This window comes from Protopterus annectens, chromosome 8.part0, assembly GCF_019279795.1.
Source record: "Protopterus annectens isolate FY-2018-M chromosome 8.part0, PAN1.0, whole genome shotgun sequence".
NCBI lineage: Eukaryota > Metazoa > Chordata > Ceratodontiformes > Protopteridae > Protopterus > Protopterus annectens.
In genome coordinates, this window is record NC_056741.1 from 1,608,824,515 (window position 1) to 1,608,968,693 (window position 144,179).

The following is a 144,179-nucleotide window of genomic DNA, read 5'->3' on the forward strand; positions in this document are numbered from 1 at the left end:
TAGGAACAACAAATAAATAAATGTTCACACCCTGGCATAACAAACAGACCAAAAATACGATTGAGGTGGTGTTTGGGAGTGGCTGCTGCAGCAATGATTATTTGAGCATGTACTGTTATGGTAAATTCAACTTACACAACTGCACAGTGTTCTTCATATTGATCACTTCTTCAGTATCCTTAGCTATATGGGTAGATTACCACAGCTAACTATATTTGAAAGGTGGAAGAAGGGTCCAGGAACCCCTGCAGAATAGTACTAGAAAAACTTGATCTAGACTTAGAGAATGAATCAAGCTAATGGTGCTTTATAAAAGTATGTACAGAGGACCAAGTAGCAGCTTCGAGAATATTTCTAGAATCCAACCCTTTCCAAAAAGCCATATATGAAGCCAAAGACCTGCTAGAGTGGGTCTTGACCCTACCTGGAATAGATTTTTCATGGTGAGTATAACAAAAGGTAACAGCCTTAGGCAACCATTTGGAAGTAGTCTTCTATTTTTGACACAGGTTCTCCATTTTTCTTACCTTCACAAGAAATGAACAAAATTGATTTGCAAGTTATTTAAAGATAGTACTGGAGTTGTCTCTGGACATCTAGAGTATAGAGTATCCTTTATCCCTCATTTTTAGGTTCAGGAAAGAAAACAGCAAGATGGATGCTTTGGCTTAAAGCAAGTTCAGATACCACCTTAGGCACAAACAAAGGATTAGTTCTCAAAGAAACCCTGAACCTATCAAAAATGAGTTAGGGTTGGCTCACCATAAGAGCTTGCAACTCAGATACCCTTTTTGCAGAGGTCAGAGCAATCATTAAAACTGGTTTCTAGGTTAAGCATTTCAAGTCAGCCAGTTTAGCAATTTCAAATGGAGCAAGTGTTAGATCCTTTAACACAAAACTAAAACCCCAAAGATGTGCCATTGATTTACTTAGAGGCTTCTTATGCAAAACCCCTTTCGAGAAAAATTTGACATGAAACTGCCTTGAAATAAACTGTTACGGTAAGTTCAGCTTACACAACTGCACCTTCCTCATCATTAGAATGTTACTCGTGCTAGAGAGTCTTCACCAGCTGCAGGTAAAATCTCATAATGAAGTCAATGTTCTGGTGTTGACATTAACAGCCCCATGCAACTTGGGCATTCTTGTATGAATGAACTGCTGGTGTCATACAGGCCAATGTAGGCTCTTCAACCTGCTGCTCATGGACTTCCAGTAGTACTAAGGGCATAGCCTTTGACTTGTAGCAACCAGCATTATTTATATGAAGTGCCATGCCCTTGTGTCCTTCTTTCCTCATCAGCTTTGAGACTGCTCCATATTGGGTGCCTTCAAGGGTGCCCTGGAGACCTTTCTTCCAAATGGGATACCTAACTAGAAGAACTCTGATTTGTCTATATTCTTTAAGTTAAGACTTAAAGTTTTATTTATTTAATTTGTTGTTGTTTATATGTTTATTCAGGGTATCATCTTGCAAGGCTGGCTAGTTAGTAATCTATATCTACCTATCTGTCTATCTATCTATCTATCTATCTATCTATCTATCTATCTATCTATCTATCTATCGATCTATCTATATTACTATGCTGAGCCTAGACTCTGACAAGGTAATACAAATAATATGATTTTTATTTGATACATGTCAACTGCAAAAATGACAATAGGTATGAGCAAGAACACAACATTCCATTCATTAAACACTGCAAAACACAGCATGAATACCCACAACAGAAGGTGACATTAGAACCTTGCAACCAAAATTAATTGGGCTGATGGAACATTCCTAGCCTCTCTTCCATACCTTAATCCTGAGACATATTACATGCATCTAAAGTTCTTTCTGAAACTGAAGTATTTATTTTTTACCATCAAGCCATTGCTACTTAAATGAAGCTGTGAAAAAAAAACATTTTTACTGGCTATAGTAATTATGAATCCCACAGTGTAAAGTCAAGACCGTGACTTGCAAAATTTAGTAAGTACAGCAGTTATTTTCTTTCTTTAAATTAAATGCTTCCTTTTTCAAACCAGCAATCATTTCAACTTTCTAATAACCTTTCCCATGCTGACAGAATCAAGCCTCTTTTAAACATCACTGAATGAGTTTAATTATCTGATCTCTCATTTAATTAATACTCTACCAGCTTCATAGTAATGGGCTGTAGTTCATTCTTATTGCAAAATGCACAGTTTAAGCAGGCTGAAGACAGACATTACTTATAGGGAATAGAGTGCAGAGTTACTACTTTTCTGAGAAGAAATCCAAATTAATAATATAATACAGATAATATTATTTTTTACTGAGCCGACAATCGATTTATCCATCTGCATCTCCTTTCCCCCCATTTTTGCACATGGAGATAGGGTGTCATTTCAACAATGACAATCATCTTGAGTCAATGTTTGTTTGCCAGGTGGCTAGCCCTGCTGTATTTTTTCTTCCACACTGCACATACATATGCCAATTCAGATTGTCCATTTTGCATACTGAATGTCTTTAAAATGTATGAGGAAACAGGAACACTTGATGAATGCCCACATGAACATATGGAGGGCATGCAGACTCACAAATTAAAACAATACTGTATAATTCTAGTAACATATGAAAGAACAATGTCAGTAGTACACCAGGCATCACAATAGTCTTTGGTGCTAGAAGGCTGTGGGTTTTATTCCCATTTTAGGTGATTTCATTACAGACACCGCATCTCCCTGGGGGTGTATGCCCTTTGCATGAGATGTTAAACCAAGATCCCATCTTCTTGAGATGGTGATAGCTCAGGTGGCTCTTTTAAAACATTTTTATACTGTAAATGTTTAGAATTAAAAAAAATAATAATAATACAAAAGATTAACCAGAGCAAGACAACTGAAACAGGAGAGCATCTTACACTTACTTGTTTATTCTTCTGAGTCTGAGAATCAGAAAGCTGGAGGGCTTCCCAAGGATAGTGACAATGAATGGATGATGGGTAACCAACATCCTACTGGAGTAGCAGGGACATGTTGCAATGCTTCTGTCTAGTGATGGTTGGTAAAAGTGACACTGACAGGCCTATGGTACACTACTTGGACTATCATGACTGAAGCTCTGGAATGCAAAAGTAGGATCCACAAATCTGCAAGCCATTCATCTTGTCTGTGGCAGATACCGATGCTAAGATCACAGGGACCTTAAAATAGTAAAATTAGGAACACAACATCAGCAGCATGTAAGCAAGTTCAAGAAACTGCTGCCTCTTGTCTTACAAAATCATTTCAGTTAATTTAAGAGTAATAAAGAGTAATAAATCTACCATATAAAGTGTTGTGAAAATTCCACAAACAAACGTACGTTACAGTCATTTTTAATGATGACATAGCTGCTTTCATGCTAATACATTGTGCTGCAAAGCTTTTATAAAGCAATTAAAAATATATATGTATAAAGAAATGCCACACTCTTGTTAATAGTTAAGAAAAAGAGATGCAAACTGTAGTCTTTCTGATCTAATGCATGACAAAACATCTCTGAAATGCACATGCTCAGGGCACACAAACAAAGAAAAAGCGGGAAGTACCAAACAATTATTTGATTAAAATATATATTTCTAATACTTTTAAACAATTTGCTCAAATTCTGTGTATTCCACTCTACTGTCTGAAGTTGATTACCACTTTAACTTTCCCTTTGAGGGCAATCTATATCACCATTTGAGGGCAATATACTCATTAAATATTCATAAGTCTTCACTGAATAATATATGATACTTCCCATGAATCTTAACCATAACCATAACATTGGGGGCATGCTTCATGTAAGATAAGTAGCAAAAATGGCAGTGAGGTGAAAAGCCAAATGGTGAAGCTGGATAACATGGCTTGGGGACTGGGGCATTGCAAAGAAGCAACAAAAAAGTAATAAAAAAACATAATAATATTGTATTCCTATGGGATATGTTTATATTACAATATATGTATGTATCTGCTTACCTTTCTACATGTTCTCTTCTGGCATAGATCCACACTGGATAACATTATGCAGTAAAAAAATGTATTTGGATGAACGGCATCACCAGCAAATCAGGATACAAGAGGTATGTTATGAGCAGACAGATCTGCTGATGTTACAGTGACCCTAAGTTGTTGTAAGCTATTTTAAATGGGTGCATTCTGTTTCAGTGAGACCCAGTTCATTGAAAGGGCTGGTACTGCTCCCAATTTAAAGAGGACTGAAAACCTGGAGTTGGTATATTTAAGTATAGGGAGTGTGGGGAACAGCTTCCTCAAAAAAAATCTCCAGGTAATATGCCACTTTTGAAGGGGTCAGTTTTGATGAGTTGCCCTATGATTTAGCTTTTGAAATATTTGCCAATATCCACCTTAAATGCTTCTAATGGACAGATTTCAACTGTAGGTAAGATTTACGCAACTTATGTCACATACACTGACAACTGAAGTTTTTTAAAATGAAAATTCTGAATACATACTAAAACAATTTCCTTTAAAACATCACATTAATTCAAATCTACCAATGAAAGAACGCCATCAATTGTGTATTCAAAGTGGAAACTCTTAAAAATTAATTAACCTACTTACATTAGTTTACATATATTAATTTGAAAGGGGGAAATGCATATTCATAATAAATATTTCATAAGGAATTCATTATTCAAGCCATTAGGCTGAAGCATATAATAAGAAAAAAAATAAACCATGCCTCTTTTCTCAAAAGAACTTCAGACACATTAAGAAGCAACTCAGAGGAACCACAGACATACATAATAAAAAAAACTTTAACAATTAAAAGTCTTTATTGTGTCATTCGAAAATGGGCTTGTAGAAGATACATTTTATGGCCTTAATATGCTCCTGTTCCCGTTTCCTAACAGGTCTGGCAGTCTGCCCTATATAATACTTATTGCAAAGGCATTTCCGACCATTTAAATAATTGTACAGCAGAGGAAATTAAGTCTTATTGGTAGAATGCCCTTTTATAATATCTGCAAAAATTCTTCCTAGTTGTAATGTTTTGAAATTCACTATATTCCAAAGCATGTGCATTGTATTACCAAGCATCTTATTACAGCAGGAGAACTACAGACATTGGGGACTTTAACAGTTTACCAGATTATCTTAGTTTTTGACAAGCAGGTCTGCATATTTCAGTAAGAGCTACTAGGTGCCTATATGAATTGCTGTGCAGCAACATATGAATACAGCTTAGTCAACAAAAATGTAATCTATTCCTGGGAATCAAAAAGGACTAGCACAGACACTCTTTGATTCAGAGATGGGTCCACTTTCTCAATGTAGGCTGAAACATAACAATGGGCCATCTCCATGGTCCATGCTAAATTTCATAGTCATGGCTAATGTCAATTAGCCATGTGGTCTCCCCAGAAATGCATATGGGGAGTGAATTATGCAGCCAAGTGATTCAGGGAACTGCCTGGCTGTGTAAATCAGTCAATTAACACAGCCAAAATGCTGAATCCCGCCATTATAGTCAATGGGGAGAGACCACTTTGCAGGTAAGGTCAGGAAAGTTGAAGATGAGATGTAATGATGGAGGATTTATGGGTGTGTGTATATGTGTGGCAGTTTGGGTGTGTGTATGTAGTAGTATGAGTAGTCTCAGATTACTCTGGTGTGCGCGTGTGTTTGTTTTTATGTGGTATGTGTGTGTGTGTGTGTGTGTGTGTGTGTGTGTGTGTGTGTGTGTGTGTGTGTGTGTGTGTGTGTGTGGTGAAAGCATATGTATAGATAGTATGTCCATGAGTACAATTGAGTGTGTGTGTGTGTGTGTGTGTGTGTGTGTGTGTGTGTGTGTGTGTGTGTGTGTGTGTGTGTGTGTGTTGGGGGGGGGGCTGTTGACTGCAAGTCTTTATGTATAGGGGGATGCCTGTAAGTGTATCAGTGTAGGAATGTCTGTATATGAGTGGAGCAGTGAATGCAGTGGGGGTGCCTGTACCAATGCAATGATAGGCTGTCAGTGATAATTATTGCAAAGAAATACAGTTTAGCACTGGTGTAATTACACCCCATTTAAAGGTATGCAGATTAGACAATAATCAGATCTTTCTCATTGTGACAAAACTTGATTCAGAGTCACATTTTATGCAGTCATGCAAATTGCAACTTTTGAATATTGCAATTTAGCCCATGAATCCCAGGGTATGAATAAGTCTTGATGATTTTACTTAACAAAATAGTGAGAAGTACATACTAGGGTGAGAGATGCATATGGCTATTCTGTGAAAAATGCATACAGGTAATCAAGTTAATACTGTGTACCCATATTGTGTTTAAGGGTAAAGATCTGCCCTAGTCGAATACTGCCTTTTTTAAAGGAGAGACAGCATTCTGTGTGGTAGAGAAGGCCAAGTCTTCTGTGTGTGTTTATAACTGTATACATTATGTGATGAAGAACATTTTTTGATGTAAATAGAAGCCAAAATAGCTAAAGGTAGGACAAACCTGAATGGCTGTAGATCCTAAGTTCATGAGCTACACCCCCAGAGAATTCCAAAACAGAATATTATAAAATAAACCTGGCATTATTCATATTTATGTTTAGATATCAATTAATTTCTTATTTGTATATTCAGCCTAATGTGCTAACATAATAGTTAATACATATCATCTTGAAATTATGTAGCTCTATAAAACAGATGCAACAGAGTTATCCTTTTTTCATACTGTTTTTTCTTTTTTTCTTGGGTTGTATCTGAAAACAGTTCAGAACATTAGGATAGTTCTGTACCGCAGCGTTCTATCCCAGTTAATAAATGAAAACATAAAATAAAATATGCATTCCTCACACACACACACACACACACACACACACACACACACACACACACACACACACACACACACACACACACACACACACACACACACACACACACACACACACACACACACACACACACACACACACACACACACACACACACGTGCACATTGGTTGTTCTTGGATGACATTGTGATGCAGCAGTTAGCACTGTTGCCTCACTGCAAGAGGTTCTCTGGTTTGATTCTGGGCTGGGGTGCCTTCTGTGCAGAGACTGCATATCCTCCTTGTATTCACTTGAAATCCCCCCAGGTACTCTGATTTCCTCCCACATTCCAAAGACATGTATCTGGAGCTTTTCTCCTTGGGCCTCCGGTGAAAATGGGCTCTGTTGGACTTTCCTGGTAAATAAGTATTTTATATATATATATATATATATATATATATAGAGAGAGAGAGAGAGAAAGCAATCAATTAACTAAATGAATGATGTTAGCTAAAAAATGTATCTGTCAAATATAGTAAAACCCTGCAATTCAATAAACTCTGTGCAAGATTAGTTGGGTTTGTGTCCATATAGCACAGCAGTGCACCTTGCATATTCATGAAAACGTGCTGATGTTCTATCTATATGGACATGAACCATGAACAAGTGCAGGGAGCATGTCCAAGTAGTGAACAGACACTGAACACGCCCCTTGCACTCAGAAAGTGCAGTACAGCACTTTCTAAAATTCATCTGGCATAATATTAGAGATTTACTTTAATATTATGCCAGTATTTCAGTGGACACTGAAATAAACATCGGCATCAAGAAAGCCTTTGAAAATGCCTTTTTTAGGCAAGGCTCAAAGGACAAACCCACCTCCATAGACAACCCAAGGATAAAAAAACTAAAGGTAATGCTACTCAATGCCAGAAGTCTAAACCTCAAGATGCATGCACTCGAGGCTCTCCTCAGTATGGAGAAAATCGATGTCTGTGCAGTAACAGAAACCTGGTTTAAGGCTCCTGAGAGCACCCCAGCACTACCAGGTTATAACTCATACCATGCGTTTCAGCCCCAAAACTCGGACCGAAGCACAAAATGAGGGGGAGTATCTATATTCATCAAAGATACCTACACCTCCAGGTTAGTGGCACTGCATGAAGCATCGGAAACCATCCGTGTGCAACTAACAGCGGGCAAAACTGCCTTTCAGTTTGTAGCCAGAACACCCTCCCTATTACAGGAACCCCACTTGGCATTCCTGAGAACACTGGAGAATATGAAGGTCTCTCCAAACACTATGTTATTGGGTGACTTCAACTACCCAAGCATTGACTGGGAAAACTACTCAAGCCCAAACACCCTCGCCCAACGGTTCCTTGAATTTATAAACTCTAACACAATGGAACAACTGGTCACCACTCCCACAAGAGGGAACAACATATTGGACCTGGTCATCACCAACATGGGGACTCTATGTTCCACACCAGAGGTAAACCCCTCATTGGTAAGATCAGACCATAAACAAATTTCCCTGGACATCCATATCCCGTCCCCACCCCAGCCAAGGAAATCACTGTAAAGAATTTCTCAAAAGCCAACTTTGCACTTCTCAAGACTGAGGTGGAATCCTTCAAAGCCCCTGGGCCAGAGGATAATACAGCCCAATCCACAGAATCCTTTACAAATGCATTCTATGAGCACCTGCAGGAATGCATGGATCGTGCTATCCCAAATAAAACCAAGACTCACTCCTCCAAAAACAGGAGACTGGTCTGGTGGACCCTGGCCATAAATAAGCTATACAACAGAAGGAGGAAGCTACTACATGACAGAGCAAAATCCCAAAAAGGGAAGGCATCTCTGATCAGTATTAGCAGGAAACTTTGATCCCTCATAAAATCATCAAAGGCCAGCTTCGAAAGAAAAAGTGCCCTAGACACTAAAGATAATCACAAGGCCTTCTTTAGTTATGTCAGGAACATGGGCGGAAACCCCCAGATATGCTCTGAATTGTTGCATAATGGTACAAAATATACCGAACCTACAGATATAGCCAGCATCCTGGCAGACAGATTCAGCGCAAAATTCTCCCCCCCTTCCCCCCCAAAGGAGCAAATGCCTATCCCAACTGAATGTAACCTCCCTGACATCACAGATGCACAGGTGAAAGCTGCCCTCTCCAAAGCAAAAAACACAGTATCTATGGGACCGGACGGTGTCCCAGGCTGTGTCTTACACTAGCGCCAAGAAGAACTGAACCCTCACATTAAGTGACTGTTCAAACTTAGCCTTACTACAGGATATGTATCCAAAGAATGGCGTACAGCTACAGTGGTCCCACTCCACAAAGGTGGTGCCACAACGGACCCCGAAACTATCGCCCATAAGCCTGACTAGTCTGGTCTGTAAAGCTATGGAGCATATTATCATGGAACTCATAAACAAAGACATTGGGAGCCTCCAGACACTGGACCCTACCCAATTCAGCTTTGTTAAGGGCAGATCTTGCCTCTTAAACCTAGTTGATTTCTTTGAAACAGTTACCAAAGCCATAGATGAGGGTAAGGTAGTCCTCACAGCCTACCTGGACCTCACAAAAGCCTTCGACACAATACCCCACTCGGGCATCATAAATAAGCTTACCAGCTTAAATATCGACCCCTATATCACAAGATGGGTTGCAAACTGGCTCAGAGATAGAACCCACATGGTCAGAATCGCAGGTGCCATGTCCGAATCCAAACCAGTTACAAGTGGCATCCCACAGGGCTCAGTTCTGGGACCTCTCTTTTTCGGTATATACTTCTCTGAGGTTCAGGCTAACACGGGGGGATTATGGCTGACAACGTTTGCAGATGACTGCAAACTGGGGGCCATAATCGAATCTCCAGCTGACACAACCATCCTCCAAAAAGGTCTCACAGAGACGGATACTTGGTGCCAGAGCCACGGCCTCAAGCTAAATGCTAAAAAGTACATAGTCATTCCCTTTAGGAAAAACAAGTTGCCCACAAATTACCACATAGGTGGTAATCCATTAAGTATGGAAGAAGTAATTAGAGATTTGGGGACCAACATAGATAGTAATCTCTCCTTTGATAATCACGTTGCCAAAGTGGTTAGAAAGACCTTCTGTATAGCCCACCTTATCATGAAAGGGTTCGCATCTAGATCAAGAGAGGTCATTGTGCCCCTCTACTCGTCACTCATCAGGTCCATAATTGAATACAATGCCCCTTTTGGGATGTACCTTACCCGACACCTGCAGCAACTGGAGAGACCCCAAAAGTACCTCACCAAGAGGATCATGGGCTACAAACAGATGTCCTATGCAGCTCGACTAAAGAAACTCCATCTCTACTCAGTTGCTTACCACCTACTCAGAGGCGATCTATGCCTGACGTACAAAGCCATGTCAAACCCAGAATTAATGGACATGCTCCACCTCAAAAAATCCAAGTCCCTTAGAGTTACATGCTCCAGGGACCTAAACCTCAGCACAAAAATAAATAGGACATGCTGGAGGGACAGATTCATTTCCCAGAGGCTCCCCTCACTCTGGAATTGAATCCCAATTCATGTTAGACATAGCCCCTCGCTGACCCTCTTCAAGCGAAATCTGGACGCGTGGATGGGAAATCGCAAATTCACCCCTGGGATCTCTTCTACTTTACAGAGGCACAGTAGGCTAATCTAATAGGGAGGCGGAAGCCAAATACACTCTGGCTAGGCTTATAAATGCCCTAGTGCAGATAGCCTAGTATGTACCTAAGAACCTATGAACCTATGAGCAATGCTGGGGGTGTGTGACAGGTTCTGTGACACACCACCTGCATTGCCTAAGTGCCGTATGACACCTCCGCAACCTGCTAATGCAGGAAATGTGTGCAAATGCACAAATAATGGGGGATCAATCCCACAAAAGGGACAAAACACACATATTGCCCACTAAACCTAGAAAGTTGATAGAAAACAGGTCATGCATTTGCATGAATTACCAAAGGGCAGAAGTCTGAAAGCAAATGTATGCCAATATTCCCCGACAGCAGTACATATGGCCAAAGGCACAAATAATAGGGAGGAAAAAGCCATAAAATAGGGACACGTCTGAAAAGTTGCACTCACACACTTAGAAAGTTGATAGAATACAGGATATGTATTAGCAGGAGTCCCGGAAGGATAGAAGCCTGAAAGCCAAATGAATGCCATTATTTCACAATTGCAGTCCTCAATGAGTTGTCAGAACACTACAAGATTCACTTATATAACAGAATAATAATGTAATAATAATATATACTTTTTTTCTAGGCTAAGAATGTTTAAGCATAGCTAAGTGGGTGTGCGTGTTATGGCCCACCAGTTACCATAGCTTAAACATCCCATAGGAGATAAATGCAATTATACAGATGAAATTTCCAAGCTGAAATAGTGTAGTGGTTAAAGCACTGGCTTTATAGGCAGGTATTTACGGTTTGAGTACCAAGGGTGGCAGCTTATTTTTCTATGGGAAAGTAGTGTTAAAATTATTTTTGTAAACTTAAATTATGTAGCAACTCTTTTTTGTCAACCAGGATAGTGTAGCAGGTCCAAAAGTGAGGTGTCAGTTTAGAAACAGTCAGGTAGTATTAACAGAAATTTCCTCCACAGGTCTGCCAGGTAAGAAAATGCTTCTATTAGCTGTAAGAAGTCTGTACTAATACATTGTGTACAACACTTCCACTGTCCAACCCCAAGGCTGCAAATGACAGCAAGATAAGTACATAAACCAAATGGTTTCTTCTGATAAATGTCCCTCAAGTGTCACGCTATCATGGCTAGTGGTCACCACTGCCAATACTGAGGGTGACAGATAGAAATCCAGGCGGAGTATGGGTGTAGCACACACACACAGCATGAGTGCAGGGCACCCCTGTCAGTGTCACATATGTAACATTGAATATGCAAATATGTGTAGAAACAGTCGAGTAGTGTTAACAGAAATTTCCTCCACAGGTCTTCCAGGTAAGGAAATGTTTCTATTAGCTATAAGAAGGCTGTACTAATACACTGTGTACACAACACTTCCACTGTCCACCACCAAGGCGGCAAATGACAGCAAGGTAAGTACATACACCAATAGGTTTCTTCTGGTAAATGTCCTTTAAGTGTCACTCTGTCATGGCTAGTGGTTGCCGCTGCCAATACCCAGGGTGACAGATAGAAATTCAGGCAGAGTATGGCAGTAGCACACACACACGCAGCATGAGTGCAGGGCACCCCTGTCAATGTCACATAAGCAACCTTGAATATGTGTAGTGTTAACAGATATTTCCACTACAGGTCTGCCAGGTAAGGAAATGTATGTATTAGCTTTAAGAAAGCTTTAGTAATACACTGTGTACAAACATTTCACTGCCCAACCCCAGGCCATATGTAGATGTAAAGTGAGGTCACACCTGGAGAGTAATGAGTAGAGTAATGGTCAGTACTGTTGTGAACAATCAAACCTATACAGTTGTTAATTGACATCTCTCTCTCTCCCCCACCCTATCTGCACCAATAATTCAAACACATAATCAACGGGTATGTTTTTCTCCAAAACTACTGTTGGGATATGTGTCCTATTGTTCTAAAAATATTGAATTGTTTGATTATTAATGTTCCCTGTTCAGATACTATTATTGGTGGCCTGTTGCTATCACTGTAACTTGCATGCCATTATGATGCCTACTGTGGTTCCATATATGTATGTGTTCTGTTTGCTATGCAACTGTTTCAAATCTGTTTTATAGGGTCAATTGGAATTCCCATGCATGCTGTTATAACTAATCTTGAAATGTGTTGTTCATGACTAACCAACATATTTTGTAAAACCTCAACACCATAGCACATCTGGGAAGGCAGATCCCAGCAGATCCTCCTGTCCTGTCTCATCTGTCCATGGCACCGGGCCCCAGCATGTCTGGGACCCAACCCAGGACCTGCTCATCCACTGGTCCTGCACCACCTTTGGGTGGAACTGCCTCAGGGGACAGGGCCCATTCCCCCTCATGAGCTGGTGTGGACAGGAAACTGTCACCAGTAGCCACGTCTGGGGTTTGGTGCATAGCGCCATCCAAAAGGAGTTTGGTGGACAGCTGTACCAGACTGAGGTCTGTCTGGTGCATCTTGAGGGTCAGCCAGCCCCTCCTGTCCAGCTCCCAGCACAGCCAACTTTGGGGCCATGAAGGTGCAGTGGTGACTGCCCATGGGTGGGGATCTCAGTCCCACTGTGTCCATTTGGGGGCTCACGGGCATCTGAATCCCAACCACCCTCCCTGTACAAGGTGTTTACCTCATGTGTCATACGCCATCCCTGTCTGCTGTTTTGTCTGTCTTGTCTGTCTTCCTACCCAACTTACCTCCCCAAATATACCTACTATCCTTCCCCAACATTCCTCTCTCACCTTAAAAAAAAGAAAGGGCATCTGTTCCCAAACGAAAAATAATGCCCCATACATAGCTGTCCATTTCACATGTGTCCACTGGGTACATGTAATCTGGTCCAATTGGCTTGACAACACATTACTGTTGTCCTCACCCTTCTCTCAGGGGTTTGAGTGTCCAAATTCACCTCCAAATTCTGTAAAAATTCACAGCTGTTGCTGTAGAAGAACTAGACAGTTATGGACATTTCCTTCACCTGTCCTGCACATCCCTAGCTACCTTTCATACTGTACTTCCCTCTGTGTGCCCCTTTTTTTACCACTTTCCTATCACCCCCCCTTTTCTTTTAAAGAAATTAGTGCGGGGGTAAGCGGGAATAAATGGCGCTAAATTAAGCTAAAATGGATTAACTGTAGCTTGGCATCACTTAGCATTGCAGAAACCTGCACAAACCCACCTATGACTGCTTAAAAGTGCCTTAATCACTCAGTATCCATCACACCTTGTTCTGCCGAGAAACAAAATAATCAGCCCTGCCAAGTCTCAAACCCAAGATGTGCTTTTCAATCACAGCAACAGACCACTACACCATCAAAACTGTGAGAATTTACAATGCTTTGACAAACATATCATGCATTCTGGTCATTTAACATTAATGAAAAAAAATCAGTTCTAAGTCTTGAACCCACTACCCTGCACACTATAGTCAGAGAATTGTACAACTACACCATCTAAGCTACAGGAATTAATGTTGCTTTTTCAAACATATCATGCAATAGAGGCTTACAACACTAGGGAGAAAGCTCTGTGGAATCATTCATGTGTTGTATATAGACACACACACACACACACACACACACACACACACACACACACACACACACACACACACACACACACACACGTGTGTCTGTTGAAACATATATATTAAAATGTTGATACATAATATAGATATACATATATAAATATATAAAGGAAGTGCAGTCATACCTCAGAACCATCCCTCACAATCTCTTAATGCAAGAAACCTGTACAAAGGCTGTAAAACAGGGGGGGTGCACATATAGGGACATATTTCAAATATTGCTGCTAGAAACTAAGACATTTGCTACAGCAACAGGGTGCATTTCAGCAGACAATTACTGAAGGATATGAGGATGGAAACTGAAATGTTATGCCATTATTTACTGACATAAATCCTTGGATCATCACAGTGATTTACCAGACAAATACAAATAAATTGTGGAACAGAATAAAAGTATGGGCCAAACATCTGGATATTGTATGAAAATCCTGGCAGTTGAGAGGTATGCTCAGAACCCCTTAATGCAATGAATCTGGACCAAGCCTGACAAAGTGGAGAGACAAAGGTATGAAAATAGGGCATATCCAAAATATGTGAGTAGATAAGCTGAGAAAGTTGACTTAGTAGCACTGTATGTCCTAATATATATTAACTGAAATATCATAAGTCTGGGACTCAATTGCTTCTCATTAGTTAGTGACCTCAATCCCGACATTATCCCACTGATGTGTCAGGAATACACAACAGTTATGGGGACCAGATTAAAGATATCGGCCAGACAACTGGACATCCTATGAATGTGTGGACATAACACAACATTGAGGAAACTACACTCAACTACCTAATAATGTCCAAACTACAATCAGACTGACATAACACTACCCAAATCCAGCTCTGGGGCTGTACACATGCATTTGCAAATATAACAGGCACTACAGGGATGTAACACTAGTGGAAAACAGACACTGGTGTGAAAGTGCATACCCACCACCAATTGCACCACAGTCACAGCGACATACCAGTAAGCAAACTGAACACTACAGTATAATGACTGTGTGAGCAACAATATCCCGTTTGCCACTCACACATTACCCCTAGATATACTGCCCCATCACAGTGTAGTGTAAATCTTGAGGTGTTACGGGACATGTCACAATCTGCTTGTACAAACATATACAGGCAATAGGGAACCAGAAACCAGAGCAGCATGCACAGTCAGATAGAAAGGGTCCATGACGCTCACATGTACCCTCCTCCTTACACAGCCCAAATAACATGTACACACAACAATGCTACACAATCCTGACAGTCTGTTAACAATGGCCAGACATACACAGACTTCTCAAATATACAGTTTCCCACAGAATGTATAGGCACAGGACTCATATCTATGGCCGCTTCCTTGTTACATGTCTGGGGGTTTATGATATCACTGGGATGGTAGCAGGAATGAAGGCAATAAATAATGATACTACATACCTCTGAACCTCTTAGTGCATGACATCTGGACAAAGCCTGACATAACTGGGGGACAGAGGCCCAAACACAGGGGTATATTGGACATACTGATGTTATAAATTTAGACAGTTGCAGGTGTTACTGGGTTTGTTGTCACATATCTTTTCTGAGGGATATGAAGTCAGTAACACAATGGATGTTAGCATTTACTGACTGCATTCCCCAGAGTATCCTACTGATTAGCCAAAGACAACAACTGTCTGGGGAACAGACCAAACATATGAGACATGCATCTGGACAGTGTCTAGGCCTCTGGACAGCACAGAGGTATGACCACAGTCCTGTAACAGAATGGAAATCCCCTGACAGCTGCCAAACATGTCACCTGACAACTTATGAAGCACAGTAAGACCAACATGACACTCCCTCACATCAGCTCTGGGCAATTATCCATGCATATTCAAATATAGCATGCACTACAAGGATGCAACTGCCGTGAAAAGCAGATAGTGGTGCAAAAATGTCCACCCAAAAACATTTGCACCACAGTCACAGCAACATACCAGTACCCAAAATGAACTCTAGAGTACAACAACTGTCTGAACAAACATATCCTGATTGCCAGTCACACACTACACCAACATATACTGGCCAAAATCACTGTGTAGTGTAAATCTTGAGGTGTTACGGGACATGTCACAATCTGCTTGTACAAACATATACAGGCAATAGGGAACCAGAAACCAGAGCAGCATGCACAGTCAGATAGAAAGGGTCCATGACGCTCACATGTACCCTCCTCCTCCCCCCACCAAATAACATGTACACACAACAATGCAAATATACAGTTTGGTAGCAGAATGAAGGCCAGTATTACAGGACATTTTACAGTCTGCACCTACAAGCATACAGATTTGACAGACTGCTAGCAGCTGTGGCAGCATGCACAGTCAGATAGGTAAAGGATGTATGGCACTCACATCCACAACACACACAACATCACAACACAGCTACACAGACTTGGCAGTCACAATGGCCAGTCATACATAACTGTCATATGTACAGATTTCTAAAGAATTTCCAGGGTGTGGAGCAATAATCCTGGCCACTGCTGCATACCACAGCCAGGAATCTGCTAGGTCACTGGGATGATAACTGGAGTGCAGTCTGTATTTAATGATATACCATACCTCTGTACCTCATAGTGCAGGACATCTGGACAATGCATGACACACTTGTGGGCCAGGGGGCCAGAAAGAGGGACATATCATACATAATAGTGTTACAAACTGAAACAGTAGCTGGTGTTACATGTGTTGTAACATAACATCCCTGAAGGATATGATGTCTGGAACATCAATGGATGTCAACAGTTAGTGCCTGTAATCCTCACATTATCCTACCGACCCCACAAAAACAGACATTGTTCGAGGAACTGACCAAACATAACAGGCAAACCTCTGGCCACTCTGTGGACAACATGCCAGTTGAGAGGTATGTCAGAGGCATATCACTGTCAGATGTCAAGTCACTTAGTAAATGCATGTCCAGATGAACCCTGTCAATCTAGCAACCTTCTATGTGTATAACAGCACTAAGGACATACAGTCTGTAACCAATTCTGGAGCTTTGTCCCCATGTTGTTGGGCTGTCTCTACATGTCCTGTGAGGTATTCCCACCTACTGTCTGTAAAGCTGTAGCCCCCACACCTCCGTAATGTCCCCTGCACATGCAAGAAAAAGGGGCAAGGCCCACATGAAGGACATCCCATATGTTGGAGCTAGCAGCAGTGTCCAGGCCCACACCACAATACTATGTGGGCACCTACATAGGTGTATGGCCTCAGCAATACCTGACAGGACAATAAAACCCCCCTCAAGGTAGGCTGAACACCTGTGGTGGACAACAGCAATACACAACTACCTCCATATGTGGAAATAATCATAGGGCAGGCCAAGAAGGAGCAGGTGCCTCACTGGCAGCCAAGTCACCTTGTTCTGCACAAGCAAATAAGATCACAAGTGAAGCACCCTAAGGCTGTCTTTGAGTACAACAAACTGGATACATCCACCAAGGCCAATCACTAGGCCTTCCAGACATGTGTCTGCAATTCCAGAGGCAACACACATATCTGCTCTGTAGTGGTGGTCAATACCACCACATGCACATATGCCATAGATATAGGCAACCAGATGCAGACAGGTGAAGTGTAAACTTCACCCCCCGTCCCCCCATAGGTACACATGCACATGTACAACACCTGCCCCCCTCCCCTCATGATCAGAAAGCAGGTCTGTAATGCCCTCTCAAAGGCAACACATAGAGGTCTCCATAGGCCTGATACCATTCCTGGCTGCATCCTTGATGAACACAGGCATGAGCTTTCAGATCCATTCTGCAGTGTAGTCAACCACAGCCTGAGCACCAGTGTCATCCCATGTGCACAGAGGAGAGACAGAAAGTTGATAGAAAACAGGTTATGCATTAGGATGAATGTTCTGAAGGATACAAGTTTGAAACTGAAATGTATGCCTCTATGGCATGACAGCAGTCCTCAATGACATGGCCGAAAACCTCATTACTCTCCATTTAATATAATAATATAATATTAATATGCAATAGCAGATAAATAAAAATATATAGCTCAAATCACCAAGCCAAGATAGTGCAGTGGTCAGAGTCCCAGCTTTGTATGCAGGCATACACAGTTCGAGTACTACAACAGGCAATCCAATTTTACATAGGAAAGCAGTGTTAAAAGTATTATTTTCATATTAAAATATATGGTAAGTTATTTTTATCACCCAGTGTAGTGGAGCTGGTGTAAAATGGAAGTGTGAGTGCATATAACATGTGAAACCACCCATGTACTGTATAACCGTGTCCCATACAGTATATTTACACCCCTTGCTACTGTAATGAAAGCACATAGAGCCATGTCATATATAATGAAAATCATATACACTTACTAAATTAAACCATTAGTATATTTTATAAGAATGAACTCTGAGCATTGTTCAAATGTGATTGCTAAGCAGCAGGTAGCTCAGCTAAGCAGATTTGCGCACTGGTAAACGTTGCTAAGTGAAGCCAATACAGATTAAGCATCTGTACATTTAACCGTGTATTGGCATCACTTAGCATTGTGCAAACCTGCTTACAACTCTGTCAAACTGCTTAAATCACTCTGTTCCCATCAGCTACTGTTCTACCTAGCAACAAAATAATCACCCCTGATAAGTCTCAAACCCAGGGACCTGTACACCATATTCAGAGCTTACATGGGGTTGATTATTCATTGTGCGCTTTTTTAAGCTTTTGATGATATAATATGGACCCTATATATATATATATATATATATATATATATATATATATATATATATATATGGGTCTACTTCATAGGATCAACAGACCATATGATTGACATTCATTTGGTCGACAACCAGTATTCAAGGCAATTAACAGGGATTTGCTCCCTCCCCAATGTTGTGTGACCCTGGAGTTGATATATATATATATATATATATATATATATATATATAGTTGGGGGTGTGGGGGGCACAGCCCCCCACACCTATTTTCATTTAAAACATGGAAATACAACAAAAACTACACATTTTAAACGAAAATAGGTGGGAGGCTTTGCCCCACCACACCCCAAAATGTGGGGGGCTGTGCCCTTCATATCTCCCTAACTATATATATCAACTCCAGGGTCGCACAACATTGGGGAGGGGGGCAAATCCCAGGTTTTTGCCTAGAATACTGGTTGTCGACCAAAGGAATGTCGATCAAATGGTCTGTCGATCTTATGAAGTAGACACACACACACACATATATATATATATATATATATATATATATATATATATCTATATATATATATATATATATATATATATATATATATATATATATATGGGTCTACTTCTGATTGTCAAACACTCACTTTCTCGACAACCAGAAGATCGAACCCATTTAAGCGAAAGTGCACTAAATCGAAAGACCCATATATATTATTTTTATTTATTAAAGAATGACATTACAACATCTCCTTCTCTTTCTTTTGGCTGTTCCCATTAGGGGTTGCCACAGTGGATCATCTGTCTCCATTTCTTCCTGTTCTCTGCATCTTGTTCTGTCATACCAACCACCTGCATGTCCTCTATCATCACATCCATACACCTTATCTTAGGCCTTCTTCTTTTCCTCTTACCTGGCAGCTTCATCCTTACCATCCTTTTCCCAATATACTCATCATCTCTTCTCAGCACATGTCCAAACCAACATAATCCCGCTACTCTCTGGTTTGGTCTCCAAACCATCCAACATGGGCAGGCCCTCTAACATACATATCCCTAATCATGTCCACCCTCATCACACCAAGTGCAACTCTTAACATCTTTAACTCTGCCACGGCCAGCTCTTACTCCTGCCTTTTTGTTAATGCCACTGTCACCAACCCATAAAACATAGCAGGTCTCGCTACTGTCTTGTAGACCTTCCCCTCTCAGTCTTAATGGTACTCGTCTATCACAAATCACTCCTGACAGTCTTCTCCACCCTCTCCATCCTGCCTGTACTCTCTTCTTCACTTCTCCCAAACACGCATCATTACTCTGAACTGTTGATCCCAAGTATTTAAACTCACCCACCTTTGCAAACTCTACTCCCTACATCCTCACCATTCCTCTATCCTCTCTCCCATTCACACACATATATTCTGTCTTAGTACTGCTGACCATCATTCCTTCCCTCTCTAGAGCATATCTCCACCTCTCCAGGGTCTCCTCAACCTGTTTCCTACTCTCACTACAGATCACAATGTCATCTGCAAACATCACAGTCAACGGCGACTCCTGTCTGGTCTTGTCTGTCAAACTGTCCATCACCACTGCAAATAAGAATGGGCTCAGAGCTGAACCCTGATGTAATCCCACCTCCACTGTAAATGCATCTGTTACTCTCACCACAGAAATCACTGCTGTTACACTACCCTTGTACATATCCTGTAGAACTCTTATAGATTCCTCTGTCACTCCTGACTTCCTCATACAATACTACAACTTCTCTCTAGGCACCCTGCCATATGCTTTCACTAAGTCCACAAAGACACAACGCAGCTCCTTCTGACCTTCTACATACTTTTCTGTCAACACTCTCAGAGCAAACATTGCATCTGTACTGCTATTTCCTGGCATGAAACCATACTGCTAATCATGAATCCTCACCTCCCTTCTTAACCTAGCTTCCACTACTCTTTCCCATAACTTCATGCTGTGACTGATCAATGTTATCCCTCTGTAGTTACTCCAGCTCCGCACATCACACTTAGTCTTATAATTGATAATCAAACACTATTTCTTCACCCCTCATGCATTCTCTCACTTTCCAAGATTTCTCCACCCCTCATGCATTCTCTCACTTTCCGAGATTATATTAAACAATCTGGTTAAAAAGACCACTGCCATTTCTCCTAAACACCTCCATGCTTCCACAGGTATGTCATCTGGACCAACAGCCTTTCCATTCTTAATCTTCTTCATAGCTGTCCTTACGTCCTCCTTGCTAATCTGTTGCACTTCCTGATTCACCATACCCACATCATCCAACCTAGTCTCTCTCCCATTATCTTCGCTCAACAGCCCCTCAAAGTAGTCTTTCCATCTGCTCAACACACTCTCCTCTCTTGTGAGTACATTTCCCTCATTATCCTTATCTGCTGCACAGCCTTCCTAGCTCAGTCCCTCTGTCTAGCCAATTGGTACAAGATCTATTCTCCATCCTTAGTATCCAGCCTTTCATACAACCCTTCATACGACTCATCCTTAGCCTTTGCCACCTCTGTCCTTGCCATGCACCCCATTTCCTTATACTCCTGTTTACTTTCTTCATCTCTCTGACAATCCCACTTCTTCTTCACCAACCTCTTTCTCTGTTTACTCCCCTGTACTTCCTCATTCGAACACCTGGTCCACTTGTCCTCCTTCCTCTGTCCAGATGTCACACCAAGCACATTTCTAGTCATCTCCCTTACTAGCTGTGCTGTAGTTACCCAGATAATCAGTAACTCTTCACTGCCACTCACTGCCTGTCTTAACTCTTCCCTGAACTCAACCTTGCAATCACCCTTTTTCAGTTTCCACCATTTGATGCTGGGTGCTGCCGTCACACTCCTCCTCCTCCTCTTGATCAACAACGTCATCCCACAGACCAACATTCCATGTTGCCTAACTACACTTCCCCTGTCACCAATTTACAGTCTCCAATTTCCTTCAAAAAGCCCCTCCTGCATAGAAGATAATCCACCTGTGTGCATCTCCCTAAACTCTTGTATGTCACCCTATGCTTCTCTGTCTTGCTAAAATATGTATTCACCACAGCCATATCTATCCTTTTTGCAAACTCCACCACCATCTCACCTTCTGCATTCCTTTGCTTAATACCATACCTACCTATCACTTCCGCATCCCCTCTGTTCCCTTCACCAACATGCCCATTGAATGCTGCTCCATTCATCACTCTCTCATCCTTGGGTGCAGTCATCACCACTTCATTCAACTCAATCAAAGATTTTTCTGTCTCATCCATTGCACATGCAACTAGCAGAGGATATGCACTAACAACAGTCATCATTACACCATCAATGTTCAGCTTCATTAACATCACTCTATCCAACACTCTTTTCACCTCCAAAAACACCCTTGCCATACTGCTCCTTCAGGATAACTCCTACACCATTGCTCCGCCCATCCATACCATAATAGAACTATTTGGACCTGACTCTGATACACCTACCTTTACACCCCTTCCATCTGGTCTCTTGCACACACACTATATCAGCATTCCTTCTGTCCATCATATCAGCTAGCTCTGTCCCCATACCAGTCATACTGTCAACATTAAAAGTTCCTACCCTCACTGACACACTCCTAGCCTTTCTCCTCTCTTCTTGCCATATGAGCATCAGACATCCTCCAGGGTATGTCTGTGAATGCAAAGGCTACTGTGCTATCAAATGACTTAAGTGTTTTACAGCAATATTAAAAAGTGTCACTAATTTTGGCCCATCTCCCCCATGTATGTGTGACGTCCTTCAGATGTCATGCTCTAACAGGTTGACAGGAATGACTGAGCAGCAAGACTATAAATACAGTGTGCCATACTGACATAGAACAGAAATGTATATTAGGTATTACCTGTGCACATCTATGTATGAGTAGGTGTACCTGGCTGCCTCTTAACAACAGACATGGGATGCAAAATGTCAGGTAAATAAGCTGTACTTGTTGTACAGGTGTGTAATCTCAGTTTCTGTGCATCCAGCATAGTTAGATTTCTACAGCTACTGGTTGTTGCACTGCCCTGACACAGAAATGGGTACTAGAATAAGCATGATTATCAGGTTAAACTTTCAGAGGTGTCCAACTGTGTTATGACCTTGTGTCCATGCCTACTACAAACAGCTATGTGACCACTGACATAGCTGTATGGACTCAGCTATACCTTACCTGTAAAACCTGTCTCCACCAAAGTAGTGTAATCCCCTTTGCTGGACAGCAGCAAGACACAAACCACATAATTGGTCACTATGTCAGCTATACAGGTCAGAGAAGGAGCATGCACCAACTTGGCAGTGACTCAACCCTTGTCTGAACGAGCATATAAGGTCCCACATGGATTACTGTAAGGCTAACTATGAGTGCAAATTGGACATATCCACCAAGGGCAATCACAAAGCTGTCTTCACATATGTCTGTAATCTCAGAGGTGCAACACAACCCACCCTGTAATGGTGGTCAGTCGCACCACATACACACACAGCATAGCTATAGGCAACCTGTTGCTGACAGGTTTAGGGCAAACATCACTCCCCCGGCTCACCATCAGTGAAGGTGGATATGCACAGCACCTGCACCCCTCCCCTCATCATCAGGGAGCAGGTGCATACTGCCTAATCAAAGTCAACAAAAGCAAGTCTCCATGGGACCTGAGAACATTCCTGTATGCATCCTACATGAACTCAGGCATATGCTTTCAGCTCCATTACACATTGTATGCAAGCAAAGCCTGAGCACCACTGACATCCCATCTGCAAGAAAGATGGCCACTGTCATCCCTCTACACAAACGTGAATGATGAATGGTGGTTTATGCAATGTACTGGCCCTCATTGGGGGAACATGACATATCAGGTACAGGAGTACAATGCAGGTTCATACTGTGCTGATAGAAGATAGGGGTATGATGTGGTTGTAAGTGGTGGCTACTGATAGGCAATATTGATGTATTGGATCTGTAAATAACTCTGGGCAATGTCTGAGGTCCTGTAATCTGTTTTCTTGTTTATGTCTTCCAGGTGCCATGTAGCATCAACTGGTGTACACTGCTTAAGAAAATGCAGCCATTACAGAGGCAATACTACACCACCATGCAGTGATGTTTGTCTGGGGCCGACAAAATCTGTGGGAATGGACTGCCCTGTGGGATGACCTTCTCCACAGAGTGACACCTTGGGCCACCATGGCCGCACATACAATGAGGTCAAGCATCAGGCAACTGACCTGAAACGTTGTGTCCGGCAAAGGGCTGCTGCTGTGGTAAGGGACCATTCTACCACAGGTGGAAGCACTGTTACGCAGGCCCCACTTACACCAATGGAGGAGCTCCTTGCCAACCTTGGGATAGCCCCCACACAACAACCAACACATGAAACACCAGTCATGGTGGTGGGAGTCACCCAAGCAACAGGCGAGGAGTGTCCAGGTAAGGCCACAGTGCACATCAATTTAAGCATGTAGCAGTCATACTGTCTTCAAGAGAGCATCTAGATGCATATATCAGTTCAAACTGCATTTGTGGGTGGGGTTTAGTAATGCACAAGTGCACATCTATGGCAAGGAACTGCAAATTGTGTACTCTCATAGCTTGTACTGTACCTGTGCAGACACATAGCATTCATCTTGTACCAATGCCAAATGTGAGTCTGCTGACAATACCTCTCCCTCACAACTACATAGGTCCCTCTGGTCTGCATGTGGGACAGCAGGCTGAAGTCAGTGACTATGGGATTTTCTTTTTGTGGCTCACCAGTACCCCAGGAATTTTAAGGCCATGCATGTGACCATGCACACAACTGTTACTCTCAGCTATTTTGCAGTATCTGCATGTTCACTTGTGGTAGGGTTAACTGCATTGCATCACAGTGGTCATCACAGAGGCCTATTTGCCAATATGTCACATATCTGTAGTATACCTCACAACCTGTCATTGCAGGAAATCTGGACAAAGACTGACAAAATGGGGGGATGAAGTCCCAAAACTAGGGACATATTTTATAAATTAGAGTTATACAGTGCATATAAATGGTGTACACACACCTGTTAGCATGCCAGGTATTTGTGAAATACAAAAATGAGAGCACAATAGCACATTTCTAAGCCCTTCCAACCTTTCATGTGACATATAACCTGTTAGATCCAATTGTAAAACAAACACATCTGGTAGGGGAACAATTATGACACATACAAAATTTACAAGAAGCTAGATGCATGCGTGTGCACAGGCTGAAGCTAATACAGCGCTAAAGCAGCTTTTGATATTGTTACAGCATTACATCTTCTCAGGTACACACCTGACAATAATTACAGAGACTCTTTGATTAACAACAAATAACGGTCAGCTGTCCTAACAGGATCATCCTAACTTTACTCAGTTGTCTGCTACAGCAACAACCATAGTTCTCATACAGCTTACAAAGTAGCAAAGGGATCTCATTTGTGAAAGGTATCAGCCCAGAGAAGGGTACACACACATTTTGACAGCATTGCATATAACATGGAACACAGTGAAGACAGTCATCACATGGTGGTGGTAATATGGGGCAACAGTGCCATTGCAAAGAACTGGACATCCCTCCAAAAGTGTGGAAAGGACAAGACCAAAACTGGTCAGGGAGGCTACCAGGAGGCCTACAGCAACACTAACGGTGTTGCAGGAATCACTGGCAAGTATCAGCTGTGTACTACATGTTCATAGCTTCATAGGTAGGTACTAGGCTATTAGCCCTAGGGCCTATATAAGCCCAGCCAAAAAGGTACCCTGGCTTTCGCCACCCAATAAAATTATTTTCCTGTGCCCCTATCAAGCAGAACCACAGAAGTGATCCCTGTGGTGAATTTTCTATTTTCCATCCAATCATCAAGATTTTTCTTGAAGAGTGCTAATGAGGAGCTCTGTTTGACATAAGTAGTCTGTTCCAGAGTATGCAAAGTCTCTGGGACAGGAATCTATCCCTCCAGCATGTTCTGTTTATTGTGGTGACAAGGTTTAGGTCCCAAGAGCGTGTAGCTCGGAGGGATTGGGATTTCTTTAAGTGGAGCATGTCCAATAGCTCTGGGTTTGACATAGCTTTGTATGTTAGGCAGAGATCGCCTCTGAGTAGCCGATATGTGACAGAGTAAAGCTGGAGTTTTTTGAGACAGTCTACATAGGGCATCTGTTTGAGGCCAATAATCCTCTTTGTGAGGTATTTCTGTGGTCTTTCCAGTTGTTGTAGATGTCTTGTGAGGTACATACCAAAAGGGAGTGATGAGTATAGGGGAACAATTACCTCTTTTTCTCTGGATGAGAAACCTTTTGTGATGAGGTGAGCCACGTAGAAGGATTTCCTGATGGCTACTGTCCACCTGTGTCCCAAGGTCTCTTATCACACTTTTGGCATTAAGTAGACTACCACTTATGTGGTAGTTCATGGGTATAGAGTTTTTACCAAAGGGGATGACAATACACTTTTTGGTATTGAGCTTCAGGCCATGGCTTTGACACCAGACATCTGTCTCAGTGAGGCCCTTTTGTAGTATGTCCACATCGTTAGGAGTTTCGATTATGGCTCCTAGTTTGCAGTCATCTGCAAACTTTGTTAGCCAAAGACCTTCTGTGTTAGCCTGTACTTCATGTGACAACAATCTCCCATATTCTCCACGTCTGGTCTATGGAGTAGATTTGGAAATGGAAGCCTTCTCACACACAGAACAACATCCAGGTCTGGCAGATTTCTCAAGAAAAATACATCAGGTCCTCCAATAGCATGTGAGGAAATGTGTTATGGTGTAATGAGACCAAGATTGCACTTTTTGGCCACAATACTAAATTTTTTTTAGCACAAGAACAACACTGTGCATCACCAAAAGATCACCATCCCCATGGTGAAGCATGGTGATGGCAGTGTCCTGCTTTGGGGTTAATGTTCAGTAGCTGAAAGTGGGCCTGTAGTCAAGGTTGAGGGGATTAGGAAGAGTTCAAAATACCAGTCCCTTTTGGCCCCAAATCATCATTTGTCTGCTAGAAAGCTGTGGATCAAGATGACTTACAACTTTCTGCACAACACTGACCCATACCATACATCAAAATCCATAAAATAATGTCTTCACCAGAAGACAATCAACATTTTGGAAGGGCTCAGCCACAGTCCACACATACATCCAATAGAGAATCTGAGGGGTGCTCCAAAGAGGCCTGTGCAGAAGTGATGCCCTTGCAATCTGACAGAGTTGGAGGGCTTCTGCAAGGGAGAGTGTACAAATATTGCTAAGTCGACATAAGCCATTCTGATACACACCTTCCCAAGAGGACTGACTGCTCATATGAAATCAAAAGGTGCTTTAACAAAGCATTAGTTTAAGGGTGTGCACAGTCATGCAACCAGCCTATTGTATGTATTTCAACTTCCATGTTACCCCTAACCGATGTGTTTGTTTTTCAATTGGATAGGTCACATTAAAAAGTTAGGTAATGTTATCACATGACTTCTGTCGTCCCATGTTATGTATCAGACAAACCTGGCATGTTAACAGGGGTGTCTACACTTATAATGTCTACTGTAAGCTTAGAAGATTGTTAGTGTAACTGGTTCTGTTGTAACATACCTGTACTACAGGTTTTGAAGTGAGAGACTCAAAATATGTCATTAAATAGTGACACCAGTCCTCATATCATCCCGGTAATGTGTCAGACAAATACAGGATTTATGACAAACAGACCAGAAATATGAGCCACACATGTAGACATTCAGCGACACTCTGCACAGTTGAGAGGTGTGCTCTGTAGGAGTTGCCACTGTGCTATACAGGTGAACAGCAATTATGTGTACATGGGTGCAGTGTGTGCTACTTGAAGGCCCATCACCTACTAACACTACTCACATATCACAAAGGTGTATATAAGTTGTAACAGGAAGTGAAAAGGGTTGTATTGCATGATGTTCAGGGCCTGTCCAGGGTGTGTATGTAGTGGTCTGACTGTTTTGTGAGTTGGCTATTGTGAGGTCTGTGTAATGCCTGTCTGCCACCTCACCCTTATGTGTGTGCATGTGTGTGCATGCATGTGCATGCATGTACATGTGTGTGTGTCTGTGTGTGTGTGTGTGTGTGTGTGTGTGTGTGTGTGTGTGTGTGTGTGTGTGTGTGTGTGTGTAGCAGCAAATGGTTATAGTACAGGTATTAATTTACATATGTTGTCTTTCCCCCACAGGTGGTCATTGTGGTTGCAGTCCATCCCACTCAGTATCTGATGTCATTGTCTCTGCAGACTCTGGCAATGATGATGGTCATATTCAGGCACAGGTGGTGTTGTCAGGGGCTGAATATGTGCCATTGGTTGGAATTCCACACTCATCCACAATGTCCCGACACACAGTTACAATGCCCATACATGCCCCGTCCCCAGCAGCCACAGATGATGGAAAGTTGGCAGGTGGTGGCATGAAACAGGCTAATGTGGTGACTATGGCAGATGTGAGTGTAAACACTGTCCATAGCCAGAGGGCAGGTGAGGTCCCACACAGACAGATGGACAGGGGTGCTCACAGAAGAACTGCTGCTTGTCAAGCAGCTGTCGCAAGTGCCACAGCAGGTGTCACCAGACACATGTTTTGGGCTGTCATGGATGCACAAGCATGTAGTGAATGCAACACCAGACATATACTCAAGGTGGTGGATGCAACTCTTCCTGCTTTACGTGGTAACATACATGACCTTCTTGAGGCCACATGCTGAAATACTGAGGTCATGAATAGACGGTGGGGTGAGACCTTGGCAATCCCTGACCATGACATATCTGTGCTCGAGCATGTGGTGGGAGATGGGTGTTGGCCATGTGGATGTAGACCAGCACCAACATCAGCTGTGAATCTACGGGGCTGTGCACCTTCACACTCCCATAGTGGCAGTGATACCAGCACTACCATACCAAAGGGGGATTGCTGTCCACATCACAATGGAGCAGGCCATGGGCATGTGGTCCTGGCCGGTCCCATCAGAAACACAGATCCAGCAGACAGCAGTCACCATCAGGAAGCAGTACTGCATCTGGCCTTGGGCATGATGGTTCCAGTGAGACGCCTTGCAGGACCAGTTCACGTGTCTGTGGCTGGAGACGGTGAAGTGGACACCCTGCCTTGTATGGTCCACAGCTGTACAACATACCCCTGTTTAGGGCAGCCACATGGCATGACTGTATGCATACATGCACACACACATATGTATTACAGGCAAGTCACCTCCAGACACACACACAGCACCTCTGCACACCCATCTATAGGATACCCCTCCAAACACACACACACACACATGGATGTTGACCATATGGCCCAGCTTAGCTTAGGGGGATGATACCTGTGCCACATTCCTGTCATTCATACCATTGATGCAGGGACAGGCTAATATGGGTCTGATGCACAGGGCGAATATAGTACAGTGTAGTTATGTAATGCTGTTTAAGGTGCTGTCTGCTTGCATTTGTTATGGATACACATAAAGGTGTATGCCCCTTATTAGCCATGATGTGTTATTGCTGTTAGTACCACTGACTGAATGTAGTCTGACATGCTGTATTCTGTTTGTGTTCCAGGCTGTGGCCCTGCAGATATTACCAACATGGAGTATGGCAGAGTGGAAATACACCGGCCATTTCATAGCCAAGGTAGAGATTTACATGCACGTTTACCAGGTGTGTATGCATGCAACAGTGTGTGATGGACACTGTTGTCAGACAGTGTGACCTGGCATACATACCCCCTTGTCACAGACAAGTAGCCTTCAGACATGTCACCTCAATGTTATGTAGTACCACAGGCTCATACATAAGGAACAGGTTACTGGAGTACTGTCAATAGGTCCCTCATCAGCTTAGCCATTATATTGACTGCAACAGATTCACCTGTCAGCACCTGTTGCCTCTGCCATTTCTTTTCCATACACTCATCCCTGATGCAGTTGGTGAGGGCATGCATGGTACAGTGTATGACAGGTTTGTGGTATGTATTCCTAAGTTCACAGGGTGGAACAGGGAGACAAAATGGTATATCCTTTGCATACACACAGTAAAGACTGACACAGGGATGTGCATACAGTAACACAAACACAGTTTGCAATGGACAGATTCGTAAACCCACTTTAATGTACTATAGTGCTACATACACATGGCATGCCCCGCATAGATTATATGCATGGGACATAACCCACTACCTCTTACAACACATACTGATGTGAATGCCTTCATGGGTGGTGAGATAACCAGGAATAGCAACTGGAGTCATATATTGTTCCTACAAACCTGGACAAGTGATAGGGTAACAGACATTGTATCAGCATGATGTTTCAGTCTGGTATGATATCTGATGCTGGCATGTGTGTACACTAACTGACCTATTTGGCAACAATATCATATGCCTGGCCATTGTTAGGGGGCAGAGACCACATATGGGTTGCAAACATCCAAATACTCTGTAGACATCTGTACAGGTGACTGGAACGGCCTGTACAATGGTTTAACATGCTGCATGTGAGGTAGATGCCATTAACACACTATATAAAGTAATGCCATTAGGAGGTGGTAAACAGGCGTGGATGATACACACATCAAAATAATATAACACACAGAATATGATTCTCAACCCAAGCACACACACACACACACACACACACACACACACACACACACACACACACACACACACACACTTGCCAGTAGATTCTCAACCCAAGCACACACACACACACACACACACACACACACACACACACACACACACACACACACACACACACACACACACACACACACACACACTTGTCAGTAGTGAGATTAAAATCTCTACCTATCAAGTTATTTCCACTATAGTATTATGCAGTTTTCAGACATGCCATGGAGCTTATATGAATTCATCTTGTCCCAAGGTACTTCTAAGGTGAATGACATCATCAGGCCTTGTAAAGTAGGGTGATGGGAAGTGAACAGGGTGGTACACAACTAAAAATGGTATAACCCACACATGATATGATTCCCAACCCAAACACACACACATTTGCCAGTATTGACATTAGAACCCCTACCTATCTAGTTATTTCTCCTATAGTGTAACACAGTTATCAGATGTGTTACAGAACTTATATGAATTCACTTTGCCCCAAGGTACTTCTAAGGTGAATGACATCAGCAGGCCTTGTAAAGTAGGGTGATGGGAAGTGTACAGGGTGGTACACAACTCAGAATGTACAACCCACATAGGATATGATTCACACACACACACACACACACACACACACACACACACACACACACACACACACACACACACACACACACACACACACACACACCTACTTGTCAGTATTGAGATTAGATCCCCTGCCTATCTAGTGATTTATACTTTAGTGTTATACAGTTATCACATGCACCTACTTGTCAGTATTGAGATTAGAAGCCCTGTCTATTTAGTGATTTATACTATAGTGTTATGCATTTATTGCACATGCTACAGATCTTTCTGGGCTGTCAACTGACCAAAGGTGCTGAGAAGTGGAATGATATCAGCAGGACTGATAAAGTAGGGCACTGGGTGGGAAACCTATCAAAATACTTCTTATTATGAACATGTACACTTACACACCCACACACACATTTGCTGGATCTGAGATTAGAACTTCTGCCTATCTACAGATTTGTACTATAGTGTTATGCAATTATCACACACACTACAGAGCTTACTGAGCTGACAACTGGCCAAAGGTGCTAATAAGGGGAATTACATCAGCAGGACTGATAAAGTAGGAGACTGGGTGAGAATCTTATCAAAATACTTTTCTTACAAACATACACACACACTTATACTCTCACACACACATTTGCCAGATCTGAGATTAGAACCCCTGCCTAGCTAGTGATTTGTACTATAGTGTTATGCAGTTATCACATGTGCAAGAGAGCTTATAGGGGCGATCAGTGTCCAATGGTACTTCTAAAGTGAATGACAGCAGCAGATCTTGTGAAGTAGGGCAATGTGAAGTGTACTGAGTGGGAACAGTTTCCTAATACTTAGACCTATGGACACACGCACACACACACACACACACACACACACACACACACACACACACACACACACACACACACACGTGATGTGATATTATAAACCCATGTTTACAACTGGTATGCCACTGTCCACAGTAGAACATTACTATATGCCATTCAGGGTATCCATGTGTGTGACTCACTCTGTGTCCCCCTGTCTCTCTCTCTCTCTCTCTCTCTCTATCACTGTTTCTCACTATATGCTTGACATGTTGTTATCTGTTGCCCATATATACGTGTGTATCTCACTCAACAAATGCAAAATATCACATATGGGCCAGCTACAGCTAGCTGAGGGTACTCCTGTCTGATGTGTGTGTGTGGGGACAGTTGAGGTGTACATAGCTGCCTGTATGCACAGACATATGTACACAATACAGTCATATATTCCGATGTGGGTTCCAACATGTCCTGTGACTCTCTAAGTGTAGGAGCATGCCCAGTGTGATCTTCTATAGTTAGAGTGGGACTCCATTTCAGAGATAAGTGTACTCCAGTCCAGAGTTTTGTGTCCTACAGCCATACCTCTCAGGAGTACACAGGACTTTCCTCAGGGTACTGGGTTTGGTTAGCAGACATTTTCTAACATATCTGTAGTCTGACACTGCAATGTATTGTGTCATACCTAGTGCCAGACATCCTCAATCACCACAGTGCTTTCCCAGAGGAATACTAGTTGTATGATGTGTAGACCAATATTATGAGGAAAACTATGTACAGTCTTGCCCAACAAAGCCATTTGTGAGGTGTGGCTACAGCCAGTTTAGTAATGACTGGCTGTGTAAACAGTCTGGAAACCTGGAGATATACTGGCTGGGGATCTCTTGCTTGTGTGGTATCTTTCTACCTGACATGTCATATCCTTGTGTGGGCATACCTCTCACCGGTACATTTTCTGGCAGGTTGTCCAGGTGTTTGTCTAGAGGTTTCATCCTGTCTACATAAACTTGTGTTTTTATGGCAAGTTAGTTACATATAATTTAAGAGTGATGTTACAAAATGATGACAGACATTACTGCTTCAGACTACATAACTTTCAGACAATTCCTGCTACTGCAAACCCCTCACCCTACCAACTTTCTCAGTATGCAAGGGTGATATTTACAACACATGCCTATCATTGTGCCTTTGTTCCACTTTTATTTCTGGCCTTGTCCAGACATCTTGCTGTCAGAGGTTTTGGAGTTATGGGTGCGGGTACAGAGTGCATTCTACTGTGCAGGCATGTCCATTATATGTAAATGCAAACATTAGAAAAAAGGATTATTGAAAATAACCACTGGCAACAGTACCAAAAAAACACTTATATTCACAAAAGCCTTGACACCTCAGCTACACATCCTTCAAGATGTCACTTATATGTGTAAAATATTCCACATAGCACTGTGATTTCCAAGTATGTCAGTGGTAGAGCAGTGGGTGTCACTGACATGCATAACAGTTGGCACTGTAGTTATCTGCACATAGGTAGGTTCATAGGTAGGTACTAGGCTATCAGCCCTGGGGCCTATACAAGCCCAGTCAAAAAGGTACCTGGCTTTTGCCACCCAAGAAAATTATTTTCCTGTGCCACTGTCGAGAAGAGCCACAGAGGTGATCCCCGAGGTGAATTTCCTATTTCCCATCCAATCATCAAGATTTTTTTCTGCTAATGAGGAGCTTTGTTTGATATAGATAGGTAGTTTATTCCAGAGTATGGGAAGTCTCTGGGACAGGAATCTATCCCTTCGGCATGTTCTGTTTATTGTGGTGACAAGGTTTAGGTCCCTAGAGCATGTAGCTCGGAGGGATTGGGATTTCTTTAAGTGGAGCATGTCCAACAGCTCTGGGTTTGACATAGCTTTGTATGTTAGGCAGAGATCACCTCTGAGTAGGCGATATGCGACGGAGTAAAGCTGGAGATTTTTGAGATGGTCTGCGTAGGGCATCTGTTTGAGGCCAGTAATCCTCTTTGTGAGGTATTTCTGTGGCCTTTTCAGTTGCTGTAGATGTCTTGTGAGGTACATACCAAAAGGGGCGGTGTACTCTATAATGGGTCTAATGAGTGATGAGTAGAGGGGAACAATGACCTCTTTTTTTCTGGATGAGAAACCTTTTGTGATGAGGTGTGCCACATAGAAGGATTTCCTGACTACTGTGGCGATGTGATTATCAAAGGAGTGACTACTGTCCACCTGTGTTCCAAGGTCTCTTATCACATTTTCATTGTTAAGTATACTACTGCCTATGTTGTAGTTCATGGGTAAAGAGTTTTTACCAAAGGGGATGACAATGCACTTTTTTAGCATTGAGCTTGAGGCCATGGCTTTGACACCAGGCATCTGTCTCAGTGAGGCCCTTTTGTAGGATGTCCACATCGTTAGGAGTTTTGATTATGGCTCCTAGTTTGCAGTCATCTGCAAACTCCATTAGCCAAAGACCTTCTGTGTTAGCCTGTACTTCAGAGAAGTAGATACCAAACAGGAGAGGACCCAGGACTGAACCCTGTGGTCCTCCACTTGTCACTGGTCTGAAGTCGGATTTGAAGTCTGCTACTTTCACAGTGTGGGCTCTGTCAGTGAGCCAGTTGGCAACCCATCTTGTGACATAGGGATTTATACCTAGTTTAGTGAGTTTATCTATAATTCCAGAGTGGGGGATGGTGTTGAAAGCCTTGGCAAGATCTAGACAGGCTGTGTGAACCACCTTACCCTTGTCTATGGCTTTGGTGACTGCTTCAAAGAAGTCTATCAGGTTTAGAAGACATGATCTGCCTTTTACAAACCCAAACTGGGTGGGATCCACAGTTTGGAGATTACCAATGTCTTTGTTTATAAGTTCCATGATGATACGTTCCATGGCCTTGCAGACCTGGCTCATCAGGCTAATGGGGCAGTAGTTCCCAGGGTCCATGGTGGCTCCCCCCTTGTGGAGTGGGATAACCATTGCTGTGCGCCATTCAGCAGGCACAAAGCCTGAGGTGAGGCTATGATTGAGCATGGTACTTAGGTGGGGTGCCAGTTCATTCTGTAGTTCATGTAGAACGCAGCCTGGGATGTTGTCTGGTCCCATGGATGCTGTGTTCTTGGCTTTGGAGAGTGTGGTTTTTACCTGTGCAGCCGTGATTACAGGCCCTGTCAAAGACAGCACTGTACCTAGAGCACTATAAGATGACTGCCAGGAGGACGTGCTGGCCACATCTAGACAGTATTAACCAGACATACACATAACTCATTGACCCCTGTATATTGTGGACAGGTAACATGTTTTCATGTGTATTGGTACAGCCCTGTCAATGTGTGCTATGCTGCTATTTCCCTGCAAACATACATGTTACTGCATTTGTGTGGGTATATGGGGGGGGGGCGCACCTGTCAGCTTTACACATTTGTACAGATTGTGCTGATATTTGCTTTACATTTTGGTTCCATTTATCATACTATTGTGCCCTGTCTTGGGGACTAGAGGCATATCAGTAAAGAGCACAGGTCAGATTCTAATGACATACATTTGAGTTTCAGACTTCTTACCCTTCATAGCCTTACTGCCACTGCAGGTTCTGCTGTGCTATCACTGTGTGAGTCTGTAGGGGAGTTAATCCAACATTGCCACCATTTGTGTGCCTTTACCAAACATTTCTCTGTGGTTTTCTACAGCTGACTTGCTGTATAGGTGTGAGAGGTGGGTATGGGACCCCCGCACTGGCATCCATACCTGTGACCTATGACCTCCCCAGTTAGTTGTCCCCACACATATACTGCAGTGGGAGTTACCACCTTCGGTACTACTGCATAGTGTGTGGAGGCCAGTTTTTGGCAGACATTTCCTGGCATCCTACATAGCTGTCAGTTGTGTGCTGCTATCCCAGTAGGCCACCCCATTCCCTTGCATGCATCCAGCATTACCATAGATATGCTAGCAAAACATACTAATCCATTCATTTTCTGTTAAGAAGGCTGACTTACCTTGTGCTTGCAGCAGTTGTGAGGATGGTGCTTGAGGGCCGCCTATGTTGGATGTAAAAACCTCAGCTTTGGCCGGCTAAGAACTTGTTGTATTCAACTGGACTTATAAGAGAATTTAAGTACCTTTATCTGCACTTTTTTTTCCCAAAAAATACAGTATTTAAATTGATTTTAACTTTGTGGAAGGAATATTAACTGAACTGGAAGTTTTGACTCTGCTCTTCAGTTAGTGCTGCTTGAATTTTATTATTTGTTAGCAATTGCAGGTGTGGGGGTAGCCACATTCTTTGATTTCCTGTCCTTGCCTATTTAAGTGGTACAGTGTGAAATATTTTCTGCTTAAAAACCTCAGTTTGGCTGGCTAAGAACTTGTTATATTCAACTGGAAGTATAAGAGAATTTAAGTACCTTTATCTGCACTTTTTTTTTCCAAAAAATACAGTATTTAAATTGATTTTAACTGTGTGGAAGGAATATTAACTGAACTGGAAGTTTTGACTCTGCTCTTCAGTTAGTGCTGCTTGAATTTTATTATTTGTTAGTAATTGCAGGTGTGGGGGTAGCCACATTCTTTGATTTCCTGTCCTTGCCTATTTAAGTGGTACAGTGTGAAATATTTTCTGCTTAAAAACCTCAGCTTTGGCCGGCTAAGAACTTGTTGTATTCAACTGGACGTATAAGAGAATTTAAGTACCTTTATCTGCACTTTTTTTCAAAAAATACAGTATTAAAATTCATTTTAACTGTGTGGAAGGAATATTAACTGAACTGGAAGTTTTGACACTGCTCTTCAGTTAGTGCTGCTTGAATTTTATTATTTGTTAGTAATTGCAGGTGTGGGGTAGCCACATTCTTTGATTTCCTGTCCTTGCCTATTTAAGTGGTACAGTGTGAAATATTTTCTGCTTAAAAACCTCAGCTTTGGCCGGCTAAGAACTTGTTGTATTCAACTGGAAGTATAAGAGAATTTAAGTACCTTTATCTGCACTTTTTTTTTCAAAAAATACAGTATTTAAATTGATTTTAACTGTGTGGAAGGAATATTAACTGAACTGGAAGTTTTGACTCTGCTCTTCAGTTAGTGCTGCTTGAATTTTATTATTTGTTAGTAATTGCAGGTGTGGGGGTAGCCACATTCTTTGATTTCCTGTCCTTGCCTATTTAAGTGGTACAGTGTGAAATATTTTCTGCTTAAAAGCCTCAGCTTTGGCCTAAGAACTTGTTGTATTCAACTGGACGTATAAGAGAATTTAAGTACCTTTATCTGCACTTTTTTTTTCAAAAATACAGTATTTAAATTGATTTTAACTGTGTGGAAGGAATATTAACTGAACTGGAAGTTTTGACTCTGCTCTTCAGTTAGTGCTGCTTGAATTTTATTATTTGTTAGTAATTGCAGGTGTGGGGGTAGCCACATTCTTTGATTTCCTGTCCTTGCCTATTTAAGTGGTACAGTGTGAAATATTTTCTGCTAAAAACCTCAGCTTTGGCCGGCTAAGAACTTGTTGTATTCAACTGGACGTATAAGAGAATTTAAGTACCTTTATCTGCACTTTTTTTCAAAAACATACAGTATTTAAATTGATTTTAACTGTGTGGAAGGAATATTAACTGAACTGGAAGTTTTGACTCTGCTCTTCAGTTAGTGCTGCTTATTATAAATTAATTAAAACATGTTGCTGGATCTGAGATTAGAACTTCTGCCTATCTACAGATTTGTACTATAGTGTTATGCAATTATCACACACACTACAGAGCTTACTGAGCTGACAACTGGCCAAAGGTGCTAATAAGGGGAATTACATCAGCAGGACTGATAAAGTAGGAGACTGGGTGAGAATCTTATCAAAATACTTTTCTTACAAACATACACACACACTTATACTCTCACACACACATTTGCCAGATCTGAGATTAGAACCCCTGCCTAGCTAGTGATTTGTACTATAGTGTTATGCAGTTATCACATGTGCAAGAGAGCTTATAGGGGTGATCAGTGTCCAATGGTACTTCTAAAGTGAATGACAGCAGGAGATCTTGTGAAGTAGGGCAATGTGAAATGTACTGAGTGGGAACAGTTTCCTAATACTTAGACCTATGGACACACACACACACACACACACACACACACACACACACACACACACACACACACACACACACACACACACACACACACACACATCTACTTGTCAGTATTGAGATTAGATCCCCTGCCTATCTAGTGATTTATACTTTAGTGTTATACAGTTATCACATGCACCTACTTGTCAGTATTGAGATTAGAATCCCTGTCTATTTAGTGATTTATACTATAGTGTTATGCATTTATTGCACATACTACAGATCTTTCTGGGCTGTCAACTGACCAAAGGTGCTGAGAAGTGGAATAATATCAGCAGGACTGATAAAGTAGGGCACTGGGTGGGAAACCTATCAAAATACTTCTTATTACGAACATGTACACTTACACACCCACACACATATTTGCTGGATCTGAGATTAGAACTTCTGCCTATCTACAGATTTGTACTATAGTGTTATGCAATTATCACACACACTACAGAGCTTACTGAGCTGACAACTGGCCAAAGGTGCTAATAAGAATTACATCAGCAGGACTGATAAAGTAGGAGACTGGGTGAGAATCTTATCAAAATACTTTTCTTACAAACACACACACACACTTATACTCCCACACACACACATTTGTCAGATCAGAGATTAGAACCCCAGCCTAGCTAGGGATTTGTATTATAGTGTTAAGCAGTTATCACATGTGCAAGAGAGCTTATAGGGGTGATCAGTGTCCAATGGTACTTCTAAAGTGAATAACAGCAGGAGATCTTGTGAAGTAGGGCAATGTGAAATGTACTGAGTGGGAACAGTTTCCTAATACTTAGACCTATGGACACACACACACACACACACACACACACACACACACACACACACACACACACACACACACACACACACACACACACACACACGTGATGTGATATTATAAACCCATGTTTACAACTGGTATGCCACTGTCCACAGTAGAACATCACTATATGCCATTCAGGGTATCCATGTGTGTGACTCACTCTGTGTCCCCCTGTCTCTCTCTCTCTCTCTCTCTCTCTCTCTCTCTCTATCACTGTTTCTCACTATATGCTTGACATGTTGTTATCTGTTGCCCATATATATATGTGTATCTCACTCAACAAATGCAAAATATCACATATGGGCCAGCTACAGCTAGCTGAGGGTACTCCTATCTGATGTGTGTGTGTGGGGACAGTTGAGGTGTACATAGCTGCCTGTATGCACAGACATATGTACACAATACAGTCATATATTCCGATGTGGGTTCCAACATGTCCTGTGACTCTCTAAGTGTAGGCGCATGCCCAGTGTGATCTTCTATAGTTAGAGTGGGACTCCATTTCAGAGATAAGTGTACTCCAGTCCAGAGTTTTGTGTCCTACAGCCATACCTCTCAGGAGTACACAGGACTTTCCTCAGGGTACTGGGTTTGGTTAGCAGACATTTTCTAACATATCTGTAGTCTGACACTGCAATGTAATGTGTCATACCTAGTGCCAGACATCCTCAATCACCACAGTGCTTTCCCAGAGGAATACTAGTTGTATGATGTGTAGACCAATATTATGAGGAAAACTATGTACAGTCTTGCCCAACAAAGCCATTTGTGAGGTGTGGCTACAGCCAGTTTAGTAATGTCGGGCTGTGTAAACAGTCTTGGAAACCTGGAGATATACTGGCTGGAGATCTCTTGCTTGTGTGGTATCTTTCTAACCTGACATGTCATATCCTTGTGTGGGCATACCTCTCACCGGTACATTTTCTGGCAGGTTGTCCAGGTGTTTGTCTAGAGGTTTCATCCTGTCTACATAAACTTGTGTTTTTATGGCAAGTTAGTTACATATAATTTAAGAGTGATGTTACAAAATGATGACAGACATTACTGCTTCAGACTACATAACTTTCAGACAATTCCTGCTACTGCAAACCCCTCACCCTACCAACTTTCTCAGTATGCAAGGGTGATATTTACAACACATGCCTATCATTGTGCCTTTGTTCCACTTTTATTTCTGGCCTTGTCCAGACATCTTGCTGTCAGAGGTTGGGAGTTATGGGTGTGGGTACAGAGTGCATTCTACTGTGCAGGCATGTCCATTATATGTAAATGCAAACATTAGAAAAAAGGATTATTGAAAATAACCACTGGCAACAGTACCAAAAAAGCACTTATATTCACGAAAGCCTTGACACCTCATCTACACATCCTTCAAGATGTCACTTATATGTGTAAAATATTCCACATAGCACTGTGGTTTCCAAGTATGTCAGTGGTAGAGCAGTGGGTGTCACTGACATGCATAACAGTTGGCACTGTAGTTATCTGCACATAGGTAGGTTCATAGGTTCATAGGTAGGTACTAGGCTATCAGCCCTGGGGCCTATACAAGCCCAGTCAAAAAAGGTACCTGGCTTTTGCCACCCAAGAAAATTATTTTCCTGTGCCACTGTCGAGAAGAGCCACAGAGGTGATCCCCGAGGTGAATTTCCTATTTCCCATCCAATCATCAAGATTTTTTTATGCTAATAAGGAGCTTTGTTTGATATAGATAGGTAGTTTATTCCAGAGTATGGGAAGTCTCTGGGACAGGAATCTATCCCTTCGGCATGTTCTGTTTATTGTGGTGACAAGGTTTAGGTCCCTAGAGCATGTAGCTCGGAGGGATTGGGATTTCTTTAAGTGGAGCATGTCCAACAGCTCTGGGTTTGACATAGCTTTGTATGTTAGGCAGAGATCACCTCTGAGTAGGCGATATCTGACAGAGTAAAGCTGGAGTTTTTTGAGACGGTCTGCATAGGGCATCTGTTTGAGGCCAGTAATCCTGTTTGTGAGGTATTTCTGCGGCCTTTTCAGTTGCTGTAGATGTCTTGTGAGGTACATACCAAAAGGGGCATTGTACTCTACAATGGGTCTAATGAGTGATGAGTAGAGGGGAGCAATGACCTCTTTTTTTCTGGATGAGAAACCTTTTGTGATGAGGTGTGCCACATAGAAGGATTTCCTGACTGTGGTGATGTGATTATCAAAGGAGAGACTACTGTCCACCTGTGTTCCAAGGTCTCTTATCACATTTTCATTGTTAAGTATACTACTGCCTATGTTGTAGTTCATGGGTAAAGAGTTTTTACCAAAGGGGATGACAATGCACTTTTTAGCATTGATCTTGAGGCCATGGCTTTGACACCAGGCATCTGTCTCAGTGAGGCCCTTTTGTAGGATGTCCACATCATTAGGAGTTTTGATTATGGCTCCTAGTTTGCAGTCATCTGCAAACTCCATTAGCCAAAGACCTTCTGTGTTAGCCTGTACTTCAGAGAAGTAGATACCAAACAGGAGAGGACCCAGGACTGAACCCTGTGGTCCTCCACTTGTCACTGGTCTGAAGTCGGATTTGAAGTCTGCTACTTTCACAGTGTGGGCTCTGTCAGTGAGCCAGTTGGCAACTCATCTTGTGACATAGGGATTTATACCTAGTTTAGTGAGTTTATCTATAATTCCAGAGTGGGGGATGGTGTTGAAAGCCTTGGCAAGATCTAAACAGGCTGTGTGAACCACCTTACCCTTGTCTACGGCTTTGGTGACTGCTTCAAAGAAGTCTATCAGGTTTAGAAGACATGATCTGCCTTTTACAAACCCAAACCTGGTGGGATCCACAGTTTGGAGATTACCAATGTCTTTGTTTATAAGTTCCATGATGATACGTTCCATGGCCTTGCAGACCAGGCTCATCAGGCTAATGGGACAGTAGTTCCCAGGGTCCATGGTGGCTCCCCCCTTGTGGAGTGGGATAACCATTGCTGTGCGCCATTCAGCAGGCACAAAGCCTGAGGTGAGGCTATGATTGAGCATGGTACTTAGGTGGGGTGCCAGTTCATTCTGTAATTCATGTAGAACACAGCCTGGGATGTTGTCTGGTCCCATGGATGCTGTGTTCTTGGCTTTGGAGAGTGTGTTTTTTACCTGTGCAGCCGTGATTACAGGCCCTGTCAAAGACAGCACTGTACCTAGAGCACTATAAGATGACTGCCAGGAGGACGTGCTGGCCACATCTAGACAGTATTAACCAGACATACACATAACTCATTGACCCCTGTATATTGTGGACAGGTAACATGTTTTCATGTGTATTGGTACAGCCCTGTCAATGTGTGCTATGCTGCTATTTCCCTATAAACATACATGTTACTGTATTTGTTTGGGTATATGGGGGGGGGGGGGGCGCACCTGTCAGCTTTACACATTTGCACAGATTGTGCTGATATTTGCTTTACATTTTGGTTCCATTGATCATACTATTGTGCCCTGTCTTGGGGACTAGAGGCATATCAGTAAAGAGCACAGGTCAGATTCTAATGACATACATTTGAGTTTCAGACTTCTTACCCTTCATAGCCTTACTGCCACTGCAGGTCCTGTTGTGCTATCACTGTGTGAGTCTGTAGGGGAGTTAATCCAACATTGCCACTATTTGTGTGCCTTCACCAAACATTTCTCTGTGGTTTTCTACAGCTGACTTGCTGTGTGGGTGTGAGAGGTGGGTATGGGACCCCCGCACTGGCATCCATGCCTGTGACCTATGACCCCCCCAGTTAGCTGTCCCCACACATATACTGCAGTGGGAGTTACCACCTTCAGTACTACTGCATAGTGTGTGGAGGCCAGTTTTGGGCAGACATTTCCTGGCATCTTACATAGCTGTCAGTTGTGTGCTGCTATCCCAGTAGGCCACCCAATTCCCTTGCATGCATCCAGCATTACCTTAGATATGCTAGCAAAACATACTAATCCATTCATTTATTGTTAAGAAGGCTGACTTACCTTGTGCTTGCAGCAGTTGTGAGGATGGTGCTTGAGGGCCGCCTATGTTGGATGTAAAAACCTCAGCTTTGGCCGGCTAAGAACTTGTTGTATTCAACTGGACGTATAAGAGAATTTAAGTACCTTTATCTGCACTTTTTTTTTCCAAAAAATACAGTATTTAAATTGATTTTAACTGTGTGGAAGGAATATTAACTGAACTGGAAGTTTTGACTCTGCTCTTCAGTTAGTCCCACCCACTCTTCCTGTTTTTGTTTTGGTGTTAATCTTAGTGGCCTTGCAACTGCCCGCCGCTCTTGTAAATTTGTGTTTGGATACTCCTTCTGGGCCCATCTCATTTGCTCACTCAACTGAGTGCAGTGAGATCATATTCTGATTTCAGGCACTCCTACTGTGTACAAAGAGAGCATCTGGGAAACAGAAAAAAAAAATTAAGCTTGTTTCCTGCCTTTCCTGTTAAGTGGTATAGACTATTTGTAGGCTTCTGAGCCCCCAAGCCCTTCTGTGTTGGAGGGAAGCCTTCTAGCTTAGTTTTTTTTCTTATAACTAGCCAGTTTTCTAGTTTCAGCACTCAAATCTGTTTCTTTGATCTCAGCACTTGTTCAGAAAAAAAAAAAATTCATCTGCTTTTACTGTACTTGTGTTTCTACCTACTTTTTTACTTTTGCATCATCTTAAAAGTACTCAATTGTATTTATTACTGCTTGGTGTAACTCATTCTAAGCCTTTTGGTCTAAACACTTGGGCTTCGGACCAGTTGTTTTGCACTGAGAGGGTTTGTGGTCTGCACTGTAGTGGCAGAACAGGTAGCTTACATCCTTCTAGGTTGGGAACTGCTGATTGAGGGCTCAGTGTCTGTTATTCTAAAAGTGTATTAATTCTGGTTTAAGCACTTGGGCTTTCAGGCCAGTTATTTTACATTAAGAGGGTTCATGGTCTGCACTCTTGTGGGAGGAGAGGCTGGACTCTGCCCTTCTGAGCTGGGAATTTCTGGTTAAAGGCTTATAGTGCATGCATATCTGAACTGCTTCTTACTGAAGTTGGTGCGCCTTGTTTGCTGTGGCATAGACTGGATTCGGGCCTGCTGGATCTAGCTTTGTTTGTGTAACTTGAGCACTAATCCAGGCATTCTCTAAAGTATTCAATTGTATTTATTACTGCTTGGTAGTAACTTGATTAAAGTGTAGCTATCATTCTAAGTCTTTTGGATTAAGCACTTGGGCTTCAGACCAGTTGTTTTACATTAGGAGGGTTTGTGGCATGCACTGTGGTGGCAGGACAGGTAGCTTTCATCCTTCTAAGTTGGGAACTGCTGATTGAGAGCCCAGTGTCTGTTATTCTTAAAGTGTATTAGTTCTGGTTTAAGCACTTGGGCTTCAGGCCAGTTATTTTACATTAAGAAGGTTTGTGGTCTGCACTCTTGTGGGAGAAGAGGCTGGACTCTGCCCTTCTGAGCTGGGAATTTCTGGTTAAAGGTTTATAGTGCCTGAATATTTGAACTGTATCTTACTGAAATTGGTACACCTTGTTTGCTGTAGCATAGAGTAGATCCAGGCCTGCTGAATCTAGCTTTGTTTATATGCTTGTTGTTTGTTTGCTTGTTATTTCCTTGGAACGCTAATTCCACCTAATACGTGGCTTCTCAGTGCTTCTGTGGATCACTAGTGATATCTGCATTGCTTACTGTACTTATTTCCTTGTTTCACTTGAAATAAAGTTACTGTTTGTCATTTTGCATTTAAGTTACCTGTAACACATTGCACTTAAGTTACCTGGCACTTGCTCACTAAAGCAATTATATGTCAGCACTAAAAATTAAAAGCACTACACCCTCCCTCCCCACTGGCCCTTGTTTTCAATTATTAAGGAATTCCCAATATTATTCTAGCATGTCCAAAGGTCAGTTGTCAATCTCCTCTCCGGTCCAGCTGGTGAATCTGGGAATCTTGAGGCAATGTTACAACTGCCTCATGTACACAGACAACCCTCTCCTCCTCCCAACAAATTCCAACCCATGTAAGAGATGCAACCATATAGCCAAACTGGAGGCTAAGCTCTCTCAACTCAGTACTGGCATAACCAGTCAGGAGGAGAAGGAAACCACACTCACTACAATTCCAGTCTCACATAGACCTACCACGACAGCAAACCAAACACATAATCACACAAAAACATACTCAGAGGCTCTAAATAAAGATCTGCCTAAGCAGCAGAGACCTCCAAAGCAGACACCCAAGCAACCGCTACCCCAAAACAAAACACGTGCAACACATCTCTCGCAAAGCCAGTGTGCCGAACAGTCACAGCCCTTAAGACTAAACAACACACCTGATACACTTGTAATAGGTGACTCTATCGTCAGGCACACTGACGTCCCGCTCACCAGGCTGAACAAGGAGATGGTCATAGTGAGCAGCCTGTCGGTTGCTAGGATCCGCCACATAACACAAGCACTCAGGTCACTCCAAGGCAAGTACAAATATGACTCAGTCGTTGTCCATGCTGGTGTGAATGACCTGAGATGTACCTCCCTGGACTACATGAAAAGAGACATAAAGGAGCACTCTGAGCATGTAGCCCAGTCCGGTATGACCCTGACCTTGAGTAGCATCTTACCCTCACCAAGAATGATGCCACAATATGAAGACAAGATGATCAATTTCAACAATTGGCTTAAGTACTGGTGTCATTCAAAGGGGATCCAATGCCTGTCAGCTTGGGATGATATGCTCGACAAGCCACGATGCTTCGCTAGGGACGGCTTGCACCTGTCACCCCTGGGCTTTCAGATATTGGCAAAGGCTCTTGCTACCCCCATAGTGCCTTTTTTAGGCAAGGCTCAAAAGACAAACAAACCTCCATAGGTATCACAAGGGATAAGAAACTAAAAGTACTGCTACTCAATGCCAGAAGTCTAAACCTCAAGATGCACGCACTCGAAACTCTCCTTAGCATGGAGAACATCGATATCTGTGCAGTAACAGAAACCTGGTTCAGGGCTCCCGAGAGCACCCCAGCACTATCAGGTTATACCTCATACCATGCTTTTTGGCCCCAAAACTTGGATTGAACCACAAAAGGAGGGGGAGTATCGATATTCATCAAAGATACCCACACCTCCAGGTTGGTGGCAAAGCACGAAGCATCAGAGACTATCCATGTGCAACTAACAGTGGGTAAAACTGCCTTCCAGTTTATAGCCTGCTACAGACCACCCTCCCAAACCAAGGAGCCCCACTCAGCCTTCCTGAGAACACTGGAAAATATGAAGGTGTCTCCAAACACCATTATATTGGGCGACTTCAACTACCCAAACATAGACTGGGAGAATTACTCTAGCTCCAACACCCTAGCCCAAAGATTCCTAGAATTTATAAACTCAAATGCTATGGAACAACTTGTTACCACTCCCACAAGAGGGGAGAACATACTGGACCTGATCATCACCAACATGGGGACTCTATGCTCCAGACCAGAAGTGTATCCCTCACTGGTAAGATCAGACCATAAACTAATCTCACTGGATATTCACATCCTGACCCCACCCCCTGCCCAGAAAACCACAGTGAAAAACTTCTCTAAAGCAAATTTCACACTCCTCAAATCTGAGGTGGAATCCTTCAAAGGCCCGGGCCTGTAGAAAATATGGCCCAGACCACAGAATCCTTTATAGACACATTCTATGAAGACCTTCAGGAACGCATGGATCATCGATCCCAAATAAAACCAAGACCCAATCCTCCAAAGGCAGGCGTCCTGTCTGGTCGACCCCAGGCATAATCAAACTATTCAATAGAAGGAGGTACCTACTAAATGATACAGCAAAATCCCAAAAGGGAAGGCATCACTGATCAGTATTAGCAAAAACTACGGGCACTCATAAAATTGTCTGAGGCCAGCTTCGAGAGAAAAATTGCACAGGACACTAAGGATAATCACAAGGCTTTCTTTAGTTATGTTAGGAACCTGGGTGGTAATTCCCAGATATGCTCAGAATTAGTCCAAAATGACAAAAAATACACTGAACCCACAGAAATTGCCAACATCCTAACTGACAGGTTCAGCGCAAACTCCCCCACCAAAGGGCAAATATCTATCCCAGCAGAGTGCTGCCCCTGACATCTCAGATGCTCAGGTAAGAGCCGCCCTCTCCAAAGCAAAAACACAGCATCAATGGGACCAGACAGTGTCCCGGGCTGTGTCCTACATGAACTCCAAGAAGAGCTAAACCCAAACATAAAACTACTGTTCAATCTCAGCCTTACTACAGGATATGTGCCCAAAGACTGGCATACAGCAACAGTGGTCCCTCTCCATAAAGGTGGTGCCTCAACGGATCCTGGAAACTATCGCCCATAAGCCTGACTAGCTTGGTCTGCAAAGCTATGGAAAGGATCATCATGGACCTCATAAATAAAGATATTGGGGACCTACAGACACTGGATCCTACCCAGTTCGGCTTTGTTAAGGGCAGATCCTGCCTCTTAAACCTGGTTGATTTCTTTGAAACAGTCATCAAGGCCATTGACGAGGGAAGGTGGTCCACACAGCTACCTGGACCTCATAAAAGCCTTCGATACAATACCCCACTCGGGCATTATAGATAAGCTCACCAGCTTAAATATAAACCCCTATGTCACTAGATGGATTGCAAACTGGCTCAAGGACAGAACCCACATGGTTAGAATTGCTGGAGCCATGTCAGACTCCAAACCAGTTACAAGTGGTGTCCCACAAGGCTCAGTCCTGGGACCTCTCTTGTTCGGTATATATTTCTCAGAGGTACAGGCCAACACGGAAGGACTGTGGCTGACCAAGTTCACAGATGACTGCAAACTGGGTGCCATAATCGACTCTCCAGCCCACACAAGCATCCTCCAAAAGGGCCTCATCGAAACAGACAACTGGTGCCAGAGCCATGGCCTCAAGCTAAATGCCAAAAGTGTATAGTCATCCTCTTTGGCAAAAACAAAGTGCCCACAAATTACCACATAGGTGGTAATCCATTAAGTACAGAAGAAGTAATTAGGGACCTGGGGAACCAAGTTGATAGCAATCTCTCATTTGACAACCACGTGGCCAAAGTGGTTAGAAAAACATTTTATATAGCCCACCTAATCATGAAGGGATTCACATCTAGATCAGGGGAGGTCATCGTGCCTCTTTACTCATCCCTCATCAGGCCCATAATTGAGTACAATGCCCCTTTTGGGATGTACCTTACCAGACACCTGCAGCAACTGGAAAGACCCCAAAAGTACCTCACCAAGCGGATCAAAGGGCTCAAACAGATGCCATATGCTGCCCGGTTAAAGAAACTCCAGCTCTACTCAGTGGCATACCACCTGTTCAGAGGCGATCTGTGCCTGACGTATAAAGCCATGTCCAACCCGGAATTAATGGACATGCTGCACCTCAGAAAATCCAAATCCCATCGAGGTTAAGCAGACTCACTGACTCTATTCAAGAGGAATCTTGATGAGTGGATGGGAGATCGTAGGTTTACCCCGGGTATCACTTCTGTGTCACTGTTAGACAGAGGCACAGTATACTATCCTCAAAAAAGGGCATAGCAAAATAAATTTAAAATGGGTGGCGAAAGCCAAACACATTCTGGCTAGGCTTATAAATGCCCTAGGGCAGATAGCCTAGTATGAACCTATGAACCTATGAACCTATACATGGTAAGTTACAGGTAATGTGATGTGTGTGTCATCCATTTTACTGTGTGTGCAAGTCAGAGAGAGGTGTCAGTTCCTGGGGTCCCTACAGTGTCAGTGTGTGTGCTATGCATTGCCTCTTTGCCAAGGCCTGAGCATACTGGGCATGCCTCCATCTGCCTACAGGAGCAGGCACATGGATCTCCTCCTCTGAGTCCCTCTGTGCCTGTGGGGACCTTGGCAATTGTGGTGGGCTGCGTGGCCCTTCCTCATGCTGTTTCTGCTGCAGCTGTTTCCACAGGATCATATTGTGTAGCATGTCATATACAATGAACATGTGTGCACATGTGGCTGGAGAGTACTGCAAGACTCCACCAGATATGTCAAGGCAGCGGAACCGTGACTTGAGCATCCTAAACACACACTCTATAATGATCCTGGTTTGTGCGTGTGCCTCATTATGGCATTCTTGTGTGGGTGTGTGTGCATTTCTGATGGGTGTTATCATTCACAGCTTCAGTGCATAGCCAGCATCCCCACCAGATGGCCATATGGGATGCCCCCACTGGGAAATGCCTGGTAAAGCTGTGACGAATGCCAGAAGTGGGAGTCGTGATAACTTCCAGGGCTGCCAGCACACGCATTCATGATAATGCCCTGGGCATTGCACATGACCTGGCAGTTGATGGAGGGGGAATCTTATGGTTTATGTAGACCCCACCCTGTTCACTTGGTGGTGCTTTGATGTGGATGTGCCTTGAAGTCTATGGCACCCAGTACCTCCGGGTATTCTGCTACATGGTGGAAGAGACATGTATTGCTGGTCCTCTCCTCATGGGTGTTGGGGAAGTAAATGTGTTCACCAGCATGTGGTAGCATGGTATCCATGAACTGGTGGAGTACCCTGGCTGCAGATGCCTGTGAGACCCCCATGATGTCCCCAGTAGGTCTTTGGAAAGTAACTGTAGCTAGAATTCTTAAGACTACACATAACTTGGCATCCACTGGGATGGGTTCCCCTCTGTTAGCTCTAGGTCTGAGTTGAGGCCAGCACAGATGAAGTATGTCTCTGTCTACCCTGTAGCACTCTACTATCTCCAGATCATGTCGCCACTGGTAAGTTACCCTAGGTCTGAACACTCTTCTCCTCTTCTTCAGTCTGTGGGGGTTGTTAGCATTATCCTCCTCTCTGCCCTCAGTCTCTAACACATACTGATGGATCAAAGCAATGGCAGTCCATAACATTTTTCCAGGTAAAATTCCCCTGCATGTATACACCAATGGTGCAGAGTTTGTGGGAAAAACCAGACTGTAAGGAGTTTGCATAGTTTATATTGTGCTGTAGGTGCTGCCTGTATGATTGGCTGATTATGATACATTCAACCTGCTGGCTGTGTAATTTTTCTTGATTGCTTCCTTTTTTCCCTTCCCGTTTCCTCCCTTTTTAAGCCTCGAGGCGCGCCACACAAATCAGTGCCCAAATGTAAACAGTCTTGCTATTTCCGTTTTTTTTTTTGTTTGTTGTAGACTGGATGTGCACCATGCAAACCCATTTAGCTAATGTAAACACAAAGAAATGGGCCTCCCTGGATGCGAACACGCTCTTCATTTCATGGAATAAGTCAATACAGCCTCAGGCACACACCCTTGCTTAGCCGTGCTTAGCTAAGCTTATCTGTGTGCCATAGGGCTCCAGTGTGCTTACAACATGCCTGACACACCCCTTTTCATGTCAGTTGCTCCTCCTAGTTACATGATCATGCTATAGCACCTACATGGCTAGGTGCAGTTTGGCACTTAGAAGACTTTTGTGATTCAGTAAATTTCCCCTCATTTGCATACCCCATTGCCTCAATCCATAGTTACTCCACTAACACAGAGCCTTTCCCTTTGACAACCACTGTTCCCTGGTATTGTTTTGATTCTGCATGCCATAGACTATAATGGCAAAATGCAGATTTCCCTTAAAATTGATTTTTCACATTTTTTTAATTTTAGGCACGATCCCGTTTGCGTGTTGCTACCCTATGCTTTAACGTCCGAGATAGGCCCAAAAAAACTTTATTTTTTATAAAAATGAAGCACTTTTCCATGCCAATGGCCATATATTTGGCCATTGGCATGGACAAAGACTATAATACATGCTTTTTTTGGAGCTGTCATGTCTCTGTTTTGTTATTTGCAGAAATGTATTCGGTTAGTAACCGAATACATTTCTGCAACTAATACTGTTCTTGCACGGATACCTGCCTGCATGCTGAATCACTAATTCACCTCATTTGCATGGTTTTAATCAGCAAATGAGGTAATTAGCATTCTGCACTTGTTTCCGTGCAAGAACAGTGTATTCAGGCTCGTGCACATCAAAACACTACTTTACTGGATATATTTGGCCGTTGGCATGCCTAAAGACTATAATACATGCTTTTTTTAGAGCTGTCATGTCTCTGTTTTACTTACAGAAATGTATTCGGTTAGTAACCAAATACATTTCTGCAACTAACACTGTTCTTGCATGGATACCTGTCTGCTTGCTGAATCACTAATTCACCTCATTTGCATGTTTTTCACCAGCAAATTAGGTAATTAGCATTCTGCACTGGTTTCCATGCAAGAACAGGCTTGTGCACATCAAAACACTACTTTACTGGATTACTTGGTAGATATATTCCATGTAGGAGCGGCTACACTGTTCATGCACAGAAAAATAAGGTTATTGAATCCCAGGAAAACTATAAAGAACTGTGAAAATAATTATTCATCTTTTTTTTTTTTTCCAATCTGTGACACAAATAGCTTCTTGGAAAAGAAAATAAATTTCTACCATGTTGTTTATCCCACTGTAATCAAACACAAATGGTACAAAATAACATGGTTAAAAAAGAAAAAAATGGAAGCAACATAAACATTAGCGCTGATAAAACAAGGTACAATGATTTAACATGCATTGCTTTTCGTGGGGAAGAAATATACATGTTTTGCTGTTGATTTTAAAATGCTTTCTCAAGCACTGTTGATCATGGGAAAACAGCACACTCCATTTTGATGCTGATTAATAGAAGCCATACTACTTTCATGAGTACTAGTGAATACAGAGAAGAAACATAAAGAAGGTATACAGCTGGTAGAGGCCAATACATAAATGAGTAATATTATGCTTGTGGTTATTTATGACATACATCTCTGGCCTTTGATTGGTTGTATACAATCAGTTTTAAAGTATTTAGCAATGCTGGGGAGGTAATGCTGAGTCGATGAAGATAACAGTCAAAACAGCCATTTATATTGGCTTTTATTCCCACCTGGCCTCCTACATTGGCACTTCTCTTTCCATTTATTACAAATACAATGCCAAGGGCAGTTGTTGAGAACTTATAAAAAGAATTACAAGTCACAAGGCAGGGTACAGCAAGCTGTGTACCTCTAGTTTAAAATATTTAACAATGCTGGGGAGGTAATACTGAGTTTTGTAACAGAATAGCTAAAATGGTGACGTACTACTGATTTTTATTCACACATGAACTACACTGAAGTGCTTGTCCCCATTACAGAAACAAACCTTTTGGTGGATCCCCTCCATTAACAATTTCTGTAACAACAAGAAATAAAAATGCAAGCTGCTAACCTTAAGAAATAAACCCAAATTCCATTACTCTAAAAGTGACCTCTAAAGAGTAAAAAAAAATCAAAACCTTTAAAACTAAATATGAATTAAATATAGCCAGATATAAACTCAGGTCCTTCTTTAGTTATCTTGAGAGCCTCAGAAGCAATGCCCTGCACTACAGTCAGCTGATATCAAATGCGCCCATCGACTCTCACCCCAAGGACACTGTAAACATGTTAGTGGACACAATTAACTCAGACTTCAACTTCATTCCATCTGTCCTCACCATGTTTTTCCTCTCACAACATGAAGTCAACACCTTCCCTATGATTACTTCAGAGCAAGTAATATCCATGATCAAAAGCACTAAATCTATGAATATTTATTTAGTTTGTTTACTGGCATAGTACAGTGATCACAACAGACAATCTGCATTTGCCTGGGTGAAGAAATTGTCAGAATAATAAAACCGAATGTGGGGAAGAGGAGATTTGCTTTAGGTGATGGTGGAGGGATTGCAAGAGGCTGGTACAAGAATGGAGAGGGAATGGTCAGTACAGTGCAGTTTTCTTTGGTGTCTGGAGTGAGGGAGTTAATAGGGAGAGGTTGTGGAGGTTGTAGGAAGTGGTTGTCTTATGGAGTTTGGCTGCATGACATGAGAAGGCACCTGTTTGAAGTAGTTGGAAAAGCAAAGACCCTAAGAATAGCTCGACTCTGTGGGAGAATCATAGCCATCTAGCTTTGGAGAGAGTGGTGCAGTGGTGTTCCTGAAGGGAGCCATTGTAGATGAATCAGCAGATTTTTTTCAATGGACTATACAATGGATGAGTTTTTCTTATAGACTGTGGCTATGACTGGGATCACGTATTCAAGTTGGAGAGAAAAATATATTTTTCAGGACCAGAATAAAACAGAACTCATCTTTTTCCTGGCATTTTCAATGTCACTTTTTCAAGTTAATTGACTGGTCTAGCTATTAACTTAAGTTTTCTGTAACAACAGGATGTGGTTATTTCTATTGGAGAACCATTGAGATCTACAATGTTGAGATTTTTGAGAGTTTTTTCAGCTTTTGTGATGTTCCAAATATCAAACTTTTTGTTTTGTAGGAGTTCAGAGTAGCTTATGAATGGTCATTTAGCCAGGAATTAAGGGAGTAAAGTTCAGACTGAAGCTTGACTAACTAAATGTGAGGGACTGGATCAAAGAATAACCATGTTGTCTTCATAAAGAGTGATAGGAAGGTGAGGTAGATCCACAGGGCAGTTTGTTGATAAAGACTGAAAACAGAAGTGGGGTGAATATAGATCCTTGGGGCTCTCCTGTGATAAGGGGGGGTGCAGGAAGTGATAGGGATAAGTCTGTTTTGTCTCTGAATACATATTTTTTAAGAAATGTTGGAGCCAGCTGACAGTCTTGGGGCTAACTCTGATTTCTTGGAGAGAGTAAATGAGCAGGAAGTGGTCAATAAGATCAAAAGCTTTGATAAGGTCAAGGAAGCGAGTTCCAGACATTTTATTATGTTGAGAAGGATCTCATCTGTGAGTGCCTATTGTGTTGTCATTGTGCTTTGGCAGCCCAGAATCCATGCTGTTTAAGAGTAAGGAGGTGATACTGTCGGACGAAAGTGGACAATCGGTTGTAGATTATTTTTTCAGGTATTTTCTCAAGTGTCGGGAGGATGGAGATAGGGTGGAAGTAGGAGGCATTTTATAGGTAAGGCTGTTTGGGAAGGGGTTTAACAAGAGCAGTTTTCCATTTGTCTGGTACTGTATTTTGTGTTAATCAGAGTTTATAAATATATAGAAGAGGTGTGGTAAGGAAGTCTTAGCAGAGTAATACAAACCAATAATAGTTGGTTAAAGGTACAGACAATATTCCAGTCTGCTTCTTTGTTAGCGTGAAACACTACCTTAGAGACTTCATATTACACCTATTAATCTTCAACATCTCCACTGGTTATGTACCCAAAGCTTGAAGAACATCTGCTGTGGTCCCCCCTGACAAGGAAGGTCCAACCAGTGAATTTGGGATCAATAAATCAAATAGCCTTAGTAACGTCACTTGCAAATTAATGGAATGCATCACCATGGAATTCTTAAATAAAGATATTTTCAGCTTATAATTAATTCAATTCAAACTCATTTTGCTTTATGAAGGACAGAACCTGCCTTCTTAACCAAACTGACTATTTCAGAGGAGTCACAGAGGCATTGGATAAAGACATATCGATACAAGCTGATAACTTAGATCTAGCCAATGCTTTTAGTAGTATGCTATACTCTGGCATTAGTGATAAACTGACTCAGCTAAATATAAACCCTTATGTAACTTATTGGGTAACAAACTGGCAAAAGATAAAACTTATTCAATCATGAATGGCACACTTTCCTCAAAAAGTCTCATCATCAGTAGTATCCCTGGGGCACTGTTTTTGTATACTTCATTGAAGTCAAGGCTGAAAGCAAAGGTCTCTGGCTAACCAAGTCTGCTTATGACTGCAAACCTGGACCCATCACTAAAATTTCAGATTCAAAGAGGGTTTTACTTGTACAAATGCATAGTGTCAAAACCATGGATTAAAGCTTAATGCAAATATATATATATATATATATATATATATATATATATATATATATATATATTTGGCTTCTAATTTGACACATCAAGTCTTATGCCAACACACAAGTGACACACGGGAATAATATGCATAATTTCTTGAAATATATAAAGGTTGGCCATGGGTATAGTTGGAACTGTGAACATTTTAGCCATGGAAATGCTTTTACAATTAAGAATGATCTCAACAGTTGTTGCTAATTTTATTCTTTACAAATCTGGAAGTGATTTCTACATATTTTAAATAACATTTTATTTTATAGGTTTTCATTCTGGTAAAAATTACTGTACTGTTTTATTACTACACTTTTCCCCCTCTGTGCCTGTTGACTATCAGTCCTCTTGAGCAACCTAGTACAACACCAGCAGCTAGCTGGAAGATCTGTCACCTAGACAATCATGGAGGTGTTTAATGCCATTACTGTGATACAAGATGTCATTGTTTTGGGGCCCTACTTCGCCCCATGGCTGATTTCAGCACCTGCATCACTATGGCATTCTGTGCTCTCCCTTTGATAGTGTGCACTTCTGACCACAAGATATGAGGATTATCATCACCAGCTTATGATTGCCAAACCCATGCATCCAGCAATGGCCATTTCAGTATTATCTAATCTTTGTGTACAGCCTTGGCACAACTGAAAAAGGGTATATAGCTAATCACAGAATTGCCATTCAAAGAAGCCCATTCCAATTAACAATATAGGACATATCACACATTGACTATTGCAAAAAATGCAAAAACAATGTCTTTGCAGGGGATGGCACTGTACCTTCACCCCCAACCCCATACCTCTAAATATAATATCTCCTAGACTACACAGCCTTGGTAGTAAGGAGAAATTTCCTTATCCCTGCTGTTCCAGAATGTCACTCGTATAGCCCTTTTATGATGAAATATAGGAACTGTTAAAATTCATCCATTTGGTAACAACAGGGGCCAACAATCAGCAAGCAGCTTGAAAAATGCATACAGAGCTGAAACTGCACATAAATGGAATTAGCACCACCCTAATTAACCGATAAATTGGTTGAAATTAGTTTGTTAGCTTGTCTCAGTAAACTGTTTTTTTCTTCTATTTTCAAATAAACACACATTTTTGCAATTGAGGGAAATAACTAACGTCTGCATTTTTGTCATATATGCTTATTTTTGGGTCTATATTGCAAGCTCAAAAGTCCTAATAAGCGAATACAAAAACGCCGACACATATTCCGCGAACCGCGAATACACTGAATGCCCTAAACCATGAAATTCAAAAGCTCGGACCATCATACTTGCCCCATCCCACCGCCCGCTACATACTACCTACCCAAACAAACTAAACAAACACATACATACACCAACCAAAACCCTACTTCTAACCCTAAACTAAACCCTACTTCTAACCCTACACTACATCTTGCATATACCACCATCTATGCACTTACCTTAACCTGCACCCTAACCCTAAGGTCCTTAACTATCGCATATTTACCTTAACAAGCTATACCCAAACAAGATAAATAATCCACACACATACACGTAACAAAACCCTACATCTAACCCTACACTAAATCTCACATACATTACCATCTATGCACTTACCTTAACCCGCACCCTAACCCTAAGGTCCGTAACTATCGCACACTTACCTTACGGAGCTATACCATGGAAGGGCCAACCATGACGATTCGACATTTTGGATTTCGCACTTCAGGACGATCGCTGTTTACGTGGTTCGATGGAGACGTGTCGGCGTTTATGTATTCGGGTAAGTGCGTCTTCGAGCATGTAATAGGGAACCCTTATTTTTTTGTAACTAATATAATTTTTATCATTATTTGCACCTTCTTCATTTAAAAAAATATAAGGTGACAAATACTTCTTTTGTCTCCCAATTGTATGCTTTGAAAGTTAATGTAGGCACTAAAATCCTACTGGGGATTTGTGGAATTCCAGATGTGGGTGTTTCCCCTCCCAGTGTAAAAATGTTATGTACTCACCATAATACATCTGGGTTGTCCATTTTAATTTTTCCTCAACTGATGGGTCTCGGATCCACCTCTGAGATCCAACTCTCAAGCTCCTCCCTTTACCCATAATGCCTCCCTAACCCAACACAACTCAGAACAATGAACAATAATCTGTGGTAGATACTATAAGGAATTCAAAAGGCAGAGATGAAAGAGATAGAACTGGAGCTCAGGCAAGGAACATTAGTTCCCAATATCTTAGGTCTCTCCAGGAGTAAAGGGAAGGGTGTTAGGAGGCTGTGAAGTTGCAGAAAAATGAAAATTGACAACACCGATGTATTGTTATGGTGAGTACATCATTTTTTATCTGATATTGTAACTTTCGTTCATTCCTGAACTGATGGGACAGAGTCCCCAGCTAGATGAATCTTGAGTGGTCCTCATGGAAGGATATTTCTGAGTACTGCAGAGAAAAGGCAGCTCTGTTCCCAGAAAACAAATTCAGTTTGTAATGAGCAGTAAAGGTATGAGCACTGGACCAAGTGGCAGTGGCACAAATGTCATCTATAGATGTTCTTGACCAAAAGGCTGAAGAGACAGCCACAGACTTTGTGGAATGTGCTCAAGGAGGCTTAGGCAATGACGACCCTCTTTTAGTATAGACAAAGGATATGAAATCAGTTAACCATAACCCAGAAGAAGCTAAGGAAGAATTATTTTCACCAGAATGGATGTTGAAATGGTAACCAACTGCAACTTAGTAGAGAAACCGGACTCCTAATTGAAAATTTAAGCTAAAAATTCAAGTACAGCTGGTATAGGGGCAGGAAAAAGGGTCCAAATCTCTCTTAAGGACCCAGAATGAAAATATCTTCCATTTACTGCTATAAACTTTGCTAGTAGAACCCTATTGAGAGGACAATAAAATATGACAGACTGGGGAGGAAAGCATGAGCTGCCAAACCATCACTGGAACTGGAAAAACCAAGTGGTCAGCTTGTGGCCTGTTATATCTGGATTAATCATCCCTGTTGGATGAGACAGGAGGTTTGTACTGGGGTCCAGTATCCACGGCAGATATAGAAGTTGAGGCCACAGGAAAGGAAAACCAATTTTGCCAAAGCCAAAAGGTACAATGAGAATAACTGTTCTCTTTAATCAGTATGCTTTAGTCATGAATTTGGTGATTAGAGGCAAGGAGATAAGTATAAAGGAGACCAGTGGGCCATTAATGAACTAGATCATCTCACAGTGACTCCTCCAGAGGCAGAATCAGGGTGAAGAACCTGCTGCACTTGTTGCTGAGGAGAGAAGCAGAAAGGTTACAGCATGGCTGGCCCCATCGATGGAAACTTCTCTCCATCACGTTGACATTAAGAGACCACTTGTGAGGCATCAGAATGGACCTGCTTAGCTTGCCTGCACAAATATCAGCTTTCCCTGAAGGTGTGACTTGCTGTAGTTGATTGTGATGCCTAGATGAAGACATAATTGGAACAACTAGCCCCATGCTTGTAGGAGTAGATGCCTGGTTGGAGAAGTTAAGAGCCAGTCATCTAGGTATGGCGACACTATGAATCCAAACACTCTCAGGTGAGCTGTTAACCACAGTCATGCATCTGGTGAACACCCTATAGGTTGTGGTGAGGCCAAAGGGCAGTGTTCTGAACCAATAATGATTGGCTCCCAGCTAAATGTGCATATATCTTCTGGTGTGCTTGCTTGTTCATTTTGATGTGATAGTATGCATGTTGAAGATCTATCAAGCAAAGCCAATCATCCTTTCACAGCAGGGACAAAATGGACTAAACAGTGACCATCCAAAACCCTTTATATTTTGCATATTGGTTTAATTTGCCGAGATCCAGAATGGGTCTCAAATCCCCTGTTTTCTTTGGCAATAAAAAGAATCTTGAGTAGGCTCTGAATCCTGTCTGGTCTGGGGGGAACTGTCTGGATGACTATTTTTTCCTAGCAGATTTTCTAATTCCAAGGCTGCCACCTCCCTCTGATTGGGTGGAACATAATAGATTCTTTACATTTTTGAAGGGGGAATTTGGGAAAGTGGTATAAAATAACCTCTGTATATAATTCTCTGCACCCAGGAATCTTTTGTCATGGATACCCAGGTTTCAAGGTGCAGAGACAAGTGCCCCCCAATTGCCTCCAGAGAGCAGCAGCCAGTCAACCTTTCAGGAGTGCTGGTAGGATTTGTATGAGAAAGAATCCCAGAAAACCTGGTTCTGCAGGCCATCTCTGCCACGGGGATGGTGTCTTCCATTAGAATTCCATCCTTTGACTCTGGGAGAATCATTTTTCCATTAGTCTTGGAAAGGATCTTGGGACTTGTGGAACCACATTTTTCTGTCTCTTCATTGATTCCCGGTAAAAGGTCTCTGATGACTAGGAAAATGGATCCCAACAGCAGACAAGGTATCTTGCTCACTTCTGGAGAGCATTTCCTTCACCTTTGGGCCAAACAAGGAAGATCCATCAAAGGGAGCATTAATGAATGAAGAGTTGAAGGACACCGCAAAATCACATAGGTGCATCAAGGCATGCCTCCTGATGGCTATGCTCAAACCCGCCACCTGTGAGATACCCTCTGCAGTGGTAGGATATCAGCATCATGGATACTCTAGATATTGACTGAAGAGTGGTGTGGCCAGTTGTGAAGAGATGTTGTTCTGTTCCTCCACAAACATTGACCCAGAAAGTGATTTAGAGAGCTTTTTGGTCAAATTTCTTTGCAACCTTATGAAGTGTGTCAAATAATTAATTGACTGCAGGGCAAATGTTGCTGAAGCATAAACACACTTACCAAATCTCTCCAAGGCCCTAGACTCCCTGTTAGGGGAATGATCAGATAATCTTTGCTCTGCAAGCTCTTTCCTAGTGCCTGTTGCCACAATCATGGCATCTACTGGGACTACCTTCCTCCAGTGTGTCCTTTCCTTTGGGGGTGGGGCTAAAATTCTATCTGGTTAGTTGGGAAGAGGTTCCACAGTATCCAGCTCCTTCCATGCACAGTGAGAGACAAGGTCTATTAGCTCATCAGCCAGGTTTGTCACCCAAAATGTAGGTGGGCCAGACCCAAAAGCCACAAGAAACACTGATTCCTCTGGGGAAGGGCTGTTGGAAGACAACCACCTTTCTGTTTAAGATGTTCTAGCATTTCTCTAATGGAAACATCCTCATGTGGAGATCTGTGGGACCCTTCCCTTTCCTTGAAGTCAGTGTCCTCAGTGAGAAATTTGTGAAGGGAATCTAAATGTCTCTTTTTACATCCTTTCTTCTGAAGGACCTCATCAGTGGGATGGTGTAGTGAGGTATAGGAAGTGACATGGAAGTCCTGAGGGACTGACTGGAAACTTGAATGGGTTGGCGGTCCCAGTGGGATAGAAGTGAGAGGCTCAGAAGTAAGACCCAACAGTGGTGAAGAAATGGGATCGGGGGGGGATCAAGGATGTTCCCTATCTCTCTCTCTCTCTCTCTAGGCAAACAAAAGGGCCTCTCTGCTATCTCAAAGGCAGAAGGCCTAGGTGAGACAGAAGCCAGTAGTACCAGAGCTGAAGTCTCCTGTGCTAATGAACCCTGAATCCCACAAGGCTCCCTTCTCAAGGATGGGGGCCAGACCTAAGCTGTTCAGCAGTGAAGCACCAAGAGGCAAGGATAGCTTTGATAACTTCTGAGTTGATCCCAACCCCACAGATCTGGTGCAAATAAATTTGGTTCTGAGAGTCCTCCCACTCCAACGGTACCAGAGCCAGATGGCTCAGGGAAGTCATGAGAGTTGAAGATTGACCTGTCTTCAGATCTGATGAGGAATTCTCCAAGGATCTTGGATCTGAGGGCTCCAAAACCATGGAATGGATTGCAGAAGGAGATATTCAAAGTTGGTGGTGGGCAGGGTCATGGTTTCGATGGGAGTTGGAGCCAGAATTACCTCCGTCTGGATCTAAGCTCTGAGGAATTTCCTCATCATCCTATCCACATTAGCTTCAGACAAGTTCCTGGAGGACATAAGTGAAGAGCTAGTAGATGGTGGCCTGTAATACTTCCTTGGAGTCTCCAGGAGAAAGGGAGAAGGAAGTTGAATAGATATTAGCTCTGGTGAATATCAGGGCAACTGGATCTGAGGTGATCTTGCTTTCAAGGGTGTAGGATTTAAGGGAGCTTGATCCAACTTTTTTGAAGTTTTTAATAGTGGCTTGGTGGTTGGAGCTGAAATAGATGAGTGATCTGGAGGCTTTTTTCAGGTGTTCTTATCGTTAGGAGCCAATTTGGGCTTCTTTTTGTTAAACCTCTTGGAGAAGGTTTGAGTCCCAGTTGGAAGAGAAGATGAAGTAGAAGGGAGAAGGCCCTTCAAAACTAACTTATTTCTTCAATCACTAATAGCGCTGGTGTTAAAACTCGTACATATAGTGCAGTTGGTATCCAAGTGGGCACGTCAAGCAATAGACACATTCCCCACTGTCATCAGAGTTGGGAATCTTGTGTCCACAGAAAATGCATTTCTTCAACCCAGTTGGCTTGTCTGTCATTATGAAGACAAAAATACTACATCTGATCTTAAACAAAAGATCAAGAGTGAAAGTAAGACAGAAAGTGTATAAAAGTTTTTTTTTTGGCAGACAAAAAGGTACCAACAGTGATAGAAAGGAAAACTCTCTAACATGTAGAAAGCAGAGAAGAAAGAAAGGCAAAGGTACCAACAATGGCACTCATGGGAATACCTAGGGATTTGGTATGAAAAGAGGTAATGCCTGATGGATAGAAACCAACAAACTCTAATAGGTAAGGGAGGACAGGTGAGGAAATTCAGAAGATAATAGACATTGAAGAGTAATTTGAGGAAAAAAACTTACAATTTTCAGAAAAAAAACACCTGCTTGATGGACAGAGAGAGACAAGGATCTGCTTCTGAAGATATATGGCAGCAAATGAGATCCGAAGTATGTTGGGTTAGTGGGGCACTGTGGGTAGAGGGAGGAGCTCGAGAGTAGGATCTGAGAGTCTGGAAAAAGCAGCAGAGATGAAAGTTAGATCCGAGACCCATCAGTTGAGAAATGAATGAAAATGACAACATCAGGTCTGGAGTTAAAGACAGAACATCCATCATTCTGGAAACAATTTCAAAATGTATATATGGCATCATGAGTGCTTACAGGCTTTGACAACAGCATTGAATCAACCACTCTACTGCCATCTGTTATATCATTTTTATTGATAAGCTGGCAAATCTGTAATCCTGTTCAATTGCTGTATTATACATGTGTTGCTGTGGATAGAAGCACTAATTTAACCTTGTTGCAGTTTAATACCTTTATATGCAGATCCAATAAATGTTATTTCTGCCTTATGCTGACATTGTTGCATTATTCTGTCAGCCTTAGCCTTGAAATACAATTAGAATCATTGTAGTGTATTGGTATATACTCACACTATTTGTTTGCCTACATGATGGAAACACCACTGTTTTTGGGATTCATAAGCATAACAGGTTTTATTTATATTATCAGAAACTAGCAAGGACACTGCTTTTTTACCTTTTAATGGCTTGTCAACTGTTCCACATGAAGGAAGGCACTGTGTGTAGGACAGTTCTAAATAAGAGTAGTTAACAGATTAGTTAGCTTAGGACTTGCTACCACTGAAGGAAACCCATTTTGAAGTGAACCTTTGGCTGCAGCCTCCCCTCAACCATATAAACTATAGCATCCAACTATTCATAAATCCTTTTCCCATTTTTGTGCATGGGGTTAAGGTGTCACTTCAACAGTGACAATCATCTAGAGCCAAGGCTCATAACATCTGGTGGCTAGCTCTGAAAAGGCTGTTCTTCCATACCACACACTCGCACACAGACTTACACATACGGCCAATTTATTGTCCAATCCACCTACTGCATGCCTTTGGAATCTGGGAGGAAACCGCAGCATACACAGGAAATCTACATAAACACAGGTAGGACACTCAGACTCAACACAGAAGGCACCGCAGGAAGAATCGAACTGGAGAGCTTCTTGCTGTGAGGTGACAATGCTATCCACTGCACCACTGAGCTGAATGACAACCTTTCCAGAGAAGTAACCATCCAGATATGGGCTATGAATGTCTCCTCACATTACTTGACTACTTTTTGCCTTTTTCTGCAGTGTATTGCCTGATATCAACACTCCTTGAGCACTGTTTGCTGTAATAAACATAACACTGTTTCTTCTACCACAAAACATTTGCTTGCTTGCTTTCTTTTTTTTTAAGACAAGTTTTAGGCTCGTTTTTCCAATACTACATATTTGTTTTTGTATATCGTGACCAATGGAAGAACATCCGCTTCAAAATAGTCAGTTTTAAGTTTGCACTATTTTACATTTCTAGTAAGTCTGATTTTGTGGTCCAAAGGAAAGAACATTTTTTACTGCCTGTAGGCTGCTTACGTGTGTATTACTGAAGTGTATGATAGCACTGTTCTTCAGCCTTTCAACATGTAAGGAACCAACAATGAGAGTTTAATTAGCTTTAATTAGGCACTCTTGTATTCCAGGTTAGCTTATTTAGAATACTTTACCAGCTTTTGATGTCAGGATGTAATTGAGGAGTTAAAGAACACTGCAATTAGTGCAAAATGAATACTGTACATGTGGCTAGTTTATTTAATGTGGAATACATTGCAAATGTATTGGGAACCTGATCTTTGCATTTATGTGGAATATGCCAGATGAAGTGCAGACTGGTCAAACTCACTGTATGGAAAATGTGTGTGTGTGTGTGTGTGTGTGTGTATGTGTGTGTGTGTGTGTGTGTGTGTGTGTGTGTGTGTGTGTGTGTGTGTGTGTGTGTGTGCGCATGTGTATAAATTCATAAAATCACTAAATCAAGTGTGCAAAATCAGAGACCTTATATGAACATGACTGCCTTGATGTTATATTCAAACTAACAGTCATCCACCAATTTATTAACCCTGACTTTAAACTGCATGATATTTTCTGATATTGGGATACTTATGAAATGTCTTCCCCATACTTTATGGATTCCTGTTCTTTTTTACTGCTATCAGTTTTGAATATAGTCTTTAAATTGCATTTTAAAGCATTACAAGTAAGCATGTTTTTTTATCAAAAATTTGCAAATATTTTACAAGTAGGGTATGCTAGCTTTTAATGGTAGTCTTTTATCAAAGCATAAATATATTTGTTTGGTAATTCTTTTTACCATCTCATTTTGAATAACCTGTTAATGCACAATCATTCTGAGTAACCTGTTAATGCACAGTCGGAGAAAAAGGCATAATAATGTCTTAAACAAAGTACCAATCATACCTCTCATTTGTTCAGTTTTTCACAGAATGTTCAGTTTTTTGCCTCATATTTTTGGTCTGTCCAAAAAATTTGTGGTTTCTTGACACATCACTGAGGACCAAAGTCTCTAAATAATGACAGATATTGACATTTCAGACATTGTGTCTTCAGAAAGTGCATTCTAACACAAAACCTCTTATTCTAGCAACTTTCTAAGTTTATAAGAGCAAGTTATTTTTATTTATTTATTTATTTTACATTTGTTGAACAGGATAGTCCGACTGGATGCATGTCCATTTTCAGTGGAGGCCCGGGGAGAAAAGCTCCAAGGTAAACAGAAACATTAAAAACATGTTACAATTATAATTTTGACAAAGAGTACATAAGCAAACAATAATAAACATGTTCCACAGGTGAGAGTTAAACCCTGGTGAAAGCCAGGGGTAAATTAAACAGTAGGTGAATAATAGATTTTACACAATCTAGAAGAGAGTTAGCCAGGCTTGATACAATGACATAGCCAGTTTAGTGCCAGATGTTGTTTGAGTCTAGTCTTAAATTGACCTAGGGAGGAGAGTAAAGTAATGTCAACTGGAAGTGAGTTATAGGATCTGCAAAGAGAATCACCAGCTGCATCATTAATTTTGCTTGTCTGAATTAGTAGTCTGTTAGATGATCTAAGTAGTCACAGATTGTGATAGGGGGTGATAAGATTTTTAAGTGCAGGAGTATTATCCGGATTATAAAGGATTTTATAAGCTATGATCAGTTGGTTATACTGAATTAGACTGGGTAGTTCAAGCCACCCAAGCTGGTTAAGATTGATGATGCAATGATGTGTCTTAAAAGGCAGGCCAGTGGCAAACCTGGCAATGTGGTTATAGCAGGTTGAGAGTTTGTTAGGTACAGTCTTGTTTATATTAGAGAGTATAGGGGATGCGTACACAAGTGTTGAAAGAAGGTGAGAGCGAGCTATGGCAGTTTTAGCTGGAGGGGTTAGGACAGCTTCTATTCTGTAAAGTGACCCTATTTTATTATTGATGGTTTTGATTGACTGGTTTACCTGTAGGTCGAATTTTAGATTGTTATCTATAATGACACCTAATAGTTTTGTAGAGGGGTCAGGAAGATTAATGTGCCATCATTTGCATTTATGGTAAAGGTAAAAGCAGGAGACCTTTGTGTTGGTGAGAATAACAGCATTTTAGTTTTTGGGATTTAGTATCAAACAACGTTCAGAAAGCCAGTTGTCTATAGTGTTAAAGGTGGACTGGGCAGCAGACCATAAGTCTGTTGGAGATACGGCGGAGCACAACAGGGTGGAGTCATCAGCATATTGGATACAGCAGACTTTTGGGATGACAGTATACAGGTCATTAATGAAGACGGAAAACAGCAGGGGCCCTAGTATAGAGCCCTGTGGTACTCCAAGGGTGATGGGTAGTAGGTTAGATAGTTTGTTCTGCCAAAGAACAGCCTGCTGTCTACCATTCAGGTAGGATGTAAACCACTGAAAGGCCTTAGTATCTAGACAGAATGTTTGGAGGGTGTGTATTAGAAGTTGGTGGTCAACCATGTTGTATGGCTTGGAAAGATCCAAGAAGAGAGTGGAGGATATGTGATTGTTGTTGCGATTATGGTTTATGGTGTTGGTGAACGCTAGTAGGGCTGAAGTAGCGCTGTGGTGTGGATGGAAGATGTGCTGGGTATCTACCATGAGGTGATTCTGGATTAGGTGGTGCATGAGTTGTCTGTGAATACATTTTTCCATAATCTTTGCAAGTGGAGAGAATATGGCTATTGGTCTATAATTGGAGAATTCAGTAGAGCTGCCTCCTTTATGAAGTGGGATTACATAGGATATTTTCTAGCTGGTGGGAATTCTATCTTCTGTTATGGTTCGATTAATTAGTATTGATACTGGGTAGGCAATAACATCAGCTGATTTTTGAAGGTACTCTGCGGGGAGATGATCAGCAGAGAGTGTGGTGGGTTTTAATTCTTTGATCAAGGTATAGATAAGTGACGTGGCCACTGGTTGGAAGCTGAATGAGAGTAGGTTTCTAGGGGTGGTACTTTCAGGACCAGGGGAGCTAGGAGGTAGTTGGCTTGCTAGGGCTTGAATTGTCTCAGTAAAGAATCGGTTAAAACTATCTGAAACATCCTTGGGGGGGTTATCAATAGTAGCAGCTGGGATGGGGGTAGAAGTTTGTCCAGGATGAAGTAGATTATTCAATCCTGCCCAAAACTTCTGAGGGTTGTTTTGATTTACTGTCTGTAAGTTGCAGTAGTATTGATTTTTGTCTTGTAAAATGGACTTTTTGGTTTCATTCCTAGATTGCCTATATTTAAAATCAGTCCCTATTTGTGGGCCTTTGTACCCTATCATTTTAGGCTTTGTTCAGTTTTCTTGTGCTAAGAGATTGAGAGGTATGGTATCAATTATAATTCCACCTGTAGTGCATAAAACCAAATGTAGCGATTTAAGTTAAGTTTTGTTTGAATTACTAAACCTAAATATTTTGTGTTGATATACTTACAGATTCTGTTTATTTAAAAAATCTTGTATCTCTAATCTGAGGACTACCAAAGAACATAAAACTAAGACATTTGTTTGGATTTCTGTATCAATGAATAGTGTGTGTGTGTGTATGTGTGTGTGTGTGTGTGTGTGTGTGTGTGTGTGTGTGTGTGTATGTGTGTGTGTGTATGTGAGTGCATGTGTGTGTGTGTGTGTGTGTGTGTGTGTGTGTGTGTGTGTGTGTGTGTGTGTGTGTGTGTGTGTGTGTGTGTGCATGTGAGACAGAAAGAAAGTAAAATGCCAATAGAAAAAGTCATGATTTAGTAGACCTATATCTCCATGTTTCTGATGTTACAATTTTTAAAGCATTCTTCTTCAAATGATATCCCATCCCAATATTTCTTATTCATATCTTTCTCTTTCTCTTCCTTATTTCCAAACAATGAAGCATGTTGAATTGACATCCACTTTTTTTTCTCTTCTTTCTTTACGTGTATACAGGCCTACATTTTGTGTTTCGCTTTAACTCAGACATACACTCGTTTGATTTATCTATAAAGTTCAACAATTTAGTTACTCTGTGCTTTAAACTTTCTTTAGCAGTTGAAGTTGCCTTGTCTCTACAATATTCAGAACTGTTGGCAATATTTAGATGTAACCTTAATAGTACTCTGCATAGGATGCATGGGAGGGTAGCTGACCACAACATCTCTCTTATCCACTCCTTACTTTATGCACCCTAGAATATCAGTGACCTGTGCCATATTCTCTTCAACCGATTCATTGATGATTACAACCCCTAAAATCCTTATCCTCTGTTTTGCTTTTATCTGTCTATCTATCTATCAATCTATCTATCTATCTATCTATCTATCTATCTATCTATCTATCTATCTATCTATCTATTTGTCTATCCTGCTTAAAAAAAAAATTAATGTCACATTTTGTGACATTCCACCACACCTAGCTTTTTCAGATTATCTATGGAGAAAGGCAAAGCTTTTTAACACATTGCTCAGGCAGCAGGACTATTTGAAGAACTTTCATGGCATAACTATGTGGGAAGAATTGATAATATCTTTTCACATGCTTGGATATAATAAGATTCATTTTAGTATGCAATGACATGCATTTTTTGCAGATGTTATTAGAAAAACATTTGAAATGCACACTTTTTTAGAGGAAGGAGGGAAGGTAAGGGGGTAGGCTCTGATAATATAAATGTCTTCAATGCAATTGCTAGCAGTAACAAAAAGGATGATTAGGCTATATTAAAAATTATAAAACAGATAAAATTAATAGCTATTTCAGAAGCTTGGGATTGTAGTAAATTTAAATATACCTGACTATACAAAACAGGAAATAATAAGAAAGGATAGGAGGGGGTGGAAGAGTCTTACCCTGGGATTCATGAAGCTCGGTGCAAGGACGGTGTTAGCCTTGCGCCGAGTGTGCGGCGTAGATATGGCGCAGCAGCACCATATGCATATTAATGAAGGCATGCTGCCACACCGTCCACGTGCACAGGAAACATGTGTGAGTGCAGGGGGCGTGTTTAAGCGCTGCACGGAGGCGTGAACATGTCCGCTACAGTCACGCAACCTAAAATGCTGACTAGTACAGCCTGCCTCTAATAGTAATCAATCCTGTCAGTGTCCGTGGATACTGAAATGTATGCAAAGCATACAAGAGAGTTCCGTGAACACCAAAATAAAATCACAGGAGTAAACACACAAGCACATAGCTGAATGTTGAGCCCTCGTACCTAGAACTACTACATTTAAAACCCTGTGTCCGTATTTCATTGTCGTGTTGAGTTTTATACCAAGTGGAAGCGAAATGCAGCATGTTTGCATGCCGCTGCCCTTTGCTAAGCCTAGTACAATGGTTAGAGCATTCACTTAATATCTGCCCATTCACGGTCCGAGTCATCCTTGTCTGGACGAATGGGTCTAACCTGGGTCAACCTACCATGTCATGAAAGATAAGCATTTGCGTGTACCTATGTGCTTGAAGTACAGCATGTGGAAGACCAAATATGCTAGGGTTGGCCTCACAATCATAATGGTATCAGAAATATGTAGAGTAGGCAATGTGTACTGCTGTCTGTGGCCATGGGCTAACAAACAGAGAAGGGATGGATGGTGTGTATGTGGATTTTGGGGGGTGTGATGGGTAATGTAATAATCCACCAAGGGGAGACTGGGTCAGATGTACAATAGGTGAACTGGAGGTGTATGAGGGAGCTGTGAGAGAATCCAAAAGGAAACTAAAGAACATACATTCACATCCCCAATACACCCTGTCAGGTCATACTGCAGAACACAATCCCACAAACATATGAACATTAAAATGTATGATACACATGTACAGAAACAGTATCGTCTCACACCACATAATGTTTTGGCCTGAACTGAGCCATCCATCCCCTACACACCTGGATACATAATTAAATACCCATTGTCCCCTCCACAGCACACCACCCCCCCCTTGCTGAACGTCCACCAAAACCACCCATACTCGGGCTGCTAGCTTAGGCCAGCCATATCTGCACATAGTGCCCCCTACCCACATCTAGTAGACAGTCTCACCCTAAGCAGTCACAGGCCTGCAAACTAGATATCCCATGCACGTATAACCCTCCCTCATTTTCATATAACCAAAAGAATGGGGGTCATCGGCGACCACAATTTTTGGACATCCCTCATGGGATAAGTGTCTGTTCTCAAGCTTAGACTTGGTGGCACAACACGATTTCCACCCCCGTTGACATCCAGACACAAGTTGGATTAGCAGTACTTGTCCACAACTCTGCTCAGCCTCCACCCGGTCCTGCAGAACCTATGACCCAGGATTAAACACCTGACTGTGATGCACGTCTCTCCATGTGCATTATCAGGAATATATACCTTTCACATGTTCCGAAGAAGCTTCCCCATAGCCATCTTCCAAATAGTACACATCCACAAATTGTATACCCTGTCCAGGTTCCACATCGTAATGATGCACACAATCCCTGTATACAAACGGTACAGGACCCTTCCGGATGCGGGTGTTCATAAACATGGGCATGTATAACCCCAGATATGTAGACATAAATCTATAAATGTACATACTTATATTCACATAGCTACACATCACACATGCATGCATATAAGTAGTTGTCAAGTATGTGTCCTATTCATAAATATGTATACTTGCAAATGTATACATATGTCTTACAGAAACATATGAACATTAACATGTACTATTTTTTTTTTTTTTTTTTTAACATTTGTTGTTTGGAAAGTCCTCGACTAGGTTCCACAGATCCTGTTTCTTTCCGGCCGGAATGGAGAAATGCTCCAGACGTTGTCTTTAGATAGAGGGAGGAAACCGCCGGAGAGGACGGAGAAACCCGAACTGAACAACAGAAATCACCACACTCCACACAGAGGCACCCGGCCGAACCCAGAACCAGAAGAACCTCTTGCTGCCCGTGCAACGCTCTGCACCACACTACATATGTACACCAACCGAATGTCACATTTGTTGCCAGTAGTGTGGAATGCTCGTACTAAAGTCATATATCCTAACTACCATGCATGTAGAATGTATCACGGATGGCTTAGTAGTCAAACCAGTGACTATGGTGTTTCTGTTCGTGGGTCCAAGCCATGCAAGGGCTGCTAATTTTATATGATGCCCAGAATAATGGCTGTCGGATATAGGACGATTAAGGCACTTTCAAGCAGATGTAAGCGGGTATGCGCAGCGGTAAGTGGCGGTCATTCAACAGTATGGGAAATGTAAATAAGTATGTAGGTGTATATGCATGTGTATGTACAGACAGAGAGAGATATATATATATATATATCCATGAAGAATGAACATGGTCACGATAAAGCATTCATAACAAATGCGAAGGAAAACAGCAGCGGAACCCCCGTATTATTTAGTGCTGTCATATCAAGCTGGCCAGAAGTAGGATGCTAACAGTGGGATTATCTTTGTCCACATGCTACATCTGACTTTCAAACAGGTACAGGGCAGTCCCAGTCACCAGTCCAATGAGCCAAAAACCAGAAGACTATTTGAACACCTTGACCATTATACGAATGTATGTTCCAGGATTATAAGCTTGGGACGTCTGAATATACTTGGAGTGAGCCAACATACAGGACGTGTCTAGAGCAGTAGGGTGTGGCGCATGTGTAGTGGTGTGGTTATTTTTCATCTAGAGAATGAATGACTGCTGTGTTAGTGAAGTGTTGTGGCTTGTGTCCAGGTAACTATGAACCATGGGTATACATGCAAATGAAGCAGCACAACAATAATGTAGTGGTTAGAGCATCCGCCTAAAGATCAGGCATTCACGGTTCAAGTTCAACTATAGCACATATCATTTTCCATGTGGAATGAATTGTCATTTTGCTGTAAAACTGACATAATAACATGTAAAAGTGAACTTGAGTATCGCATGGGACTTTTAACCAAATCCATTCAATCAAAGAGGTACTGTCATAATTAATAAGGCACAAGTAAGCACAAATAAGCAGCAGTAAACATATATAACAAACAGTAAGCAAATCTGAGTGTGCTTGCATGGGTGTAAGCAGTGCCCAGCATAGGAAATGTATATAAGTATGTACAGATATAGTATATATATATATAATATATATATATATATATATATATATATATATATATATATATATATATATACACACACACACACACATATATACACACACACACACACACACACACACACACACACACACACACACACACACACACACACACACACACACACACACACACACACACATATATATATATATATATATATATATATATATATATATATATATATATATATATATGAAGAATGAACATCGTAACAATAAAGCATAGAATAGGAATGAGAAGGGAATCAACAGCAACTATAGTATTATATAGTGCTGTCAGCGTATGCCATATCAAGCTGGCCAGAAGTGAGCAAAGCACTGCTACTCACACCACAGGCAGGGTTTTACCAGTGGGAGTAACATTGTTGATCTGCTAAGTCTACTTTACAAACAATCAGAGGGTAATCCCCAGTGGGACTACCAAAAAATGACAGCATAATTGGATCTCAGTCCATTACACAAGCAAGGGCAGGTATGTTCAAGGACTAAATGATGGGAGAGCCTGAGAATACATGGGGTGGGACAACATATGTATAGGGCCCCTAACGCTGGGGGGAGGGAAATGTGTGGAGGTGTGTCATGGCCGTGAAAGCAACTGGATAATGGATGGATTGTGTATTTGTCGAACTCAGGTGGGGTCGAGTAACCATGGGCATGTGATTATGGATCCAGGCGTGTCATGGTTGGATGGCCTGGTTCTAATTGGACCGCCTCGTGGAGGCCAGCGAGTTAGTTATGAGTATGTATGCATACACACATGCATACATTTATATGTAGAAGTACATTCCCTGTAACATATCCATTCCATTTGCAGACATGAACACATGAATGTACCCTTACAAACCTCGACAGTAGTAGATAGAATAATAGGTAGTGCATAAGAGGGAAGGACGAAATTGCTAAAATGCAGAAGTGTGTACAATGTCCAAAGTCAGTGCTGGGCTGAATAAAGCAAATATGAGGACTGTCTCACACAGGGAATTATCCCTGTGATCTGCCTGCAATGGCAATGCCAAATACTAAACCGGTCTTTGTAAAAGCATCACGCCGAACACGTACATAACTAGTTCTCATGTGTAATGTGTACTTTACCATATAGTCAGACTAATAAATTCATTGTAGTGTCATGTTAACAGGAGTAAGTTTGTAAGGAAGTAAGAGTCTAATCTTGGCATAAAAACAAGTGTGCCCCATGTGGGATAAAGCAAAAATTGCGAATAGTGTCCTATTGGTCACTCATGTCACCAATGTTTGTGGACTAAACGTTAGGGATTCCTGAGGATACGTGTAGTGAGTCAACTGATGGGATGGGTCTACAGGGGTAAGGAGTAGCCAATGTGTACTGGTGTGGATACACCACAAATCCAAGTGGAGAATGGATGACTACAGTATTAGTGAAGTGTTAGGGTGGATGTTTGGGGAACTAGGAGACATGGGTATATGGGTATATATGCTGAAGCAGCACAGCAATAGTGTATTGGTCAGAGAATTTGCCTAATGAACAGGCATTTATGGTCCGAGTCCCACACTAGCACATATCATTTTCCATGTGGAATGTGTATATAAACATATTTATACATCATATTGCTGTACAGCCTACATAAGAAGATATACATGTGAACTGGAGTACTGCATGAAATGTTTAATTAATGTCATTCAATCTCAGTGTTAGCGACATAATGAAGAAGTTACTATTAAGCAAGTGTAAGCACAAATATGTAGTAGTAAACATATATAAGCACCAGTAAGCATGTTTAAGTGCATTTGCATGGGGGTACTTTTCCGTTAACGGGGCAACACTGTTAATGCGGTTGCTGACTTCTGAATCCAGTGTCAAACTATGTATTTGTATTAGTCTTACCGTGTGTGTAAAATGTAGAAGTTCAGTTGTTTTTATTTTGTTTTTACATTTTATCCATTTAACTGATTTACACACAACTGTTAACATTAACATCTGGAAAACATGGCTTGAGGTTGGAGTTGGAGCTTAGCACCCACATTGAAAGTGTTTGCCCGAAAGCAGAATAGTGCAAAAACAAAGACAAAGGCCTACTATTACAGCAGTCTATCCATTATAGGGAAAGCAGGCATTGTAGAAAACGCTTTCATTGGCAAATACCCATCCTCAACATCTCTAATTATACTTACTCAGCTTCTTTAAGCCGTTAGGATGTGATTACAATCAGTAAACAGTGATCGTTTGTTTTTTAAGAGTGTCAGGCATGGATTTAGGAAGGCATCGCTGAGCCCAGAAATAACTGTGTATACAATGTATACATCTGTTGCTATTGAACAAGGCTTTTACATAATGAATCCAAGTTGAAGCCTAATCTTGACAACTTGTGTCTTGTAAGCCCTTCACGGCAAACATATACATAGCAATTTCATTGTCTTTTAATCATCATTTCACAGGCCTCACAAAGGACTGAAAACTGTCTGATTACAAATGGCCAGCATGATTACATCTTTGTAAAATGCAAGCACAGGCAGTTACTTCATGTTAGGCATTTCATGCAGTGTACGTATCACCATGTCATGACTAATTAACAGTAGAAAGGAATGTCATGGTTTTTCCTTATTACTGATTTCCTGTCTGTGTGACTTACAGGGGCAACACTTTAAAGCGATTGCTCTGCTGTAATGCAGTACCTTAACACGTCTGTCAGGCAGACGTGAATAAAATTAGACTAGTTACTTGGTTAAACATTTAATTATCAACACAAGCATTTTATACTGACATGTGCTCAACAGGCATGATAATGAGCTGCATTACACCTGAATTATTGCATTAATAGTGTTGATCCAATAAAGGAAATGTACCCATTCAACAGTATAGGACGTGTATTCAATTACGTAGATGTATACATACATAGATATGAATTATATATCCCAAGAAAAAACCTCGTGACACCAAAGCATTAGGAAAGAATGAAAAAGAAAACACCTGCAACTCCCATATTATGTACTGGTGTTAATCCCAAGGCAAGTGCGTGTCTGTCAGACACATGGGTTCAGACTGTAGTCTGGGTAATAGTAGGGTTGCTAACGTTACTCACCAGGCCTATTGCCAAATGTATGGGTATGTCTCGCCAACCCAGTCACTCGGCTGATTGTGACATATATGGCCACTATATAGGGAAACTACAAAACACACTCCTCCACACATCCATTGGCTAGACACTCACAGCCACCAGCACATAGGATATGACTGACAAGCACACACCTGCTATGCCTTGGAATAGAGCACCTAACTGACTACTTTAACACACTACAGTATTATGCAGTTACAGAACATGCTACCGAGATTACTGGGTTACAGCAGTCCAAGAGGTGTATTTCTAGGTGGGTGACATCAGCAGTATTGCCATAGTTCAGTACAGGACTTGTACAGTGTCTGAGTACTCTAAAAAGCATTGTTTTTCTCCAGGCAGACAGACACACACACACACACACACACACACACTTGGCATGTCTGGGATTAGAACACAGACCTAACTACTTTATCACACTACAGCATTACACAGTTACAGCATGTGCTACCGAGATTACTGGGTCACAGCAATCCCAGAGGTGTATTCCTAGGTGGGTGACATCATCAGCCTTGCCAAAGTTGGGTATAGGAATTGTATGGAGTGTGAGTACTCTAAAACACATTGTTCTGTCCTCAGGTAGATGGACACACACACTTGACATGTGTGGGATTAGAACACCGACCTTATTACTTTATCACACTATGGCATTACGCAGTTATAGAATGCACTAGTGAGATTACTGGGTCATAGCAATCCCAGAGGTGTATTCCTACGTGGGGGACATCATCAGCCTTGCCAAAGTTGAGTATAGGAATTGTATGGAGTGTGAGTACTCTAAAAAGCATTGTTCTGTCCTCAGGCAGACAGACGCACACACACACACACACACACACACACACACACACACACACACACACACACACACACACACACACACACACACACACACACACACACACACACACACACACACACACACACTCGGTATGTCTGGGATTAGAACACCAACCTAATTACTTTATCACACTACAGCATTATGCAGTTACAGAATGCGCGACCAAGATTACTGGGTCACAGCAATCTCAGAGGTGTATTCTTAGGTGGGTGACATCATCAACCTTGCCAATGTTGAGTATAGGAATTGTACAGAGTGTGAGTACTCTAAAAAGCATTGTTCTATCCTCAGGCAGGTGGACAGACACACACACACACACACACACACACACACACACACACACACACACACACACACACACACACACACACACACACACACACACACACACACATGCATGCCAATGGTGGGATCAGAACACCTGCCTAGCTACAGATCACTATTACAGTACTACGCAGTTACGAGTCGCACCAAGGAGATTACACATTCCAAGGCAGTTGTCATGACCTTCTATGATTGCGGACATCAACAGGGATGCTGACAGTTAAGATGGACATGGCTGTTAACCTGTGTGTTTAAAGTAGGAGTCCATCCTGAACAGGAGTATGCCCATCTGTGGAATGGATGTCTACTATCACCATACAGGGTTACAATGGCCATGCTCATACACATAGAAGCACATAACTTACACAAGGTGTCAGTGGGCATGCTCACGCACTTAGTAGCACAGGGTTGTTTGGAATGCACTATGAGTCCAACTACACAAGGTTATACTGGGCATGCTCATACACTTAGTAGCACAGGGCTGTTTGGGATGCACTCTGATTCTAAACACGGAAGGCCACAGTGGCCATGCTCATACAGTTAGATGTACAGAATGTGTTGTAATGGACTCTGGTGTTAGTAGTTGTCGTTGTTAGCAGGAACTCTGCACTACATATATCTGACACTGGTCATCTACACAATGTCTGCTGCTGTCCATCACCTTAGATGTATCAGTCTATACAAAGCACAATACTGCCACTTGTAGTGATGTCATGCTAGGAATGGCAACTGCTTGACCAACATAATGAGCCAATGTCCTGCTGTAATTACGAGGTTGTCCAGTGTCTGTCATTCTGGGATGACATGACTGACAGAAGACAAGCCTTTGTCACAGATCACATGCATGCATGATTCAAGGGAGTGGTGATAATACCTAGGTCGCATTTGCCCATATAGTACCATTCCAAGGCAAATGTCCTAAACACAGAATAACACCCTGACACCTAGAAGACAATTGCATTGTATGCTTATGCTAACCAGTGCTAGATGTGTTGCTGTCGTAATCACAGCTGCTCACTGTAGAACCTACAATGGGGAATACTGACATCTGTCCAAGTATCCCTATAGTTATCACTTCATCCCAGTGGTATTTAGGGGTTGGCCCACAGTTCATGCAGTAGGACATGGTGGGCATGCTACTGGGATTTGTCGACATGGTCTTGCATTTGTGTTCTGTGGACTGTGTTATGTCGTTATTTGGGACTCCATGAGATGGCATACATTGGTAGTATGGATGAGACACATGCCTTTGACAGATGACTGTAGAGCATTTGGTAGTGATGCAGGCCATCTGTAGCAGGCCAGTGCATTCTGTTACTCCTACAGTCCCAAGCTCAAACCACTGGATTCCCCTGGGGTGACAGGGTAGGTGTGCAAGGTGTTAATGGCAATAGTTTCTGTCCTTATTAATCCATTGGTGTGGATGCTGGCAGGGTGCTGCTTACAGCTAGGGACACACCTACATGGGACACCTCTTCAGCATGCTGCATTCTGTGGGTATTCTCATACAGACGTGGTGGGTGATACTGTACTCATTCCCAACAGCAGGGATATGACCTGTTATGAACCTGAGGCTGATGGTGGGGTGAGCTGAGTGCATGTGTGCTATGGAAGCTTCTTGCAGCTGACTCGCAGATGTACGTGGGGCATTCCCCTTATACTGGCTTGTGTGGGGACATCAGCAGTTTCTCAATATTTCATAACTGTGCCTTTTGTGGCCTGCCAGTGTTTGGCCAGACTATATCAGTATTCCATACTAGACAGACAACTAATGTGCTGCTAACCTGTATGTACAATTCCAAAGGTATGTCCATTTGACAGTTACATTTTATATACTCTGTCTAGTGTGCATCCATTTGTATACTGTGTGTATGTCTGGGCCCACATTCATGCCATGTCCATCTTTCAGATGGTGGCAGATATTACATCTGAACAATTAGTTTGGATTACTACTGGATTGGGCCTTGCTGGGATGCATTGTGTTTGGCACTCCAGTTGTCAGAACTTGGTGCTCTCATCAACAGTACTGGCCATAGGCCACCAGGACACAACCCTCCATGCCTACATGTTGACCACTTCCACACAATATACAACACACAACAACCTAACACACAGAGCCCTGCATATTGTGCAAGTGCAACAATCTATCCTGCTAATTTGGCCAACTCAGGTAATCTGTGCTCCACTGTTATTATACCCACATGTACATGTTACTACATTTCTACGTAGGATTGTGGGGGGGGGGCACACCTGACAACTGTAAACATTTGTTATGACTGTACTGGTATTTCAGGTACTCAGTTGGCTTCCATTTCATTCTGTATTCTGACCTATCATGCAGACTAGATGCATATTAGTGGAGTACAAATCTTAGGTTTTATTGATCTACCTTTCAGTTTCAGACTTCTTACCCTTCAGAACTAAAATCCAACTGCCTGACCTGTTGTAGTATGTCTGTGTAGGTCTGGAGGGGGGCTGTTCTCCATTGCCATCAATTGGAGGCCTTAGCAAAGCCTTTCTTTGTGGTCATCTACACCTGTCCTGCTGGCTGAGACTGTTGTTGGGTATGTGTGCCTTACTGACATGCATGTGTGTGTCCTATGGACACACATTTGGCCCACCACATGTCCTGCAGTGGGATTTGTCACCTTGTTTAGTACTGCCTACTATTTTGACACCAGTATGTGTTATGGATTTCATGCTGTCCATATAGGTGTCTACTATCTGCTGCCATCCCATTCAGCCTCTTGATTCCCTTTCATGCTGACATCCATACCATAGATACAAGTAGCAGAACATACTACTCCATTCAGCAAGTGATAGGGAGAGTGACTTACCTTGTGGCTGTGCCAGTATTGAGGATGGTGCTGGAGGGCTGACTATGTCGGATGCACATAGTACACTCCCTATACATGGTTAAGCACAGGTAGTGTCATGTTTGGAATTCCTTTTACTGTATGTGTGAGTCATAGAGAGAGGTGTCATTCCCTGGTTTCCTACCATGTCAGTGTATGTGCTATGCGTTGCCTCTTTGCCAAAGCCTGGGCATACTGGGCATGCCTCCTTCTGCCTACAGGGGCAGGCTCAGGTTGTTCCTCCTCCGAGTCAGTCTGTGCCTCTACTGGCCTTGGCAGTGGTGGGGAGCTGTGTGGCCCTTCCCTGTGCTGTTCCTGCTGCAGCTGTTTCTGCAGTATCATATTGTGTAGCATGGCACAAACAATGAAAATTTGGGTACATGTAGCTGGAGAGTACTGCAAGGCTCCACCGGATATGTCCCAGGCACCAGAACTGTGACTTGAGCCTCCCAAACACATGCTCTGCTATGATTATGGTTTGTGTGTGTGCCTCATTATGCAGTTCTTGTTCAGGTGTGTGTGCATTTCTGATGGGTGTCATCAGCCACGGCTACAGTGCATAACTAGCATCCCCCAGTACATGGCCATATGAGATGTCCCCACTGGCAAATCTCTGGTACAGCTGCATCATATTCTAGATGTGGGAGTTGTGATAGCTTCCAGGGCTGCCAGCACACACATTCATTATAATGGCCTAGACATCGCACATGACCTGGCAGCTGATGGAGGGGAAGCCCTTGCGGTTTATGTAGACCCTACCCCGCTCACTGGGTGGTGCTTTGATGTGTATGTGCATGCAGTCTATAGCACCCACTACCTCAGGTTATTCTGCTATTTGGTGGAAGAGACGCATATTGCTGCTCAACGCCTCACAGGTGTTGTGGAAATATATGTGCTCACCGGCATTTGCTGACAAGGCATCCAGGAAATGGTGGAGTACCCTGGATGCTGATGCCTGTGAGATCCTCATGATATCCCCAATTGGCCTTTGGAAGGTACCTGTGGCTAGTATTCTTAAGCCTATGCATACCTTGGTATCCACTGGGATGGGTTCCCCACTGTTGGTTCTGTGTGTGAGGTGTGGCTGGCACAGCTCAACAATTTGCTGTAGGAGGTCCCTGTCCACCCAATAGTGCTCAACTATCTCCAGCTCATGTAGCCCCTGGTAGGTTACCCTGGGTCTGTACACTCTTCTCCTTCTCCTCACTGTGGGTTGGTCATCAGCATTCTTATCCTCACCACACTCAGCCTCTTCCACATATTGATTTATGAGAGCAACAGCAGCCCCTATCATTTTGTTGGTTTTGTTAGTTAAAAATTCCCCATTGTACACCAGTGGTGTAGAGTTTGTGGAAAAAAACAGAGTGAAAGGTGTTTGCATAGTTTATAGTAGTGTGCTGGGCTGGGCTGCTGCCTGTGTAATTGGCTGATTCTGATACATTTCACCTGCCAGCTATGCTACTTCTCCTTGATTACATTCCTACTGCTGTTTTTCCTTCCCATTGCCTTCCTGTTTAAGCCCCAAGGCACGTCGCGCATACCCAGTGCTCAAATGTGAACGGAGCTGCTATTTCCTTGTTTACTTTTTTTGTTTGTTTAGGCAATGTAAATACTGCTAGGCAGCTTCAGACACACCCCCTTCCTTAGCTGTGCTTAGCTAAGGGCAAACACGGGCCACTGTTCTCCAATAAGCTTATAGCAGTCATGACACCCCCCTCTTGAGGTCATCTATCTCTTAGGCTTAGGCCATGGTATTATTGCACCTACATGGTTGGGTGCAAGCTAGCACTGAGGGGAAATCTGTGATTCAGTATCATTCTCCTCATTTGCATAGAACTGACTACTAATTCATGGTTGCAAAGCCAACATTCAGCCTTCCCCCCTTAGCAAACACTATTCCATGGTCTTGTGTTATGCATACCATTGACTATTATGACAAAATGATGATTTTGGGTTAAAAGCTTATTTCCAGCTTTTTTCTTATTTTGGGCTGATCTCGCTTGCGCACCGCTGCCCTATATTTAAACGGCTGAAATTGGCCAAAAAAAAGTTATTTTTTATAATAATTTTGAAACTAGTTTTCATGCCTATGCACATATATTTGTCCATTGGCATGCCTAACCCTTATGATACATACTTTTTTATGAGCTGTCATGCTTCCATTTTGTAGTTTGCAGAACTGTATTCAGCTACTGGCTGAATACATTTCTGCAGTCTACACCATTCCTGCAAGCATGCCTGCCTGCTTCCTGGATCACTAATTCAACTCATTTGCATGGTTTTTACCAGCAAATGAGGTAATTAGCATACAGGGGCTGTGTCCTTGCAGAAATAGTGCAGGAGTGCTTGTGCATGTCCCAGGAGCTCATTCCTGGATCATACATTGGCCATATTGTCTGTAGCAGCTTTTGCACTATTTCTGCACACTATGCAGAGCTTGCTGAATCCTGGGGTCTCTCTATGCCCAGAAAGCCATTCACCAGTCATTTTGGAGGCTAGGCCACCAAATTTGATAACTACACATTTTTTTAATATCATCAGTATATAAACTGATATAGCTCTCCAAACTCAGTGTAGTTACTGACAGTTCTTGATTCTACCAAAAGCCACACAGTGTTACAAATGAAAATCAAATACCTCTTTGGTTTCTTGTAGCTATTGTGTCTGCCAGTTGACACATGGCCCACAAAATCAGTTTGTTAGGTAGTTCAGAGATCAGGTATGAACACATAATTTGCATCAGCTGAACAATAATAATCCTTTTATAAGGTAACATGAAAAATTGAGTGTGAGAATATGGACAAGTTTTGTTGGAGACACATTCCCAAAGATAGAATAAAATGGCAATTAAATGCCAAAACAGTGGTGTTGACACTCAGAAGACAACATTAATGCCAATCGTCTCTTGAAGTGGGGAAAGAAGTCACATAAATCAGTAACCAGTGATCTTGGATGTACATTGCTAACAGTGTACTACTAGGAGTACAATGTAGAGGCAAAGACAGAAGTAGTATATGTTATTTAAATAAAACACGGGAAAACAATGAAAAGGGAAATTTTATAACCATGGAAAATACCAGGTGATACAATTTCTAAAACAAGAAACGTAATATTTGTATACAGAAACCTCAGTTTGCTGAAAATTCTATATTACTTTTGCAGATAGATTTATCTCAGTAATATTGAAACAAGCTCCAATGTCTGAGGCATGCATTGATTAATTCTGTCACATGGGCTGTGCACTGAAAGTTGGCATTATGTGCATGGGTGAGGCTGGCAGAAAATATTTACAATGTTCGGCTTTTCAAGGGACAGTTTCACAAAAAAGTGGATGCCTTTTTAAAAGTAAAATAATAACGAACCATTTTAATTGGCTAAGCCTATATGTTTTTTTTTTTGTGGAGGCATTGTGCCATGATGCCTACATGGATACAAACATTTTTAGGTTCATAAGTTCATAGATTAGTACTAGGCTAACTGCCCTTCTGAGCCATTTTAAGCCTAGCCAATTATCCCCTGTGAGATTCAAACCCTGTACTTTGTGTTTGGAAGGCAAACACCTTAACCATTAGGCCATCGTCCCAACACAGTAAGCTCTGCTGAGCGGCACACATGCACGCACAAATAGGGAAAATTCTGTGGCATGCAAATCCCCTCATAAGCAGGTGAATCTCATGCAAATGAGGCAGGCTGAGCAATCCAACAAGCAGCAGAAAAGCTTCTGTTCAGACTGCATGTCAGTGTCTATAGTATGAGTGGAAAAATTCCATATGCAGGAGTCAAGACAGATAAAAGGGGATGTAAAACTGTGCAAATGTGGACATAAATCTCCTGAAAATGTTTCATTACATACCAATATGAGCAAAACTATTATTGTGGATATCAGAAAGAGGAAGGGAATAAGTTAAATTAAAAAAATATTTTTTTAATAATCTCGGCATGTTTGCTCTACGTGCTGCTGTGCGCAAACATGCTTAATAGAAAAAAAATAGAAAAAAAGATTTTTTAATATTTGACAGAAATCTATTCTAGTACTGAGTTGGGTGCATACAATGGTGCATTGCTACTGTTGCTAAGGTCATAGGGCTTTGAAGCATGTAGTTTCTAAGTTGTCAACATGGATATGTATGCAAATGAGGTGGATTTATTGAATAGCAAAAAAGAGTAATTGTGTCTGCATATCCCCTTCGTGTAGGCTTTTAGACCATGTTGATGTTTACACAGGATGTGGCTGACATCAGGGGTGTGCCTGTCAGTTCTATGCTCTTTTAAGCTCAGGTGCATGTGTTTGTGCTGCACGCTGCATCATTGAGTGTATTCACATGGAAAGACCAGCCAGGGGACAGTGATGATGTAGGCAGCAAGTCATTAAAACTGGATGTATTCAATTATTAATTTTGACTGTTATATAAGCTATAATGCATGGTGCGGCCCATAGCTTCACAGGTTCGCATGGGCATGGTACTCATGTGACAGTGATGATGGAGGCATTACTCATTGCAAAGCAGATATATTAAATGAATATTTATTATATTCTATAATCTATGCTGCACAATGAGGCACTGTGCGCTGTATAACACACTAAAATAGGGCCATTAAATGTTGTTAATTACATTGTAGGCAGGTGAAATGCATCATAGTTAGAAAATCACACATTCTGGACCAACAGCAGATCAGTATAAAGTATGCATACACCCTACATTCTGATTTGTCCCCCAATACTCTTGACCATTGGAGTACAGACTTTGGAATTTTAAATGAGATAATGCTAGGGGCTGTTGCAGGTCTGCTACATCTGTATGTGCTAGATGCTGAGGTCAGTGCTGCTGGTCCTGCTAACAATAGGCCTAGACAGGGAAGGAGAAGCCTGTTCAGGCCCAGTGTAACCTTCCAGGAGCTACATGAGCTGGAGATTGTAGAGCACTACAGGGTGGACAGGGACATACTACAAGAGCTCACTGAGCTCTGCCTCCCTCAACTCAGACCCAGAGCCAGCAGAGGGGAACCCATCCCAGTGGAAACAAAGGTATGTGTAGCCCTTAGGATACTAGCTACAGGTACTTACCAAAGACCAACTGGGGACATGATGGGGGTCTCACAGGATTCTGAATCCAGGATACTCCACCAGTTCCTGAATGCTATGCTACCACATGCCAGTGAGCAGAGATCTTTTCTCCTCTCTCCTGAGGTGAGGACCAGCAATATGTAACAGTTCCACCATGTAGCACACTACCCCAAAGTACTGGGTGCCATAGACTTCACTCATGTACACATCAAGGCACCACCTGGTGAGCAGCATAGAGTCTACGTTAACCGTAAGGGGTACCACTCCAGCAACTGCTAGGTCATGTGCAATGCCCAAGGGATTATCCTGAATGTGTGTGCTGGCAGCCCTGGCAGGTATCATGGCTCCCATATTTGGCACACATCAAAGCTGTACCAGATGTTTGCCAGGGGGGACATTCCACATGGTCATTTACTGGGGATGCTGGCTATGCCCTGGAACCATGGATGATGACACCCATCAGAAATGCACACACACCCATGGAAGAACACCATAATGAGGCACACACACAAACTAGGAACATCATAGAGCATGTGTTTGGGCTTCTGAAGTCACAGTTCCAGTACCTAGATATATCTGGTGAAGCCCCGCAGTACTATCCAACCACATGTGCACATATATTCACAGTATGTGGTATGCTACATAATCTGATCCTGCGGAAACAGCTGCAGCAGGATCAGCAAAGGAAAGGGATACACAGCCCCCCACCAGTGCCTAGGTCACCACAGTCACGGTCACAGGGGAACTCGGAGGAGGATTCCCCTGCTGATGTTCTGTAGGCAGATGTAGGCATGCTCAGTATGCCCTGGCTTTGGCTAAGAGACAACACATAGCACATTCACTGATAACCTGGAGACCTAGGGACTGACACCTTACTCCTACTCACATACATATATTAAAATTGATGCCAGGGCAACCCACACAACCTGTACCTATCCATGTATTGTCTGTGTACTACTTGAATCAGACAGAGCCAGCCCTGAACTACAGTATTGTGAACTGCTGCATTTGCAAGGTAAGTGTAATTCTCTAACCTACACAATACTTGTAAGGATTATTATGATATGGCATTGTATGTATGAATCTGCTACGTTTATGCAAGTAAATATAGTGGGATATTTGGACAGAAGTAACATCCACATGGGACTAGAGATACCCATTCCACTATCATGTGTCCTTTGATATTCACTAGGCCTCTTGCATGGAATATACAGTACATCACTCAAGGGAGATGTTAGACAGTGGTGTTCCCAAGGGGTAGGAAAGTGAATCAGGAGTGGTCAACTATGTTTAATCAAGTTGCATGGTGCACGTGACCTTTCAGCAAGCGACATACCGAGACTTCACTCTTCAGTGAGGAATAGGGAATTAGCCCAGGTCCTCACTTTAGTGCGATCTCGGAGTTGCTATATTTAATGTGCAGGGGGTGTTGGGGGCACAGCCCCCACATGGGGGGGGGGTGCAGGGGGGTGTAGCCCCCCCTTCAAAATAGTAGAATTAACGTACTGTTGAATGTAGAGTTCAACACTACGTTACTGTGCATAGCAGGAGGTGAGTGACGTCACCTACTGCTATGTCAAATACATCGAACCATGGAGTTCAATGTATTCAGTTTCATTGTGGGTTACAATTTGGAATATTGGGTTTAACATTTAAGGTTGAGGTTGCAAACGTTCGACCAATGTTGATCCAACATTCCCATGGTAGACATATATATATATATATATATATATATATATATATATATATATATATATATATATTAGTCACTCCCCATATATCTATATAACACACACACATATATACATATATATCATACACACACACACACACACACACACACACACACAAACACAGCTACATTTATATATACATCCCTGTTATATACATAAATATGTGTGTGGATGTCTATATTGTTCTACATACCCTAATAATGGTGAGTAAAGCTGCTCTATCATACATCTACAATGTTGCTCAAATGATCCAAAGTAAGGGCTCAACTGTACATAATGCACTTACCTACAGAATCCTCTGCCTGCTGGATGTCATCACATATACACCAGTAGGTGAACAGGTGTTGCACTGTATAATATTGTCTACGCATGCATTGACAGGGCACATTTGGGATTCAACAGTTAAGGTCGACATTGTAAATGTTCATCCGATGTTAATCCGACATTCTCATAGTACACCTATATATATATATATATATATATATATATATATATATATATACAGTGTGTGTGCGTGTATGTGTGTGTGTGTATATGTATATATATATATATATATATATATATATATATATACACACATACATCTCAGTCACTCCCCATATATCTGTATAACATATATATATATATATATATATATATATATATATATATATATATATATATATATATATATATATATATATATATATATATATATATATATATAATATTCATACACAGAGCTACATTTATATATACATCCCTTTTATATACATAAATATGTGTGTGGATATCTATACTGTCCTACATACCCTAATAATGGTGAATAAAGCTGCTCTATCACACATCTATAATGTTGCTCAAATGATCCAAAGTAAGGGCTCTACTGCACATAATGCACTTGCCTACAGACCTCTGTGGCTGCTGGATGTCACCACATATACACCAATAGGTGAACAGGTGGTATAATGTATAATTTTATCAATGCACACATTGACAGGACACATTGTTCCTGCCCACAGGTTTGCCCATCCAAATGCAAACAGCCACATATGGCCAAAATGGTAACTTTAATCAGATAGTTAGGATAAAGAACAGTTATCTGACTGCTAGGCTATTAGATGCAGATAACAGTAAGAAGCAATATCACTTTGCGGGCCACAGAAGCTGTTCAACACAAGCCTAGTTTATGTAATCCACAAATAGTTTGACTGAAGTCATGTATAAAACAGACATCAACTGTGGCATGTGCAATAAGTACTGTGATCTATAGTATATAAAACCAGATAAGTAGGAGTTCTAATCTCTCTCCAGGCCACTTTGTGTGTGCGGTTGTGCATGCATCTCTGTGCAAAACTACTGAGAGTCTCTCACTGATTATCAAACTGCAATAATTCTGCACTATTTGGCCCTGTAAGTTGATGCCAGCCACCAAACTGCCTTCTTCTACAAGGCCTGCTTATGTCATCTACTTTAAGACAACAGCTGCCATTATAATGTCAGAGGTAAGCCGTGGCATGTGCAAGTAGGGCTTCGAATCTCACTCAAAACCACTCTGTGTTTGTGTGTGTGTGTGTGTGTGTGTGTGTGTGTGTGTGTGTGTGTGTGTGTGTGTGTGTGTGTGTGTGTGTGTGTGTGTGTGCATCTCCATGCAAAACAAATGAGAATCTCCCATTGACTAACCAAACTGTAATGGTTCTGCACTTTTTGGCCCGGTAAGTTGATGCTGGCCTCCAAACTGCCCTCTTCTACAAAATCTGCTGATGTCATCTACCTTACTTACTTAGAAAAAGGTAGGGTTTTGCAGTATTTTGGTTGTAGCAGGTGATGTGGGCCTTCAAATGCCTGACCACAACAAGGCCTGTTGATGTTATCAAGTATAAGCTGCCCTAAAGAGAGAGTAATAGTAGACTTGAGGTGTGGTGCGTGCGTCATGTACTGTGAGGTGTAGTGTGTATGATTAGATACGTGCAGCCAATTTGGACTGTGTGTGCTGTGTAGTATCCTTCAAACATTAATAAGAAGTGGTGTTATCCTCCATATAGCCAGGTTTATGTGTGTGGCTGTCAGAGCATTTTACATCAGCTTATGGAATCATAGGATCTTTGAACTTTAGTAGCAACAAGGACCTAGAGCCCTTACAATCTTAGTCAAGTTTTTACCCTTATTTACACTATCAGCACATATTGCCCATGTTCACGAGAGACACAGGCAGAAGCCATATGGTGAAATGACATTCACCCAGCTAATCATACAGATGCCATGTGATGAGGCCCAATGAGGTGCTCTGTTTGCCATTAGGCAGGAGTCTGTTTCAAAAGTTTGTGGAAGTCTGCTAGACAGATCTCTCCCACCATCATGTATTACTAATGTCACATACCAGGTTAATGTCCTTACAGTGAGTAATCCGTGTACCATGTTACCTGCAGATATGCACTATTTCCAATCAAACAGGGTCACACATTACCATGTATACAAGGCAGAGATCACCTCTAAGTAGTCTATATGCCACAGGTTACAATGACAGTGATTTCAGATGATCCCTATTAGACAGATACTGAAGATGTGAAGTTCCCTTGTGAGGGACCATTGTGTTGTATGCAACTGTCAGCAGTGCTTGGAAAGGTACATTATAAAATGACCATTGCTCTCAAATATTGGCATGCTGAGGGAAGAGTACATGGAGGTTATAAGCACGTTAATTTTGAGTGACAGTGCCCTCTTTTATTACATATGATTTCTTCCTTACCACTGGGGAGACATGGTAATCTAAGGTACATTTGGTGTAAACCTGTGTGGCTAGGCCAGTGTTCCCAGGTCTATCACCCCTGAGTATGTACATCAAGAGTTGCTACTAATGTGCTACTTACCAGGAATATAGGTGTTACTGATGGAAATTATACTACATAGATATTTACATGGAGTATAAGGCCACTAGTATGTCAACAGGCATTTGTTCATCAATACCATCTTGTAGGATACTGACATAACTCATGGATTCTATGACCATTCACAGTTTGCAGGCATCAGCCAATGTTGTCAGCCACAGACATTCAGTTTTTCCTTGTACTGTCATTAAATGGATTCCAATCAGTACAGAACCCTGGACTGAGCCCTGTTGAACACTACTGGTTACAGATCAGCTATCAGAGGCAGATTCCCCTATTTTGAGTATGTGTTTCATCAGTGAGCCACTTAGTGACCCCTATAATGATATTACCGTTGATGCCTAACTGGGTGATTTTTATCAGTGATGCTTGGGTTGGGGATACAGTCACATGGCTTGGCTAAGTCCAGGGGGTTGTATGCCCTGATGTCCTCTCATCTAAGTCCTTGGTGACTGCCTCAGATATGTCTACCAAGTTTAACAACCATGATCTTCCTTTCAGAAATCCAAACTGTGTACCGTCAACTGTTTGTAGATTACATATATCTTTCTGATCAGCTCCATGATGATTTGTCTCATGGTCTTACAGATATGCCTACTCAAGAAAATAGGTCTATAGTTGCAGTGGTCCATAGTTGCGGTCCTCTGTGCAAGGAGATAACACTTGCCATTGTCCAATCAGCTGGGATGCAGCCAGTGGTTACAGTATGATTGCAAGGAGTTCCCAATGGTGTTAGTAATCCTTGTTGGATCCCATGTAGGACACAGCCTGGGATGTTAGCATATCCAATAGCTGCTGTGTATCCTTCATAGAGAGGTCAGTTATGACCTGCTCTGTAAATATAGAAGGTATGGACAAGTTGGTGGGATGTCATGTGGCAGATGTGATAGGGACAGGGGAGTGAAGTTGACTCAGAACCTCTGGGACAACAGGTTAGCTATGAATACAGACTTATTATATGTGGTATCATTAAGTACAAATTCACCAGCAATGTGGGCCTTTCCTCTGAAGTTACAAATGTAACTACACTGTGCATTGTCCTTTGTGGTGAAGGCTAATTTTTTCACATACTGTTTCTGCACAATGTCACATCAACACTATGTGCTTGTTTTAGCTGAGGAGGATGTGTCTTCATTTTAGGGGGGGCACCCTCACTCTATCTGTCCACCTCTTATTGTCCAGCCTGCTAATGACAGTTGCCCATCAAGTATATTTGCTTTGCATGAGGAGCTTGTTTTCTTCCTGTCGGGTACAGCTGAGTCTATGCAGTTGTACTGTTGCTTGCATAAAGCATTGGTGTACAGCTCTGCATACTTGCCTGTCCCATCTGAGGGGGGAGGAGCAGTCAAGCTATGCAAACCATCACATAGGAGGTAATAAAATGCTTTGTTGACATTTATTACTGTATTCTCTTCAGCGGGGGGGGGGGTGTAAGTTTTAATGAGACTGATCTGTGGTCAGATCTCACCAGGGAGGACCTCATAGTGGAGGCTTTGCAGTGGTCACCCATATTAGTAAACACCTGATGCACTACATTGGCTCCTCTTGTGGGGATGTCATGCCACTGGTTGAGGGTATTGTAGTTAAAGATGTAGAATAACCTTTTGGGCAAGTGAGCTTCAGCACGACTAACCAACACAGTTGGTGATTACTTAATGTCACCCCAAACCATGGTGTACTGATGTATCTTGATAGAGACAAGTACATTCAAATAGGCACAATGAGTACCTGGATTAATGGAGCTGATCCTGTAGCTGGCAATGGCTTGATTAAGTGCCCTTCCAGCTATGATTAGCACCTGCAGTGTCTCTGGGAAATCACACTGTTTCACCATTCTGAATGTGTATCTGTCCTTAATGAATATGTATACACCAACTGCATTACCTTGCACAGTGTCAGTTTGAGATCTGCACATGCGGAAGGATGTGTCATCTGGTATGACTGTGGTGCTGTCCACAGCCTTGACCCAGCTATCTGTGACTGCACAAATGTCTACATATTCCAAGTTGGGGACACCTTCCACAGAGTGGGGTTTAGTGTTGTCATTCCTAGTGTGTAGCAGTATAACCATGATGTTATATGGAGACATCATTCTCATTGCAAAGTTTTCCCTCCAGACAGTGCCTATAAGATGCACTGTAGGAGTGTCAACAGCCTTGGTCAGTACTCAACATCCCAGGGTTGACAGATGAAGACCATCTCTGGTAGAGCATTGAGGTGGGATGAGCAAGTCATCCAAGGTGGACATGTAGTGGATCCCCTTACAATGACACCACATGCTAAAGCAATTATTGATGCCCATCACTTTCTGTGTGTATTGAGCCATCATCCTAGTTGAGGGTCAAATGCAGCTGAAAGATATGGGCATACCCGTGAGGGACACAGAGTGTCTAAGTGAGTCATGTGTCTGCATACAGTCTGGTGAAGTATGTCCCAAGTTGTACACACCTGCAGGAACTATGATGTTATCATTATGTTACCTGATATTCATTGACTTGCATCAATGTGTGGTATGGAGTATTGTGTAAACCCACAGACAGCTAACTGTGACCTTTCCCATATGTAGCCTGGTGACAGAGACATCAAGGTGTCTCATGATGTAATCACCAATGAATAATAGGTTTGATTTTGTGGTTTGCCTCAGGTGTTTGACAGATAGGACAGTGGTGCATGAGCTATTGTGTGTACTGTGGTCTCCAGAGGTATGATTATGTGTAGTGTGCTTGCATATGATTTTCTTAGGTGTCTGTTCTTTGGGAATGTGTCTGGTAAGGAGCTCCATACATGCAGGTGTGTGTGCTGTGGGTGTGGATGGAGCAGGAGGCGAGCTGTGCATGTTGGCAAAATGCTCATTGCCATATGTACTGACTCCCATGTGAGACACCATGGAATCAAGGTTTGTAATACAGTCCCATCTCTCACACATTGTGTTTGTGTGGCATAGACGTAAAGGGGTGGGGTCACTCTCCACATCTCATTAGCAGTCATTGATAATGCCATTAGCAATATAGTCATGCTTGTGTGTATGTCACAGCAGGCCATCATTAGGCAGTGTCATGACAGATGGTGAAATGTAACATGTTGTCACCTTTATATAGGTCCCCTATGGTAACACAGTGCCAGACAGTGTGCCATAACATGGTTGTGTGAATACAATGCTTTACCAGGCATGTGGTCCTTGGATTAATTATACTCCTGTTATTAGGCTCGATCACAATACCATACCTACAAATGTGACAGTGTGCAAGTCTAGCAAAGTTAGGGTCATGCTGATACACCCTTGGGGGTTGACAGCCTGAAACATAGTGTTTGTACGCACTCCTTGCAGTGAAGATGTGGATGTCTGTGCATGCACAGAGGACTTGTTCAATGTTGCAGACATTTCTTTTCCCTTGCAAGTCTACAATGCCTGTCAAACAACTAGACAGGAAATGGATGTTGTGTGACATGATGTTGGAACACAGATGTGTTCCGGGTACATAACTGTAAGGAATGACATACCTAGGTCATATGGCAGGTGGACACATTTTGGCCTAAGGTGGCCACTCCTCTGCAGTAGGCCTCAGAGTCATGTCATTCAGATATCCACCATTAAGCTGCAGAAGGCCAGGATGCATGAATTGCAGTGACATTGTCACATAACATGGATCACTGCTGCTGTGGTTCTTGTTTGAGCAACCTTGGACATGTATGTCACCAGACATTGCACATTATATTGTGACACTGATGCTGTGCTCCTAGTCACCATATTGTTAGTATCTTAGTGAAATACCACCAACCCTGGAGCAGAAGGCATAATACATGCAAAAGCCAACTGATTGCTCAGGTAGCTAATCAAGGCATCTATCTGGAGAAGGGTATGTGAAGAATACAGAGCCTTTCATGATGTGGGACAACTATGTGGATGAACAAACAGGCTGCGTCCTCTTCTGATCATGAGCTTCATAGTAATGTTTTGTTTCTGCTGAGAGAAAAAGTATTGGAACATGGTATCCCAAGAGAGAGTGGTTGTGGTGAGAGCAGAATTAGTAGTACCCAGGCATAAGCAATTCAGGGGACTCCCATGCTTTCCACATTCTTAGCAAGGTAATTTTATCCTTTCAGTACACATTGCTTGAATAGTGTCCAGCTGCAGAATAACTGTGTAAAACCTCCCGCCTTACCTTCACAGGGTATAAGTATTACCTTTCCCTCCATTGTTTCTCTGTGCTCTGACAAGGCATTTGACAATATTAGCCAATCAGCATAGGTTATTTACAAAGTAGCATGTCAGCTGGTGGGTAGCCAAGTGTCTGATAGTCATTATCCAGGAAGATAGCATTGGGTAGTTCACTGCTACAATGAGGCCAATCACCAGTGGACTTCTCAAAGATATAATTTATGGAGTACCCCTTCTAGCCATTCCCTTCTCTGTTTTCACAGCCACTGTCAGTGACCTCTGACTGACTACATTTGCAGATGCTTGCAAATTAGGAGGTGACACTGAATCCCACACAGAACCAACAGTTATCCAGGATGGGCTGAGAAACACATTCAGTTGTTGTCACAGCCACTGACAAATAGTAAATGCCAAGGAATGCACAATACTATCCTTTAGGAAGTTATCCACCTCTGGAAAATATATTATTGTCCACACATCGCACAGAGTTGAGCCATTACTCAGGGACTTATGGACACAGAGAGTGATCTACACTTTGACTTTCACTGGTCGTTAAGATATGGGGATTCAGTCAGTTTTGTACAACTTGTAGAGAAATGAATGGCATGTAAATCCCAGAATGTCATTGTTATACTGTATTTGGCAATCATTACACCTATCACTGAGTGCAATGACACCTTTGCTATGTCACAACACAGGCATATCTCACATGCTTTGGAGGGGAGGTATATGGTTCCCATACAGGGAGGTGTGAGATCCCACTGTGTACCTCCTGCATATCCAAGACAAGACTAACACATGTATTACCTGTTCTACACACCTACACCTTCACTGTAGTATAAATAGCACATGCTGAAGATACAGGTATTTAACCCACACACTGCACCCTATATATAGCAGGCTCCCCATACATGTGAAGTACACTTCTGCTGGATTGCACATCATGTGCAAGTTACACAATGGGATGCGGAAAAAGACAATCATAACTGGTGTAGGACAAATGTCTGTAATGGACACAGGAAAACTGTAGATGGCTCATCTCCATTGCTACAGCTCGTAGATGTGTTAGCTCAAAAAAATGCTGATACTTATCAAGGGTATGAGACCTTTTCAGAGATTAGGGATGCATGAGTAGGGTGAGTTAATCCATTGCCCTTGTTAGCCTGTTATACACATATGAACCTATGGAGCCATGCACCTATAGTGCTGTACCTTTCTGAAAACATTTTTCTTCTCTGCTGACATTCCATCCTGTGCTGTGACGTTTATGTGTTTATTGTCACTGTGTATCCATAGGTGTCTCACACAGAATTCTGAAAATGAAACATAAACAGGTCCATGAGACACCTTTCATTGTGTTAGTATACAGCCATTATGACATCATACAATGTAAGGTACACAAAATGATGTGGTTTACTCATTACATGTGTCAGCATATAGTATCTGTCAGTGAGCAGTACAAGTGGCATGTCAAAGGCAACAATGGATTACACAAATAAATAGTAATTTATATAGTCACCCTGTGCATCAGACACATGGCTTCATTTCCCTGCATCGATGATGAGAATGACAGGGATGTGGCACAGGTATCATCACTTGCACAGGGTGTTGTGTGGGGTTGCAGGAGGCCTAGGTTGACCCAATATGTTGAAAGCATATGTGTGAATCAGGAAGGGAAGCAGGCAAGTTGGGACATGGAAATGTACTGTGTGTCTATAGTTGACCTGATTGCGAAAGTGGTGTGTAAGAGTGTGTGTGTGTGTGTGTGTGTGTGTGTGTGTGTGTGTGTGTGTGTGAACACAGTCAAGCACAGTGCTAGCCTTATGTGTATGTATGTTGGACAGCTTTGAACCATGCATGATAGAGATGACAGTTCACCATCACCATCCCCGAACACGGGAATTGTCTCTACCAGGAGTTGCACTGGCACCTCCATGCCCAAAGTCAGAAGCCATGCTAGTACCTGATGGTGACTGCTTTCTGCTGGGACCGTGTCCTCCACAGGAACTCCCAGGACCACTAGCCCATGTACTGCCACATCTTTGTGTGGCCAGCACACTCCCCTCTGGAGTGTTGGAAGCATTGCCATTATGGGACCGTGATTGTGCACAGCCACATGGACTCTCATCAGATGTAGTTGCTGACCCATGTCCATGAGTCTGGCGCTCAACTCCAACTAGATGCTTCATCATAGACAATGTGCATTCCAAGACAGACAGTCTGTGATCTATCTCAGACCGTCTTTCCACTGCATCAGTGAACTGATCCAGGTTATCAGCAATGCGGTGGAGGTAGTCACAGATGTCCAGACTGTGCTGCATCCATAACAGTGAGCTTTCGCTTGGAGTTCCTTTTGAAATGTGCCAGTGCCTCCATGATGGCCTGAAACATATGCCGAGTGACTCTTGATGAGTCACCTGCAACAGGTGGTGGAAGGACAGCAGGCCTCCTTTGAATGCCTGTGTGGAACCTTGTTAGGTCTTTGGCTATGGCCAGTATCGATATTCACTGCAGCCATAGTTGCTACACTTTCTTGTTCAATATCCCCACCCTCTGACTGTCCAATATCTGTGGCCTCTGGTGACTGGGTATGCGTAGGCATACTGACTGTGTATGGTGAAATTGAGGGCAGAAGAAGGATGTAAACCTCTGGGACAGATTCAGCCCCTGAAACCCCTATCTGTGTCTCACTTTGCCCACCATCATCATCAAAGTCTGAAAAGGCACTGATATCAGATTCTGAAGGGGAGAGAGACCAACTCCCCTGGTCATCTTTGATAAAAAAGGGAAAAACAGTACATTAATACCTGCACTATTATGCTCTGAAGTACTATGTTGCAATATATATTAAGCTGTATCAACTCTTGTCACTATTAAAGACCTGTTTAACCCCCAACCTCTATAGTAGGGCATGAGGACATTATTTTCCAACAAACGTCTGTAGTTACTTGTAAATAAAAGCTCTTTAAAGAACAATCTCATCAGCAACAATGAAGTACACTATTGACATTTGTCAAAACTCTGCACAGTTAACATATATGGCAATCTGTAATGTCCTGACAATACTGTCACATCTATCACTGTGGTCACACCTACAAGGCATAGGTATGATGCTAAAGGGTGTACAGTCAGAAAATATCTGTGCGGTTGGCAATCATGCAGACAGTACATCAATCCAGCCAGCAGGCCTGGGATGACACTTTAGGGAATACATTGCACTAAATCTACATCTGTAACAAAACAGTGTTGTACTTACCAGGAGCAGGACCGCTGCCTTGTCCGATTCCTGAGGGACCTGTGAAAAATTGAAGGAGAGGTAATGTAAACACCACTGCATGTTGCACTATAACAGGGTAATACATCCATATATCTCACATTTACAGTAGCTACTTTGTTAATTGTTATGTTGGTCAAAATCTGAGCATGAGATTCAAGCCATAGTTAAACTCCCCCCAAACAAACACCTGGCACCCATGTAAAACTATGCACACCCTGACACATTGAATGCTACAGTATTCCAATGCTGATCAAACTAAGCCTACCTGGACACTCCAAGCATCTGCAGTGACAAAACATACAATATATATCAATAATAAAATGAGTTATAGTACATTGTTTAAATTGTAAGTATGATAAACTTTTACAGAGTTCTTTAGTGTGTTTAAGCCAAGATCAAATATAGAGAAACAAACAAACAACATTTGAAAGCTAAAGAAAATATATGGAGATTCCAAAAAAAAATATGGTGTGATGGATGCCTGGGAGCTGTTGTGTGTTCCCAGGTTCACCAGGAATTCCTCAGTGGTTGAGAGTGGTTGTTCTGCTGCAGGCCCTCCACCAGTGACACCACAATCCCTGGCCACATCTGCTGCTCTTCAGTGTGCAGCATTTATCATGTCAGTTGCATGGTGTCGAACCTGCTCATATGTCCTGCTCTGGTGACCAATGAGATTAACATCACGGACCAGGTCAGCCCACAATGCCGCCTGCTGTTCCCTGTTTTGCCTCCATTTGAAAAGTATGAGTTCATGGTGTTGGAAGAGGCCTTCCAGGATTATATTATTTTCTGCATCCGTAAAAGGGCTCCGGCATCTTGCATACATTTTTCCTGAAAGACAACAAAATGGGAAACATGTCAGGATCACATACATGGGAGTACACTATGTAGAGATACAGCAAGAACAGAATGGATGGCAGTATCCACTCCTTGATCACACATCTCATATTCCACAGTGTGCAAACATATTAAGTGTGTGGATACAACTAAGATACTAGCAATAGTCAGCTATTCCTGTTTGTGCCATGACAGATACTGCTGTACGATCACACATCCAATACAGGAGTCCATTGTAGTGTGTCCCCAAGGAGTAACTCCCCTGATAATATGTCAAAACAACAGTGCCAAACAAATAGCAGTGTGCTATTACAACCACTATAAAGGGACATTCCCACGAGACCAGTGTGCTACATTGACAAAAACATTCCACCCTTAATGCACTGTATTTCCTCTATAGGTGTAACAAATCTGGAGATCAATGACATGTCATTATTACAGTTCTAAGAAAGGCTTAATGCTGGATTCTCCACTCCCCCTAAGTATATTCAGATTCACTTCATAATCTCGAAATACTGAAATCTCGAATTTCAGTATCTCGAGACCATGAAGCTGAAAATCCAAAAACCTGAAACCCCAGAGGCGCGAAATTTAAAATCGCGACTTCTACACTAAACATACCGCAGACACAAACACAAACATACACCTCCCTTTACATACACAAACTACCATGGCTGCTCCCCCCCACCCCCTACTTAAATATACTAACTCCGAGGTCGCACTACACAGTCATACACACAAAAGCACCACCACACAAGCTACATTACACTCGCACACACACATTACACTAGCAAAACACACAGACACACACTAAAGCCCCTACCCAAAACCCGTAAAACACAAACACTTACCTGCATCTCCAACCACACACACAAACTGCAACACCAGAACAGCTAATTCAAAATCTTCGAACTTTGGGATTTTTAATTTCTTGTTTCTGGGGTTTCAGAATTCTGTACTTTCGCCCTTCTGGTCCTGGGCTACTGAAATTCGGGATTTCAGTAGTTCGAGATTCTGAAGGGAACCCATATATTCATTCATATGCATCATGTTGTAAAAAAAAGTTACATACCCGATGGAGTACAAGACTCCTCTGTTGATATGTACAGATATATAAAGGTTGTGACAACTCGCTTACTCTGTGAAGAAACTCTCATACACAATGGCTCCCTAGCTAGCTCTTTGCTTTTTTAACATGGTTGTCATTACCAGGTGACTGGCTCTTAACCAGTCTGGGCTTCTGAAATACTAATTGCAGCCAACACAGCTGATTTGCAGTATAATCAGCCAATGACATGCAACCATTGAACAAGATATAAGGCCTTCATGTAGAGTAGAACCTCTTCCTCATATATTGTGCTGGAAATTATTGGGGTAAAGATACTACATAATCGCAGAGAGTACATCTGTAGCAGCTACATTTTACATACAGATATGCGTGCTACTGGCTGAAGCTGAAGGTGAAGCTGATGCTGCAGACAATAGGCGTAAGCAGAGAGTGTGAACAATTTGGAGGACAAGTGAGAGTAAGTGTGGGAGCTGTGCCAGCCTTGTTGTAGAGGCAGAGCCAGATTGAGGGTACCCATTCCATTGCAAATTAAGGCATGTGTTTAAGATAAGTATGTTAGCCAACAGCAGCAGTACCACAATCAAAGGCAAAATGGTTGGTGTGTCCTAGAGAAAGGTAAGAGGGTGGATTAACACTTATGTCACACAGTTGGACAGGTGCCAAGTCATGTGGGCTGCAGTGTTATATTACTGGGCTACAATTTCAGTAAACCCTTCAAAATCCTGTGGGAATTTAGGCTAATGCATGACCTGACATTTTCTGCACTTTGTAGTGTTGTACTAGGAGTAGTTAAAAGTCCTAATTGTAAGCCTTTGTATTCTATTACTTACAGTAGATGCATACATTCCATCTGTACTCCTTTGAGTGGATAAAGAGGTGATAAGACAGACATACACATGACAACTGATAATGTTGATGTCCACATACATGTATTTTCATTGGCAGAGGCAGCTGTAGTTGAACCCAGGACCATGTGTATCAAAAAAGCATTGTTTGCAATGCATTTTACAGGCTGAGCGACAATGTCACTGAGAAAATGAGCATATTTTTACATGTTGTAAATATCATTCCACAGTTATCTGCTGTTACAGACTGCACTTACATGCATACCTCTCATCTGTACAGATTTTTACAGAATGTCCAGATTTTGCCCTCATATTTTCTGCCTGTTTTTTATTAAATTGTAGTTTTTTGGCAAATTAGTGTTAAACATTAAAGAGTGAAGTAAAAAAATAATGACAGACATTTGAGCTTCAGAACTCATATACTTCAGAACAATCATGCAAAATCAACACCTGTTAGTCTATCATCTTTTTAAGTTTGTAAGAGCAATATTTAAAAATTGTCCCTATTTTTGGGCCTTTGTCCTAGTTTTATTTATGGATTTGTCCAGATTGTATGGATTTAGAATGCTGTATTTCCCAGTTAAAATCCTATTTTTACATTAATGTTTCAGCAAGTGTATCCTTACATGTTGTAAATATAATTGCAGGACTATCTGCTATTACATACCTTACGTTCATTGTTGTGTGTGTGGCTTTATAGTGATGTATTTCCCTAGTAGAGTACTAACTACAGTAATATTTTTCTATATTTCTTTTAGCTAGTTTGCATGGTGCGGCACGATGTACAGCATCGCTTAAACATGCTTAATGACGAAAACCTAGCATCACTATGTTTTCATTTGAACACCTGTGATAATTAGCAACTGTTTAGTTTGACGGGTTGAGCCACTGTTGTGCAGGTGTGATGGGTCTGGGTTCGAAATAGGGTGCAGGTGTACATTTTGAACATGATTAATATTTTTACAAAAGCATATATCACTGTAGCACTATTTAGCATAGGTAAGCGATGTGGTGCTTCATTCCTCGTCGTGCAACAAATCTTTAAAGAAAATAAAAATGAGGAGATAGGACAGGGGTGCAAGCAGGGGGGAAACATAGTGAAAGGCAGGTAGGGATGTGCAGGACGGGTGTAGAAAAGAACCATAGCTATCCATTTCTTCATGAGCCACAACTGTGCACTGTGACAACATTTTTTACTGAATTTGGACTGCCAGCCCCAGAGAGGGGTGGCGACAACCTAATTGCATTGTCAAACCAATTGGACCAAATTATGTGTGTCTAGTGGCCCCATATGTGAAATGGAGAGCTACATATGGGATGATACTTTTTTTGGGATAGGTGTCCATTTTTTAATGGTTAGAGTGGAATGTTGGGGAAGGGAAATAGGTATTTGTGGGGGAGGTAAGTTGGGAAGGTGAGGAAGCATTTATAGACAGACAAGACAGCAGACAGGGATGGTGTGTAACACAAGAGGGGGGTGAACACCTTGGACGGGGTGAGTGTTGTGGAATCGCAGTCCCATGAGTATCCACATGGTAGCAGTGCAACTCAAGTCCTCACCCATGGGACTGTCAGCACTACTCCTTTACTGCCCCTGTGGTAGCAGTGGTGGAAGCTCGTGTGCAGCGTGAGGCTGCCCCACCAGGATGGTGATCATTTCCTCCATCTGTCACAGGTGTGCACTGAAAGATCATACAACTACCCTGTCCACCATCCCTGGCAGTTCTTGATGGGTGAGAAAATCACCCCCTCCATCTCTGCTCCCAGAGGGGGCCCAGCTACAGCCTGTGAGGTGGAATTACCAGACGCTGCAGGTAGTGCAGGGGCTGCAGAGAGGGGACCACCAGGTTGCAGCCCAGACACACTGGGCCCTGGTGCCATGGCTGATGGAGGGAAGATTGGTGGATTGCCTGGAACCAGCCTACCTTGTCATTGTAGTAAATTAGATATAAAAATAAGGTAAGATAAGTAATAACCAAACTAATGTTAGTATTAATATAATGGAAGATAATATTGATTAATCCAATTACATATTAAGGAATATTATGAGGAACACAACTATAAATAACATAATGACAAGTATGTTAACAGCAAACCAGTATGACATAACCCATAAGGCCAACATAACAGTTAGTCTAAAAGAATATATTAATATCCAACCATAATAATGAATAACATTAATAAATTAATAAATTTAATAACAATAAATTAGAGAAGATAAGGGTGGGGAGAGAGAAAAACATACCATTAGTGACCTCGCAGGTGATATTACTAGACAGACTAATAATACATACTTCTACAGGTGTGCAGTGTCACTTGTGTGTACAGTGACTCCAATTCTTGTACAGAGGATGTTACATGTCCATAGCTCTTAACCTGTTAGCATGGGACAGTATGGGTTAAGCAGTAACAAATGCAGGTATGCAACTTCAGGGAACTGTTTTACATAATGTGCTCATACATTACTACCAAGATGTTCTGCAAATGGATGTGTTAATAAATTGCATTCCAAGTAATGTCATTTATCTGCTAATCAAGGACCAGACATATGGGGCATTAGTCATTACATTCCAAAAAATCATGACAGTTGAGAGGTATGTGTGTGTACACTAATTGAAGTAGACAGACAGTGATTTCTTAGTTGGCTGCTATGGGATTAGAACCAACAAGTTATTACTCAAGGAAATGTGCACTAAATTTAACAGTTGATGGTTGTCAGATTATGAAAGACATGTCAGTGCAGACAGGGATATGTCACACTTATTGGAAACAATTATTTATCAAGGCACAATCCTGCTTTACACTTTATTGATATTGCTCCTGAAAAATCTGGCACTTATCCACATGGCTATCTGCCCAGAACTTGAGGTACCTTACCCATATACCTTGCTCCTAGAGTGGGATTAATAAACTGAATTATTTGACTAGAAATGGCCATATCAGAGGTTTAACGTTTACTGTGGGTATTGCATTATATTTATCAGACAATATCTTCTGCAGTCTTTATTCATTTCTGTTTTACAGTTGACTGGTGTCAGATTGGAACACACATGCAGTGAATGCAGCCATACTGCAAAGTTATTTGAATAGATTACTTCTCGATGCACAGTCCTGGTTTACACTTTTATTGGTAATGTACCTTAGAATCTGGCATTTATACACATGCATATCTGGCCTTAACTTCAGCTACCTTACCCTTACACTTTCATCTTTGAGTGGGTGGAATGTACAGTATTATATGACACAAACTGGCCAGAAAACAGACTTGAACCTTACTGTAGGTATTGCACTACATTTAACAGACAGTTTTTTCAGCAGTCTTTATTCACTTCAGTTTTACAGTTGACTGGTGTCAGACTGGAACACACATGCAGTGAATACAGCTGTACTCCACAGTTGTTTGAACAGATTACTTCTCAATACACAATACTGCTTTAAACATTTATGGGTAATGTACCTTAAAATCTGGCATTTATACACATGCATATCTGTCCATAATGTCAGCTAAGTTACCCATACACCTTGTTCTTTGAGTGGGTGGAATGTGCAGCATTATATAGCACAAACTGGCCAGAACACAGACTTGAGACTTACTATAGGCATTGCACTACATTTATCAGACAGTTTTTGCATCAGTCTTTATTCATTTCCTTTGTACAGCTGACTGGTTTTAGATTAGGACACACATGCAGTAACTACAGCACTAGTGAGCACTTCTTATTTTGAAGCAGTGCATATCATGGCATCATCACCCTTTAAAATCTATTTATTACTGTTGCTTCAAGTCTGGCATGTACAGCATAGATAGCTGTGTCAGACCTGTAAGTAATAACCCATTTACCCTCATCATTACATGAGTACAATCTACAGCATATTTCACACAATGAACACAGAAGAACAGTGAATGTTAATCTTGGTAGAGCACAACCTCCACTGATGTTTGTAAGCAATACTACACAACAATGCATGGTTACTTGACTTAACTTGGTTTACCATTTCAGGTAGGCACTGACACATTACTAAGACTATTACAGTTCTCAAGTATGTTATACCTGACTGTTAGGACTGCATATTCTGTAAATACTTTTTTATCTTGACAGTACATTATACCTTAGGTTATTGCTTTGCTTTTTTCCTACTCACCACACCCACACCTCATCCTGGTCAGATGCCCTGCATGAGACTGCACATTGCGAGTTGTCTCTTCTGCAGCTGTTGTAAGAGAAATAAAGCATTATGCATGCCAGTTTTGCACATATACAGTTTGTATACTTATAAATCACTGGGAAACATACTTACATAACTGTAGCTGTGGGGTGCGCCCAGCCCGTACATCTTGGACCCAGGTGTCCAAAGTTCCCCTATTCCTTTACTTCAGGTCATCGTAGTAGTGATGACACTGTTCACCAGTGTGGGAGATACCAGTAGCACTGGTAAGGTCCCGAGCCAACCAATCAAGGCCTCAGACTTAGATTCTGAGCCCTGGTAATCACCTTGCAGCAGCTGGAGTTCATAGTTGTGGACCAGGAGTCCAACAAACAATCTGGACTCCTGCACACCCCAACCCTGTGTCATAAAGCTCTCTACCTCACCAACACCACAAGGCATATCAGCAGCCAAGTGACAACTCCAATGAATGGTGTGAAATTCCCACCTATTGACCTTTATGTGGGATGTACTCCCACCTTTACACATCATACCGCAATTTTCAAAAAAATCTGCACGTCTCTTAGCTTCGCGCAAAATCACACAAAACATTTAAGTGAATAGAAGCGAAGCTGAGCATTGCGCCAATGGAATGAACTGTTATCCATGTTTCAGTGGAGCTAAGCACTGTGCAAACTCACAGAAACCTTTTAAGCGAGGCTGAGCATCGTGCAGAATTGGGTAGATATAACTATCTATATTTGGCTAAATATAACTATCTTTTATTTTACATTACAGTGATGTTTCAGTCAGCTAACTCATTCACAAAACAAAAATTGTAAAGCATATCAGTACTCAGGACTCAAACTCAAGACCTACTACACTATACCTCATCACTCAACTTGTCTACCACTTGGATAAGTTTAGGGAAGCAATATATCTTCACCTTTACATATACTACTATGATCCCTGTTAGTGGTGCGCAGCGCGTTGCTAAGCAACACAGAACCACAAAAATTAAATACTTCTGGTTTCAATTTTTAGACATATAACAGATGTCAGGTATATATGCATAAGTGCAGCTCAGCATCTCTAAGCAGCACACCACTCCATGCATACAGGAAGGAAACAAACATTAAATTCAATTGATTACATGCATTTCTATTTTTAAATATATACCAAATGTCAGGTGCATATGTATAAGTGCAGCTCAGCATCACTAAGCACTGTGCCGCACCGTACAAACATACATTAAAATTAAAAAAATATTTTGCTGTCCTGTACTTACTACCTGTCCAGACAGTTTTATGGACAGTCCACAAGTACGGGACAGTCTCTACACTGCTACTTGCATGGATTCAATATCCGTGTACCTCTGATCTCCCTCAGCAGCGTACCGTAATTAATATGTATGGTGCGCTACTGGGGAGGAACTGTGGCTGTGTATGCAGATAAAGTCCGTGCAGGCTCTACACAGTGCCTACATGGATTTTATTGAATCGTGGGCAGTGTTACTTCAGGGACAACCTGGGAACAATGTCTGGTTAAATGACTTGATTACAGCTACACAGCAGGCAGATGGAGGCTGTGAGAATCCTAACCAGGGTTTCTGCAGGGCATAACAGCACATAGTCTTAAACCTCTGTGAAAAACAGATTGGAATTGCAACTGACATGAGTTCCTTCTGGAAAAAATGCAAAAGACACTTGTAGTAACCAAGGAGGAGGCAGTAGCCATATATTGTTGATATTTATTTGCATATTACAATTAACAAATGTATCACCCTTGCCATCTATGTAGTTCTATCTGTATAAAATCTACAATATTTTTCTTTAAACACCCAATGATTGAAAAAGGGATATATTACTCTTGACCCATATGGATACAAATAACATCTAAGCATGTAGACAGCTACAGTGAGGTGAAACAATAAACTTGACAGACAACTACAAAAAGATAGTTAAAGCACGTTTTAGTTAATAGTGCTAACTTTCTGAGTTTAAAACCAAATTTCAGTATTTTTAATGTTCAGTGACATGTATAACTTTTTGAAGGACATTCTTGAGCACCACAAGGCAGATCTATGCCTTGGTCACCTGCTTACATACACTGTTATTCACTTACTGTTCTAAGCTTTGGCAGCTCTGTTACTCAGATCCATGACAAGCAATTTAGGTAATAATTTGACTGAGCAACTAACAACAAATTTCCATCTCTGAAAAAAATGCCTTTATTATCCCACTACATAAAGGCGGTAACAATAATGAAATCTCAAACTTCCGTTCCCATCGCTATCTTATCCCCTATTTCAAAACTTTTCGAAAAATGCATCCACCTACAACTCTTACCTTATCTAATGAGCAATAACTTTCTTACTCCCACCCAGCATTGATTCTGATCAGGCCATAGCACCACCACCACTCTCCTCTCCTTCCTAGAAACTGTAAACAAAGCGTGTGACACTGGTCATATTGTATCCACCCTCCTCCTAGACCTCGCTAAGGCCTTCAACACCATCTCTCATAACCTTCTCCTTACTAAGCTCTCTAAACTAAATCTTTCCCACTCCTCTATTAACGGGTTCACCAATTATCTATCAGATAGGCAGCAAGCAGTTAAGTGGAAAAAAGTTACTCCACTATTCCTAAACACTCCCACAGGCATGTCCCAAGACTCAGTTCTAGGACCCCTACTATTCAGTGTCTTCATTAATGACTTTCACCACGCCATCCCTAATCCCAACCTCGTCCAATATGCAGATGACTCGACAATAATCTGTTCTGCAACCTCCACCTCTTCCTTAGCAAAATTAACCCAAGATGCCTTCTCTACAGAACAATGGATGCTAGATAACCCCCTAGCACTAAACGCATCCAAGACTAAACTAATGATATCCCCCCCCCCTAAAAGCATCACCCTTGACAACAACTCTTTCTCTATCACCAGCCAAAATAATGGTCTTCTTGAAACAGTCTCCACTGCTAAATTGTTAGGAATCATCATCGATGATCAACTAAATTTTGATAGCCATATTCAGGTAAATATTAAAAAAACTCACAAGAAACTCGGTATGCTTTATCTGCACAACCATTTCATCCCTCCGTCCACCAGACTCATTCTTGCCAATACATACTTCATCCCTTCCCTCCTGTATGGTACCTCTATCCTTACCAATCTGCAATCTTCACTCAAAACTAAACTCCCCTCCTGTTACAATAAAATCTCAAAATTTGCAACTAGCCACAGATCCAGTACCCATCATTGCATCTCCATGCACCAACTGAACTGGCTTGAACTCCCCAATTATCTTACTTATATCCAACTTATCCAGGAACACAAAATTATTTTTTGCCCCTCTCTCTGTCCCTTTGCCTCTACCTTCTAAATGCATCATCCAAACAGATGCTTTCGATCTAACTTCCAAAATCTAATCAAGCTACATAAACCTGGCTGCCCTCCAGGCAAACATCTTTTATCCTTCTGCTTAGCACGTTACTGGAATTCTCTCCCACCTCTTATCCGTACCACTAACAGTCTCTCTGTCTTTAAAACTTTACTTCACTCACACCTAATCTCACAATGGGAATGCTCTTGCTCTCATTCTGCATAACATCCCACTATAATTCTCTCCCTACCCAACATATCTACTAATAGCTCTCTTCCTACATAACATCCCACTATAATTCTCTCCCTACCCAACATATCTACTAATAGCTCTCATCCTACATAACATCCCACTATAATTCTCTCTCTACCCAACATATCTACTAATAGCTCTCTTCCTACATAACATCGCACTATAATTCTCTCTCTACCCAACATATCTACTAATAGCTCTCTTCCTACATAACATGCACTATAATTCTCTCTCTACCCAACATATCTACTAATAGCTCTCTTCCTACATAACATCCCACTATAATTCTCTCTCTAACCAGCATATCTACTAATAGCTCTTTTCCTACATAACATCATACTATAATTCTCTCTCTACCCAACATATCTACTAATAGCTCTCTTCCTACATAACATCATCCTATAATTCTCTCTACCCAACATATCTACTAATAGCTCTCTTCCTACATAACAACCCACTATAATTCTCTCTACCCAACATATCTACTAATAGCTCTTCCTACATAACATCCCACTATAATTCTCTCTACCCAACATATCTACTAATAGCTCTCTTCCTACATAACATCCCACTATAATTCTCTCTCTACCCAACATATCTACTAATAGCTCTCTTCCTACATAACATCATACTATAATTCTCTCTCTACCCAACATATCTACTAATAGCTCTCTTCCTACATAACATCCCACTATAATTCTCTCTCTACCCAACATATCTACTAATAGCTCTTCCTACATAACATCCCACTATAATTCTCTCTCTACCCAACATATCTACTAATAGCTCTCTTCCTACATAACATCATACTATAATTCTCTCCCTACCCAACATATCTACTAATAGCTCTCTTCCTGTATGACATCCTACTATAATTCTCTCTTTACCCAATCATATCTACTAATAGCTCTCTTCCTACATAACATCCCACTATAATTCTCTCTCTACCCAACATATCTACTAATAGCTCTCTTCCTACATAACATCCCACTATAATTCTCTCTACCCAACATATCTACTAATAGCTCTCTTCCTACATAACATCCCACTATAATTCTCTCTCTACCCAACATATCTACTAATAGCTCTCTTCCTACATAACATCATACTATAATTCTCTCTCTACCCAACATATCTACTAATAGCTCTCTTCCTACATAACATCCCACTATAATTCTCTCTCTACCCAACATATCTACTAATAGCTCTCTTCCTACATAACATCCTATAATTCTCATATCTTATAATTCTCTCTACCCAACATATCTACTAATAGCTCTCTTCCTACATAACATCCCACTATAATTCTCTCTCTACCCAACATATCTACTAATAGCTCTCTTCCTACATAACATCTACTATAATTCTCTCTCTACCCAACATATCTACTAATAGCTCTCTTCCTACATAACATCCCACTATAATTCTCTCTACCCAACATATCTACTAATAGCTCTCTTCCTACATAACATCATACTATAATTCTCTCTCTACCCAACATATCTACTAATAGCTCTCTTCCTACATAACATCATCCTATAATTCTCTCTCTACCCAACATATCTACTAATAGCTCTCTTCCTACATAACATCCCACTATAATTCTCTCTACCCAACATATCTACTAATAGCTCTCTTCCTACATAACATCCCACTATAATTCTCTCTCTACCCAACATATCTACTAATAGCTCTCTTCCTACATAACATCATACTATAATTCTCTCCCTACCCAACATATCTACTAATAGCTCTCTTCCTACATAACATCCCACTATAATTCTCTCTCTACCCAACATATCTACTAATAGCTCTCTTCCTACATAACATCCCACTATAATTCTCTCTCTACCCAACATATCTACTAATAGCTCTTCCTACATAACATCCCACTATAATTCTCTCTCTACCCAACATATCTACTAATAGCTCTCTTCCTACATAACATCCTACTATAATTCTCTCTCTACCCAACATATCTACTAATAGCTCTCTTCCTACATAACATCCCACTATAATTCTCTCTCTACCCAACATATCTACTAATAGCTCTCTTCCTACATAACATCCCACTATAATTCTCTCTCTACCCAACATATCTACTAATAGCTCTCTTCCTACATAACATCCCACTATAATTCTCTCTCTACCCAACATATCTACTAATAGCTCTCTTCCTACATAACATCATACTATAATTCTCTCTACTCAACATATCTACTAATAGCTCTCTACCTACATAACATCGCACTATAATTCTCTCTACCCAACATATCTACTAATAGCTCTCTTCCTACATAACATCCCACTATAATTCTCTCTCTACCCAACATATCTACTAATAGCTCTCTTCCTACATAACATCATACTATAATTCTCTCTCTACCCAACATATCTACTAATAGCTCTCTTCCTACATAACATCCCACTATAATTCTCTCTCTGCAACATATCTACTAATAGCTCTCTTCCTACATAACATCCCACTATAATTCTCTCTCTACCCAACATATCTACTAATAGCTCTCTTCCTACATAACATCCAACTATAATTCTCTCTCTACCCAACATATCTACTAATAGCTCTCTTCCTACATAACATCAAACTATAATTCTCTCTACCCAACATATCTACTAATAGCTCTCTTCCTACATAACATCCCACTATAATTCTCTCTCTACCCAACATATCTACTAATAGCTCTCTTCCTACATAACATCCCACTATAATTCTCTCTACCCAACATATCTACTAATAGCTCTCTTCCTACATAACATCCCACTATAATTCTCTCTCTACCCAACATATCTACTAATAGCTCTCTTCCTACATAACATCCCACTATAATTCTCTCTCTACCCAACATATCTACTAATAGCTCTCTTCCTACATAACATCATACTATAATTCTCTCTACCCAACATATCTACTAATAGCTCTCTTCCTACATAACATCCCACTATAATTCTCTCTCTACCCAACATATCTACTAATAGCTCTCTTCCTACATAACATCCAACTATAATTCTCTCTACCCAACATATCTACTAATAGCTCTCTTCCTACATAACATCATACTATAATTCTCTCCCTACCCAACATATCTACTAATAGCTCTCTTCCTGTATGACATCCTACTATAATTCTCTCTTTACCCAATCATATCTACTAATAGCTCTCTTCCTACATAACATCCCACTATAATTCTCTCTCTACCCAACATATCTACTAATAGCTCTCTTCCTACATAACATCATACTATAATTCTCTCTCTACCCAGCATATCTTCCTACATAACATCCTACTATAATTCTCTCTACCCAACATATCTACTAATAGCTCTCTTCCTACATAACATCCCACTATAATTCTCTCTCTACCCAACATATCTACTAATAGCTCTCTTCCTACATAACATCATACTATAATTCTCTCTCTACCCAACATATCTACTAATAGCTCTCTTCCTACATAACATCCCACTATAATTCTCTCTCTACCCAACATATCTACTAATAGCTCTCTTCCTACATAACATCCCACTATAATTCTCTCTCTACCCAACATATCTACTAATAGCTCTCTTCCTACATAACATCCCACTATAATTCTCTCTCTACCCAACATATCTACTAATAGCTCTCTTCCTACATAACATCATACTATAATTCTCTCCCTACCCAACATATCTACTAATAGCTCTCTTCCTACATAACATCCCACTATAATTCTCTCTTTACCCAACATATCTACTAATGGCTCTCTTCCTACATAACATCCTACTATAATTCTCTCTCTACCCAACATATCTACTAATAGCTCTCTTCCTACATAACATCCCACTATAATTCTCTCTTTACCCAATCATATCTTCTAATAACTGCCTTTAGCCCATAATCTCCAGAAGGAATTTGCATTCTTTTCCTTACTACCTTCATTTGTATATAATGGAATTTTTCACAGGCTAATTTATTGTAACTGTTATTACCATGTATTCTCTTTCTAATGTCTGATAAACTGTTTTGTAAAATTTGTAGGAATTGTTATCCTGTAATCTTGTAATTCTGAAACTTAGTATACTTGTAATTTACTGGAGCTTTTCTCCCCAGGACTCCATTAAAATGGGCTCCTTGTGGCCCATAGGACTATTCTGATAAACAAACTGCAAATAAATAAATAAACAAATGTTAATGATTTTATCTGGTATTTGTGTTTGTCATGGAGAATGCATATTGTATTACAAAGGATGCTGGGGAGTTTGCTGTTCTATGTCTTATTCAAAATAAAATCATCTGCATACTCCTGCTCAGTGTATACCTTTCATTTCCTCAGTCTCTTTAATTTCTCATCCCTTTTCTATGCCTCCTCATACCTTCTATGCTCTGTTAATCATTTCTTAGCAAAATGCTCATGTGTGAGGTTATTACTGGCCATAGCATACTGCACACATACTGGATTGCATTTATTATCTCTATACCAGCTCTTTCAGGCACGAGAGTTCAAGACCCCTAACATCATTGAAAAAAATGATGCTCAGACTGCTCTAAGACTATAGCTATTATTATAAATAAATAATTATGGCTTTTTAGTAGGTCACGGATACTAAAACCAAAACTAGGCCACTGGCATTACTTGGGCAGCCTGTATAATTCAAAAAGGCTGTTCAATTACTAGGTATGAATGACAAATGCTGATTTTAACTAAACACATACATTGTTTGCTGTTAATTGCACAGATCTCAGATTGGATTGTAGATAAAAGAATGCACTGACTACTAAGTCTATCCAGCCAACAAATGTAAAAAAAAATACAATAAATACATGCATTTTTTGTTGTTGTATCTTTTTCCCGGTTAGGGGTCGCCACAGTGGAACTCCGGTCCGCTAATGATTGGCAGTAGATTTTTACGTACCGACTTGCCAGGCCTGCCACACAACCTTCAACGAAGGCACGCCCATTCACGCATGTCTCCACACAGAAGACGCTTTAGCTGAGAATCAAACAAGATAACGTCTTACTGTGAGGCAACAACGCTACCGCAGCACCACCACCGCAGCAAATACATGCATTTTTTTGTATTGAGGTTATTTGCTGCGGTAAGATTGTCATCTCTAGTCCCTGCTTAATTCATGATGTCACATTGCTTGATAGTATACTTATGGCCTTTTTGGTTAATTTAGTAATTCAGGGAATGCAGAGGGAGTTGTCTGGCACACTGTGAAATGTTTTACTAGTTATTTTCTGCTTACCTGCCTACCAGGAAACTGTGCCAGGTTATATAGACACAGTTACTGCAGAGTGGTTTGCAAACTCCACTCTTCAAATCATGGCATAATAAAAGCATTTTTTTAATCTTTGAGTTCCTTGTAGGAATTCTTGCACTGAACTATGCTTTTCACCATAGTAACAGGTACCAAACTATTTTATAAGAAAGTTACCTTAGGAACCAGCGATACAATAACAAGGTTTGTTCCACTTAATGCCAGACTGTTGATTGCTGTTTTCACAGCATCACAGCAACAACTGCTTCTGTCACTTGCTGGGACCTTATTATTGATTGAAAACCTCTGAACTTCTCTTATCTTTCATCCATCTGGTCTTAATGGCCACTCATCAGCTGATTTTAGCCTTTACAGCTCGCTTGCTAAAACTACAAATCTAAAGTTTTAGATTCTGAAGTCTACCTTTTTGCTATAAAAAAGTGTCCCTTCATTCTGTCGGAAATATAACAGGTGACTTCTGCATTGAAATTGTATGCTCTGAAAAGTGTACAGGTACAAATTTTTAATGCAATGAAGTCAGAAAGAATGATGTCTACAGAATGCTGACCTGTTTATGTCTCGTAATGATAATGACCACAATGCATACCAGTACCAATGTCAGGAAGGGTTATTACTTAGGAAATTATTGGTCCCTATGCCCCTGCTCACCATAATGAAAATAAATAAAACACATTGAAATTCAATACATAGTTCTGTGATCATCCACTCTGAACCAGCTTGGAAAATCTTGGAATCCCTTAGCTTTTATTTCTTTTCAATTTGCATGAGGTATGCTACATGCAGATATTACTTGACAGTCTGTTTCTTCCAAAATCCCAAATGGGGATATGCATCTAAACAGAAGGAGTAGTTAACATTAGACATAACTGCATTAATCAAAACTGAGGGATAAGACATTAACCTGGGCTATTAAAAATCATCCCAACAACATGTTTTTAGGTTCAAGGAACTGCAAGCATGCATGCATGCAGAGTATGAGCTGTGATGTGTGCATTCCTTTGCTCTTTCCCTGATTAACTAGCAGCAGAAATTGACTACTTTTTTTCTTTTTCTTACTTTATTTACAAAAAAAATGTGTTTATTTTATAAAAATGAAAGGGCTGCAGACAAGCAGCCAGTGGCAAGGGTCACCCCTGTTTTTTACTGTTTGTCATGTAACTACTGAAGGCTTGCCTTTATTATAAATTATACTAAAATGTTTGAAGCTCTCTTGGCTCCCTCTCACTGTTTATACCAGCTTTTAGTACGTAAATTTAGAATGCATAGTGAAAGTACTCTAACTGTAAATTCTGATTGTCTTAGTTTACACTGAGGCGACATGCACTTTTTAACAGGAATAGTTGTCACTTATAACCTAATTACTCTGACTATTCTAGACTGTTCATCAAGGATGTTTTTGTAATTATTTTTCTTACACTGTTCAATATGAAATGTCAATATTTCTGACATATATATTCTAATGTATTATCTATTCTGGATCTTCTCTGCTGATGTATTTAATGAATATGCATATGGTCCATTTGGCTAGCCCATTTACCAGGGGTCAGACACAGGACTATCACTTTAGTTGCCAATCATTTATTCCCTTCCTTTTAACATTCCCATTATTAGTGCTTTAGTTTATTCAGATGACTTGGTAACTTCAGAAGTAACACCTCAACTGCTACATTAGTCAGTGAAAATACTTCTGGTAAGGATCCTCGCACTTATAATGTTATAACCAAATCATTGATCTTTGGAGGTAGTCTCAGATTGAACAAGTCTCCACCAAATGTGAGCATATTTCTTTCCACTGGTCAGTGTTACACTCTGATTACTCTACCCATTTAAGGAGGGCTTGTTCCACTCTTACTTCAGTACTTAAGCACAACTTTGTACAGGATAATTTGTTCCTTGGATGGAATGCAGCTGTCCCACTGCAGCCTCTCCTCATCTACCAATACTGCTCCACCACAAACTTTACTGAGTACGATCTGCAATGTCTGTAAAGTATTGCCACACTTTGAGCATCACTATACCAGTAGAAGTAATTCCAAGCACAATTCTTATTCATCTGCGTACTACCCACTACCTACATCCACTAAATTACCAACTCCTCTACTGAAACTTTTCTCAATCAAATCCTGTCTTTTAAGTTTTTTTTTTTTTTTTTTTTGGCACTTCCCCAGTCATACTCTTAGTTTAACATTCTCATCCTCTGCTAATCTTTTCGTCTCCGTGAGAGACATAAGCAGCTGTTATTGAGGCCTTCATTTCATCAGATCCCAGACTCTGGAACACTGTCACACCCAATTATACTCTCATCCTCACTGACTTTCAGGACTGCCATAAAGTCACACTTCAAGTACAAAACAGCATTCTTTTGATATGATTCACAATCTCAGCTTTCTGTCTGGGACAAATCTCTTAACTAGCCCTATTTTGGAGGATTGCTTCCATTTTCAGGCTTGATAGATCCCTACACATAATGCTTCTGTTTTTGGAGGCATGTCCCCATTTTCAAGGCTGATTTACCCTTTCACACAATTTTCTGAATCTCCCTCATCACATCTGATTTTTGAAACTGACTAATGCACAGAAAACCACACTACATGAACAACATACCAGTGATATCAATAATTTAAAGAAAGAGGACACACATCTTGAATCTCATTTTCAGAAGGAAAACATAAATGATCTTGAGTGGTACAATTTCTCAATGCAGTTCATTAAATCCAACAGATTTTCCACTGTCTTTTTGATAATGTGCTTATATGTTTCAATCATTTTTGCCACTCTCTCTTTTTTAAACATGTAGTAACCCACATGCCTACTAGAAGTGAAAAGAGGTATGTGCTATTTGGTATTCAGATTTTACACAAATTAAATGCCCGGATTTTTGGCTGGATGTACCCTCTTTTCAAGGACCTCTTTTCCTATTTCCAATGTCTGCAGGGTGAGGCATATAGTGTAGGAGGAGGAATTAACTTTGTCATAGCTATGCAGTTTGTTACACTCATTTCATATGTTGACTGCACTTTTATTGTTATATTATATTATTCTGTAACATAGGTTCATAGGTAGGTACTAGGCTATCAGCCCAGGGGCCTACATAAGCCTAGCCAACAAGGTTCCCTGGCTTATGCCACCCAATAAAGTTATTTTCCTGTGCCACTGTCGAGCAGAGACAAAGAAGTGATCCCCGGGGTGTATTTCCTATTTCCCATCCACTCATCAAGATTTTTCTTGAAGAGTGCTAAAGAAGAACTTTGCTTGACATAGATGGGTAGCCTGTTCCCAGAGTATGAGAAGTCTCTGGGGCAGGAATGTATTCCTCCAGCATGTCCTGTTTATTGTGGTGATAAGGTTTAAGTCCCTAGAGCATGTAGCTCGGAAGGATTGGGATTTCTTTAGGTGTAGCATGTCCAACAGCTCTGGGTTTGACATAGCTTTATATATTAGGCAGAGATCACCTTGGAGTAGGCGATATGCTACGGAGTAAAGCTGGAGTTTTTTTGAGGCAGTCAGTGTAGGTCATTTGTTTGAGGCCAGTAATCCTCTTTGTGAGGTACTTCTGTGGCCTTTCCAGCATCTGCAGATGTCTTGTGAGGTACATTCCAAAAGGGGCTTTGTACTCTATAATGGGTCTAATGAGTGTCGAGTAGAGGGGGACAATGACCTCTTTTTTCCTGGATGAGAACCCTTTTATGATGAGGTGTGCCACGTAGAAGAACTTCCTGACTACTGTGGTGATGTGACTATCAAAGGAGAGACTACTGTCCACCTGGGTCCCAAAGTCTCTTATCACACATTCGATGTTAAGTAGATTGCTGCCTATGTGGTAGTTCATGGGTACAGAGTTTTTACTAAAGGGGATGACACTGCACTTTTTGGCATTGAGCTTGAGGCCATGGCTTTGACACCAGGCATCTGTCTCAGCGAGGCCCTTCTGTAGGATGTCCACATAATTTGAGGACTTGACTATGGCTCCTAGTTTGCAGTCATCTGCGAACTTCGTTAGCCAGAGGCCTTCTGTGTTAGCCTGTACTTCAGAGAAGTAGATACCAAACAGAAGAGGTCCCATGACAATATCCTGTGGTACTCCACTTGTCACTGCTTTGAGGTCAGATTTGGAGTCTGCAACTTTTACAGTGTGGGTTCTGTCAGTGAGCCAGTTGGCAACCCATCTTGTGATGTAGGGATTTATACCTAGTTTAGTGAGTTTAGCTATAATTCCAGAATGGGGGATGGTGTTGAAAGCCTTGGTGAGGTCAAGATAGGCTGTGTGAACCACCTTACCCTCATCTACGGCTTTGGTGACTGCCTCAAAGAAGTCGATCAGGTTCAGGAGGCATGATCTGCCTTTCACAAACCAGAATTGGGTGGGATCCAGAGTTTGGAGGTTACCAATGTCTTTGTTTATGAGTTCCATGATGATACGTTCCATGGCCTTGCAGACCAGGCTCGTCAGGCTAATAGGTCAATAGTTTCTGGGATCAGTGGTGGCTCCCCCTTTGTGGAGTGGGATAACTGCTGCTGTGCGCCATTCAGTGGGCACAAAGCCTGATGCGAGGCTATTATTGAACATGGTGCTTAAGTGGGGAGCCAGTTCATTCTGAACTTCTTGTAAAACGCAGCCTGGGATGTTGTCCGGTCCCATGGATGCTGTGTTTTTGGCTTTAGGTAGTACAGCTTTTACCTGTGTAGTTGTGATTACAGGGACTCTGCATTTTTCCTGTATAGATATGGGCCCTTTAGGGGATACGAGGGGGGTAAAGTTAGCACTGAACCTATCTTCCAGGATGTTGGCAATATCAGTTGGTTTCTATAATTTTCTTGCCTTTGTGCTGTAACTCAGTGAAGCTCTGGGTGTTGCCATCGAGATTCTTGACATAGCTATAAAATGCTTTGTGGTTGTCCTTGGAATTAGTGGTGATTTTGTTTTCGTAGCTAGCTTTGGAGGATCTTATAAGGGATCTCAGCTTCTTACTGAGGCTGACCAGGGAGCTCCTCCACTCATGGGATTTTACTCTCTTTTGCATATAGTTTTGATTAATCAGTCAATAAATCTGGTATCATGGTTGAAAAATGATCCAGTGGATAAGCACACTCAATCAGGTCAGTTAACAAATTTATAATCACCCAGTGGTAGGAAGTATTGCTGACATTTACAAATCACAATATACTGCACTGAGAAGTATTAAAACTCACCCAGTATTTGGAAATATATGACTTTGCCAATATTTGGAATTCACCAATTATGTATAACTATGTCCTTACCTAGAACTCACTTGCTATTGAAAGGTATTAAGTATGCCTTTTATATTTTATGTATTTATTTGTTTTTGTTTTTTTCTATGGCAGAGCACTTATCTCCATGTACCTTTTTTTCTGACTCAGACCAGGAGCAGTGTCTGGTTTAGTGACTTGCTCAGAGTCACACAGTTAGGCAGTGTAGACTAAGGGAATCAAACCTGTTTACAACTGGACCACAAGAAACATCTTAATGGTTCCTTAATCCTCTAAGATAATTGCCTGACCTGAAATGTTGCTGATAAATGGAATCACTGCACTTTTCCAGGAAGTAGTTGTTCACTAGGTGAACTGTACTGAATGGGGAAATTGAATCTCTGTTCTTTCTTAAGTATGAGGCTATTGGCCAGATCAGGAAAATGACATCACATTCAGATACCCTATGCAGGTTAATCTGAGGCAGATGTTAGTGTTTTAAAGAATCTGCAGTGTAGGACTGGGAATTCAGTGGTTCCAGTATGTCTGGACAAGTCTACATCAGTCAAAATTTCAATCAGAAAAAATAAGCTTGAATGAAGATTTAACCATATGTGAAAAACAAGGAAACATAAAAAGATGTGACCCTGTACTTCCCATATGTGGGCTTTGTCCCTTTGCCTTTCTTACTTCTAAATACTAACTCCACAGCTGCACAATGCAGGAAAACATGAAAAGTCCAAATGCATAGAAGCATTACTGGTGCATTTGTAGAAACCATAACAGCGATGATATTCAATGAAAAACAATGACGAATGAACTGAAACTCAATCATGAAAAAAATGATGAGTAGAAACCTCGTCCAGTTTACACTCAATCAAGGACAGGGACGCCTGCCTGCCTGGATACAGACGTTAGTTTAATTGGGAGGGGGTACTGATCATATCAAGACCAGAACATGCATTGTACTCTTCCATCAGGCGAGGCATAATATTGTGGCACTTTAGCACAGAGGTGTAAGGCCCTGAGCTGTTAATGAGCAGTTTCCTGTTGTCAGGGGTGCAGGGTTTAAGTCATTCTACCCCTATTTTGTCCAGTGTGTGAATCTGAGCAAATCACTTTGACAATGCTCAAAGGTCCCTTCTGAAATGGATTGCGTGTGTCCAGTGGGCATACTTGGTTCACAAGTCAATAAAATAAAAAATATTGAAAAAATCAAGATGGTGACAACTGGCATTCTGGCTTTCTGCTTACTAGCGTGGGATTGTCTAATTAATTTACTGCGTACGTACTCAGCTTCTTTTAGTAGATTAGTTTCTGTTATTAGGGATCTGGAGTGTTAATCTTATCATTCATTGCTTCTTGCAACTTTTTTTTTGTTTGCCAGTGTTTTGATTCCATGCAGCAGTGAAGTATCTGGACTTTGATGTGTTAACTGTCTTGATAGCGCTTTTTACACACTGAGCCTTTAGAATATGCTGATTTTTAAATGACCTTTCCTCAGATGTCCTGCTTACTAAGTCTGAACATTATTTAGTGGGCAAACTAAATGCTAGAATCAAGCATTGATTTTTTTCTGGGTGTAGCCTGGTATCCAGTCTTGTTGTTATGCCTGAAGCCAGCTGGTGCTGCATGGAGTGCTTTTTGCAGATGTTTAACTTTGGATGCCTTTATGGGGAGTTTGAGTGTTTGCTCATCATTTAATCTGTCTATTCTGCAAAGCACATTTTTGCGGGTGATAGAGCTGATGTGCCACTGTATCACTATCTATATTTATTTTCACTCTGTATAATAAAGGTCTGAGTCTTTGGCTTATACATTTTGAGTGAGGTTCCATGAATCAGACACTGGATTATTTTTGTCTAAAAGGGCTGCTGCAGTTCAGGGCCTGCTTAAAGATTTCTTGGAGCCATATTTTTTAATCAACTACTGGCTTGGTCCCTTCTGGGTGCACTGAAATGGAATTCTTTGTTTTCTTATATTCCAGTGGTCTTTTTTTTTAGTTTGGTATAACACTCGAACAGAAGCCTTAAGCATTCACTTTTAGTCTGCAGATTATCTACTAATGATTATGCTTCCTGCAGCTTTTCTCTTTATTTGAACCCTGTAGCATACCACAAGCTGAGAAACAGTAGGTTGGCTTCTGCTCCAATTGTTCCAGTCCTCCACATCTGGTAGTACTTCCCCAGGTGGGCTGCCTTTGACAAAGGAAAGGAAAATGCAGAGAAATCAGGTGAGCGGTTGGCATCCTTCTGGTAGAGGTCATTGCAAGTGGAGTGGTAAAGGGATGAGGAGACTGATTTATGGGAGGCAGTTTGGAGCTAGAAAACGGCAGCATCACATACATGTTTCCAAGGCCCAAGGCTTTGCCCCCCCCCCCCCCCCATGCACTGACTCTGTTTTGAAGATGTACCTGCTCTGAACAATAGGATATTCACAATTCTTCAGTCTTCTCTCATGTTCAGATCAGCAATTATTCCAAGTCCTGGCCTCCAACAGAGCTTGAAGAATAATCTGCCCAGGCCAGATCAGACCTTACCTCCTAGGATAGGTACACACACATCTCCCCTACTGACTCTTTCAGATGCCTGAGCTACTCATTAAATTTGGATTGACAGGGCTTTAGTGAGAGTTTTATCCCTCCACATTACAAACTGGCTAGTTTCTTGCAGTTTCTCAATATATCTGCTCTTTGTGCATTTGTATTTTTTGAAACATTAGATATGCTGATATATTTCAATGTCCGGAAACGTCACAGTACACAGGTAAATACAAGTGATCAGCTTGAGGATATGGCTCCACTTTGTTTGGACACCTCCATGTGCATTTTCCAACAGGGTTCAGACTTCCTGTAACTCCCACTGTTTAGCCATGAATCCTAACTGCAGTGGATTCCATGGTCTGTGTGATTTCATGCATCTCATCCTAGGGAGTGAGGTATACTACTGATTCTAAGATAAGACCGTCTGGTAGCTGGAATGGCTGTTATGAACTCGTCTTATCTTGTCAGAGTTATGTTATCGGTGAACCATTTTCTACCTTACTTTTCTCCAGTGCTGCTTGCATTTTTATTTTTCATATTATAGAATTTGTATTGTTTAATGGCATATGTGAATTCCATTAGTAAATCATTTGTTTTCATTAATTATGATTCTCAGATATCAATATTGTGTTTAAGCCTTTTTAATTTTTATTTATTGATTTACTTTAATTCTTGAAATTTAATGATGGTGCATGGTGAGCTGGTTGCCACAGTATTTTAGACCCTTTTTGACATTCCAGTCTTTTAAACCGTGCAAGACTTCTCTAAAAGGTCTAATATTTACAGAACATTCTGATCTCTGAGCCTGAAGAGGGGTGTTATGGATGCCTTAGGGTACTTTTTGAGCTGACTCCTGAATCTGATGACCAACGAAATATATTAATTTCTATGAACAAATGATAGCATGAAATCCATCTCAGATGCTTGACCATCTTGTGTGTGGGAGACTCCTAGGTACTCTAGTTACCATAATAGGTCAGTCAGAAGGACCGCTTTTACTGTGTTCCCTTACAGAGTAATACCTTGGAGTATATCAGGAGTGAAGGAGCAAAGTGCAAGTGTTTCCACATCACCATTCAACTGGTTACACTTCATTAAATCACTTTAGATTGACAAAAGAAGGAGTTTTATGAGGACAAAGGGTAGCACAATAGCCACTGTGCAGCTTTGCTGCCTCACAGCAAGAGGTTCCTCAGTTTAATTCTCAGTTGGGATGCCTTCTGTGCACATCGACTATGTCCTCCCTGTGTTTGCGTGGGTTTCCTCCAGGTGCTCCGGTTTTCTCCCACATTCCAAAGACATGAAGTAGGTGGATTGGGCATTCTAAATTGGCCATAAGTGTGACTGTATAATGTTGAAGAACCACAGAGGCAGGGCTAGCCACCTGGTGGTGTAAATCCTGGCTCTAGATTATTGCCACCAGTGAAGTGACACTTTGACCCCACGTGCATAATGGGAAAAAGGGGTTGTAGATGAATGGATTCCTCCAAGATTTCAATGACTTCTTTATCAGCTCACTGTTACCTCATTTAGTCTTCTTTGTTGTTGATAATTTCAACAACTGCGCTACTGAGAAGTTAATGGCTCTTACTAATAATTCATATTTTTGGGAAGTAATGTAGGTTTGTTCAAATGATTATCAATGTATGTCACCATAAGGAACACTCATTAGACTTTCAGTTCAAACTAGGTATAGAAGTCTGTGATTCAGTGGTAAAACTGATTTCATAGCTCGAGTACTTCCTTGTGCATTTTGCACTTGAACTCCTTTACAGAAGAACAACTAATCTTGGAGTGGTGATGTACAAAATTTTAAGTAAGACTATTAATGAAGAACTGCCCTCTGCTCTGTACCAGTACATTTATTTATTTATTTATATTTGTTGACCAGGAGTGTCCGACTGGACGTAGGTCCATTTTCAGCAGAGGCCTGGGGAGAAAAGCTCCACAGTTAAAATAAACAGACTGCTACATGTTAGAGCAGACTGCAGATGAACCTAACCAGTTTCTTACTGCCTATAACAGTCGTATGGCCAGTGACCATGACTAGTTTTCCTCAACTGGCACATGCCCATCCTTTTCAGGTTTACATGCATTGTGGTTTGATCCTGATCTCTGTTTTCTAATGAGGGTCAGACAAATCTTGAAATTATAGTAGAGCTAAACTCTCTTTTAACTTCTATAAATGTTTTGCATGTGAAATACCATGACATGAATTCTTGAGTCAGGACATGATTACAGTTCATGAAATTAGTATTGCTACAGTCTTTGATGTTGGCTAACAGTGTTCTTCTCAGTATCTGCAATGTACTCAGAATTGCCTTCATTTGCAGTTTCTAGAGAGTTACATGCATCTGTTGGATATACAAGTATGCCTGAACATTTTTTCTCATTATCCATGTTCCTGCTACTACTAGAACTATCTGTGTGTCTTTATTCCAATATTGTTCCAAGTTTCTGCTTGCATATCCTGATATTTTATGATTTTGTGTCTCTCAGTACAGGATAGTATTATTGCTAGGTGCAGTAATTTCAATCAGAATTAAATTTTTGTCCATTTTTTACTACAGAACCTGTTTTTCTTGCTTCTATGTTTTTAACTATTGGCATTGGGTGACTCCATTTCATTACAGTTTTTTCATTTTTGAGTAATCCTTTGGCATTCACTTTTCCAGTACCTCTCAGTTACCTGTATGGGGAAATGCTTTTACACATTCACCAGTGTAATAACCTTGCCATATTGCTATGTCTTTTAGTATGCAAATCTTCAGCCATAAGCATAACACAACTTGCAAGACAATGTGCAAATGTTCCTGTTTCTATACTGCAGAACTTACATTGAGTTTATCTCCATCTTTTTCTACAGATTCTGTTATACCAATATGTATGTAGTACACAGTTTTGAGCTGCCACTGCTAACTGTTCATCTTTTACTTTAATTCACCTCTCCTTAAACCACTCATTCATCAAATCCTGATCAGCATGTAGCTGTTCCAGGCGTTTTCTGTACTTGTCACAATAACTGTGGATTAAAATTGGCTAAATTTTATACCAGGTGCAATCTGAAATCTCCAGTATAAAGGCAATGTTCTTTTGCAGGGTGAGCTGAGCTATGTTTAAATAAATGTTGCTGTTTTTCTGGCTTGGGGGGCATGCTGCATGCCCACCATGACTGACCAGCTTGACAGCCTTAGCATCTATTTTGCTTTTGCCAGGAAAGATTATATTACTTGGTTTGGAGCTGCTTCCTGCTGTATTCATGGAGTCTGATGTGGGCCTGATTCAAAGCACTGTTGACTCTTCTCACTTTTAGCCTCATACACTTGATACCTTAAACTTTGGGGAATGTATATCAAGTTTGTTCCCTACATTATAGGTCTTTTCTTATGTTTAGACAGACCTGTTTAAGTATATCTGCAGGTCTATCAACACATATTCATCAGACTGTCAGGACATACCTAACATCTGGCACAATGATTCCTCTAACTTTACCAAAAAGACACATTTACCCCTACTGAAAGACAGAAATTGGGCCCACATATTAAGCTCACAACTCTGCCTGTCCAACCTGCGGCACACAGAGCAGCAGGGAAGGTGATCAGTATTATAACACCTTTGTTCCCTACCTTTGAGCTTACCGCACTCCCATTCAGGAAAAGGCTTGGCCTAGCCTCTCACCAGGATAAGAGAATTATGGCCTGTTCATTCCAAGTTCTAAGCACTGCAGTCCTGCCCTCTTAAACATGGGAGTTGGATAACAGGGGAAAAGTCAGGCAGACCAGTCTAAAAGAATTACTGTGGCAGTAGTGTGAGGCTCTTGTGGATGTTGCTAATGGAGTGGGCTGATACTATGTCCTTCCCCCCAGTATTGACAAGTGGATGCCCAGGTGTCAGTAGCTCACTTTATTCCTCCCTGCTAGTACCTCCGGTGCCCATTCTACTAATTGAAAAAGGGCAATTATATGTGGCCCTGATTCAAAGCACTGTTGTCTGCTTTTACTGAAAGTTTCATATACTTCACTGTATAGACATTATGGACTTGATATCAAATTTAGCCACTATATCAAACGGTCTCTCTCCATGTTTAGCTATATTTGCATTAGCTCATCTAGAACTGCATGGTGTGTTACTAATCAGATTGTCAAGAAATCATTGAGATCTCATAGTTTTCTAATCAAACTCTGTGAGACCTTAGTGATCCTGTTTCTCAAGAAAATTTGTTTAAATGCAGTCATTCTTGATAATTATCATAAAATATTGAATCTACTAAATGTTTCACTAATTATTGAGGTTATCAGGAAGGCAGTTGCATGTACTTTGAATCTTTCTTGAAAAAAAACATAAATTATTTTCAGTTCAGATTTTAGACAAAAAGGGATTTACCCCATTACTTCCACACAGCAGTCATTGATTTGACGAGACAGTAGCAGTGTCAAATGATTTATTATTTTTCCTGAAATTGATGTAAAAGTAATATTTCCATGACTTATGATTTTGTGTGTGTGTGTGTGTGTGTGTGTGTGTGTGTGTGTGTGTGTGTGTGTGTGTGAGAGTGTGTGGTGGGGTTTACAGAATATTGAAGAGTAATAATTTGGCCATAATTTCTTTTAGTTTCCACCACAAGCATCAGCATTGAGTATAAGTGCCTGTCTTTATTGATCAGGCAGGAGAAGGATGTGTGTGAAAGCAAGTGAGCAATAGCTGTGTGTTAGTTGACCAGTGGGCAGTGTTGCCATCTCACTGCTCATGGTTTTGGTTTTGTTCTTGACTATGACTTACTCATAGTGGAGACTAAATATCCCTTCTGTTCATATGTGGATGTATCCATGAGCTCTGGTTTTCTCCAGCACCCAAATATATCATGTAGGTGATTTACCATTCTACTAATTTGACTGCAGTTAAGAATGCAATGTGAGTGTGTTGGTGCATCTTGTGAAAGACCTGGCTTGTCAGTAGCAGTGATAGTATGTGCACCGACTTGAGTGTGAGTGTGTGTGTGTGTGTGTGTGTGTGTGTGTGTGTGTGTGTGTGTGTGTGTGTGTGTGTGTGTGTGTGTGTGTGTGTTTGTAAAATAATATCACTGATTTTATACATGGACACACATTTTATTGTTTGGCACATACATAACTTTTCTGGGTATAAGTAAAGAAAAGAACAGTTAACAAGCTGTCTTTCAAAAATAATGTATTAAATACATCACAGAGCAACCAGACTCTTAGAGCTTCTGGAGGCCTGGCAGCTCCCATATTCCAGGCTATAATAGTTAATTCAAACATTGGATTAGTAGTGATCTTTGCCCTAAACCTCCCCTGATCTAAAAAAGTGCATTGCTCAGATGTGTACACAGAAGGTTACAAGTTGGAATACATTACTATGGCCCTTATTTTTTCTACTTTCCTTACAAATGAGCATCACACATATGTATAGGTGCCTGCCATTTGGGGATACGGTATGGAGCATGCTGCTTATATATGTCTGTGAATTATGGTACTGTGTTCTGTTTATTATTTCAGTTTTGTCCCAGTCTTACAGATAGGTATGCAGAAGATGGTTGTCTTTCAGGGGTATGGGTGAGGAGGCATGTTGTATACACATTCAACAGCAGCCAATACATGACTGTGGTCATTTGTGCCTTGACATTTGTTAGAAAAATGTGTATTTGAATACATGAGAAATGCTAGTTTAAAAAGCAAAGTAGTATATAATGCATTTTATTCTATTAATTAATTCATGTGTAAATGCAAGTAGTTTTGAAACTGCAGTGTGGCTTGAAGCAAAGCTGATCTTTGACCCTGGCAGAATGCTAGCTTAGCAAAGTTTTAATGTTTATGCTTTTCACAAGTGATTATCTGCTGGGTCAGGAAATTAAATGTGTGAAATAATGAAATCTTCTGCTCTTTCCTGTTGGAATGATTTGGCCTTGTATATGTGTTACTGAGATAGCACACAGCTGTGTGAGAAAGAGTAACAGAGAACAAAGACATGTATTAAAAGACTGAAGCTGCTATTGTATTTGAACTTGATATGAAAACCTTGAAGAAGTAACTTTACAAAAAGACATTATGTCTGACCAGCTGGATAGCAAGGCCGTATTGTATCTAGAGGAGAAGTTTTTTTTTAAATATACAGCATCAACAGCTTTATGAATAACAGATTGTAAGCTAAAAGTGATGTAGATGCCCTGTGACATATCACGTCAGTGAGGTGGGCATAGCTTAAATGTTAAACCTATATAAAATTGTGTGCTTCCTGTTTCATGTCAGACAAAATTCTGTACTTGTACGTTTTTTGCCTCCTGGTGTACACTAGTAAACTTTTTATCCTGAACCTCCTGTGTATTGAAATCTTATTTTATTTAACAGTTTGGTCCTTCGCAGATGGAATTCCCTTGGTAAGCCGCAGATCAGTGCGTATCTGTGGTCGAATACTGCGCAGGAGAAGTTACCAAAATGGTTCTTCTTGAGTGAAAAGACCTCCGACTGAATTGTCGTGTAAAGAGGCTGGCCACTTTCTGATCTGTGGCCGAGAAGCGGAACTTGGACTTTCTCAATACCGGAGGCTCAGGTAGGAAGAATTTGCCTTTTTTCTGTTTTAGATCAGGGACTAGGTTACAGTATATTGTTGTCAAGATTTGTTTTGCAGATCAGGGACAAAAGGAAGTACTGTATATTTGGTCAAAGATCAGGGTAACAGAATAAGGTAGGCAGTTATTCTAGATAAACTGTGAACAGGAATTGAGAACTTGATATCATGTGATAAAAAAAAGGGTTACGTAACATTTTCTTTGACATGGGTAATCAGTGCACTAAAACATCGCGAGATCCTCCCCTAACCGAAGACACAAAATACATGCAATTACAACATTCTGATAACGTTAGGTATTATACGAAATGGGTAAATAAATATGAATTTGATGATAAACTAGATAAAACTTCACTAGTTAAACTCCTTAAACAGCTTAAATCTGATGCGGGAGGTCAGGCAAAAAAGCAATGCCAATTAGGCATTCCTCAGGCATGGTGGATTGAGGAAGCAAATCGTAGAGAGCAAAAGCTGAAAAATTCAAAAACATTATTTTTAGACAAAGAGGATAATAACTTGGTAATAGCAACAGCTCCTCCTCCTCCTCCCTTGCCCCCTCCCTTACCCTTTTCAGGATATGAAGCGAGTGGACAGGCTGGTCCGCCTCCGCGTTATCCTGAAGTTTCAGCAAGACCACAACCATTTGTTAGAGATCCTATTGAAACTAGTTCCCGAACACGAAAAACACATAGGGACACAGAATCATACCAAATAGAGAGAAATCTACAGGATGAGAGTGAGGAAGAAATATGCCCACTTATAGAAGTTCCAAATCCTCAGGCGGGACAGGAAGGGCAGGATCCAACACTCTTAGTATATAGACCATGGACACCAGAAGATATCCGGAAGGCTACTGAGGGAATCCCCCATCCGAAAGTTAATTTTACGAAATTTTTAGAAGATTTACAAGGCATGAGGATGAGTTACCACTTGAATGGGGAAGAAGTAGAAAAAGTCATAATCAAATTATAGGTCCAGATTGGCACATGATTTTTGGCACATGGAATCCTCGTAATGCAGAGCTTAGACCACTCCCACATAGTGACGCAGAGTTAGACAACAGAGTGAAAGGTCTGACAGACCAAATCTCTGAGAAATGGAAACCTAGAGCAGACTGGACTTGCATTAATCAATGCATACAACAGGAAAATGAGACAATAGATGGGTATTATGCTAGATTATTAGAATGTTTTAATAATCATAGCGGTATGTCGGTTCCTGAGAACCAAACAAATGATTCCCCGTACGAACAACAATTAAAAAATGCATTTTTGAAAGGATGCATTGCACCTATTAGTAGCTTCATTATGAAGCCTATGATAGACCATCGAACAGAGAGGCTACAAGCCTTACTCGAATACGCTAGACATGCTGAAAGACATTTTAATAGTAAAAAGAAAAAGAAGGAGCAAGTCTTCACTGCTGAAGACGGAGCTGAAGTATTTGTATTGCAGTCAGGCAAAAAGGGCAAGAAGAATGCCCAGGGGAACAAACAGTCTGACAAACGATCAGAAGATTTTGAAGAGAGGAAAAAGAGAGGCGAATGCTTCAAGTGCGGGAAAAAGGGACATCTAGCAAGGGATAGTAGGCAAAACAAAAAGGTAATTACAGAAGATAAGGGAGATGAGGACTGACTATATGATAGTGAAGATACATCATGTGAAAGTCAGAAATCATCAGGAAAAGTTAATAAACAAAAAACAAATGTAAATGTGATAGAAGGAGTAGAGGAAGTGCAAGTAGATATGAAGGATGAAGAAAGTGAAATTTTGGACTTAGCATTATTGAGTTTAGAGCTCGACTTAGCAGATAGAAACCGGAAGTTACACTTCTGGTGGAGGGAAGAGAAGTCAAATTCCTGTGTGACCCAGGAGCATCACAGACTTTGATACACCCCTCCAAATTACCAGAACATTCCGAATCACCTGATTATATATTAGTGAAAGCCGCAAATGGACAGCTATACAGGGAACCACTTTCTCATGATATAGCAATAACTGACCCTGTTTCAAGTATGACCCAGAGAAGTAAAATTGTTGTTTCTGCAAAATGTCCAGTAAACCTATTGGGCAGAGACCTTATGCAGATATTTGGCATAACAGTAGTTCCAACTGTACAAGGTATGGAGGCACAGAGACAAATGGATACCTTTGTGGTGTGATCGGAGGGTGAAACTTTTTACTGGTACAGCCAGGACCTAGTCACGACTGGTCCAGGGGCAGTAACCGAGGAACTGATGAACATAGCCACCAGTAAAGCCTCTCCCTTGACACTGATCGACAGCATTTGTTACACTGTACTCTATACTACTGTACTACACCAGGACCTGATAGAGAGTATGAGCAAGAATTGTTTAGAAATCGTGCAACTAGATTGGTTTTGCGTACTTTGTATTGGGATACTGAGGGGAACAGTGTAGTTAGCTGTTCGTTACCTCAAGAATTCCTTGCATTGTATAGATCAAATCAGTTACCACATGTCAGCTTGACAAAGAACAAAAGTGTCAAATGGGCAGACGTAGGAGAAAAAGTAACAAGATGGGAAAAACAGACTGATTTAGAACTGTCAGAACAAGGGATACAGAAACAGAAACTGAATTGGTTGACACAGACACATCCAGCTGTAAACTTACAATCTAGCGAGGACAGCTGATTAGCGTTCTTATTAGAAGAAGAAGAAAAAGCCTTATGTGAAATTCCAACAACCCTTTGGTCAACAGGCAAGTCAGATGTAGGACTTATTCGAACAGCAGGACCAGTTACAATAACCCCAAAGTCAGCTTTTAGACCAGAGAAAAGACAATACCCTTTGAGAAAGGATGCAGAAATAGGAATTAAACCTATAATAGCAGCATTACTCAGAGAAGGAGTACTGGTAGAATCTCCTGATTCACCGTGTAATACACCCCTATTTCCTGTTAAAAAAGCAAATGGGGAATGGCGGATGGTACAAGATTTACAAGCTCTAAATAATGCAGTAATACCTAGAGCACCTATGGTGCCAGACCCACATACTTTTTTAAATGATTTAGAACCGCAACAGAAGTATTTCTCTGTGGTAGATATCAGCAATGCTTTCTTTTCAATACCTATACATCCTGATAGTCAATATTGGTTTGCATTTACATTTCAGGGTAAAAGGTATACATATACTCGACTACCACAGGGATATTGTGAGAGTCCAACAATATTTGCACAAGAAATGGCTAGCAACCTGGCAGGGTTTACCCCACCAGGAGGTAGTCAAATTCTGCTTTACGTAGATGACATCTTGCTAGCAGCCCCCACCCAGCAACAGTGCAGGGAGGATACTGTAGCATTATTGAAATTTTTAGCAACACAAGGACACAAAGTAAACAAAAGTAAGTTACAACTTTGGAGAAAACAAGTTAGATACTTAGGATATGTAATATCCAATGAAGGTAGAATACTAGATGAGGAAAGAAAAACAGCAATTTTGCAAGCACCTAAACCAGCAACCAAGAAGGAAATGATGTCTTTCTTAGGTACAACTAATTTTTGTCGGAGCTGGATACCAAATTATGCTTTGGAATCTGCTCCACTGACTGACTTGATATATAAGACACCAATGGCAGTACAAGATATTTTACAATGGACAACAGAAGCAGAAATGGCTTTCTGCAGGTTGAAGCAGTTGATAGCTTCTTCATTAGTTTTAGGACTTCCAAATTATCACAAACGTTTTTTTCAGACCGTAGTTTGTAAGCAAGGATATATGACGTCAGTATTGATGCAACAACATGGGGATAAGCAACGCCCCATTGCCTATTATTCATCACAGTTAGACCCAGTGGCGCGATCTGCCTCACTGTGTACAAACAGTAGTTGCAGCCGCAATGGCAGTACAGGCTTCAGCCTCTGTGGTGTTGTTCCACCCTCTCACACTGAGAGTGCCTCATGCGGTTGCAATAATTTTACTGTAAGAAAAAGTGGCATACCTTTCTTCTGCTAGACACCTTTCATGTATGACTATACTACTGAGCCAACCTCATATGATAATTGAACGATGTACGACATTAAATCCATCAACACTACTCCCAACTCCTGCACATGGCATACCACACAGCTGCCTGCAGGAAATTGAACAGTTAGCTTTACCTAGACAAGATCTCACAGATATGCCCTTGGATAATGCTGAGGTGACATATTACGTGGACAGCTCATGCAGAAGGGGTCCTACAGGGAAGAATCTGGTAGGGTATGCAGTAGTTACAGACACTGAAATTTTAGAAGCTCAATCCTTACCACACAACTTATCTGCACAAGCAGCAGAATTGATAGCTTTGACGAGGGCATGTACTTTAGCAAAAAACAAGTGTGTGAACATATATACTGACAGTCAGTATGCTTTTTCTACAGTACATGTATTTGCACAACAATGGAAAAATAGAGGAATGATAACATCTAGTGGAAAACCTATTAATCATGCGCAATTTATTTTGGAATTATTAGAATCTATTCAGTTACCTACCAAAATAGCTATTTGTAAATGTGTAGCTCATACAAAACAACAGGATACGATTTCGAAAGGCAATGCATGAGCTGATGCAGCTGCAAAACAAGCAGCCTCAGACTCAGAAACTTTACTTTTAAATGAGGAATTACAACCCCCTGAGATTTTAGATTTAGACATGTTAAAAACAATGCAGACGCTTACTACAAAAGCAGAAAAACAAAAATGGGTAAAACTAGGTGCAATTCTTGAGAATGGACTGTACATTTCCAAAGAAAGAAAACCGATATTGCCATCTAATTTATTTAGATATGCAGCTTTGTTGAGCCATGGGCAGTGCCATGTCTCAACAGGGGGGATGGTGCAGTTAGTAAACCGAATATTCCAAACATACGGATACACAAACTACACAAAAAAATTTTGTGCAGCTTGTCATACTTGTAACAAGCACCATGCACAAGGAGCATTTAAAACCAAGCAAGGAAGTTTTCCTATACCACCATACCCGTTCCATGCTATTTGTATGGATTTCATAGAATTGAATAAATGTGAAGGGAAAAAGTTTTGTTTAGTTATTGTAGACATGTTTTCCAAATGGGTAGAAGCTTTTCCAACCAAAAACCTGGATGCAGCAACAGTGGCGAAAGCCCTGATAAAAGAAGTAATCCCTAGATTTGGCATTCCGGAAAGGATTTATAGTGACAATGGCACACATTTTGTAAACCAGACAATCCACCAACTTGGTAGATTTTTTGGTATCTCCTTAAAGAACCATTGTGCCTACCACCCACAGTCAGCAGGACTGGTGGAAAGGTACAATGGTACCCTAAAAAGTAAGCTTAGGAAGCTAGTAGAGGAAACCAAAAAGAATTGGATACACTGTCTGCCTTTAGCACTGCTGAGTATGAGAACGGTTCCAAATGTAAAGGGTTTGACTCTCTTTGAAATGATTTTTGGGAGAGCATATTATGTGCCTCAGTGGAAAGCTCTCATGCCTGCAGAGCAAGAGGCTGACAGTTCATTAGCTAGTTATATGAGGAAACTGTTAACAAATAAATCTGTTTTACAGTTTAACTCTTTTTCAGATAAGGAACAGACCAGACCGGTGGAAGCAGTCTTGGCCCCAGGATCGTGGGTTTGGCTGAAAGTGATGAAAAGGAAGAATTGGGCGAGTCCAAAGTGGGAGGGACCGTACCAGGTTCTGTTGGCAATGCCTATTGCAGTTAGAGTGGCAGAGAGGACATCCTGGGTTCATTTGACACACTGCAAACCGGTAAAGAACTTTCAACTTGATAAAAACTTTGTGACTGATACACAACCAGACCAAGATGGCCAAAAACAAAGCGAATAGAAATTTAGATCAACCCCAGAGATGTTGCATAATCATTTTGTTGAGTGTACATTTATTGACTGTAATTGTGACAATTTTCCTCTTGTTGTGGTTTATCCTACACACAACCACACAAGTGAAAGTGGGAAGGTGTGATGAAATGTCTATAGACTGTTATCCAAATTTTAACACATACCTAGCCATGAAACGTGTATATGCAGAGACTATGAACATTTCAAATTGCTGGGTTTGTACAGCTATACCAACAGCATATGTAGGGCTGATAATGTCCGCTGTCCCTTTGGGGATAAATGAGACTTGGGAGAATTTACTTTTCGATACAGTAACTGTGAGATCACAGGACAAAATAGCTTTATTTTTACCTGTCACACAAAAAGGAGTTGTATGTTTTTACAAAAATGACACCCTCCAGGTGGGCCGGAACAATTGTAATATAACCATATCTTACCAACGTTATATTAAGAATGGTAATGGCAATACTTTTTGCAATACTAATTATGACTCGTATTTAAACTCATTGAAAACAACTATAAATGACATTCGCAAAAATCCAGTTTTGTTTAAACAATTGTCAGTTATAGATCAGAAAATGTGTCATGCAGGGCTGATGCGTATTAGTACTAAAGTAGAAAACTGTTATTTTATTTGTGGGAAAAAGGCATATAAATGGTTACCTGAGAATTGGTCCGGCAGTTGTTTTTTGGGTTATTTGGTTCAGGCAATAAGACATACTGCAGAATTACCTTTGGGTAAGATACGAAACGTGAGAGAAGCAGCCCGAAAACCTGAAGGTCCAGTTGAAAAACCTGTGAATCCAGTCGGAAAGATCGAAGCTGGCTGGAAAGACCACAATTCAGTAAAAGACAAAAGCGAATTGACTCATATGGACTTGAGTGACAGTGTTATATCTTGGGCAGGAATATTCCCAGCCTATGGAGCAGTCAAATCGATCTGGGAGCTGAGGAAGTTGTTGAAACTTCTCGAAGTAATGAGTAATGCAACTTTTTTCGCCCTAGAACTGGTGACTGATGAACTGAATGCAATGAGAACTGTTGTGCTACAAAATCGAATGGCTCTTGACTTCACCCTAGCAGCGAGAGGTGGTATGTGCACGCTTATCAAAGAAGAATGCTGTGCTTATATTCCTGACAATCGTCATGAGATCAATAACCACCTAGAGGTAATTCAGCAAGTATCAGCCATGACTGAACCAGGCCCAAACCCACTGACGGACTTTTTCCAGAATCTATTTGGGGGGTGGGGTTCCATCCTAATGAATATTCTGATTTCCATTTGTGTGGGTATACTCCTAATAGGAGCATGTGTTTGCTGTGGAATTCCCTGCATGAAAAGATTAGTCAAAGATTTTATTGATGTATCTGTTACTGAAACTTTGTACCAAGATATTGAGATTGAAAGATTGATCTCAGATGACATTTTTTCTGAAGTATAGATTGAATGACTCACCTAGCTGAAAATCCTAAGTGGCTAGGAGATGAAATGACACTATGCATACTTCAAAATAGAATAAAAAGTATTAATAGGGGGAAAATGTTAGAAAAATGTGTATTTGAATACATGAGAAATGCTAGTTTAAAAAGCAAAGTAGTATATAATGCATTTTATTCTATTAATTAATTCATGTGTAAATGCAAGTAGTTTTGAAACTGCAGTGTGGCTTGAAGCAAAGCTGACCTTTGACCCTGGCAGAATGCTAGCTTAGCAAGTTTTAATGTTTATGCTTTTCACAAGTGATTATCTGCTGGGTCAGGAAATTAAATGTGTGAAATAATGAAATCTTCTGCTCTTTCCTGTTGGAATGATTTGGCCTTGTATATGTGTTACTGAGATAGCACGCAGCTGTGTGAGAAAGTGTAACAGAGAACAAAGACGTGTATTGAAAGACTGAAGCTGCTATTGTATTTGAACTGATATGAAAACCTTGAAGAAGTAACTTTACAGAAAGACATTATGTCTGACCAGCTGGATAGCAAGGCCGTATTGTATCTAGAGGAAACGTTTTTTTTAAATATACAGCATCAACAGCTTTATGAATAACAGATTGTAAGCTAAAAGTGATGTAGATGCCCTGTGACATATCACGTCAGTAAGGTGGGCATAGCTTAAATGTTAAACCTATATAAAATTGTGTGCTTCCTGTTTCATGTCAGACAAAATTCTGTACTTGTACGTTTTTTGCCTCCTGGTGTACACTAGTAAACTTTTTATCCTGAACCTCCTGTGTATTGAAGTCTTATTTTATTTAACAACTTTTATTCCAATTTAACACCAGAGGAATACACAGAATGCAACAATGTTTTTGTGAGGGGAGACAGGCACTATTCTCAGATAAAATTTTTATTAATTTATTAATTTTATTTATCCTTTGTTAACCAGGTTAGTTCCATTAGGCTAGTGTCCTCTTTTCAGGAAAGATCCAAGGTGGTATTTCTACTGAGGGGAAATTCAACTACAGCATCAGAAACTTCCTCTACTCTTTTTGATGTGCTATGGGATCTTTTGCATCTACATGTGCAGATACCATCTCAAACAAATGGGACCTTGGTTTAATAATCTCATCTGAAGGATGACACACTCAGAACTGGAGCACCTCCCCAATGCTGCTCTGCTGTGGCAGCAATGAACTCAACTGGGGTGGGAATAGACTACATGACCTTCTCATCTTTCAGCACTGAAGGTAAGTATACTACCTTTAGTGTAACTGACACTGCTGTTCATGCATCCTTGCAAGCATCTGTCTTTTTACTTTACTGTTTACTTCTGCTTTTTTTCAGGCACAGTGTATTTCTTTCTCAAAAAAAATTCTTACCTTACTCAGGTTTTTTGTTTAGGCCATCATTGGGTCAAAAGGTTAGAAAAAATCTCCAAAGTATACCACAGTGTAATTATTCCACCTTGCCTTCTGGAGGCCTGGGTTCTCTCAGACCACCAAAATTTATTTATTTCACAGTTATTACACTGGTCTTGTGATGAATGTAAAAAGTAAATCTGAGGGATAAGACTGAATTATTTTACTTAATCATGAATTTATTCAGACCATCTCTGGATGAAAGGTTGTTAAAAATATCTGTGAAATGCACCTCAGATCATCTGTTACCTGGTGTCTTGTGGAGCCTTCATACCCTCAGCATGGTTCAGTTATTTCTTCCACAATTACTACAGTACAGTCTTAGATGGCTAAATTGTGTTGAAAGGATGAAGGCAAAAGATAAAGACCAAGACAAACTGTGAGAAAAGGTAATAGACTGAATGGTGTGGAAAGTTGAAAATAAGGGTAACTGGGTGGCAAGCACCAGCTGGTAGGTGCAAGGGATGCAGCAGGCTGTAGAGGGTGTGCCTTGAAAAATTTACCTTGGTTGGGATTTCTCCTAAGGCCGACCCTACATGTAGTCCCTGGACAAAGGCCCACAAACAGGGATACATTTTTAAATATTGTTCTTACAAACTTAGAAACCTGGTACAATAACAGGATTTGTGTTAGCATGCAATTAAACTGTATGTCATTATTTAGTGACTTCAATCCTCAGTGATTTGCCAGAAAGCCAACAATTTTATGAGGAATGAACTATAAATATCAGATGAAAATCTTGACAGTTGAGAGGTATGACCCTTAAACACTTGGGCTGCTAAATGAATATGTGTCATCTGGGGAGTAGTAAGGGCTTCCTCCCTCCACACATCAAGGCAGAGATGTAGAGCATAATATTCTTATGGAAGTTGTTCTTTCATATTGTATTACTCCTATACTGACCTCAAATTGTTGTCCTTCTACTTCTGGGCGTGGACCAAAAGGTAGAATACATTTCTACACTGACCTTGAATGGTTTGCTGCTTACCGCGGGATGTACCCAAAGGGTTTTTTGGTGTTTTGTAAGTGCTTTTTCTTGCTACCTCCTGGACTATGCTGTGCTGCAGGGCTCTGCAGTGGTTCTGCTGCATTTCACAGTATATACGGTGTTACTTGTAGAACTCACTGCCATCAGATAGAGAGGTTTGTGGCATCAGTGTTATACTAAGGATACCCAGCTGTATCTCTCATTCCCTCAGGAACAAGGAGCAGATATCTATTTGCCAGTGAATGGCTTGGACACAAGCCATCACTGGATGAAAATACAGTTGTGAAAGTACACTTAACATAACAGTAGATATGTGGGTTATATTCTCTCCCACACACCAGAGAGCTTTCCATACATTTGGCACCCTCCTGGCACTCCACATTTAAGGCATGTGGAGTGCTTAAAGTCTTCCAAGTATCTTATTTTCTAGAAGGAGGCAAGAGCCCTGAGTACATGTGCTACAATACCAAAAGAAATACAACTATGTACAAAAGGGGGAAAACAATCACACCCTGGTAACAGACAATAAATGGCAGGAAAAAGGGAGTGGGAGGGAGGGGCAGCTACTGCAACTGTGACCCATTAGGATACCTCCTGATATGGTAAGTTTACTTACACAACTGTACTATGCTCGGGTATATCATCATTGCCACAGCCTAAGCTATGTGGGTAGATTACCATAGCCTAGCTAGGTGTAGAAAAAGAGGGAGTAAGCCAATAAGACTCCAGGAGCTTCTGGACAATGGTTCTAACAAAACTTGTTCTGGACCTGTAACAAGAATCTAGTTTGTAGTGTTTTTTAAGCTATGCCTAGAGGACCATGTCCCTACCTCTAAAATACTTCTATAGTCCACCCCCTATCCAAAAAGCCATAGAAGAAGCCAATAACTTGTTGAATGAGCTGCAACCCTACCTGGAAGTGAATTATTGTGGTGGGTATAACAAAAAGTAATAGCATCAGACCGACATCTAGAAATAGTCAACTTTATCACCAGTTGCCCTTTCCTCTTAGTTTCACAGGAGACAAACAGCTGGAAAGCTTTCCTGAAATGCTGAATTTTGTCATGGTAGCTGCCTGTGTACATGCAGAGAGTGAATCATTTTTTTCTGTCTGTTGTTCTTTAGTTCAGGAAAGAAAACTGGGAGATTAATAGCCCCGTTTAAAGTAAACTGTGAGAAGACTTTATGCATAAAGGTAGGATCTGTTCTCAAACAAACTCCTCAGATGCCTGTCTAGCAGCTGCCAGAACAATAGTTTCATAGTTTCATAGTTTAGTACTAGGCTATCTGCCCTGGGGCATTTGTAAGCCTAGCCATAGTAATGTGGCTTTCGCCACCCCATGAAATGGTACAAAAATGTACAGAATAGATTTAGTATACTGTGCCTCTGTCTAGTAGTGACACAGTGAAGGTCCCCTTATATAATAGAATTAGTTTACTGTATCCCTGTCTAGTAGTGACACAGAGGTGACCCCTGGGGTATAGTTTCAGTAACTAAAACAGTCTTCCATGCTAAGAACCTCAAATCTGCCTCTTAAGGGCATTCAAATGAGGATAGTCTAAGCTTATCAAGCATATTCTTGATATCCCAATGAAGAACCACCTGTTGGCCAGGTGAGCAAAAACAGTTTAACTTCAGTATTGTTAGAAAGAGGGCATCTAAGGGCAAACAAGTAAAATTGGCTAATAAATGTACCTTGACAGAAGGGTATGGTATGACAAGTCACTCGACAGTAACTCACACAAATTAACACAAACCAGAGGCTACCAGGCTTGAAAAGGGTCCTGGTTCTTTGAGTGACATCTAGTTGAAAATCTTTTCCACATGTGCATGTATGATTTTCAAGTAACACACTTTGTCACTTCCTTTAATACCTGCTGCATGTCCTCAGAAAAAATGTGGTTAAAAGGTATCACAGTATTAACATCTAGGCAGTTAGTTGAAGGGTTCCAGGCTGGGGTATATCAAACTCCTCCTCTCTGGTGTGAATAAATCTGGTCTGCCTGGAAACTTGTGGTAATTGTCTCTGGTCAGTTTAAAAAGAAGGGACAACAACTGTCACCTTGGGCAAAACGGAGTCACCACCACAAATTTTTGAGGGATCCTCATGGATTTTTAGAAAAACCCTGGTAATCATTGGAAAGGGTGGAAAGGATATACTTGCATTCCAATCTATGTGAGTGAGAAAGCATACATCTTCCAGACCTGACTATAAGGAGTCCTGCAGCAAAATTTATTTGTCTGTCCTGGAAGAAGGCAAACAGATCTATCTAAGGTGCTGCCAACAGTTGGAGCAATTCTTGGAAGACACAAGGATGAAGCTTCTACTTATGGTGCATATCCAGGTCCTGCTGAGATTGTTTGCAATAAGGATTTGCTCTGATGGATATGTATGATGCTTATCCAGGTCCTGCTGAGATTGTTTGCAATAAGGTTTTGCTCTGATGGAATTTATGATTCCTGAAGGGTCAGACTTAAGCTGAGTTACTATGTCCTACACCATCATAGTCAGTCTGCAAAGAGGTAGAATCTGGTATCACCCCTTGGTTCTCATGCACCACATCACTGTGCTGTTGTTTGTAAACATATGCAGAAGTCCTGGGGACCAAAAACTCTTCAAGGCCTTTAAAACACTGGCAATGAACAACTTCCCAACATTTATGTGCTACTCTCTGTCTACAGAATTCCACATAGTTTGCAGTATTACCATTTCTGAAACCTCTCCCAACACCAGATCTGAAGATGTCTGGGGAAACTGACTTTAGGGGGGTTAGATGAGAGAAAGAAAGACCTGGAGTGCATGCTATCTTGTTTAAGTGGAAGCTGAAAAGTTAAAAGGTGTAAGTACAGAATCCAGACTGATCACAGGCATGACGCTGTTTTCTTCATGTGCAGTCTGGCAATATATTACATTACTATCAATGCCATGTATCCTACTGCCTTATGAAAATTCCTTGCAGTTGCTTGGTTTAGGCAGGAGAAAGTCAGGAAGAACTGTTATAGCATTTCTACTTTGCTTGGAGGAAGAAACGCTCTTTCCAAGGCTTAGCCCAACAAACATCCCAGGAAAAACATTCCATGAAAGAGGATGAGGAAAAATATCTGCAAATTGAGGAGAAAGCCCACATTGAGTAGATGCTTCTGAACAGTTGCTAGAGACTTTTGACAGCAGGACAAGAAAAGAGTCTGCAAAGATAATATAATCATCTAAATATGGAAAGTGTGAATGTCATGGAGTCTGCAGTAAACAATGACTGAAGCTAGGCATTTTGCAAATACCCTTGGTGCAGTGGAGAGTTGAAAGTGCAAACAAGAGAATGGATAATTTAAGCCAAGCACAGTAAATCGTAAGAAATGCCTGAAATGCTCTGCAATAGGAATGTGATGATAGGCATCCTTTAAACCCATCTTCACCATAAAAGCTAGATGAGCAATTAGAGGTGCAAGATATTGAAGTGATAACACCTTGAACTTCAGAATCTTGACAAAACAGTTTACACAAGGACGATCCATCACAGCCTCCAGGATCCTTCTGGTCTAAGAACTAGACATATCTTTGAGTAATAACCTTTGCTTAACAGATTGATAGTTACTCATTCTATGACTTGCTGAGATAGCTTGTTGCATGGAATAGGAGGAAAAAGAGTGATCTGGTTTACTGGGTACGCAGGAATCCCCTGAAAATGGGTAAGGGGTTCTTATCACTAAGGGTATTACCAACAGAACCCAACTTTGTGAGATAATGGGATGCCAAAAGTGAAAATGAAGTCTTAGGGACATTGAAAGTATGCCAAGGCAGGAGGAAGAAGATTGAACAGGTGGACAGTTATGTTGATGAGGGGGGGTCTGTCTTTGGCTTTTAGATGCTTTTCCTTTTTGGGGTGGAGGGGTTGAGCTTTTTTTCCCCTTGATTTTTGTCTCTTTGCTGTTTAAATTGTTCATTTGGAAAGGGAGACAAGGAGGAGGAAAACTGTTAGTTGGTCTGAAAAAGGAGGGCTGAAAATTTGACCTACTCCTTGAACCAGTTTTCCACTTTCATCAAACTTAAGAAGTACCTTAGAGAAGTTAGTACAGGAAGCATATGTCTTGCTTTTGGCATCTGCATTTGTAACAAATCATAATACAATTTTTATACCATATGAGTTTCATTCTGCTCCCACTGAAAAAAAACATTTCTCATGTTAGACTAAATATCAGTGAATGAGATCTCCTCACTGGAAAAATCTAAAGCTATATTTTCCTCAGAATCAGTGTATTCAGACTGAGAAGAACCTTTTGTATTACACCCCTTCCCTTGCAGTGACTACTTTTCTGGCTGAAAATTCCTGGTAGAATAAGAAGGAACAACATAAGTTATGTGATTTAAATTGTGGATGAAAACGATCTCCAAGGAACCTATCGAAAAGAGTAAAGGAAGTTCTCTGACACCTCGGCGAATTTCCCCTTGAAGTATAAATACCAGGTCTAGTTCATAAAACTGATGATTTAAAATGTGGCAACCCATATGATAAAGACCATATGGTCAATATTTTAAAATGTTGAACTATTTTGACTGAGCTCATGGTACAGTGGGGATCAGGGAATGTGCCCTTTTAACGACTGTAAAGCAGTCTATGAATTGGTATATATAATTAGCAGTAGGTGTGGGGGTGCTCATTGATTGTCTTCTTTGTGGGTTTTTAATTTAAAATGTTGACTATGTGGTCCTGATCATATAAGTTTCAACATTTTAATAGTAGAATTCCTAAATACCACCAATGGTCTCCCCTGAATAAACTCTAGGTTACTGAGACTAATCCCATCAATAAAGGATAAATAAAAAGTAATGTTTGTTTATACTTTTACTGCATCTAGCTCATTTAAGGTTAGATTTAAAATATTGGTTACAACATTAAAAAATGTCAGTCTTATAGCCCTAAGGAGCTAAATATGGATATTAATTGGAAAGTGTTTCTTTAAGTGACTTAATTGTTTACACAACACCTTGAGGATTTAATTAAACTGTATTATATATAGCTTGATGAAACTGAATGTTCTTGGTCCCTTGGAAGGTTGTGAAGCCAAAGTACAAGGGACTTTGTGTTAATAAAAGTTAAGTTTTAACGGACAAGTATTTCAGTATTTATGTTCTTTAGACTACTCATCTTTTTCCTCGGTCATCTTAGTCTGGCCATCCAAATAACCAAAGACTGGGGTTTTAGCCACATCCTCTGCAGCTGCAGGGTTGCCCTTAGTTGGAAAGGCAGAGACACTATTGTCTCTATTTGGGGAAGAGGCAGGTGAAGGGTCTTTACTTGGCTAGGATGGCATTAAGGAAGCTGGACCCAGTGTGCCTAAAGGTAAAACTTTATTTGTGGACAGTGTGGTTAGTGAGAAAGAACTCCAGCATCGTGTTTCTATCTCTATGGACTGCGCATACTTACTGGGCTTTGCTAAAGAACTGATTTCATTTTTCTGTTATTAGAATCTACAGGATAGAAATGAAAGAGATTTCCTGCAAAATGTGTCTAGCCACAAAGCTAGACATTGTTTGAGTTCTGATATTTCCAGCATACTTAAAAATTCTTTGGTTAACCACCCTTTTTGTTTCTCCAATATGTATTTTGGGCAACTATACACAACTATATAAATTATCCCCACAGACTTACAAATACCATATTGATTAATTAAAAAATTAACACATGTAAATAACATGCATTCCCTTCCACCAAATACTCACAAGCTTCACAAATCCCACAAGTAGCATTACCCTTATATTTCAATGCTGCCTTTGGCCCTATAAAATTACTATGAACTATCTTATCTGAAATATTAGTGCCCCTTCTAAAAGCAGAGACAGGGGAATCCAAAATAATATTCTTTAATATTCCATTAGAGCAAAGTATATAGTGATGCTTGTTTGCTACCTTTACTGTTTGGGGATACTGTGCAAATTGGGGATAAATCCTTACCAAAACTCTTCTAGCTCTCCACCATAATTAAAGGAACTATCCTAACATTATCAAGAACTTATCACATAGTTTTTTTACTTATTTCATCAGCAGCTGTTTAGTATAACCTCTTTCATAAAGCTTCCTGATAATTTGTTTTAACTAATTTTTACAATTTTCTACCTTTGTACCTATCCAAGCTGTCTGTGGCTAATATTGTTTGTATATGGTCGGAAGAACAACACACAGCCACAGCAGTCAACCACCAATGGCTGGGGCAAATGAGGAGATGGTCTGATACTTAAAGACTCCTTACAAAGTTTCTTCTTTTTGTCTGCTGGGGAAGGAAAAAATGCAGAGACTGACTGTTGAACAACTGTGATCCGGGAAGAAGGTATGGGATGTGAGTGGTGTAGTCCATACGAGTTGGTAAGGACAACAGCAGATAAGTAATTCTCAGATAAGTGTACCACAGAAAGTCCACCACAAGAACAATATTCTTTCCCAAATACACCAAATTCAATAAATAATTACGTTTTAGTCAGAAATAAACATTTTCCCCACAAAAAGGTTATACAAGCACCAATCTTACAGTTCTGTTCTCATAGCATGACAGTCCCAATCTCTCTGTTTTATACAAAAAAACACTATCTGACAGAAAAAATGCATACATAAACACACACACACACACACACACACACACACACACACACACACACACACACACACACACACACACACACACACACACACACACACACACACACACACACACACACACACACACACACGTGCACACAAACACATTTTTCTCTTTAGTAGTATTATAAGTAGGAAGGCTTTATGTAATGGAGACTTATATGCCCACCTCTTGAAGATCACTAGCCAACTGCAATGAAAATGGAGCTTGCTAAAGAAGCACTTACTTCAACAGCAGAAAAAAAAAGCTAAAGAGTCCTTCATACTCTCCTGGTAATTGGAGTGCCTGGAGGGTGCCCAAAGCTTTGGAAAGTTGTCTGGTGCAGGGGAGTACAATCCACATTATTTAGGCTACTGCACTGTTGATCCATATCTGAACATCAACAGTTGCTTGAAGCTCAATACCTTCAAGATAGAAGTCTTAACTATCCATGTCATTTTAAGGACCACTACAGCTATGGCACCAGACCTCTCCATAGGCTCATTTCCAGTTACTAGGCATACAGTCAAGGAGAGTAGTGAAGTGCCTGTCTCATTTTTCCAAATGCCCTTAATCTCTGTCTGGATAAGCAACTTGCTCAGAGTCACAAAGCTGACAAATGAAAGCTGAGATAATCAAACTAAGGACTACAAGGCAGAACTCTTTAACAGCTCTTAGCCATTGTTTTCTATGCTAACTGCCAGACATGATTTACAGGGAAGATAAGGCTGGGGTTTGGGTCGAAGCTTTATAAAATCACAATGATCCTTGATGACGTTGATATTTTTGGACTAGCTGTCGGCTAATGTCAAGGCCTCTTGTTAACTTCTGAGAGATGACACATTTTAATCCACCTGAGGAGCTCTCAGTGGAGATATAGAACCTGGTCTTTTCACACCTTCAGTGCTGTAGTCCTTTGTACATGGGGCTTTTTTGACATTGGTTCAGTTCACAGTGTTATCACTCTACAGACTATTACAAGCCTAAGCAACAACGAGAGGTCAGAATCAAACCCTGTACCTTTTTTCTGTGAGGTAAAGACTTTAATCATTGTGCTAACTCCTCCCTGGAGTTGCAGCATCTACATGTGGTACAGAGCTCTGTTGCCCGAACTCTGACCTGCACTCTGCATTTCTGTCAAATTACCACAGAAGCACAGCCTGCCTACATATTTATATACTGAATTCACTTATCTGCTGTGTTTTTAGTTCCTCTATGATTTGGGTCCTTTCTATCTAAAACAATTTCTGGTTCTTTACCAGTAAGCTCAAGCTGTCTGATTGGCTGCCCAGCTGTTGCTAAGAGGCCCAATGATGTGGCTTAAGTCCTCTTGGACACAATTTGCATACCAAGTACTGATCTTCTAAAATCTTCTGCTTCAGTGGTTTGGTGGCTTGTTTCTCAGGGTGCCTTAACTGACCACTAAAATCTCAACTTTTACAAATGGTCTGTTTGTTAGACTTTGACTTATTTGTCTGTATCAATCAATTTGTATAACTTAAACCTGATCTATTATGATTTACACTGGATTTTATCTCAAACTAACAAGTTTGTTTCAAGTTTTATGTCGAGTACACATTTGGACCATGCTTGGATTTAAGCACATTAATAAACTTTGATAATATCATCTCTCTGCTGCCTGCAAAGTGCTAGATGCAGATAGTGTCTCTTCTGTGCAGAGAAGAGAAGGCAATACAACATAGAGCCACATCAGTCAACCACCAGTTAGACAATATGCCCCAGACATACAAGTACTTGTTTTCTAATTCTAAAGCAGACCCAGCAGTCATCTCTCTTTCTAAATCTGTTTCTTATAAACCCCATTCCTTCTGACAAAGATGGGAAAGCAATGAATAAGTTGTGGATTTTTAATCAAGCTCATATTTGCCTGGGCAAGCCATATTAAATGGAATGACAATGGAAGTAATATGGAAGCTGGGAAAATGGAAAAACCTCAGACAGCAGATGGATTTAGTAAACCCATTCACCATCCATGCTGGTCACTTGCTATCAGAAAAATCAAAGAAAATGTTGGATGCAGGATGCCATCAAAAGCATTTATGAACACACAAGAATGTTTCCATAAAGCACAACTGAAATGCATGCTTCCAGCCAAACAAAGGATGTGCCTCTGGTCCGTATAGCAACCCTCAGTTCTCCTTAATTCTCAGTGCTGCAATGGTAACCAAAACTAGAAATTTGATGGAAACACTTTTATATTATAGCATGTAACTAAACTTCACCAGCTGTGACTCTTTAAAAGAACTGCCATTTCTTTCCATGCAGTTTTTTACTGGAAAAAAAAAAACACAGCTGTAGTGAATTTTGAATGAGCTCTGGGGAGGCTTGGTATCAGACAGTACAGGTGTCTCTAGAGGCCTGCAAAGATCAGCCCAATATAGAAGTCTTCTCCTGGAAATGTCAGCGAGCAGTTCCCCAGGGGTGCAAAGTGTCACCAAAGCTGTTTTCTCAAGGTGTAGAGAAAGCCCC